General features: G+C 40.5%; 1 protein-coding gene and 1 pseudogene across 1 annotated transcript; one reads left to right on the top strand and one right to left on the bottom strand.

Annotated features, from left to right (window-relative positions):
* Positions 1 to 9,172: 9,172 nt before the first annotated feature.
* Positions 9,173 to 74,131, bottom strand: FAM171B (family with sequence similarity 171 member B). Its single transcript, XM_059393001.1, has 8 exons — positions 73,777 to 74,131; positions 35,638 to 35,871; positions 29,896 to 29,988; positions 27,479 to 27,637; positions 22,740 to 22,910; positions 18,798 to 18,914; positions 13,966 to 14,089; positions 9,173 to 13,717 (listed from the first exon to the last, which is right to left on the bottom strand). The coding sequence occupies exons 1-8, from the start codon at positions 73,982 to 73,984 to the stop codon at positions 12,379 to 12,381; spliced, it is 2,445 nt and encodes an 814-aa protein (XP_059248984.1). The 5' UTR covers positions 73,985 to 74,131; the 3' UTR covers positions 9,173 to 12,378.
* A 3,833-nt stretch (positions 74,132 to 77,964) lies between these two features.
* LOC132013363 (tRNA selenocysteine 1-associated protein 1-like) lies at positions 77,965 to 104,953 on the top strand (annotated as a pseudogene).
* The last annotated feature ends 25,667 nt before the right edge of the window (positions 104,954 to 130,620 follow it).

The raw sequence follows: 130,620 nt of genomic DNA, 5'->3' as shown, positions 1-130,620 counted from the left end.
CTAGACAGGCCTGCCAACTGACAGAAATGGGTGCAGTGCACTTGCACACTTTACCTTATCGTTGCTCTTACCTCGACCTTCGTTCTGCGTTTAAAGGTGGGAGGTCCCGGGTTTCGGCACCAGTCGTCGCTCTCGGCCCGCAAGAACGACCCGCAGACGAGGTGAGTGGCAAGCTTCTTTTATTACTTCTTTAATGGCGGCCCCCCGAACCAAGCATTTACAGCAGTATATATTCACGTGTGTACGCCCCCCTTCCTGCCCAATCAGAATGCCGTGCATGCAGTGTCCTCGTGCGCTCTTATGTAACCGTGCAGGATTCTTTTGTTCTCTAGCAGTGATCATGCATATATCTCTTGGCTCCTGGTGCTGTTCACGCGCCGGCCATGAGCGCGCCCACATCCTCCTAACCCAATCACTCTCAGTTCCTCTATCTTCAGGCGCTCCCGTCTACGTGACTCCTTGCATCTGCTGGATGGCTCTCCACACAGGGGTGTCCTGGTATGTGCCATGGGATGGCTGGGGCTGGTGTGGACTAGGGGCCTGGAGCTCACTGAGACAGTAGACCAGCCGGAACACCTGGCCCCTGCTCCTGTCCCTGCTATCCAGGAGGAGAAGGAATGTAAACTGTGGTGTTTGCCAGCCTCACCGAACTGGATAGACTTCCAGTAGCTCGTTTGCCATATGGGAGGGTTCTGGGGTTAGTTCCTCTATGTTCTATATAGTCATTCTTTTAATATTGTATTATAGTTTATAATATAGTTGTAATATAGTTATTCTATATAGTTGTTCTTTTAAACCATGTCTCCCCCCCCCCCTCCTGTAGGGTTGGAGTGGGCTGAGGGCCCGGGGATCGGCCAGGCAGCAGGCCAACCATGACTACTTCTGTGCCATCAAGCTGGAAGGGGGATGTAAACCATGTCTCGTCCGCCCACCGGCCGGGAGGGTTCTAGCAGCAGCCGCACCGCTTGGCGGTTCCTTTATGTCCCAGTTGCCTTTTTAAACCAAAGCCCCCCAACCCCCCGTGGCCCTGAGCAGACAAACCTGGTCCCGCAGTCCTCTTCTCCCGGCTGCGGTTCCCAGGAGAAGTTGGTTCTCTTCCTTATCGTGTCTGTCTTTCCTGTCGTTCTCTCTCTCTGTGGTCTCGCTGTCCCTGGTTGGGCAGAGGGTGCTCAGGCAGCCCCAGGTCCTCTACAACGGAGTGTGGATTTGGTGTGTCCATGAGGAGGTTAAGCTCAGGGTCTGCTTACATCACCCTCTTGGAGTGGAACCACATCTTATCTCTTTACTTTATGTATCTCATGTATTCTTAACTATTACATTTTTTAAAAAGATTTTATACATTTATTTGACAGAGAGAGGGAGAGATCACAAGTAGGCAGAGCAGCAGGCAGAGGGTGGGGGAAGCAGGCTCCCTGCTGAGCACAGAGCCCGATGCGGGGCTCGATCCCAGGACCCTGAGATCATGACCTGAGCCAAAGGCAGAGGCTTTAACCCACTGAGCCACCCAGGCACCCCACTAACTATTACATTTTTTAAACTAATTTTACCACATTTGTCCTTTAAACCTTCATACTTGCTTTACAAGCGGTTGGCCTACTACCTTTATTCACCTCTTCCGGTGAGACTTTTACTCTCATGTATTTTCTTCTTATTAATTAGCACATTTTATTCTTAGCTTAGAAAAGTCTCTTGAACATTTCTTGCAAAGCTGGTTTAGTGGTGAAGACCTCCTTTGGCTTTTTCTTGTCTGGGAAACTCTTAATCTCTCCTTCGATTTTGAACGACAGTCTTCCCTGGTAGAGACTTCTGGTTTGTCAGTGGTTCCCTGTCTGCACTTTGAGTATGTCACGCCACTCCCTTCTGACCTGTGAACATTCTGTGGAGACTACACTGACACGCTTATGAAAATTCCCTTAGCCATATGTTGCTTATCTCTTACTCCTGTTAAGATTTTCTTTATTCTTTACTTTTACTGTTTGACCTATAATGTGTTTCATTGTGCTTCTCTTTGGGTCCATCATGTTTGGAACTCTCTGGGCTTCCTGGACCTGGATGTCTGTCTTCTTCCCCAGATTAGGGATGTTTTCAGGCATTATTTCTTCAAACAATTTTTCTGGCCCTTTTTCTCTTTCCCTTCTGGGATATCTGTAATGTGACTGTTATTTCTCCTTGATGTTCCAGAGGTCTCTTAATGTCTCATCTCTTCTTTTAGCTCCTTTTCTCACTCTGCTGTTCTGTCTCGGTGTCTTCCTTTGCTCTGCCTTCTAGCGTGTTGGTCCGTGCTTCTGTTTCATCTCTTCTGCTGTGGTGCTCCTCGAGTGTATTTTTCAGGACAGTTATGACTGCTGTTTAGTTCTTTCTTATATTTTCTCTTTGTTGAAGTTCTTGCTGTGTTCATCCAATTCTTCTCCCAAGATGAGTGAGCATTTTTTTCCCCAAAGATTTTATTTATTTATTTGACAGAGATCACAAGTAGGCAGAGAGGCAGGCAGAGAGAGAGGGGGGGAAGCAGGCTCCCTGCTGAGCAGAGAGCCCGATGTGGGGCTCGATCCCAGGACCCTGACATCATGACCTGAGCCGAAGGCAGCGGCTTTGACCCACTCAGCCACCCAGGTGCCCCTGAGTGAGCATTTTTATGACCAAGACTTTGATTATTTATTGCATAGGTTGCTTGTCTCCAATTCATTAAGTTTTTTTCTGGGGATTTGTCATCTTTGTTGGTTTAGAACATATTCCTCTGTCTCCTCATTTTGCCCATTTCTCTGTCTGTATATATTAAGCAAAATGGCTACCTCCCTTAGCCTTTATTTATTTACTTTTAATGAACATATAATGTATTATTTGTTTTAGGGGTACAGGCCTGTGATTCATCAGTCTTACACAAAACCCGGTGCTCACCACAATGCATGCCCTCCCCAACATCCGCCACCCAGCCACCCCATCCGCCCCTCCCCTCTAGCAACCCTGAGCACCTGGGTGGCTCGGTGAAGTGTGGTTAAGTGTCTGCCTTCAGCTCAGGTCATGAGCCTGGATTCCTGGGACTGGGTCCCACATTGGGTTCCCTGCACAATGGAAAGTCTGTTTCTCCTTCTGACCTTCCTGCCTCTCATGATTTTCTCTCATTCTTTCTCTCTCAAATAAATAAATAAAATCTTAAAAAAATAAGTTTCTTATAGTTTCTCTCTCTCTCTCTCTGGTATCATCTTGTTTCATTTTTTCCTCTCTTCCCCTATGATGCTCTGCCTTGTTTCTTAAATTCTGCATATCACTGGGATCCTATGATAATTGCCTTTCTCTGATTGACTTATTTTACATAGTTCTCTCTAGTTCCACCCATGTTGTTGCAAATGGCAAGATTTCATTATTAGGATGCACAGTGTTCCATTGTGTGTGCCACGTCTTCTGTATCCATTCATCTGTCGATGGACACCTGGGCTCGTCCTATAATTTGGCTATTGTAGACATTGGTGCTTATAAACATTGGGGTTCATGTGCCCTCCAGATCACTACCTTCATATCTTTGGGGTAGATACCTAGTACTGCAATTGCTGGGTTGTAGGGCAGCTCTATTTTCAACATTTTGAGGACCCTCCATACTGTTTTCCAGAGTGGCTACACCAGCTTGCATTCCCACCAACAGTGTAGGAGGGTTCCCCTTTCTCCACATCCTCACCAGCATCTGCCATTTCCTGACTTGTTGATTTTAGCCATTCTGACTGGTGTGAGGTGGTGTCTCATTGTGGTTTTGATTTGTATTTCCCTGAAGCCGAGTGATGTGGAGCATTTTTTTTCATGTGTCTGTTGGCCATCTGGATGTCTTCTTTGCAGAAATGTCTGTTCATGTCCTCTGCCCATTTCTTGATTGGATTATTTGTTCTTTGGGTGTTGAGTTTGGTAAGTTCTTTATAGATTTTGGATACTAGCCCTTTATCTGATATGTCGTTTGCAAATATCTTCTCCCATTCTGTCAGTTGTCTTTTGGTTTTGTTAACTGTTTCCTTAGCTGTGCAAAACTTTTTATCTTGATCAAGTCCTAATAGTTCCATTTTGCCTTTGTTTTTCTTATCTTTGGAGATGAGTCTAGCAAGAAGTTGCTATGGCTGAGGTCACAGAGGTTGATGCCTCTGTTCTCCTCTAGGATTTTGATGGGTTCCAGTCTCACAGTTAGGTCTTTCAACCATTTTGAACCTATTTTTATGTATGGTGTAAGAAAATGGTCCAGTTTCATTCTTCTGGAAGTGGCTGTCCAATTTTCCCAATACCATTTATTAAAGAGACTTCACCCCCATTGGAGAGTCTTTCCTGCTTTGTTGAAGATTAGTTGACCATAGAGTTGAGGGCCCATTTCTGAGTTCTCTATCTGTTCCATTGATCTAGGTGTCTGTTTTTGTACCAGTACCATACTGCCTTGATGATGACAGCTTTGTAATAGAACTTGAAATCTGGGACTGTGATGCCACCAGCTTTGGTTGTCTTTTACAATATTCCTTTGGCTATTTGGGGGTTTTTTCTTATTCCATACAATTTTTAGCCTTTAATGAGTGGTCTTATATAGGAGCTGTTCCATGTGGGCCAGAAGTACAATCTCCTTTGGTCACCAGAGCCAAACGCTATATGGGCATTCCCTTGTATGTACTGTATTGCTCACTAGCTATGGTAGGGTTGCAGCTGCTGTACAGGGACATGGGGCCTGGAATACTTTCCCATCCCACTTCTGTCCAGGGGTTCAGGGTGCTCACCCAACCCAGTTGTGTCTTGGCTGCTGAATAGGGAGGGCAAGGCTCAGGGTGCTCCCCTGGCCAGTTGTAGCTTGGTATCTGTGAAGGTTGTACAGGGATCAGGGCTCTCACCCGGGCTGTCTTCCTCTCTACTGCTGAGCAAGGAACATGGGGCTTGGGACACTCACTTGACCTTGTTGTGGTTTGGGTGTTATGTTGTATGGGTGGGGCTCAGGACGCTCACCCGGCTCAGTTGCAGCACAGGGTAGGTAGATCATGCTCTCTGGTGCTGGCAGGTTGGAGGGAAGGCACCAAAAATGGTGCCCTTTGACTCTGTCACCAGCAGATTACAATGAGATTGTAAAAATGTCTGCCAGGACTTCCGTCCCTGCATAGAGTTCCTGAAGATTCCTGTCTCGCCAGTAGCTGCTTTAAAGTTAATAAGTGGGTCTCCCTTGCTTATGGCTTAGACACTTTTCAATCTGTTGCTTTTGTGCTGGATCTCAGGACAAATAAACCATCTAAGAGTGTGATTTCTGTATTATAAGTCTATGATTCTCCTGATTTTTATTGCCCAGATTTTCAATACCAGACACTTTGGAGGCTCATCTTTATAGTGCCAGCTCAAAGGGTTGGGTTGCCGAGTGTGGGGAACAGCCCCTTTACTCCTCAAAAGAGAATCCTATATTTTGGGGATCCTTCCAGGTTGTGGGGTTACCACATCAACAGTGGGATCCAGAGAAAGTTCATGTCTTTGCTTCTTTTACTCTCAGTGCATGTCTTGTCTTTTTTGTGAATATATTGAATTGTTTTAAATACATTGTTCATCTAATTTTCTAGTTCCTCCCTTTCAGAGTAAAATTATTCGATATATAGCTCCAGTTTGTTGTGTTCCTGGAGGAGGTAAATTCAGGGTCTTCCTATACTTCTGTCTTGGATCCCCTTCTCCTTAATTTTATAGGTCCTCTTTTTTCCCAATACCTACTGATCGTGATAAAAAAGACAACAGTAATGGCTATAACAGAACTCAGTTATCCAAACATAGCCTTCAAATGACAGTTAGTTTGCAGTGACTGATAATCATGAATTCTTAAATGGAGATAACCTTGGTTTAACAAGGTTGAGCCATAAAATCAACCCCTTATAATTTAAATTCATCAAATGTAGTGTCAAAAAATAAGTAATATTTGCTAGCCTGTGTTTTTTCCTCTATCAGCTTATTTAATTTTCCATCAGCCATGTAAAGGGGGATGCATGAGAAATCTCGATGCCCCACCAATCCTTACACTTCAGAGCATCTGAAAGAAAAAGACTGATCTCTCCCGGCCAGCCGGTTCCCTGAATAATCAGTAATAAACACTAAATGGAAAAAAAAAAATAGTAACAATAAAATATATGGAAAAGTGCATGTTAATAATTAAATATTTCTGGGGGCACCTGGGTATCTTAGTGGGTTAAAGCCGCTGCCTTCAGCTCAGGTCATGATCTCAGTGTCCTGGGATCAAGCCCTGCATCGGGCTCTCTGCTTCCTCCCTCTCTCTCTGCCTGCCTCTCTGCCTACTTGTAATCTCTATCTGTCAAATAAATAAATAAATAAATAAATAAATAAATAAATCTTTAAAAAAATATTAAACATTTCTGTATCTAATGAATACAAATCTTCCAGAAGTCATCTAAGTTAGAAATCAGGGTTTCAAAATAGTATTTATTACAGAAAGCTGAATGTTATGGATAAATCTGAGCTAAATAAATACACTTTTTAAAAATACTTCCTATGTAAAACAAAAATTTTTTTCTAGACTGAAATATAGAAATAAAAATTGTTTTGCGCTATTTACTCCATGTTGCTTAACAGCCACAATTATGCTTTTCAATATTGTATTTAGGAAAGGTTTTTAACTAAGCTGTTCACATGTAGTAAGCCCCGAGACTCCTGGGAATGTAATTATCTGGTTTGTTTTGAATCAGACTGTCTGCAGTTAGTCTAGTGTTTTAATAAGGTCTATAAGGATTAGAATCAGTCAACATATGAATTATGAAACTTCTAGTCAGCCCGAAGTACACACAGAAAAAAAAGGCAAAATCATTTGGGAAGTTGGGTCTTCCTACATGACTGTGGTGTATTGCTTACAGCCATAGTAAGTATAAGTTTGAAACTAGGAAATGTGAGATTCAATGAAGAAAGGTTTGTCATTGAAGGGAAAAATAATCATATACTTGTCAACATGTAAATTTTCCCAACAGAAGCAGGTGGTCTTTATTGACTGCAGCTAACAAAGTGGAAAGAAGTGTTATTGCAGTTTTGATCAACCCAGGTAATTTTAAATTGTAGTCTCGAAATTTATCTAATTGAGAAAGAAAATAGTTATCACAATTTCTCCCTGTGAAATTTGCCATATATATTTTAATTAAAATGTTTTTCCATCATTTGCAATTGATTTTATTACTTTTTTGGTATTTAGCATTATAAATTGATTATAATCATTGTGATTTTTTTTTTTTCTAGTCAAACTGAAAATGTTTTTACATATTAAAAAGCCCAGTTGGGCAGAAGCTCCCTGAGTTCCCCCACTGCCACCAAAAGAGAGGCTCAAAATAAAGAAAAAAGATAAAGTCAAGGGAAGAATTTATTTTGATGGAGCAAGCGAATCTAAGACAATAGAACAGTGTTCTCAGAAGAAGTTCGTCCCACAGTTGCTTCAGGAGAGCTTATTGATGTTTTAACTGGTACCTTATCAACAGCGTGTAGTTTAGGGGAAGGTCCTTAATTAGCTGTCGTAAGTATCAGGGACTGATCGGTAAATCACTTCTGATAAATGCATTACAAAGTCTCCTAATTCCATCCACCTTTCCTATAGTTCTTACACATTAGTCTACTGATACGAATTTCCCTTCTGACAGGAGAATGCGATGACTGCCTCATGAACATCATCTGTTGGCTGCTGTGTATCTGATTGTGATTTAGGAAACCTATTTTCTGTTAAAAGTCAGTTCCATGTGAGCTCGGGTCCTGCGGGACGTCTCCAGAAACTGCATTATTTCTGTCCAGACTTAGACTATCCCAGTGGGAGACCAGGCCCTGGAACAAAGGTAGCCACAGCTGGGCTTACAGTCTATAGGGATCCAAATGAGAGCGTCGGTCTCAAACAGCACTGCTGACAGCCGAACCTGCAGAGTGTGTAAGTGGATTCAAAGCCCAGTTGCCATGAGAACGAACCAAAGGTATTTCTGCTGCCATTTTAATTTATGGAAGTCACACAAAATGTCTGAAAACATAGCAGCCAAGATAATGACTTTAAAAGATAGTCCGGGGTGCCTGGCTGGCTCAGTCAGCACAGCATACAGCACTTGACCTCAGAGTTTTAAGGTCAAGGTCCACATTGGGTGTCGAGATTACTTAAAAATAAAAATAAAATGGACATTGGGGAGGGTATGTGCTTTGGTGAGTGCTGTGAAGTGTGTAAACCTGATGATTCACAGACCTGTACCCCTGGGGATAAAAATATATGTTTATAAAAAATAAAAAATTAAAAAAAAACACTCATTTTAAGCTTTTTCTGTTGTTTTCCCTGGACAGTCTTTCCCAACATCTTGGATTTCATATATATGGAAATTACTTTCCCTTGAAAAAAAAAATGGCTTAGTCAGTTAAACGTCTAACTCTTGATCTCCACTTGGGTCTTGAACTTCATGTTGTGAGTTGAAGTCCCTTGTTGGGTCCACACTGGGCATGGAACCTACTTAAAATAAAATTTATTTATTATTTTTAAGTAAATTAAAGATATTCCAACACCCCAAAATGTAGACTCCCTGAACTTGAGTACGGTTCAGCTAGGTGAGCAGAGGGGCTCTTGAAGGACATGTAACACCCTAAGTGTGAACAGCCTTTGTGTGATTATATTATGTTTAAAGTCCAAATAGTTTTAAGTGGAGGAGGCAGGGATACTGTATCATTTTCTCACTTACGTATTTTGCATGCTGCAATTTTATTTTATATTCTATGACATATCTTAACAAGTCTTCTCAATGAATGGAAAAATAATTTGGCTATACTCGGCTTTCATAGTAAAAATGTGAAATTTGGAGAACATGAAATATAAAGAGAAATCAAGTTCATTATAAAAACAAAGAGTATTCAAATATTTTTATTTTGACACAGGGAGTCTAAGAGTGGAAAAAGTAATAATTGAATATTTACTAGATGAAATGACAGTTTAGGGAGGAATGTTTTGTTGTTTACCCAGAATTAAAGAATATGTCCAGGGGACGCTGGGTGGTAAGAGTTGAACATCCAGCTCCTGGCTTCTGCTCGTGTTGTGATCCTAGAGTCGTGGGACTGAGACCTGAGTCAGACTCTGTGATCAACACGGAGTCCGCCTGGGATTCTCCCTACTTCTCCCTAGGCCCTCCCCTCTCTAAAATAGGTAAATTAAAAAAAAAAAAAAAGCATCAAGTACTTTTTAGATTTATTGTCTTTAATGAGCTATGTTTAACATTTTACAAATCTTCAGATTGTTACAGTTTTCAGCAGTAAATATAGTAACAATGGCATTAAATACAGTGAACTGTGAGATTCCTCTGTTGAAATACAAAAGATAGAAATACTCAGAAACAAGGGCAATGTGTCAGCTTAAGGTCTGAGACGGAAAGGAACATGGTCACGTTCTTTACAACGCCAGCACACAGCTAAATGAGTAACTCATTCGCTATAAATGAATACAAACTCTGAGCTTCACCTTTTGGGAAGTTTTGGCGGACATTATTTGACCCACAGATTCCTACAACTCTGAATGTACTGATATCAGAGGACTCAAACACAGAAAGTGATCCGAAAATGATCGCCGGCACAAAGTGGCGCTTTCGTTCCGCAACACTTGTGACCTTCGTGATTCTGCGTATTAGGAAAGGGCGTAAACCCTGTACAACTGCATAAATGCCATAAAAATTCATTTTATAAAGTCTCAAGATCATATGTATTCAAAAATACATATAGCTGTGCTTTAGTAAACGAATCCATCAGTTAATTGAGGGATAATTTTGCTTTTAAGATATATCCAAAGTAGATATACAAAGGATCCACAAAGGTTAACAATTCGTGATCAAAATTTGTAAGAGTTACATTGCAAAAAACTGTTGGTTTTCAATTTAAAAATTTAAGAAAGTTGTGAATATTGTAGGGTAATTATTACTTGGGTTAAGAAAAAGTAGATGGCTTCAGCTTTTTAACAGGAAATCTGTGAACTACTCACAAATGAGAAGTCGCACACTTATCATTAGAAAAGGTAAACTGCCTATACTTCCCCATTGAGAACAGAATGTGCAGTGTATAAAAAAAATATTTTTATTCTGAAACCCAAAAAAAAAATATTTCTATAAAAGCCCCTGGGGATACATCTCATTTCCTTTACGTAAGAATGAGTAAGTGGCATACTTGAATAATATACCCTTATATCAACATATGTATTCCATCACCAAGCTAAAACATGAAACATTTTTATTTAAAGGTAGGGAAAATATAAGCTTAAAATATTGAAGTGCAACAGTTTACTATATAGTTTCTAACTTCATTCCAACATAGCTTATCAATGTAAACAGGATTCAAAAAAACACAAGAGAAATGTTACTTGCATGCAAAAATCGTTGTTCCAACATGAAACACTAGGTCTATATTTTTTGATTAACAAAACTGCACATCTGTTTAATTTGGCTAACAGAAAGAAAATGCACATCAGAGAAAGATGTTAGTGTATCCTCCCAACAAGCACGTCTATGTCAAAGGCACTTCAGCAGAGCACTAACTGTAACCTCTTCCGAGTCATTTCCATCTATGCCACTTTGATGCATCTTTCTGTAGACCAATATAAACCTCCGACTCCAGAAACTAACCCTAGGTATTACCCCAAATATCTCTCTCTCCTATGGATTGGGTAAAACATGGCAAACTTTTGCCTACGTTTTTAAGTTCTTTGGGTTAACACGGAAAGAGTACTATCCAACAGGTTTGGTGTTATAGGAAAAACTGAAGTAATTAGAGGAAAAAAATGGCTGAAGTCGACTATCTTGGGGGGAAAAAAAGCAGTTGTCTTTCATTGACTATCCATCTGTAGTTTGACTATAACTAATATATTCGGCTAATTTTGCTTCTTTCAAATTGTTTATGTGCCCTGGGTCTCTCTGTTGCTCCTGTGTTGGAGAGAAGTGGATGAGAAATACAATAATCTAGTCTGACTTTTGCCCCTGAGAGAAGGGGGAGCTGCTTCAGACATTCGCCTTCACGGAAATTTGGAGAAAACATGGGATGAATTGATTTTAATTAACAAAGAGCTTTATTTTTAGGACATATGAATGATAATTTAGAGTTGAAGACAATTATAATTAAAAACAGCTGTTGAATGTGTTCATACTTAATTCTTTGCGATGATGAAAAGAACATGAATATATTACTTCCAAAACTAGAAAAACATGTTGCAAATGCTAAAAGTGATTTTAAAAAAACCTTTTACTTCTCCATTAAATCGAAACATTTTCTAAAATATCTTTTACAAATGTCAAGAGAAAAGCATCTGGATATACGTGTAACATTCTGAAGGTATTTTTGAGTCTAGGAGAAATAGAATTTCTTTTCCTGCTTATGAACATTTAAAAAATAAATGTTTATTTCCTTTAGTTTCACATATTTTGTTAATAAACTGAAAGCTGCTTATGAATCCTTAAATATTTTTAAAATCAAGTTTAAAATGAACATCTGAATATTAATTTTAAATTCAAGTTTAAAATGAATGAATTGTGGGGGACAGAAAAATATCTTAAAGCTGATTTTAGCTTACATGTATCATTGATTCTTAAAGTATGGGGTTTTGTTTTTGTTTAACATTGCTAAAGTTTTCCTTGACAGTTTCAATCATTTCACTCTAGAAGTAGGGAGAAGAGAAAATTTAAAATAAAAATGGAAGTATCAGAGCATTCTTTTTTCAGATTTCTAAATAACAAGTTAACACCTCATCATTTAGTCTGTGAAGTTATATCCAAAAACAACCAAAGAGCTGCTTTTTCCCTCTCTAACAACCACGTAGCTTCTTGCCTATCTTACATGAGCAAGATTTATTTTGGGGTTGGTACAGTGCACATGCATTTTATTGCAAAAAGGGAAATATTGTTTGGCCTTTAAATTCTAGAGGAACATCGAGAACATTTATCATTATTTTCATCTACAGGCAGAGGAGAACATAACAGTCTTATGTCACAAGGCTACGATGTCCAATAGTTTCATTTCTAAATGTTTACAGGGGCGGGTATGAAAGCAGAGGCAACTTTTCTGAAAGCGACTTTCGGAGTGCGCACTTCACTGTTTTTCTGAGAGAGGGCTACATTGGCTGGCGGAGCAGGGTTTTCAGAGAATTAACGTCTTGAAGCTACTTCACATTTTGAGCTCTCGGATACTTCAAATTCATGACTCAAAAGTAAATGAAAAGAATAGGTCAAAAAAAGCATTGCTTGGTATCTTTCTCTTTCATTAGTGAATTGCCATTTTACTATTTACTCTGCTTGAGACACGTCCAGGGACCATGACTGCTCAGTTCCAACTTCTTCAAAAGTTCAGACAGCGGCTTGCAAGGAGCAAGAACAAACACGAGCCAGCACACTCGCAACGTCCTCGGCGTCAGTTCATGGGAATCAGTGGGCGTTCCTCTCGCTTCTTCCAGATAGTAGTCTTGCTGTCTTTTTTGGCGAGTGGTGGTCTGCCCCTTTTCTTGGTAGGGGATAGACTGGCCTCAAAGCCTTCAACAGCACTTCTTCTTCCCAGAGACTCTTCCCCGGGGTGCTCCAGGATTGCTGCACCCCCGCCATCCAGGATGTGCCTCAGAGCTGGGTCCTCGGGGGAGCAGACGGTGGTTCCGCTCTCACTGCTGCTCAGGTCTAAGTCTTCTAAGTAGAGGATCTTCGGCTGGTGCATGCTTTTGATGAACGTTTTCTCCCTCTCGAGTCTTCTGCTTGAGAGGTGCTCATTCATGTCCACCCCAGAGTCCAAGCTGGTGTCATTGCTCTGGGTTCTCTTGCCCTTTTTCAGGTCTATAAAGGAGTGTCTCACTTGTGCGACTGGTTTTCCATCAAGAGACACGAACCATGCTCTGGGGTGGGGGGAAGGCTTTCCCTTGGACAGCTCCAGGAGCGTCTGTTCTGAAATTCCCTGAAGCTCTGAGGAAAAGGGAGTCATTACGACAGCCTCGTTTAGCGTTCCCGGAACAGAAACCGACTCTAGTAAGCTGTTTGAGTATCGGCTCCAATCTGAAGTCTGGGACGGCAAGCTCTGCTGACCTTCAAGGGGGATATTCTCTTCCCTGGCATCCGGGGGCTGTTCATGAGAATGCACTGGCATTTTGGGTAGTGTCTGTGTGAAGTTCTCTCTACTTACTGGTTCCATCAACTGACCGTAGACTAACTGTCCCTTTCTTGGCAAAGTAGCTGACTTAGCATGTAACTGCTCTGGAGGGGAGAAGAGGTCAGATGTCTGAAGGATGGCAATCGGCTGACTATAGATATGCATAAGCTGTTCAGGAATGTGGGAATGTCCATATGCCTCTTCATGACCTGGGCGGTATCTCTTTTCTTGTGCATCACCTAGAGATGAAGACAGATTGCTGTTAATATGTTTAGGTTGTTTGGACCCTACATTGGGCTCCAAAGACTGTGTTGGGTTTCTTGAGTAGTTGTTTTGATTGGCTGATAGAAATGGAATATCTTCATTGTAGATTTTAAAATTGTCCCGAGTTTTTACCATGGAAACTCTTTCTTCTGCTTCTGCCTTTGCTGGCTCCTTTTTCTGAGGGCTATATGAGGAGTTTTTGGCATTAAATAACTGTGACTTGTCCTCAGCTTTTAATGAAACTTTGACTGAACTTATGTGATTTATGTGTGTTGTTGAAGTTGTCTGGTCTCTCTTGAGGACTTCAAGTTTAGTGATATTTCTTTCTCTTTTCTGCGGAGTACCACATTTATCCCTAGAGTAGAGGAGATGGCAAAAAGTGTTTAAAACTTATGATTTAGAAGAGTCATAAAAAAAAAAAACTATCCCATGATATGGTATTAATATATACAATGCTACTGTTAGAGTATATCCACTTTTATTTTAATCTACATATTGTAAAGATCAACCTACTTATTTTTACAAAGGAACTTTGTAATACCCAGAACACACTGACATGATATTATGGCAATTTTCTGTATTTATAAATAGTATTTTTCTTACCTGCAATAACAAAGAAGTACAGCAAAAAATCCAATGACAATGACTATTGTTCCTCCTAATATGGCTGTGAGAAACACTGTGTGGTAGGCGCTTATGTCCCTTCCGCTTCCGTGTATACCTGAACCTAAATGTGAAACAGAGAAAATATATTGTTTTAGATAAAATTTTCAACCATGTCCTACTCTGGGTACGTGCACATCGAGTAAGTCTGGGTACACAGTGCTGTTTGGTTGCTCCTGTCTCAGGGGCAGGCTTCCCAGTGGGCAGAGCACATGTTCCCTACACTTTGGGCTTCATGGGTTGACTTGTTCTGCTCAGTGAAACGTGGACACCGTAAATGGGGCTGCATGATATGGTCCTGCCCTCTTGCTGAGACCCTCTTACATGAACAGTGTATCCCGAAGTGCTGCCCTTCTTTCAACCTATGTTCTGGAATGAGAACAAATGTTGAATTGCATCAAGCCAAGCTCAACAGCCGTGACAGCGGCGTCCAGGCCAGGCAGCGAGGAAACCTGCTTCGGGAGGCGGTAAAATGGACCCACATTGTAGGGCAGCAAAATCTTCGGTGGATGAACTAGGAGAGGATATTTCTGTGCCCAGAGGTTTTGGGAAAGAGTGTTGGTAGTAAGACTTATTAGCTATGTTCAATTTAAAAAGAAATTTTAAAGATAAATCCAAAAAAGAATTTGCTGAAGGAAGTAGGTATGAAAAGTTTTTTAGAAAGAATCCAAAAATTGGGGACTTGAAGAATTCAAAGTTGCCACTCTTTCAGCCTGGCCTCTAGATGAAGATGCCACACAGAGGCACACATGGCCCAGGACCTTTCTACGTGAGGACACACAGAAACACTGCGGCTGCCTCAGCTTCACTACGGTCAAAGTGGATGAAAGCGCTTGGAGGGCCAGTTGGAGGCTATGAAGATTCTGCGTGCAAATAAATGCAGCTGATGTCGAGGTAAACCATGGTAATGTCACTGAGACTGCATGGTTCACAGTGACATAACGCGTCTACTGGTCATTAGCAACTAGAGTCTGCTATGTATTCAGGACGTTAAGAGTGGTGAGACAACTGGTTTCCTAGCAAACTCTACCATGGGAAATGTCCAGAATGAGACTTTTAGCTTCACCCAGGGTACGAGAAAAGACTGAGGATCATGAATCTTTGGGTCCTTTAACTTTTGCACCATCTAATTTGATAAAACAGAAGTAATAATAATGGTAGTAGTAACGGTTTTGGAGAATAAGTATTGTGGTTATTCATACAAACTTGGAGCTAGTGTCCTCAATTAGAATCCTAGTCTAGGGGCGCCTGGGTGGCTCAGTGGGTTAAGCCGCTACCTTCAGCTCAGGTCATGATCTCGGGGTCCTGGGATCGAGTCCCGCATCGGGCTCTCTGCTCAGCGGGGAGCCTGCTTCCTCCCTCTCTCTGCCTGCCTCTCTATCTACCTGTGATCTCTCTCTGTCAAATAAATACATAAAAAAAAAAAAAAATCTAAAAAAAAAATCCTAGTCTATTTCTTTTTTAAGAGAAACTTACTAAAATTTAATTTTCTTTAAATATATACCTTTCTTTCAGCTCACACGTTCGCTGGAGGAACAGAAATCCCCACCCCTGCAGGCAGGAGACTCCACGTCCTCAGACTGATACGGATGAAGCGTAAAAGTACTAGTTACAGGGAAGAAGGCAGCTCTTGCGACCTTCACTTTCAGACACCCCCACCTCCGTCACTACAGGACCCTTTTACTCCTTAAACAAGTGCACGGGAATTCATTCGAGTGCGAGGGACCTGGATGTACATCTACACCCCAACACCACCACTTATTTCTTTGTGACATTCTCGTTTATTCCTTGGCCAAGTTTCATGAGTTTGTATCTTAGTTTGTGTCTGTCAGATCTCACCTATGAGGGTTGTTACAAGGATTAAAAGTAAACACTTCTTAAAGCACTTAGTGTGAGCACATGAGAAGCCATCAGAAAGTGCTAGTTCTATGACACCTGCTGTCGAAAGAAGCTTCAAGGTCATACAAGAACAGGCATCGCAGTACTGACCGCCATTTCCTGTACTAATGCTAAGTGATAGTAAAGTGCTTATCATATCTGACAGACAATCGAGTCTAGCACTGCACAATACGAAGATTCTTCAACCAGAAAAGAAATAAGAGTAACAGTTCTGTCTGCACATTCTTATCCAGGATCCAGAGCTGCAACGGAGTCAATCTGATAACTGAGTGACGTTCAGCTTCAAAGGGTGTATGAACATACGTTTCCACAGCGGAAACTGCACAGGGTTGCAGTGGAACACACTTCTGGAAATATGAGGTGGATACTGTTGCATTTCCCCCAGATTTTATATGTACAACAACAGCAAAAAGTATGCATGTATGTGTGTATGTGTGTGTGTGTGTGTGTGCACACCCACCTAAAAAGAGAAAGCCAGAGAATTATATTTCCACTTAAATACATTTGAAGATGCATATTTAAAAACAGTCCTTAAGTACTTGTTTATTAAACTCGACTATAGCAATCTATGAAACATAACTTGATTTTAATTTCTCGCACTTATTTTCCAAGAAATCCTAGAGTTCTATTTGATTTTTTTTTTTAAAGAGATTTAGTTTGTTATTAACAAAATTTTAAGTAAAGTAGCTCCAGAACACCAGACACTGGTCCATCAGAGGACCAACTTTGATTTAAACAAAATGTGATTTTATAATCTCAAATTTGGGGGGGATGAAGGATCATCATATCCAACTCCTGCAATTTAGAAATAAGAAAACTAATATTAAGATGGTAAGTATCTATTTCAGGCTCAGCCAGATATTTACTGGCAAAGCCAGAGCTACAGTCAAGCTATCTGTGTTTCTAGCACAGGGCTCCTCTGACTGTGATGCTTGCTGGTGGACTTTTGGAGCTATCACTAGAAGCTATCTAATTCAAGCTAAACGGGAAACCCACACTTCTGTGTTAGTGCTCTGATTCACACAAAGTCTTTTCCAACATATAAGCTAAAACAAAACTTCCACCTACTCTAGAAAATTACTTGACTTTTGTAATTCATAATTATATAAATTGTTTTCAGGTATCTTTTCCCTGTAAAGCACATGTCTCTATAAAACTCAACTGTTCCTTAGATTATTTTTATTAGAAATTAAATAGCTTGGATTTAGTCGAGTTGAAGTATTAAATATTAATTGTTCTTTTTCATCAAGATTTCATTATAGTTGCAGATCTAGAATGAACTCAGGTCAGACAGCTGGCAAGACTGCAGGATATTTTGCCTCATGAAGAACAAAAGGAACCACCCTCTGGGTTTTGCATAATCTCGTAAGCACTAAAGTTCAAATAAAAATAGGAGAACATCCCCCTTGATCGTAATGGTTAATGGCACATATTTCTTCTACTGGAACACTAAATTTTGGTTGGATGGGGAAAAAAAAGGCTTGTCACCTTGCGTGGTTTAGAAGTCAAAGGTTGTCAATATAAAATGAAAAGAAATTAAACTATTAAAAAAGACACTTGCAGAAAGAACAGAGCCTTCAAATTATTACTAGACAGCCCTAGCAAAGTTAGGTGTCGAATGCTGCAGAGAAATATATGTAAAATGTCAGCCACACCCTGCATCGGGTCTGCGGTGGGTCTGTTCCCGACTAGCAATGAGCCCGCTGCCTCTCCGCTGGGAGCCAAGACCTTCAACCAACCAGAATTCTCAGACACAGGACGAAAGTTAAAGAAATGACATATGCATTCAACCTTCGCACTGCGCCCAAAACCTCATGAAAATGACACTGAAGTTTTGCCTTGTTTTGTTTTTATAAATCAACCAACCCACAGGTTAAAGGAGAAAAGCAGAACAAGAAAAAAGAGCAAGCAGATGCGGGAGGCTGGAAAGCTGACTTAGCAAAGCTGGCTACCTGGACAGCCAAGAAGCACCGCCGCGGCCCACGAAGTGGGAGCAGGCCCGCGGTGCAACCGGTCTACATGACCACAGGTTAGAAGACTTCAGTAAGACTTAATGGATCAAACATGCAATGTTTCAGTCTTTTCAGATTTATACAACCCAAGATGCATGTGTGATTTCCTTACTACAAATCACAGATAGTCTGATAGTGTGTTAAATCTAGGAAAAATAAAATGCCCATTTGTCCTAGAACATGAACACACCATTGCTAGGGGACAAGTCCGAGCTTTTGTCCACCTTCAGTTCCTCTGTCAGGCCAACCTTCATCTGGGATATCACATGTATTATCTTTGACACAGTATGGGGACACTATTTTTCAACAGCCCTTGCCCCAGGAGTGTGCTCTCGACCCAAGTCTGGGCCGAGCAAATTCTTCAACGGTGTGAGGAAAGGATTGCAGAGGACCAGGGTCAGTGACATATGCAGCAGCAGTCATGCCAAGACCATGAAACAGGCCTGCTGCTGGGCTTCCCTAGGACTTCTGCCTTTTAGAAGCTAGTTCTTTAGCCTTTCCTGGGACCCTATATCCTGATACACTCTATGGACGATCCCAGATCTGACCCTGTTGCTCACCACCCAAGGCTCTAACTGATGTGGTGGAATTTATTCTTGAAAAGTAAGCATTTGATTTGAACAAACTTTATACCTCACATATTCATCAGATATTAGAGCCATAAAGGACCTTATAGTTCATTGAGCTTCATCTTTTCTTACAACATATGAAAAATATTAAAGTTGAGATCAAGAGACTAGAAGCTTTTTCCAGCATTATATAGTCAGTAAGTGGCAATGTTCAGAATAGTCAAGACCTAGCAATACCAATTCCAGTTTCACTATCTGAATTTTTTTCAAATTGCTTTTATTTTTACAATACCTCTAGTTCCTGGAAGTGGAGCTGCTATCCAGTAGCCCAAATGTGGTGCGTCATATGTCCAAATTAAGTGATTATTATATGCCTTGACTGTCCCCCGGCCATGATTTATCCAAGCACCTAAAAAGGCAAGTAAAAAATACCAGTTAGTGGTATTTAATGCTGATGGGAATTTGCTGATAGTCATGTAGAGAACACTTTGCAGGACTTTCAAAGATTATGAAAACTCTGGCAATATATTATCATGGATAATGTATATTATATCATAATCCAGTTCAGAGAGGGGTGCCTGAAGCTCAGTCAGTCGAGCGTCCGACTCTTGGTTTCGGCTCAGGGTATGATCTCAGGTTCATGAGACCAAGCCCCATGCGGGCTCTGCACTCAGTGTGGCGTCTACGTGGGATTCGACCTCTTCCTCCTCTTCCCTCTCCTACCCCGTTCGCATGTGTCCTCTCTCTTCCTGAATAAAGAAGTAAAATCTTGAAAATATATTTATAGTGCATATTACAGTGATATACACAGTAGAAAGCACACATATTTAGGGAAATCATGAGTCCAAATAATGTTCAAATTGTGCGTGCTGCGATACGGGAAGGATGTGAGTAGTGAAATCCAAATTTGTCAGTAGGTGGTTATGGCCACCTGTCCTGGGTTCTGATTAAATACTTATGTATGGGTTTTGGCCTTATTCATTTTTTTTATTAAATACTGTTTTGGTCTAGTACTGTTGGCATGACTCTTTTAGAACCAGATCTTTAAGAATATTTTTAAAATGCTATCTGATCTGGGGCACCTGGGTGACCGGGTCAGATAAGCTTCCTACTCTTGGTCTCAGCTCAGGTCTGGATCTCAGGGTTGTGAGTTCAAGCCCTGTACTGGGCCAGTGTGGAGCCTACTTAAAAAAGGAAAAATAAATAAATAAATAAAATGCTATCTGATCTATAAAATGCCATCCATGAGACAAATAATTCAGTAAAGCTCTTTCTCTGAAGACCTTTATAAAGTTGAGTATAACAGAACTTTTTATAAATTCATTGTATATTTCTACTTGGTTTGTTAATCCACTGTAATGATAGACCTACAACATGTAAAAGTTTTTTTTTTTTTTTTTAGATTTTATTATTTTTTGACAGAGAGAGAGAGAGACCGTGTGTGTACAAGCAGGCAGAGCAGCAGGCAGAGGGAGAGGGAGAAGCAGGCCCTTCACTGAGCAGGGAGCCCCATGAGGGGTTTGATCCCAGGACCTTGGGATCATGACCTGAGCTAGAGGCAGCCATGTAATGAACTAAGCCACCCAGGTGCCCCTAAAACAGTGTTTTTAATAACGTAGACCAACTTGATGGAAATGGACCAAATTACTATGTTTTTTAAATAGTCACATTAAAATTAGGCATTACTTATCTGATATATGAATTCAAAAGTTTTGTTACTGGAAGGCACATTAGAGACAAAGGCCTTTATGGGGATAAACAATCAGAAATCAGAACTCAACACAGATATCCTTTGAAATGTTTTAAAACAGCGCTTTTTTCAACAAAGTAGGAAATCCAGGCCCAAATAAGTGATTTGTTCAAATTCCACAGCTTTTCAATGGACTAGACTCCAGGGCTTAGTGCTTTCAAGCCAACGATTACAACAGACTTGATCTGGTCTCCGTCCCCGTCCTGGCACAGTTTCCGATGTGATAAAGGTGGAAAGAGTGCTTCTTCTGTTCCTGACCACCCACTTTCAACCACCCTTGACTCTATGTCAATGAGGTGATATTCTGGAAAGGCCCGTGCAGGGCTGGCTGCCAGGGAAACCCACGCTGTGGTCAGAGGGCTGGAGCTCCACCGCTGCAGCTCCATCTTCAGAGTGGGAAGACGGGCCAGAGAGGAAGCACTGCCACCGCGGGTCAATGACCACGCAGCATGCCCACACCACGAAACGTCCCTGAAGGTTCCGAAGGGACGTTGGCAAACACATCGAGGTGGTGGCAGGGTGCTGCACGCAGAGGAGAGAACACCCTTTATAATAAACTGGTAATCCAGGATGTGAACTTTTCCTGTGAGCCCCCCCGGTTAAAGTCTACTGAAAAGAAAGAATTTCCCCAGTAGCAGCTGCAGGAGCTCTTGAGTTCACGGAGTTCTGTGGGCAGCTCTGCAGGTGCGGAGATGGCCACGGGGGTCTCCCGCTCACCGCGGGCTGGTCGGAAGCATGGGTGACACACGGGACCTGCACTTGGCCTCTGAGGTCGGGGCCAGGGGACAGTCTTATGGGACAGAGTCCTAACCCGTGGGATCTGATCTCATGCCAGTGTCTAAATTGAATAGAATTTTAGGACATCCAGCTGGCAGAGAACTGCTTCGTGTGAGAAGAACAACCCTCTCCCCGCCCCCACCCCCAACACTTGGAGACCAGACGTGAAGTAGTGAGCGTAGAATTGCGCGGAGACGAGACTGCGTTCCCTTACAACTGTCTTGTGTACTTATTAGTTTCCACTTTTTCTTAAAAACATGTATTTATTATTGCTTATTTTTTATGGTGACATTTATTTTCTTGTTGTTTTGTATTGCCAACTACCCTTCTAATTGCAGTGAAATCTTATTTTAAGTCTCCTTTGAAGGTTGATGGCTCCCTATTTTCAATCCACATGATTAGTCCGCGGCTCAAACACACAATCTTAAGCCTAAAATATCCGTACTTTTTTTTTTAAATAAATCTGTACCTTGTATGTGCAGACCACAAATGTTGGTTCTGCAAAGGGCACGGAAACTCCACTCTACAATCGCAGTGAATCCAAGAGTTTGTGCAACTGGTACTCGGATTAAAACAAAAAAATCTTTCTTTTCATTAGACTTTGGGCATAAGGTCCGAGCTCCTACACCCTTCTTGCCACTCTGAAGGCAAATCTTATCACACAACGGTGTTAACGCAGGAGAAACAGACAAGAGAAATCCTGTGAGACTGTCCAGGCTCCTTACCGGACTCTCACAAAACAATTGCGCATCATATCCCTTCTTTTGTTTTGTTTGTTTTGCAACTTAAAAGACTCCCATCTTATTTGCATAGAAACACAAGAACAAAACCAAGGGAAGCAGAAGAGGAAAACATGCATCTATTTAGGAGGCTATACTCAGGGACCAAAATTGGTATCTGAGTTTTCTGTTTTGGGATTTTTTTCTGAAAATAATCACTCTATATCTTAATAACACAATGTTATTTATTTTCATGAAGTAAACATACATTTCTAAATTGCCTTAACCAACCTTTTAAATACAAGTTCATGTTGCATAGCAAAACAAAAGTCTATAAGAGTAGAAATAATTTTTTAAAAGTGTATTTCTACTTTTCTATTCAAGATCTTGGGGGATATAAGACAGGCCTTGGAGGGGCACCTTGCTGGCTTAGTCAGTAGAGCACAGGATCCTTTCTCCCCCCTTTTTATTGAGAGAGAGAGACCGTGAGGTGGGGGAGGGAGAAGCAGACTCCGTGCCGAGCTGGGAGCCCCACGTGGGACTCGATGCTGAGCCCACTGAGCCACCAGGTGCCGAAGGACATGACTCTTGATCTTGGGCTTGTTGAGTTTAAGCCCCATGTTGGGCATAGAGTTTAAAAAAAGAAAAAAAAAGGGGCAAGGGAATGTGAATACATAATGCTATTTTTTAAATGTAATATATTTGCATCATTTTCCCCACATTTGTATTAAACTAATCGCGTGGGGCCAATTTTAGTCATTTTAAAGTGCTTATAACAGTAACATATGCTCTGCTAAAGATAAAACATTCAAATATAAATGATGTATTTCAATGTTTCAAACAAGACAACTTAATTATTCTGTAGTAAACATAAAAATGTGCCAATTATACCTCAGTAAAGCTAAAAACAATTAGTAGTAATATAGAAACATTTTTTCTAAGATCAAACATTCAAACATTCAAAAATATTTTCACCCAGCTCACATACCTGTGTTCATATCGAATGTCCAGGCAGGTATATGATCCCCTGCACTTAGATCATTTGTATGTAGAAGGGGGAGAGAAACTTGAATAGAACCATCCACTTTTAATTCTTTCCCTCCAGAATATATTTTCACACATATTGCAGCAAGAGGAGTCAATTCAACACTTTCAAAACCTAAAAAAGACAGTTTATTAAGATCATATGTAAAATACCGGTTGTAGTTACAAATTAATAAAATAGGGGACTAAAATATTTAATTCCTTTATTCACCTACAGTTATCCATTTTAATACCAATAGTACTGGATCGTTATTAGAGAATTTAAAATATAAACACAGATATAGCTATATAACTTGACAAATCATTATGAGCCTAGAGACCTAATTCTTCCAGAGTCTTGTGATTTTAAGGTCACCGGAATCTAATTCAGCGTTTTAAAAATCTATGAAACAACAAAAATACATCTCACTAGTGTCCTACCCAAATAAAGGTTCTATCATATCACAGCATCAATGTGGATATGGGTCTAAAACTTGGACCCTTCTCCTCCCAAAACTATCTGCTTCAAGTACGAGGACAACAGAGTTGGTTATACTCCTTAAAATCACCTTGTGTCAAAAACATCCTGACTCAAATGCAAATATTTTTTTAACATTTTATTTATTTATTTGACAGAGATCACAAGTAGGCAGAGAGGCAGGCAGGGGTTGGGGGGGTAGCAGGCTCCCCGCTGAGCAGAGAGCCCGACGGGGCTCGATCCCAGGACCCTGAGATCATGACCTGAGCCTAAGGCAGAGGCTTTACCCACTGAGCCACCCAGGCACCCCTCAAAATGCAAATTTTGATAGGTTTGACAAACATGAAAGAAAACCAGCAATACTGTTAGCTGATAAAGGTAATAAGCTTTAATATACATTTGACTAATAACATAATTGAAAGAATATAAACTTAGACTAAATATTAGTATTAAAATATGACTTAGATTTCAAAGCTTCAAAAGTAGGGAAAAGGAGATGAACAGAATTGGTTGCAGTGTTTTGCCTAAGGTTTTAAAGTATGATTATACATATAATTTATAACATGCCTTAAATATCAGGAGCTACCCACATTTTTCTATCACTGAGGGGAAGAGTAGAAAATGCATTTGTTTTCTTTTTTAAATATTAGCAATGTTAAAGTAATAATAGTCAGCAGAATAGGTATAATGAATAAAGTAATATGGTTAATGATGTTATAATACAATGTAAATTTTCTATAAAGAATTAGATAATTTTAGATTTCCCAAGTACATTTACTAATACATTAGGAAGAGTTGACTAAAGTATATTCATTACATATTATTTGCTCTTCATGGATAGACTTGAACCTTCAGCTTAAAAGCTAGAGTTTTGTTCATTCATTTAGCAAATATTTATAACAGGGCCCCAAAAACACCACATGCTCATCTTGTTCCAGAAATGCAGTGGGTGCATGAGCTCTTACACTGGCTTGCAATATTTTTTTCACCATCTTCATTACTATCAAAAAGGCTTTTTTGCATTTCTTTGCCCATTGTCATTCCTGTTCCCACTGGAATGTAAGTGTGTGGTAGAAGATACCTAACCAGGTCTTTGAAGAAAATCTGGAAAGACAAGGTAAGTGCAAGGTCATAAAAGCTGCCTCTCTGAGGAGGGGATGTGTGAGCTGTGGCCAAATGCGAAGGGGCCATCCATGCAAAGACCAGAAGGTGAAAGCCCCCAAATCAGAAGTGATCTTGGTTTGTGCAAGAAAGGGAGAAGGCTGATGGGCAGAGGGGCAGAAGCAGCAGCAGGCCTGAGTCCATGGAGAGGAATCCTCATTATCTACCACACCCGGTGAGCACCTTCAGTTATCAGACAGAGCAACTATTGGCTTCGCGAAAAACTTCCATTAGATGTAAGAGAGTTAGCCTTTGTAAACTTCCTAAAACACTAATCATAAGATGAGCAAAATAATGCCATACATATTTTATATACTAGTTAGACTAGTTACACAAGTCAAAATCCAATGTAAGCCCAAAGAAATTACCATGTAATCTGTTAGTAATTATAATCTTTTATCAAACTATTTGATGAAACCCACTGGCTTTCTGAGGTGACTGCTTTTAACTCTGTCCCCGCCCCCCAGTTCTATGCAGTCAGTGGCTTTGCATACTAAATGCGGGTGAAGCTGATGAGATCAGACCCAGCACCACCACTTGGGATAAGGCCAATTCAAAGAAGGAAAAGAAAATCGCACAGGGGCAAGGACTAAAAGACAATGAGAAGGAGGCACCTATCAGACACATGAAAAAATGTTCATCATCACTAGCCCTCAGGGAGATTCAAATTAAAACCACATTGAGATATCACCTTACACCAGTGAGAATGGCCAAAATTAACAAAACAGGAAACAACATGTGTTGGAGGGGATGTGGAGAAAGGGGAACCCTCTTCCACTGTTGGTGGGAATGCAAGTTGGTGCAGCCTCTTTGGAGAACAGTGTGGAGATTCCTCAAGAAATTAAAAATAGAGCTTCCCTATGACCCTGCAATTGCACTCCTGGGTTTTGACCCCAAAGATACAGATGTCGTGAAAAGAAGGGCCATCTGTACCCCAATGTTTATAGCAGCAATGGCCACGGTTGCCAAACTATGGAAAGAACCAAGATGCCCTTCAACGGACGAATGGATAAGGAAGATGTGGTCCATATACACTATGGAGTATGATGCCTCCATCAGAAAGGATGAATACCCAACTTTTGTAGCAACATGGACGGGACTGGAAGAGATGATGCTGAGTGAAATAAGTCAAGCAGAGAGAGTCAATGATCATATGGTTTCACTTATTTGTGGAGCATAAGGAATAACACGGAAGAAGACATGGGGAGTTAGAGAGGAGAAGGGGGTTGAGGGAAATTGGAAGGGGAGGTGAACCATGAGAGATTATGGACTCTGAAAAACAATCTGAGGGGTTTGAAGTGGCGGGGGGTGGGAGGTCGGGGTACCAGGTGGTGGGTATTGGAGAGGGCACAGATTGCATGGAGCACTGGATGTGGTGAAAAAATAATGAATACTCTTTTTCTGAAAATAAATAAATTAATTAAAAAAAAACAAAAAACAAATAAACAGTTCCTTACCCCTAAAACTCTAGAACTAAGCAACCCAATAATGTAGCCACCAGCAACATGTGGCAACTCAAATTTAAAGGAAATCAGTGTAGTTCTCCGGTGCACTAGTCATACGTCAGGAGCATAACAGGCACCTGCAGCTAGTAGCTACCATGTCCGATAGAGCAAAACCTTCCCATTCGCCAGCCCTGCTCTAGAGCTAAAGTGTTAGCGGCATTCTCAGGATAACTGGAACAGTAAGTGCACCATCTCACAAGCAGGTGGTAGAGGGAGGCTGGGGGGAGTGTATACCGCGTCTCCTCCTCCTGAACCTCGCGAGTCCCATCCACAAACACTCTCCCGTGCAACACGAGCTTCGTCTGGGAAATGGCAGACTGCTCTCACTCCTGCAAAGGCTTTTGTTTTGAGCAGCCTCTAACTTGCATCCGAACAACTTTGGCAGGTGTCTTAGATTGGCTTCTTCAGGAAGCTGACGCTAAGGTGACAGTTTGGAAGGAAGTACCCGTCACTGAGGAGACGGAGAGTCCGGAGAAGAAGGAAGGAGCCAGAAGGAGGTACACTAAGGAGCAGATGTGTGCCGTCTGTACTCTTGTCTATCCGTCGAGAGCTGGCCCTCATGAGGGCCGCCCAGCTTGCTGGACTAGGGGACGCCCTCAGGCAGAGCCACAGGTGTGCACGGGAGGAAACACAGGCCCGTAAGAGAACAGTGAGGGTCATCTCGCTGGAGGAGTATGACAGCAGGCAAGGCAAAACAAAGAGCAAAAACATCTACATGTCCATTACTCTGATTTCTAGTTGTTCCCCCAAATGAAGTGGACCAGAATCTGACACAACTGAAGTCATCAGAAATACAGATTGTCAGAGGTGATTTTTAAAAAGTCATGAGTCGGTTCCATGTTGCAGTAAGTGGCAGAACTGGTGGCACGCATGTGGAGGTGCAGGGGAAGGAGATTTTTAGGGGGTTTATTCATGGCTGTATTAAATGGAATGTAAAATTCCCTCATCCTCTTACCTTTCAGGTGACGACAGCCACGCATGCATATGTGCTGCCGAGTGGGATACGGCTGACCCTTGAGCAACGTGGGCTTGAGAACAGAGCAGCCCACGTATATGGACTGTTTTTGATAAATACAGTATTATAAATGTATTTTCTCTTGTGATTTTCTTAACAGTTTCTCTTTCTCTACCTTATTGTAAGATTACAGTATATAACACATACACAAAATATGTTTTAATGGAGTGTTACCCGGAAGGCTTCTGGTCAACACTAGGCTCCTAGTAGTTAAGTTTTTGGAGAATCAAAAGTTATACAACTTTTAACGCGGGGGAGGGGACAATCCCTGCATTGTTCAAAGGTCAACAGAATATATTTTTAAAATATTTATTTATAATTTTACTCATAGGAAATACCAAGTATATTTGATAAGAAAAACTATTAATTGCTTACTCTAAACCATAAACTTTATGTCTAACAATTACTGATAATTAATTTGATAAGATTGGATAGAAGGCCAAATTATAAAATATGTGTAAGCTTAAATCAAATTTTTGCTTTTAAATATATTTCTTAACTTGCAAAGTTATATAAAATATGACTATGTAAAAATTAGATGATACCTGACTTATGCAGAGTAATTCCAGTTGTATAGAGGAAGTTGTCCACCTTCAAAAACTGCTGTAGAACTGTGAGATAACCTGTCACATTGCTAGCGTGATGGTCGTCTGGTAGCTGAATTAAGGCTTTTGAAAACTGAACACTTGGCTGAGATTTGGCATCTGGAAAAGGGAAACCTCATTAACAAACACACAAAACAAATTCACATCAAGCAGAGCCTCATCCCTCAGGACACTTTAACATCTCATAATTATTATTTTAAATTCAAAACTGAAATAAACAAGAAATCCCAATTTCTTTAGATCACACAAGGCACCTGTACCCTAGAAACTGCTTGATTCTTCTGTCCAGAATTTCTTCACCCTTTTTTGGGGTTCACTCCAGGGAACCACATACCATTTTAGTCCATACAGATCACCTGGGTTTCATTTCTGTAACAGGAGTAGAGGTACTGGCGCATCCAAAGTGGGCTGGAGCCGATCAAAATGTTAGGCATCCAGTTCATAAATGTCATCCCACGTCACTAACTGTGAGCAGACTATTCTTTAATATAACTTAGGGAGTGAGAACTCAGAATATTGATACTTCTGTAATTAATGCATTTTTAACAATCCAAGGATCAACTCTTAAATCATTAAAACTTATCAAAAACATCAACTATTGCTTTGACTTTAAGGCCACTGATAAAGACAGAAGCAATCAGTTAAATTATTAGAATTTTGAAATACCAGTTTCTAAATAGTTCCATGACAATACATGATAAATAAAATGTAATACAGTTCTCAAAATCAGTGTATAGTTTACATATGAAGCTAGAAAAATAATACCTGGAAATATGGGAAATAAAAACAACACATTTATTATATTCTTATTTGGTTAAATCATTAAATTTAATAGTTAAACACAAATGATTAACAGATACTATTTACACCTTACTTTTTAAAAATATGTGTCATGAATTTCACAGTAGCAGAGGCTAATTGAGACATGAAAACTGAACGTAATACCTGAGCCTAAAATGGAGTGAGAAAAAAAAAATGTGTCAGTGAACGAGACGGGAATTTGGAAGGTAAGTTACCCTATTAAAATAATTTTGCTGAACTGTGTTATGGCCACTTAATAACCCTATTCTTAGGAATGCAAGCTTAAAAATTTAGAGGTAAAAGGCCATGATACTTGTAACTTACTTTCAAATGGGTCAGGAAAAAAAAAAACAAAAACAAAACAAACAAACAAAAACAAAAGGCAAACCCAGAGCACAATTATACACAGTAAAGCAAACGAACAGTGTTATCAGTAGATTAACCTGAGTAGAAGGTATACAGCAGTTACTTGGTTCTTTCTTCCAACTTTTCTATATTTTGAAATTATTTCTGAATTGGAAGTTATTTCCAATTACAAAGTTAAAAACTTAAAAAAATATATATGTGACTTTATTATGTTGAAGCCCCAAATTTCTTATGGTTGAAAACATGTACACTAAGTAAAATTGGCTGAGCTCCTCTAGGGTTTTGTACATTCCTGAAGTTTCCAATTTCTCCCACAAACCTAACACATTTTTGTTGTACAAACCATACACCTTTCTGATCAAATCCTGGAAGAAAAAACATACATTTTTTGGATGCTGAGAAGTGAGGATGGGTATTCTCCAAGGAAGGATTTAACGTCTGCACAAACATCCACCCCTTCCTCACTAGCCCTATCAACGGCTCACTTCTTAGGGAAAAGAGGCATTAAAAGGAAATATCAGAGACCTCAGGAGAGCTCCGGGTTCTCATGGAGATGCACCAAGATGTAGCCAGTATTTTCCAGACAAATGAGCGTTCACTGTCGCTTGGTAAAATGCAAAGGAGCAGCACATGGACGTTCGCGCTAATTCGTTTCATACATGGTTCTGTCTCTGCCGTGGCTGGTAGAGCGAAACTGAACCCGACATAAAGTAAGGCTTCAGGTGGGGTGAATCCCCTCTGCTGAGGAAAGGACGTATCTGGTCTCAGGCCCTTCCCTGCTCAGGCAGCAGGTTTCAAGCCAGAAGCAGGGATGAACGTGCCACAAACCAGAGAATCCTAAAGTTTTCCCAGTTTCACTGACCCGTGTAAAAGCCAGAGAGAGACACAATTGGGAAAGCGGCTGAGACTCTCTCTGCAACATTTCCAGAAGTCCGATGTTCCTACGCGGGCAGGGGTGGAGGTGGGGGGGCTGTGAAAATGGTGAAGAGCGAGTCCCATGCACCGCGTCCCGCAGTCGGACAGCGACCCAGGAATCAGTTCAGACCCACTGAGAGCAATCACTCCTGGGCAAGGCAGGGTTTTTCCAAGTGATAACCCACACCGATGCACTAGTGCAGAGCAATTACCTAATTAAAGTGACTGTTATTACTTGACATTTTTACTTACGAGCTGAGAAGTGTGGAACTTACCAGCTAATTTTCCAGTAATTAAAACGGTGTCTTCAAACAGCCATATATTCGCTTGGCTTTGCGGGAACAGCGAAAGTGTAACTGATGAATATACTGTGAAATACAGCACAATTACAATATTTTACTAAATGGGGGGGAACTAGGTAAATAAGTCTGTCCCAGCAGTCCCTAAAAAGTGGAGGTGGGGGGTCGGGAACTGAGGTGGGGGGTCGGGGACTGCGGGACATAAATATAAAGAATGATGAGGGAGAAATCAGAGGACACTATTTCATTTTACTAATCCTATTGCCAGTAGTTCACACCAAGGTGACTAATGATGTTCTCAATCCCCAGATAGATACGGTCAGGCCAGATGCTTGAATAACCCTGAAAATCCTCTGCTATTTTCTCTATATAATGGTTACTTGTTATTTCTTTCTAATGGTTTACAAAGTCCTGGCTCCACCTGCAAGGGTCTCTGAGCGAGACCACATCCTCTGCTCGTCTGCGTCCCAGACTCCCTGCATCAGGGCACGGCGCTCCTCACCGCACAGCACGGTTTGCCAGACTCTGAGCTGGCGGAGCAGGGGAGCAGCTGAACACGTGATGGAACAAATGATCCGCAGGCAACTACGGGCCGTGATGCAGGAGGGGCCAGGCTGCCTGTGGGCACAGACGCCCTCCGTAACTGATGGGACACGTGCAGAGGACCTGAAAGGTAACCACGTTATTTCAAGATCCGGAGAAGCAGGGACAAAAGACAGTTTTATAAGCAAGAACAGACTCACTCTGAGTTCTCGTCTGACAGCTCTCCCCTACCCAGTACCAGTATTTGAAATTAACAGAAATAACATAATATCCCCAAATCAGTGAGGATAAAACAGATTTGCATGGGAATACTTTTTCATGTTTTAAGATATTTCAAAGAGCTGTAAAGGGAATAGAAACAAAGGATAAAACACAAAAAGATATGAATGGATATTAAATGAAACATACCTTTTTCCTACAATAGGAAAAGACTACCCGATGAACGTGTAATTTCAATTCAGAATACATTAATAGACTAATTAATGGCTTTATTAAATCGGAGAAAATGTTAGGAGAGTGGCTTGGACCTGGAGATGATACAGTAGGGCACTAGTCTTTCCGTCACAGCTAGCGTAAAACGGGGGCAGCCCTGACAACTGAAGGTCATACAACCTGAGGAGACTCTTCCGGACTTCAGTGACCCTTACAGGTCGACTTCCTTTCCCTGACAGAATGTCTCTCACTAGACAAGGGACTAACGGACGCTCTGGCGAAGTGGAGAAATGAAGACGCAGGTGACGGCCACCACAATCCCCACAGAGACAGCGACTATTGACAGTTCAGTATAATCTTCCTGGATTTTTCCCTGTGATTTTCTTAAAAACAGTACAGTATTGCATACCGAGTATTTTTACCCTGCTTTTTCACTTAAGGTAACATCACAAGCATTTCTGTCCCTCAGGAAAAACTTTTTCTAACATTTCCAAGGTCACATACTTTCTTTCTTGAAGTATCAAGACTTACTGAATCCCTAGACTGGTATAAACTTAGATTGTTTTTATTTTCCCTATTATTGCAAAAAATAATATTTGAATCAGCACCCCTGTGTACGAATACCTGTCAGCTTCAGTTACCTGTCTCTCTGTTTTTGGGGCAGATTCCGAGCACTGGCATTCTGGGCAAAGGTTATGCAGGTTCAGACGACTTCGGACACACACGTCAGCTGTTCTGTGGGCGTCCGCGCCCCCAGCCACGTCTGAGAACGCGCTTCACACCTCACTCTGCCGACCCTGGGAAGGCCCTTTTCCCAACTCTTCTAGGGAGAAGAATCTTAGAAGTGCGAGTGTCTTTGGTGTACAAATCTGAGACTATGAGTAAGATAAAACATTCTGCCATGTTTTGTGACAGATCATTAGTTCTCATTTTGAAAATTGCCAGGTCATAATTTTATCCACTTATTTAGCCAGGGCCTTGGTGTTTTCTAACTAATTTATATGAATTATTAGCACATTCAGAATATTCCTCTTAGGGGCACCTGGGTGGCTCTGTCGGTTAAGCGTCCAATTCTTGGTTTTGGCTCAGGTCATGATCACAGGGTTGTGAGATCGAATCCCGCATTGGGCTCTGTGCTCAATACAGATTCTGCTTGAGAGTCTCTGCCCCTTCCCCTCTTGTGCTCTCTCTCTCTCGCTCACCCGCTCAAATCTTTAAAAAATATATTACTTCTTATTGTCTCATATTTTTCTATTTCTTGAGATATATGGCATATAATTTATTAACTTCGGTTGTACAGCATGATTCAATATTTGTATATATTGCAAAATGATGACCACAGTGAGTTAACACACCACCATGCAGAGTTCCGTCTTTCCCTGTGATGAGAACTTTGAAGATCTGCTCTCTTAGCAACTTGCAAATATGCAATATGGTATTATTAACTATAGTCACCGTGCGATATGGTACCTTTTTTAAAAATAGTGATATCTACTTTTTATGACCTCTTTCATTACTTTTAATTTTAAGCAGACCATCGTAATTAAAAAGAAAATCAGATAGTTTTTTTAAAATTTTCTTCTATTTAATAGGATTTGATTTTCCACATTTGAACTCCATGAGCAATGTATTTGGAATATGAATCCAAATTCACTTATTCCAGATAGTTAACCAAAACGTCCTAACACTACTTACTGAATATTCGGCCCTGTCTCACTGATTTATAATGGTACCTTATCATAGATTACATTTTCTTATGCATGCTAGTGTCTGATTCGTACCACAGTATCAGAGTTTTAATTGTGTAGGTATATGATGTTTTAGTTATTTGAAATGGCAAATTGCCTCCAATAAATATTCTTTTAAAATGATTTCCAGGTATTTTTATACATTTATTCTCTGAGGATTATTCTTCCAATTTTTTAAAAGATTTTATTTATTTGTTTGACAGACAGAGATCACAAGCAGACAGAGAGGCAGGCAGAGAGAGAGGAAGAAGCAGAGTCCCCGCTGAGCAGAGAGCCCGATGCGGGGCTCGATCCCAGGACCCTGGGATCATGACCTGAGCCGAAGGCAGAGGAATAACCCACTGAGCCACCCAGGCGCCCCCATTTTTTTTAAATTGTATTAAATATATAAATCAGGAAGAATTGAAATCTTTACAATACTCAGACTTCTAAAGAAATATAATGTTTTGCCATTTATCCAGGATTTTAGTTTTCAGCTTTTTTTTTTTAAGGTCTAGCAGTAACATTTGGTAGTTTTATTTTCCCTAACACGTGGTTATTTAACACTTTTTTTTAGGTTTCCCTGCATATATTGTTTGTCCTTGTTGTTCTGAGAGGGATTTCATTATTTTCCATAAATGCGGACTACTTCTGGTAGATATGAATATATACTGATTTGTACCAATGCTTATTCCACACTCAGTAATTCTGTCAAATTCCATTAATTCCATTAATTTTAAGCATTTTAAGATTCACGCTTTGTCATTTTTCCAGGGATATGATGATAACTGGAAATAGTAAATGTTTTGATTCTTTCTTTTAATAGCTTATCTCCTTCTCTGGTCTGTTGATATATTTTTGCTCTGATAAAAACTTCTATAATGTAAAATAATATGGACATCGGTGTTCACTTTCTTTTTTTTTTTTTAAAGATTTTATTTATTTATTGGACAGACAGAGATCACAAGTAGGCAGAGAGGCAGGCAGAGAGAGAGAGGAGGAAGCAGGCTCCCCGCTGAGCAGAGAGCCCGATGCGGGGCTCGATCCCAGGACCCTGAGACCATGACCTGAGCCGAAGGCAGAGGCTTTAACCCACTGAGCCACCCAGGCGCCCCCACTTTCTTATTTTAGTAGAATCACCTCTTATTTTTATAGTTAGTATGATTTTGAAATATTTACCATGTTGAGATCTTTGTGGTCCTAGTTTTTAATGGAGCTTGTTCTTAGTTAGGCACAGATGGTGAACTTATAAAATGCATTTCAGACAGTTCTTGATGTTATCATCTGCTAGTTCTAATGTGTTATGATATGTAAAATTAATAGAGTGACACATTTGATATCCTTATAATCCTGCAAAGAAGAAAAATGGTCTTCTTTGGTCTTAACAGAAAGCTGTATTTAAATAATGGTGAAATTCTTTTTTACTATTCTGTTAAGGATTTTTTTTTTTATTTAGAGTTATAAGACTGGTCTATAGAGGAGTATTTGTGAGAGAGAGAGAGAGAGTGCGCACATATGAGAGCATTTAGTCTGCATTATTTTTGTCAGGTCCCTGAATTAAGGCTGCACTGGTTTTATAAAATTTTGATTTGGAGTACTTTTTTAAAATAGCCTTTGAATTAAGCTATTTTTACTCGGAACATTTTATCCATGGCTATTAGTCTACCTCATCTAAGATCAACAAAATCATTTATAGTATCACGAAATTGTTTATTAGACTTTTTAAGATTATGGCCATCAAATTTGATCTAGAACATTTTTATGATCTTTATATATTTTATATATTTTTTCCTTTTTCACTTGCCTGTTTACGTTAGGCCAATGCATTTGTAATTTTATTTCAAGGAACTAGCATTTTGTCAATTAGCTCTTTTTTTTTTTTTTAATTAACATTCATCTACTTTCCTGTTTATTTTCTTTTTCCTATCTTACTTTTGGTTTCTGTCATTATTCTTCTAACTTTCACTTAGTGAATAATTGTGCTTGATTTGTCTTTAAAGAAAACGAAAGCACACAATGCCATGGAGTCACCTCAGACATATCCTTCTTCAGATTTGAGTCACAATTTTTTATATTTCCTTTATGTGAATCTTGGTTTATCTAATTAATTTTTCATTTCTTTCTCATTCTAAACTTCAATAATGGTTCAAGAATTCAAATGTTTCCAACATGAAAGCAAATAAAGTGTGTAGATTCTAATAAGAACCATCACAATTCAAAGAAAGAAGACGTCTGACGACCTAATGTGTCACACATGCAATCAGCAGGACTTGCGTTCTGCTACCTGGTATGGCCTGGACTTCTCCAAATCCAATTAGTCACACTAAGTCCTATCATTTCTTATTTTTTCGCCTCCGATTTACTGAGATGTAATTCTCATGCTGTGTAAGTTTAAGGTGTGCGATGTTTTGATCTGTGTGTAGGGTGAAGTGATCGTGCGGTGATTACTGATTCTGTCCTCCGCAGGCCTCCGGTCCTGCCCTTCTTTTCACGCCCTCTCTAGCCACAGGCTGTTGTTACCACCACCAGGAACACAACCACAGGTTGATAGCGAGGATCCCTGAATGCATTTTAGCCCTGCTTTTGGCCTAAACATCATACGCTGTTAAAGTAAGTTCAGTTTCCAAACCACTTACAGTTAAGGTACTTGAGAATCTGTGCTAACCGCCTTATTGTTCGGCACATAAATCTGACTTTCTGTCTCCTCTTTGGAGAGCATCCTTTCCTCATCCGGTCCACACTGCTTCTGGCTCACCCACCAGGGCAGGCCAAGCCTCCCACGACCCCTGCAGATCAGGTTTGTACCTGAGCAGAGCCTCTTGTGTCAAGCCTCTGTAGGAAAACTAAATAAAAGCAAGTTTTCTCCAAACTGGCACTCACTCCAACCTCTCTGTATGGACTTCATATAGGCGCTTCTCATTTTTATTTTACCAGAACAAGAGTCCCAAAGAAGAAAAAAACAAGCAAACCAAAACCCATTTACATTTAGTAAAGGCACAACCCTGCACGTGCTTACTTGGCATTTTTCCAGTCTTCCACGGCAGAGATGTCATCACGTAGCCATCTTTGTAAGCAACCACGGTTAAGCTGAGCCCCAGTGTGTAGGGCACTTTTATCAGCACGGCTCCGTTGCTCTTAGTGACTGTGGAATTTGTCTTTGTGTAGTTTACAAACACTTCTACGACCGCTGGACTCAGGTACTGCCGACTGATGATGTCATTCACCTGGACTTTCAGCATAAATACAGACACTGGAGGAGAAAAAAACCAGAAAGGGCAGCAGGTTAGACCCTGGAACGTATACGACGCTATGCTGTAAAATGTCGTTCAAGATATCTGAATAACAGCACAAAACTGCTGGTAGAATCTGGAAATACATATGTGTGAGGTATAAAGAAAGAGGTATAAAAACATTCCAACAAGTTCATTATTCTTTCTAAAACTGAATACATGTGAATTTATTGTTAATAAGACAGTATTCTAATTTCTTCTGCCAATAACAAAGGAAAAGGAAGCAGTGGATAAGGAGAAGAGACTGGTTCTCTCTTCAGAAGAACACATTTTTACTTGGCCTCCCTAATCCTAATGCTATCAATTAACTAACTGAAAATGTAGCCCAAGTTGCTGGAATGAAATGCAATCTCACCAAACTGAGTACATGGCTGGCTCCTTCATTTGGCTCTGTTGTCTGGAAAGCAAAGGATGTGTTTCAAATTACAAAATATCAAAACAACATCCTTAAAATATCAAAAAGTATTTCTGTTAAATGTATAACAAAGCACAGTAAGACAATACACTGAGGAAAATCAAAATTAACTTGTTTTCTAACTTAAACCTCCAGCTTTACAGATCTTGACAATATGTTCATGAATTTCCTAACGTTGATGTCTTGGTTAAAAAGAACTTGTATCACCATGGAAATGCCTTTGTAAAGCCTGTATCACAACACCTTTGCCAAAGATGCCTTCTCTTGGAAGCACCATTAATGGGCTTTGGAGTCAGTCAAGGTCAATCTCTGCCACTCCCTAGATTGTGACCTGGGGGAAGTTACTTCTCAAGTCCATTTGCTCCTCTGTAAAATCAGGGGAATAGTAACTACTTTGAGGTAATAAAATGAAATCATACAGATAATGTGCTCAGGACAGTGCGGCTGTCACTTAATATCATTATTAATAATAAAAATCATTACTGCATAACTGGAGACTATTTTACAAACAGTCATCAGTGAAAGTCCCTCAAGAGGGAGCACGTGGTTGGCTCAGTCGGTCAGCTGTCTGACTCCGTTCCTGCTCGGGTCGTGATCCCAGCGTCCAGAGGTGGAGCCTCACATCAGGGTCCCTGCTCACCGAGGACCCTACTTAGGCCAGAGATTCTCTCTCTCTCTGTCCCTCACACCCGCACGCGTGTTCTCTCTCTCTAAAATAAGTAAATACATCTTTGTAAACACATTGACACAGAATTAGTCCTCAGTCCTTAGTATTTTTTAAAGATGTATTTAACCCTCTCTGCCAAGCAGAGAGCCCGATGCGGGACTTGATCCCAGGACTCTGGGAACATGACCTGAGCCGAAGGCAGAGGCTCAACCCACCGAACCTCCAAGGAGCCCCAACAAAGACATTTTAAATACAAATAGAACTGCTGCAATAATCACCCAGTCCTAGGAAAGATACAACCTAGCCAGCTCGGAAAGAGCTCTGTTCTTTCAAGAATCTAAAACGGGGGTGCCTGGGTGGCTCAGTGGGTTAAGCCGCTGCCTTCGGCTCAGGTCATGATCTCAGGGTCCTGGGATCGAGTCCCGCATCGGGCTCTCTGCTCAGCAGGGAGCCTGCTTCCCTCTCTCTCTCTCTGCCTGCCTCTCCATCTACTTGTGATTTCTCTCTGTCAAATAAATAAATAAATAATAAAATCTTTAAAACGGCAGTCATTATCCAAACACTGTTCCTCATACAGTCCAACACAAAGGTCTCTCAGAGCATATCCCCTCTCATGCATGATAACAGCACGGTAATACTACACATAGTAATCATAACCACAAGAACTAAACTATGTTGAGGATTAATGAGCCAGGCATTGTGTCAGTTTTTAAGTGCATCATTCCATTTACTCTTCAAGACCCTATTACAGAAATATCACTGTTCTTGTCATCATATATATTGGTAACTGTTTTCTAATTACTCATGCCCAACCCCCAGCCGATGGAGAAAACAGGACACAAACTTGGACCTTCTCTCCTCCAAGCTCGTGCTCTTAAGCCACTGACCTGACTTAGCTCTTAAAGCAACTCTAGCCACAGTTTAGAGGGCAGAGATGGGGAAAAACAAATTGTACTGGACAGTCATACCTTAAAATGAGGTTCCAGCAGTCTGTCTAAAAGGTCGTTCATTTCCAGGACAACAATCTCATATATATTCAAATATATATATGGAGAACAGAGGTCACTGGGGTTTCTCCAGCACTCTGCTTTCTCAGCATTTTTAATAACAGGCAGCCTTGTGGGAAGTTAAATTCTTTGTGAATAGTCATTACTATCATTACTTTTAATAGATAAATTTGGGAGTATCAGGTACTAAAAAGTGAACTAAGCCCTGGGCTTTGGCACCTACTGTTCCTCAAATTATTTAACTATTTTCTCATCATTTTATAAGTTCACCCCATTACTCTAAAGTAAAAAAAGAAAAATCATATTTGTAACATTTAAAATCAAAATATGGAGGACTGGGGATAAATACATTCCTAATGCAAGCCTCGCATATATATTATCACAAAAATCTCCATATACCTTTGTAACGTATGTGATACCGAGTCCACTTTACCAGTGAAAAAAGAGGATTCAGACAAGTAATGTGGACTGCCCCGAAGGCTCACATGTATTAGGAGGCCTCGCCAGCCTTCAACGTTCCCAGGAGTGATTCCAAAGCCACCTTTAGACCATATAACAGGGAGTCTTGGGATCACATTACTAAAGTTAATTCAAGGAACATGATGCTGCAATTACTGAGAAATGCTTATATAACATCAATCACAAAGAAAAAAATACATACTAAACTAAGGCCTCAAACTCAAGTGGGAACTACAACTGGGGTAAAAAAATAAAAGGCTGTACTCTATGTGACATGAGGGCCACCTGCACTGAACATCCCTGAATAGGCCCGTCAGTACAGTCAGCTATGTACCGTGGAGGACAAGCAGCTGCCCTGTTCAAAATAATCCCCCGAGCCTCCTAGCTCCTACTCCCCTAAGAAGAAACGGACTGAGCCGCGGACAAAAAGCATCCAACTAACTGGGGCCAGAAAGATGCTGTCAGGACCTCACAATGTGGCTGAAGTTACACAGAGGCTAACGCTTGCCGGCACCGGCGCATCTTAGAACATGCACGAGTGCCTGCTCACCGAGCCTCCCCAGGTCTCCCATGGCTGGTCCTACAGCCCTTCCTGGTCTGTGAGCTGAACCACGATCCTTCCCCAACGACCCTTATTCCTTGCAACCACAGTCAGACTGGTCGCTTGCTTCCAAAGCAACGGCACGAGTGCAAATGCAGGATGTGTTATTTAAGCACTACTCAATCTTTTCTAAGAGAAGATGAACAGAAGGAAGGATAATGTTATGTACCAAAAATAGGGTAAGACACAGGAGAAGGAGATGGCACATAACTAAAAGGGCACACGATTCTCTCCAAGTTTGATAATCGGTCTTATTCCTATGAAATATACCTACAATGGCTCCTTCAACAGCATATTTAGGAATGGGAATTTTGATGAATTCATTTGCTCCAAAGATTAATTTCAGCAATTCTCAGAGCCCTTGATTAATAGACAAATTCCAATGTGCACTAAGATCTTGAGCTAAATTCTTTAAAACACCGCGTATTCCATCTGCTTCATCCTGTAAAAATACGGTTGCCAAAATAAGACACACTAAAGCCTCCTGACATTCTGAAGCTGGGTTTGATTAATAAATGTTTTCTAAAACATTTTCTAATTCGGAATGGATTATTTTATTTTCCACATGTAATCATTATGTTAATGACTAAATTTGATGAGAAAATGAAAATCAAATTCAGGGAAAAAGTGACTGGCAAAGGTCAGACCTTGGCTATGTGCACCGTAGATAGACCTTGTAGCGTCAGGACAGGATGTAACCCTGACCAGCAGTGTCCTCTCTAGCTCAAACTGGAAAAAAACGTATGCTATTGGTGACACACACACATACACCTAGCCCAGTGCCAGAAACTTTATACATGCTGTCCAGTGTCTTCCTAATAGCCATCTGCGAGACTTACCCTGCTTTAAGGCAAGGACACTATGGCTAAAGTCGCACAGATTAAGATGGGCTGAAGCAGCATCCGCAGACTGGTTCACTGGACTCCAAGTTCTCCCCACTCTACTCCCCACATCTCTCACTGAAAGGCCTTAGATGCGGTTTTCAGCATATTCCAAAGCTTCCTTATTTCCTTCTGGCCAGTGCAGAGAAGGAAGTGGTGGTTTGCTGACCCTCTGAGTCTCCTGCCCCAGCCCTCTGCCTGGTTTGTCTGGTCCCAGCATAAAGAGCAAAACCAGCACCAAGGAAAGCGAAAACCCGAAGTCTCAGCTGGAGGCCTGCTCACTGCAATTAAAGGCACACAAACGATACTTCTTCTTCCACATAAAAGGAGAAGTGATAAAGACTTGCCTGCTGGTGACTTAAATAGGACATTTCTGACTTCCATGATGTCAACAGCTGATCAGCAAACAGGCCTAGCAAGCAGAAGTTCCCCATACATAGAATCTCCATAACAATACCCTTTACTAGTTCTCTCCTCCAGCAAAAATACTTTGGCATTTAGATGGGGCAGATTCTGTGATTAAATATATAATTTTCAACCACAGGTGCTTTTGCCTCTGTAATCTGTCTACCCTTCTCCACTGTACTGTTCAGCTTTCCATGCACTTGGTATTTTCTCTGTCACTTAATTATAATTATTATGTCTTGCCCACATAATCTTCTTTTCAATATGTCACCATTAGTTTAAAAATGGTTCAATATCAAATGATTTCAACTGAGCCCTCAGGAAAACACATAATCTGAATGTTGAGAGAAACAAAAACAAAATACACATCAATGAGCACGGTCCTGAGGTTGCTGGGGGAAATTTTAACTACCACATGATTAAAAGCATTGTTCAGTAGTGAGAATCACTAAAATTCAAAAGACTAATCTACACAGAAGGGCTCCTGAAAAAGCATGTTAGAACGAACACTGTATTACAGTTTTGCTATAGGACAGAGAGGTAACTCAAAGCCTAGGAAGGGTGTAGAAAAAAGTAAAGCTAGCCATTTGTTTGGCTGTCATCTAGAACTTAAAGTGGGGTGGGCTGATAAATTATAACCCCACTACTTTTCGAGAGCACTCGACATCACCTTCTTAGGTTGTTACCATTCTGTAGGTTATAACTGTGCCCACAGAGAAGCCACCTTATTTTCAGATTTCTCCAGTACAAAAACTAGCTTACTTCTTTTTCCATTATATTTCAAGCATCTGCAATCATTTCATTTAACATACAACAATCTTTTTTCTCTAGGAATATAATGCTTAAAACATGCTAGGTTTATAAAGCTTTTATAGACAGATCAGAGATCAAATTGTTCTATACAACACTCTAACAATAAGATTTTAAAACTTTATTGAGGTTTATGTATTCTAATGAGAACCAGACTAATGAAGAGCATAAAAATAATAGTGGAATGAAATGGTTGGGAAGGATTAGAAGTATTCTAATTTCTCCATGGGCGCCTGGGTGGCTCAGTCAGTTAAGCATCTGCCTTCAGCTCAGGTCACAATCTTAGGGTCCTGGGAACGAGCCCCACGGCTCTGCTTCTCCGACTCCTACTGTCCCTCCCCCACCCCGCTTGCATGTTCTCGCTCTCGAATAAATAAATAAAATCTTTTTTTTTTTTTTAAAGAAATATTCACCTTCATTACTACACCCATCAAATGTTTATTGACGTCCACTTTGGGCCAGATCTGCTCTAGCAGGTACTGGGAATACAAACATAAAGATGACCCAATCTTGCTTTAAGGATTAATTTAAAATCTATGTATACAACAATTCCTATAATAAGTATCCACGTGTTAGATACTGGAACTACCTAAACGCACAACAGTGGACGAACAGATCAAGAAGATGCCTGTACATACACTGGACTATCCCGGGTCAGAAGGAGGGAATCCCGCCGTTTTCTACAGTTTAGAGACTGGAGGACATTGCGCTAAGTGAACTAACCCTCACCCAGAAACAAACATAGTGTTATGATTATATGTTCTATGTGGCATCCAGAATAACCAAATCCATAGAAGCAGAGAGCAGAACGGTGATGGCCACGACTGAGCGAAGAGGGGGGTGAGGGCCCAACTGCGCCAAGTTTCAGTCACGTAAGAGAACTAAGTTCTGACGACTTACCATGCCGCGTAGTGCCTATTGCTAATACTACTGCACTACACAGTTCAAGTTTGCTACAGGGCAAATCTGTAAGTGTTCTTACCACAAGGAGAGTCGATGCCGATGACGATGATGAAACAGTGACAGGGTGTCAGGCAACTCTGCGAGCGGACGCACACGCCTCGGCCCGACGGCGGTGGTGGTTTCACGGGCACACTCCAAACTTACGGAGCGCGTATATTACGTATATATAGCTTTCTACATGTCAATCATACCTTGATGCATAGTTTTTTAAATATAAAAAAAAATGTGAATTTAGTATTTTCTTCGGAATCAATTCCCACTATCATTTCTTGGACAGGGGGATGTCAACATCTTTAGTTTCGATCACCAGAGCACCTACCCATTTATTCTCTCCTGTTTTCCACAATCTGACTTTTTGGTCCATTATGATAGAGACTTTGTGGTGAGAACCCGGAAGACGACAAACTTCTGGCTGTGACCCAAATCAGGTTTTATTCATTCTTTGCCATTTTCATACAAGACATCTAGTCACAGAAGTCATAACTTAGAGCTAGCTATACAAATATCTTGTAGTGTAAACATACAAAAATCTTGTAAAAAGAAAAATCTGGTCCCAAATTTAAATGTCCGCGTATTTAAAACCTTTAGTAGAGACATAACAATCATGGTTTCACTAAAGAGAATATAAATTAATTCCCAATTCTTTAGTCTGGCATTCAAAATCTAAGATCTGGCTACCACCCTGCTTTCTAGACCCGTCTGTTTGGGGACTGACCACCTGCGGCCGGTTCTGACCCACCACGGATTGCTGTAAATGAGGTTTTACCGTCACCCTGCCACAGCACGCACTCACGCATGGCCTGTGGCTGCTTTTGCTATAAAACAACAGAGCTGACAGCTGCATCAGAAGCCATATGGCCTGCAAAGATAAACAGTTACTATCTGGCACTTTTCCACAAAAAGTTTGCTGATTCCTGCTCTGCAGTGTCACGTAAATGGGTCAAAGGTCACTATTCGAGATTGACCCACTTTCCTGCTACATAATTCACTTCTTTCATCTGAAAATCTACTTCTCTTTTTTCATCTCTACCCATCAAAATCCTACTCCGTTCTTTAAAGTGTAGCGCAAATGAATTTGGCCTTACTTCTGTCAGACGGGACCTTCTCTCCTGTCCTACTAGTCGGACGGCACAGGATGCGTTCTGGTCCATGTCGTGCTTTCTGCTTGTACTCTCTGTGAGAGTAAGTTTCTTCACAGCCAGTGTTATTCCACATCGGCCCTGTGTCCTACCAGAGTCTAGGAAGGGGTTCGGAACATGTATTCTAGAAGCATGCGACACGGGTCAGGAAGAAAAGTGGGAAGAAGAGTAGGAGAAAGAAGAGAAGTGAAGGGAGAGAGACAGGAAAATCGCAAGTGGCTGAGGAAGGACTGACTGTAGGATTTCCAGAGGCCACCTGAAGTTACAGCTGCTTTTCAGCCCCAGGATCGCGTACAATCTTGAGTTTAATCCACAGTTATCAGTGAGAAATATATTATTGCAACAATAGCAACAAATAAATATTAAGATTCCTTTTCCTTTCAGAAATTAATACATTTTCTTCTTCTTCATAACAATATTTAACTTGGAAATTTTAACTACAGAATAATGTATAAGTAGCAAAACTTGCTCAATAAATAGAATGCAACTGTATTATAGGAAAGATTAAATTTAAAAGTTTTACTTTTACTATTACAAAACAATACCAGCACAGTTTTACAACTCTTTCTCCTAGGGTACCAGCACAATTTCCCTAGTTCAATTAGAAGGAGGGTTGGAAGGACAGAAACAAAACAAGGACAACAGAGAAGCTGGTAAGGAGAAAGAACCGTATTATTCACATTCAATAGAGCGGAGTGGAGAGGGCGGAGACAGTTCAATCTTTATGGCACTTCCAGGCCGGACACAGAGCCTTCTCCTTCCAAAGGAACAAAAGACTCTGCTGAACTAAAGACGAACAGCAACCAAAGCTCACTAAAATAGAAAAGCTGCCTTTTCATTGCTTAAGTACCAGATTGGATCCAAAATTCTTACTGGCTCTAGAATTAACAACAACAACAAAAACAACTGTTCCTGTTTGAAGCAGAAACAAATTTATTTGCAGTAAGTTAATATGACAGAGAAAATGTCAAATCAAAGAAGAAACCAAAGAAATAAAATAAGGACATTATCTCCAAAGGTGAAACATGTTACAAAGCAAATAAAATACACATTTTCTCCATTATGACCAGAGGCTAAATGAGTAGGATTCTCTACAACTAATGACAGGGATAAGCTAAAAGGAGTCTTCTAACTTAATAATCAGCACATAGGGATGCCTGGGTGTCTCAGTGGGCTAAGTGTCTCACTCTTGCTGTCAGCTCAGGTCTTGATCTCAGGGTTGTGATTTCAGCCCACGTTGGGTTCCATGCTGGGGAGCCTACTTAAAAAGGAAAAATAAGCACACTGCAAACGATTCAACAGGGACGAGTGAGAGGTCTGGGCCATTAGCACTTGGACTCAGTTCCTTCTTGCCCACCCAAAAGCTCTCTTCCTCGACGGAAGTAGAGCAGTCGGACTCTAGCTCCTAAAACATCTTGCCCAAGCTCACTCCAGAGTCATTTCCCAACCTGACTTTCATCTCTCCTTCCCAGTTTTTCATCCTGCCTCATCATCACAGACAATTTCTCCTTCACTCACTCACAAATTCAGTTAACTTCCATTTACAAACGATGCTATGCATGGTGGCATTAATGTGGAGCAACAGAAGATCCTAGAGCCCAGAGAGGGAAAGTGAAGGATCAGGTTTTCACTTGCTTGAAAAAGCACCGGTCCCGCTGCCACAAACGTGCTGGGCGCCTAACTCAGACGAAGGTAGAGGAAAAGGCTTGACAGGCTGAAGGGCATGGCCCCCCATTGCCCCAGGCATATACAGTAACATTCATCAGTAACACAGTGAACATTCCAAGGGGCGCATTCCTAGGGTTAGGGTCCAGGCCCCACTGGACACATGCAAGGACTGAGCAACGCAGTCGGTCGTGTCAACACTCTTCCCACACCCCACGCTGCCGTAATCCCTTCTTAACTCGCTATAAGATTTCCTCATTATGTTCATTTTCTGTTTCCCGTACTAGAATGTTAGCTTTATGAGGTCATGGACTTTTTTGTCTTATTAACTCCTGTATCCTCAAATAACAGTCCCGAGTTTTGAATGAATCACTGAATGCGTGGCCGAGTCCCTCACTCTGACGCCAGTAAGACAGAGCCCCAGCCCAGGAGTTAAGGACTGCGAGGGGAGACGCAAATGTGTCAAACGAGGCAGGTGAGCTCCTAAGTAGAGCAGGACAAGGACACGGGCAGGCCCTTTCTGCTCACAGACGACGTGGAAGTTACATGCCTGAAGCTAAGTGAGAGTCTTTGATCCTTTACCACTTCCTCCTTGAGTTACTTCTTTCAACAGATTCATTCATTCAAGAACCAAGATCAGAGCAACCATGTTGCTTTTCTTTAGGAAAGCAGTTGCAGGGTACCCGAGCAGCTCAGCTGGTTAAGCACCTGCCTCTTGATCTCAGCTCAGTCTATGACCTCTGGCTCTTGAGATCAAGCCCTGCATTGGGCTCCACACTCCGGGGGAGTCTACTTCAAGATTCTCTTTCTCTCTCTGCCTCTCCCCTAGCCCCGCTCATACTCTCTTTTTCTCTCTCAAATAAATCTTAAAAAGAAAAAAGAAAAAGAAAAGCAATTATACCAATTATTACTCAACTTCAACTAATTTGTTGAATAGTCCTCTAGTATAGACCAAGAAACAAAACTGGAAGTTGGAAATAAAAATGGAAACAAATAATAGAGGTGGAAACAAAAAGACTACTCTAAGGGAAAAAGCCCCATTTGGAAAAACAACTAAGGAACATTTTTAATATAAAGGTTTTATGAACTCTATTTCACAAAGGCTTACGTTTCTTAGTAAAATGCTATTAAAAGGAAAACCATTAGGAATCTTTGACTAGTTCATGTTTTCCCCTGGGTGCCTCAAACGCACGGATGACAGTACACGGGAGAAACGAGAAGAGCTGTAGAGAACCATCACTCTTCCCTCTCCTGAACGTAACAATGAAAACTGGGCTAGAGGTCATTGATCATCAGGTCACTGCCTGTAGGTATTCAACTGCTAAGCCTAGGCATGCATTCCAAGAGAAGAGATAAGTCACACTCTCTCTAGGTAGGGTACAACACCCTGTTGGGGATGATTCGAGTGCGTTCCTTCATTTGGACAGAGTTCTACAGCCTCCTTCACAGTTCTCAAGTATTCTCAGTCAGTATAATTTATGAGGTCTAAAGAGGATTGTGTCATCCAGGCCAAAAGGAGAGACAAGTTATTGCTATTTATATAACATCCTAAAATGGATTTGGAATACCAAAGCAAAAATATCCCCCCAAAATTATGCCCCAGAAATATTTCCCACCAAGTGTCTAGAAAGGATGTAACATCTCCGAGCTACAAGACTGTAGAGTGTGAGTACTATTTGGAGCTGCACAATTTTAAGCCAGGGGACCTGGAGTAAGAGAACTCACTGCAGAAGTCCACTTTAGCTCGTTTCTCTAGACTGGCCTTTCCGGTAGGTCACCTGTCTGTACCAGCTGAGATGGGCCGCAAACCCCACCTCCTGCCCGGGGAACTATCGAACGCCTCCCAAAGACCAGCATCTCTACAGCCCATTAACAGGAAAGCCTACTATTTATCCTGCAGCAGAAATGTTTTATTTACCATTGTTTATAAGACAAATTCAAATTTTAAAGACAACTCAGAATCAAAGAATACAGTACTGCAAAGTATTTATTAGTACAGCACCTTGAATCCAGTTAAGCACCTTTTCTTAGTACCTATTTTTACCGTGTCTTAATGCCGCAAAGAAATAGTGTGACTAATCTCTTTTCTTGGAATGTATGGCTAGGCTTAGCAGTTGAATACCTAAAGCAAATGACGGAAGTGATGAATATTTAGTAAACAAATCTGTAATACCTAAAACAGAAAAATATCAGAAGCCTGAGATTTGGGGCCCCAGTTCCCACATTGTGCTCAAAGCCAGCAAAGGGGCTATAAATTCACTGGGGTAAATTTTCAAGCAGGCACAATGATAACATCTGTTGGCCACCACCAAAGCTGGGTTGAGTCCCTAATTCAAGGTACTGGCCTCAATCAATAGCATTACCTCATTGTGAAGGTGGGTGTTCAGTGATTGCTCTGACAAAAAGTAAATATTGCTTGACAATGATTATCGAAGGGGAAATGGAGGCAGCAGAGTTCAGTCTCATTCTGAGGGCTGAGAAGTTGTGTCCTAACAAGTTACAACCCATTTAGTTATTAGCAAGTAGGCATTATTGTTTTCAAATGACTACTAAGTTGTTAGGTCACACACTCTCACGAATTCCTGAGATGCTAAAGGGTCTATGAGCCAAGAAAGTTTTGGAGCCTCTGTATGTGTTTGCTACACAATTTTATTAAGTACCTACTATGTACAAGGTCTGGGCCAGTCACTGTGAGAAATACAAAGACGTGAGTTGCCTTCAAAAATGCTCATGAAAGAGTCAAATGGGCAGAGAGCCGGTACTGGGAAGAGCACATGTAAAGTGCTCGAGCTCAGAAGTATAGGGTTAAACTCCTCTGGCTAACAATGGTAAGAAATGGTCCTGTGTGAATTCTGAGTTTGCCTGTTCACATTACTGTCTTATTGTAAATATTCCAGGAAACAACTGTTTTTCAAAAACACATGTGTTGGGGCGCCTGGGTGGCTCAGTGGGTTAAGCCTCTGCCTTCGGCTCAGGTCATGATCTCAGGGTCCTGGGATCGAGTCCCGCATCAGGCTCTCTGCTCAGCGGGAAGCCTGCTTCCCACCCCCTCTCTGCCTGCCTCTCCGTCTACTTGTGATCTCTGTTAAATAAATTAAAAAATATATATTTTAAAAAACAAACAAACAAAAGAAAACAAAAGAAAACCACATGTGTTATAAACACATATGCATCTATTTAACTCTTCTGAACACATGACTGTTTGAATGAACAAATAAGTGAAAAATATTAAATGAACCTCTTAAAAAACCTCAAGATCATCCGTTTGTATAATGTGTTACTCTTGCTACCTTTCCCGGTACACTCAACTCCCTTGGCCTAGGACAGTGGTTCTCAGCCCTGTGTGAACATTAACTCAATCTGGGGATCTTTCGCTATATTCCCAGCCCCCACTCCAGTCCAATTAAGTCACAATCACTGCAGATGCGGTCCAGGGAATCACATTTTTAAAAGGTCCCAGATGAGTCTAATGCACAGCCGAGGTTCAGAACCACTGACCTAGGGTAAAAAATAAGCATATCCCAGAGGGAGAGGGGTATGACCTAATGCCATCTCCTTCAGTTCAATCGTTCCGTTTCTTTTAATATAAAAGGATTTAAATGACTTCCTGAGGACGGCAGTGGGCGCATCCATTCAGTCCCCTGTGTGCTCACTGGCCCTCTGCTGCACAGCCCTGAAGGCACACGCACCCCAGGCAATCAGGGAATGGGGAAATCCATCGGAGATGTACAATACTAGATGCGGACGTGAGAGACACCTGACCTTGGTGGCTGCATCTCTTCGTAATTATTGTTTACTATTAAATAATATTTGTTGTTTACATAATATTTAGCTCCGTGGCCTCAAATTTAAAAGTGTTCGGCTTTACTTGCTTTTTTTCATTAGGTTTTTTTTTTTTTAAATATTGTATTTAGAAAATACAGAAAAAACAGAGGAGAATAAAAGTTGTTTCCTATTTCAATTTCTCAGAAGTCCCTTGGATTTCATTCAGTAGTTTGAATAGCATACTGAAAAAACCCCAGATTTACAACATGAAGATTATATTGTGTATATGTGTATAAACACGTCTGTGGTTACATAAATGTGAAGTAAGGTGTGAAGGAAACTCACGAAATTAAGACTGACTGTTCTCTTGACTGTACCCGCTGGGTCATGGGGGAGTGGGGTACCGGCTCCCTGGCTCCAGTGTGCGATGTGACTTACTACACTGAGCTTGCACTTAGAAGTAGGAAAGAATAAAGAAAAGAAGCTAATAAAGAATATTATGAGCTGCATTCTTCACTTAAGATTCTATTGGGGCCATGTATCCATGGAATTAAACCTTTTTTAGAAATTACATTTTTCTTACTGAACATTCTATTGGCTACTATTCATTTAACTTTCTCCTACTGGTGTATGCTTAGTCATCTCTATGTTTCACATTTGCAAACAATGCTTTAATTAAAAATCCATGTACATAAATGTTCCTCTGAGTTCTTCACTGTTTCCTTGGGAGGAGAAATAATAGGTCAAAAAGTATGAGCTGTTTAAAGCTTCTTGATTTGTATTCCTAAAATGCTTTCCGGAGGGTGCTACCAATTTCTCCTGTAAACAGGAGAGCATTCATATTTCATTTCACGGCAGTCACTCCATCAACATGACTGCTCCTACCTCCCCAGGGAGTTAACGTGAAAAACAACGTTCAGTCAAGTTTCAAAACCATTCTAATTTCTTTTAAGTTTACCTTCTATTCCCAACATTATTAGTTGCTTTGTTTTATTTTTTCTTCCTGCCTCTTGAAGGGGTGAGAGCGTCTCCTGTGAAGAAAATGAGTGCAGAGACAGCACCCTTACAGAGAACACAAGGAGCCCAACGCAAGTGCGCTTGCTTGTTCGGGGCTGCACTCGTGAACTCACAGTAAAATCAAGTGGAAAGGATTTAAGGAAACATCCATTTTCTCTTATGGAGGCTTTCTTCTCTGGTTCTTTCTACATGCAAAGTATGTTTAAACCAATAAAGAGAAAATGGAATTTATTTAGAACCCTCCAGACACATGCTTCAGCACGTCTTTAGAAAGGGTTTGAAACCAACCGTGGGTTGGTTGGCATTTCATGATAGCAGACGAGACCCACCCTGCTGCGAGAAGGCTAGACGTGGACAGAGCGAGTCCCAGCACTTTCTCTGTGCGTCTCTGCTCCCGTAGCACCACGAAGCCAGCTCCCTGTCCACAGACATCTGAAAGGAATACCGACCAGCAAATAGAAATTCAGGGGCTACAAGAGCCGAAAGCATTAACACAGCATTAATTCCACGACACGTACAAGATGCAGCTTGTATTAGCAGATAACTAATATGTTGCCAGACCGGGAAACTGCAAGGAAAACGGACCATTCATTATTTTTGAGGTGGAAAAGTAACATGAAATTGAAAGATCTTAAGAGACAAAACAGATAGGACCATGCATATAAGTGTTCATTTTGTATGAAAAAGGTCTGTAGATAGCACTGCGGTATTTTCAAAACTTCAGATAGCAATTAAATTCACATGAATAGACACTCACCGAATACTGACCAGGCATCAGGTAGAGCGCCAGGTCCAGAGAGAGCATGTGCAGAAACTGTGCTAAATTTTCATGTGTGTTGTTGTTATATTTAATACAACCGGTTTCAAGTCTGAAGTAGTTGACAGCCCAGGAGGAAAGGCATACAAAATTATGAACAAAGTATTATGGGATTCAGAAAAGGAAAATATGAATTCTAAATGACAATGTTTTCAAGTAAGAATTAATTGAGGCTGAACTTGAAGGAAGGAATAAATTTTAAAACATGGGGCTGGAGTACGAACATGTAAGGAAGGAGGAACAGATGAGAAAGGCACCAGAGTTGGAAAAAAAAGAAAAGAAAGTAAATAAATGCAACGTTAAGGGAACGCCAGTCGCTGAGGAAGAGGAGACGGGTCTGAGCACAGTGGAAGGTGACCACCTTCCACTGTTGACGCAACGTGACAAGACTCTTCTTGTGAGGAGCGGACCATCTCACTGGGAGCCACCTGTGAAATGGGCCTGGACAGTGAGAAACTGAAGGTAGCTATTGCAATAGTTTAGGATCAAGTAAAGGAAGTCAGCATTAGAGCAGAAGTATAAAGAAGGGTCAGATGCAAAAGCATCAGGTGGCAACTGATACAATATTGAAATTGAGACCAACTTAAAATGATGGGGAATTTTTGAGCCTCAATGATGAAGAGAACAGAAATCATATTCTTTTATTTAACAGTGACTGAGTACCTGACACTTGTCGATCAAGGTGATAAGCACTGATGTTAGGCAAACAGAACAAGATCTTGGCCGGGCGCCGGGAGTCTAGCCTCCTCTAGTGCGAGGCTGCAGATGGGCTGAGGGCCATTTCAGCTGAGAGCCCCAAGTGCTCCTAAACACCAAATGCTACGGGAACACAGAGCAGCGACACCGAGCCGCACCTGGAGGTTTCAGAATGGCTCCTGACAGAGGTGAAAGCTAAGCGGACACCAGAGAGCTCCTCTCACAACAGAACCTCTGCAGACCGGAGAAAATTCTAGGTGGACTGAGCCAAAATGCCAGGTCCTAAGCCGGCAGAGGGCAGGAACTACAGACGAGAGAGCACCGAGTGGAAGGGAAAAGGAGCAGAGAAGAAGAATGGCATGTGAACAAAAGCACCCATTAGTACTAGACTCATCTGCTGTCCTGGCATGGGAACAAAAGCACCCATTAGTACTAGACTCATCTGCTGTCCTGGAAAGAAATTTTCAAATCTGCCCATCCCAGTCATTAGCAGAAAACTCCACTGAAGAGACTTCCCCTCTTTCACCAGAGCCAGTGATTTCTTAACCCTTTTGACTATCTGATGGATCTATGATTTCTCTTCACCTCCACAACCCCCAACTACAGATACACAAATGCATGTACCCATAAATATGCATGAGATTTCAGTGAGCTCAAAGGTTCCCATAATCTAAGTTTCTAAACATTGCTGAGGACATCAGCATGTTCCCAGCTCCACATAAAAATGACCGTTGTAGGGGCACTTGGGAGGCTCAGGCAGTTGACCGTCTGGCTCTTGTTTTCAGCCCAATGTCATGATCTTGAGATTTGAGGTCAAGCCCGGAGTTGAGCTCCAGACTCGGCAGGGAGTCGGCTTGAGTTTCTCTCCCTTCCCCACTGCGCCCCCCACCATGCATGCTGCTCTCTAAATCAATCTTAAAAAAGAAAAAAAAAAAAGACTGCTGTAACTATGTTTCTAATTTCAAAATTGTGTTTTATTTTTATGGGTACACATGGGTCATTTCCCGCCCCCCCGGGACAGTACAGTCTGTTTTAAAAGCCAAACAGCCGGAGTTTCAGCTCCATCTTTTTATGCGATTGGGACAAGCCACCCGGCCACGCTGGGCCTCAATATCCCCCTTGAAATGAGAACAAGGCAGCCCTAAGAGACGCGCCCCACTGGGTTTGCTGGGGGAGGAAATGAAATAGCACACAGCGCTTAACAGCACTTGGCAATGAATATTTCCACACTTGTGTTTTTTTAGCTTCTGAAAGTAAGTCTCTTCTGGTAATTGTTGAAGAAACGCTGACTTCACCAAAACCTCCCCCATAAAGTTAGCCCATATTTTATACACATTTAACCATGTATAATTTGGCCTTTCTGGAAATTTTTCTCATAAAGAAGTTTATAAGAAGGCTGTCTATTCCTATAAAACTAAACAATCTCAATAAGATATATTTTACATGAAAGACAAATTATAGAAACATAATGGAACAGAATAACTAATATTTACTAAAAAGTCTTGGAGCGAATTTTGATAAATGATCCATGTTTGTGAGTTGCCAATTAGGAAAAAGACTTTGTTTTTATGACTTCTGTTAGGCAAAGAATTTAATCATCCATTTTAACCTCCATTTAACTGATCTGGAATGAACTGGTTGGAAAAGTAAGTCTATTTCAAACATGAAATTTTATGTGTTCACCAAACGTTCACTAAGCAAGAGAGGTTAACACTGATGCCACGGACTTACATTGTTCTAAGTTGCTTATATCTACTAACTCATCTCAAGTCTCACAAACCCATTTTAAGTATTTCTTCCTATTTGAGAAATGGGAAAACAGGATTCAAAAAGGAAACTACTCAACATCCCATTGTGAGGAAGTAGTGAAGACAGTGTGGTGCTCCATTGAAGATATTATTCTTCCTCAAGCAGAAAACAGAGGCATCCAAGATGTGATACCGGCCATTGTGCAAGATTCTGGAACAGTAGATGAACTTGTATGTGATTGTCTTTCCTATCTCAAGCAAAGCTGAGCAGAGGCAGAGGCAAATTTATTACCAAACCAGATACACTGTTTTCCACTCCCAAATCTGAATTCAAGCTTCTCTGAAGAAAAACCACATCACCTCACTTTCGAAGTAGTCAGCTCTAAACACGAATTACACACGCAAGAGTAAAAGAGCTATTCCACTCCTAAGACACACTGCTCAGTAACCATGGTGATAGGTAAGCACCAGAACAAACATTAAATAAATCTGTGCTTACTGTGTCATTCTGTAGCCTTAGAGCCACGGAACTGGCTTGAACCTCCTTAACCACCAAATCACGGACAGCTTGTCTCTTTGAACTCACCCCCGTAAGGGAGCCGATCCGTGACCACCTCGCACATCAGGCGACCAGGAGTGGACCCACCGCCAACCAGCAAAAACCTCAGAGAAGCCAGCTTCCATGGCTCATGTCATCCCGCCACCACCTCTGCAAGTTCCCCAATCTCAGCTCAATACTAGCCCAGAAGGACTCCACATGAACTCCGTTTCTAGCTCTGCTGAGAAACACCGTCCTGGACCACGTGGCTCTCCCCATCAGTAAGCACTAGACTCCAGACTGGGTTTTTGCTTCAGATTCCAAATGGTAGTTTCACTCTCCATACACAGCATGCCGTTTCGGCATTAGCAGACTTGAGCACAGTACTGCCCGCATTAAAAAATAATGTCATTCACATTCTTCTGAGCCTGCTCCTGCTGTGTCTGTCACCTCAGTGCTATGCAAGGGTCGTTTTCATTTGAAAAGCTCTGAAAGCAATCCTATTTCATAAAGTCATTCGGGAGAAAAGAATACATACTTAAATAAAGATGATGCATCAAGTTCAAATAACTGAACACCTTGTGTCAGCGTATAGGCACCTTCGAAATGCCGTGATATATCTTGGAGCTCATGGAGGATGAAGAATGTAGCACGTATGGGTTTTGAAGGACTTTTGAAAGATTCAAATCATTTCACCTCTGTCTATACCCCACTCCTTACACAAAAATAAATCCCAGATGGGTTAAACACTTAAATATGAACAGAAAAACTTTTAGAACTAAATACAGAGGGTTTTTCAAATTACATCAGATTAGGGAAAGAACTTTTAAGTTGCACACGTAAATGTGATGATTAAGAAATTTTGCTACATCAGGGTGCCTGGGTGGCTCAGTGGGTTAAGCCGCTGCCTTCGGCTCGGGTCATGATCTCAGGGTCCTGAGATCGAGCCTCACATCGGGCTCTCTGCTCAGCAGGGAGTCTGCTTCCCCCTCTTTCTCTGCCTGCCTTTCTGCTTACTTGTGATCTCTGTCTGTCAAATAAATAAATAAAATCTTAAAAAAAAAGAAAGAAATTTTGCTACAGCAAAATATTTAAAACTTTCCACAAAAGAGTCTAAAAAACATTGTCCTTTTTTGTTTGTTTTTAAGGTTTTATTTATTTATTTGACAGACAGAGATCACAAGTAGGCAGAGAGGCAGGGATAGAGAGAGTAGGAAGCAGGCTCCCCGCTGAGCAGAGAGCCCGATGTGAGGCTCGATCCCAGCACCATGAGATCATGACCTGAGCTGAAGGCAGAGGCTTAACCCACTGAGCCACCAGGTACCCTAAAAAACATTGTTTTTTTTTTTTTTTTTAAAGATTTTATTTATTTATTTGACAGAGAGAGATCACAAGTAGGCAGAGAGGCAGGCAGAGAGAGAGGAGGAAGCAGGCTCCCTGCTGAGCAGAGAGCCCGATGCGGGGCTTGATCCCAGGACCCTGAGATCATGACCTGAGCCGAAGGCAGCGGCCTAACCCACTGAGCCACCCAGGTGCCCCAAAAACATTGTTAAAAGACAAGCTAGACACTGGAAAATGGGATCTGCAAAAAATATAAACTACAAAGATTGTTATTCAAAAGATATGAAAACTCCCAAATCAATAAGAAAAAAAAGAAGAGAGAAAACAGACAACACATACCAAAAAGCTCACAAAGAAGAAAAGAAGAAGAAAAAAAGTTTTTAAGTGTTGAGCACTTATCTGTAACCAGGAAAATGCAAATTGTACAGCTTCTTTTGAGAGTTACGTGGACAGACTAGATACGTTAAAAAAAGCAGCTCCTCTAAGGAATTCATGGAGGCAGGGCATGAAGATAGCGGAACCTCCCAGTGGCTCTTAATGTTTCTGCTTGGAAGTACCATGTACCCTTCCACTCAGATTTCATCTGCCAAAGGCAACATGGCTTCTTCTGACTTCAGTAGGAAAAGATATACGATATTCACTAAATTGGGGTCACTGCAAATCATGGGGCCAAGCTTGACATCAGTGGTCATAAATGTACACAATTAATATTTTAATCAAAAAAAATCTGCTGTACTATCTTAGCGAGGAGCCCACCACCTCTCACCTGGGTTATTAAATCTCAGGGGAGGACTGATCCTAATATAGTCTGGCCCCAACAGAAGTGTTCCCACAGATCCTTTGGGGTCTCCTTGCTTCTAGTGTTTCCATATAATATCAAAAGTGAAGTGCCTGCCATTTTATTATTTCCTGAGTGTTATTTTCCTGTTATTCCCTCGCTCAGAACCTGCAGCAACTCCCTGTTGCCACGCAGCTCAAACCTAAATCCTGCAGCCGTACATACCACGTGGTGATCCCACTTCTCTGTCTGAACACTCTGTGAATTCTTAGACTCATCTAGAAGGAGACAACTGCTAGTTGGACCACATGTACACTGCCAAATAGCAAATTGCTAGATAAAACCTAATTGTACATCAGTGTGCCTTAGTGTATTATGGAATACTATGCAGCAATTAAACCCAATTAATGAAGTGTGAATGTATCAAGTCCCCCATACACGCTGTTGAATGAAAAAAAGCAAACTTCAGATATGTCTAATATGTACATACATCTATTTCAGTTTTTCAAACAAAAAGATTGACACCCACTTCAGAATAATTATTACAAGATATATAGTAATGTAATAATAATTCTGCATGATGTGGGTAAAAGGGTGAAAGTGAGTTTGATTATCTTTAGTTGTTGTTCCTTATAGAGAGACAGAGAAATCTGAAGAAAATACAGGAAAAAGCTAATATTTGGTTAACTTCAGTGATGATTACCTGGAAATCCATTATATTTATATATATACAGACTATATGTCTCTTTCAAATATTTCATAATTAAGATGAAAAATGTCTTAAATAAAAACAGAAGTAGGGGAATTTTTTCCTATAGTGAAGACAGGAGTAATTATAAAAGTTTCTATTTCCTTCCCTAAGTTCTACCAGCTCACCTTCCTTTTAGACACAATAGGCAAATAAATAAATAAATACCTTGATTTCTTTCCAACCACCCCGGGTATGTAGGTTCTAAAACTGCGGTGATCAAAAAGCAGGTAACTAAGCTATAAACAATCAGAAAATCAACCCTTAATAATGAAAGTCTGTCTCACCTTACCTCCTGTTTCCACAGCACTGTAAAACTCTAATGGGCATATTAGAACATCCTGCCTTGAATTATATTTATATGTCTATGTCCTCTCCAGTTATCAATGATCGGTATATTGAGAGTAGAAAACCTGCTCTTCAAAGTCTTTGCAAAAAGTCAGAGACTGCAGAGTGAATGACCACCAGCCTTTGCCACACTCAGTAAGAGGATTCTACATGCCCACCCTTATTTGACTGTTTGAATAATTTTCCATCTTAGAATCTTAGTATATCATATTCAATTTTTAATTATTGGACTTTATAGACTAAGATATTACCATTCCTAACGTTTTATAGTTCTTTCTCTTATGATAAAGCCTGTGGGAATAGCATAAGCTGCTTTATTTAGAAAAAAAAAGCGATTTAAAAAAATGAGTGATAGAAGTCAAATCTCTCATTTAGCTAGCCGTCAATTTGAACACAGCTGTCTAGTTAGCCTTTGCCGCCTGCCGATCGATTTCCCCAAACCAACCAGGAAGCAAACCTTTACCCGCGGACCCAACCGTTCAGGAAGCTGCTGAACCCAGCGCAAGTCCGGGCGGCTACTGGGCTCCTGCCATCTGCTGGGCTGGGGAGTAAGGAGGGAAAAGACCATTTTGACATGGCTCAGTCCTTTGTTTTCAGTCGATTCAAAGAGGACAAAAAATAACTCCCAAACCACCTGCTCTGATTTATTTTTGTCCTGCCGACTTTCCAAACTTCATCTGGTTTATTATTTGAATTTGGACACAATCTCTAACATGACTAGGGATTTTTAATAAGTTCCTGTTGAATTCTATTGGGCCTTTATAATCCATGACTTTCTCCTGCTTCCTACTTAGAGAAATAAGAATGGCAAATAGTCTCTGAACACCTTTCTCTTAACATGCAGTTTATAATTCTGTTCCATTCTTTCCTCTCGTCTTTCAATGAAAAGTGCTTAAATTTGTTTTGTGAATATCCTCAACATAAGAAAATTCTGAACTGGTTAGGAGCAACTGCACACCAATTTGAGAATTCAGTCAGTTGGAATTTCACAGCAGGCAATCTTCTGGATCCAATCAATATGTGAATCGATCAGCTGTCTCCATTAGGGTATGAAAGAGCCTCTCTAGGTGGAGTGATCGTGAGAGACAGGGTTTACTACTCCTCTGAGTATGCACTGGAAACAGTAAGATCTCTGCTCTGCCGCAGAATTCTTTCTGAGGAGGGCGTCCCAAGATACACCATTTTAAGGGACAGATGATACCTCACAGCACAATGCAAAGGCGAGCAAAGGAGAGAACCGCACAGCCTTCTGGTTTCTTCCGTAAAGGAAAACACGACTCTTAGAACACAACGTTTCCCGACAGACCAGAGCCGGACCGTTGGCTCATTTGCCTGCTGACATAATTCTAGCCCATGTTCAGATTTTCTGGACAGAAAAGAGAATAATAAAAACCACTGTTTGAATTCAGTCTTTCTTAAAAGCCAATTTGTCTTCTCAGCGAAACAAAAGGAATCAACAGAGTAGTGAAAACCTCACTCTGATTTTTGGCTTTTGAATGTTTCACTTGCTTGAGGTAACATTCCAAAGACAATGCAGCTTCTAGATTTTAAAAGAAAAACAGTAATTGTATTCCATGATACACTTCAATATTTCTTATTACAGAAACACAGGTACTTATAGAGTCTCATTTACAAAGAACCAGTGAAAACAAATCCAGCTTCATTTGCTAGAAAGTTGTAAAACTGGCATTTTTACCTTCTGAGTACCTACTCAACTCTTACGAACATACTACCAAGAATATAAATCAAAACAGTGTACTCATACCTCTGAAATATTTAATTTATTAGAAATAATCTATCAATAACGGTAATCGGTAAGTTCTGTTAAGTCAAGGCGTCTCTCACGTGTCAACTTGAACAGCTAACAACAGTTGTGCACACTTACTCCCAAGAGCACACCTAAGGAGGCAAAGCAGATTTCTGAACTCCCGTGGCCCGAACCCCCAAGCCCATGTTCTAACCGCCAAACCACACAGCCCTCGAGGGACGCCTGTCCTGGAAAAGCCACCAACCATGGAAACAAATGTGTCAGGGCACAGAAGCTGACCTTTGCCCTAACCTAAACCCTGCCCCGTCTCCTGCTCTCCAAGGCGGCCACACCAGCCTTCCTTTAGGTCTCAAGTTCACCGAGGCCGTTCCTCTCCAACAGTACAGTCCTGACCTAGTACTCAGCTAGTCACCCGGGTTTTTAAAGTGCCAATAAAAAGGTTTAATGACTTCTCTGATGTAGCATCCTTTCTGTGACAAAGAGGACTTTTGATAATCACTGAAGACATTAATTAAATGTACTTGCTTGCAATGTAGACTTAGAAGCTTGTTTTTTTATAATTCAGAGGCCCTAGGGCAGTATTTTGAGGAGATAAAAAGGTTCTTTCTGCAATCCTGCAGCTAAATTAGCACCATGAGGTGAGGGAAAAGGAGGTGTGAGAAGCAGGAGGTTATCATCGTGTACCCAAAGTGACAAAACTAAGTGCTAATGAGGGACAAAAAATAAAAGTAAAGATGGAAGGAAACAAAGATATAGGGCAGGGAAAGGAAAGGACTCTAAACAGTGGTCCAGACTTAACCGTTATACTTTGGTTTATCTTTTTTTTTAAGATTTTTTAAAGATTTCTTTGATGAAAGAGAGAGAGAGAGAGACACGCGCACAGTTGCGCACACACATTAGCAGAGGGACCAGCAGAGGGGGAAGCAGGCTCCCTGCTGAGGAAGGAGCCCAATGTGGGGCTCCATCCCAGAACCCTGGCATCGTGACCCAAGCAAAGGCAGAGGCTTAACCACTGAGCCATTTACGTGTCTCTATACTAGTGTATTACTATCAGACTGATGGTTCTCAGTCTTAACGCATAATGTAGTATTTTTCATTATCTTCAAAATAATTTTAATACCCTCAGCATTTGCCCCATACTCCTAAGTCTAAGGATAAACACATTTTTTTCATTACCATGAATTGTAGAGTTCCAGCTTGTACACAGCACCGTGACAGGCATGAGGGGCAGAGACATAAATAACGAAAGGCAGAGTCATGGCATGGGATGAATCAACATGCTTTCCTCGAGCACGTGCAGTGTGCTGGGCGTTCTGGGGTGTGAAATGGGTGAATGAACGGGTCTGTGCTCTGCACATATTCAGCAGCTCAAGAGAAAGACAAGCACAGCAGAAACAGACTGACCTACCACATCCAGCCATCAGGTAGGGAATCGCCAAGCAGAGACTGTGAGTGACCTAGTAAGAGGAAATAATTATGGACTGGAAAAGCTTCATGGACAAAGTAGAGCGGAGCTGGGGTTTGGGGGACTTTCAGATAAGACAGAGGGAGGGCAGGGCCCCTGGGGAGAGAAAATGTCCACAAATTCAAAATTTGCTTGGAGTTAGGACTTAGTGCAGGAGATACCATTTTGAGCCTGCTATGGCTTTTTAGGTAACAGAAATCCAACCAGAACTTGCTGAGGCAAAAATGGGAACTTATCAACTCGTACGAGGAAAGGAAAACAGTGATCTGGCCGGACCCTGGGGACGACGGAAACCAGGAACTCCATCTGTGTTACTGCTCACAGGCCACCGGCTCCGTCCACACAGATGAGAAGTCTTCGATGTTACATCTTACCGTTCCCACCGTCAAACGTGGATGCATGAGGGCAGCAAAAAGAAAGGGGAAGAGAGGTACCATGCAATTCTCTATGTGACCACACAGAAGTTACATGTAAACAACTGACCGTGAATGGTAAGAAATGACCAAGGAACAAAATAAACTGGAAGCCTAGCAGAACCCCCCGTTTTGGAGAGTCCCATAACTGACTAAAACGTTACCTTCATACAAAGCACTGTCCTACCACACTGTGGTGTACATGCAATATAAGTAAGATGCTATTTGCTAAAATATAACAAATCAAAGTGAACCCTTTCTTAAGAATTCGCCCCACACAATCTATCATTTGTTACTGAAGCTCTATCTTTTCCTCATTAATGTTTATACAGTTCATTAAAAAGTTGTTAATTATTTCACCATTTCAAAAGAATGATTACTTGTTCATCAAAAGTTACGTAGATGTTCAGAGAGGCGCACGGTTGCTCTCAGGAAGGAAAGTCCGGAAGCCTGTGACTGCGCTCCAGCTGGTTCCACGGGACCAGATGCACCCACGTGTGCAATAAAGTGAATCGCAAGAGAGAAGCAAATATGACAAAACTTTGACAACTGTTGCGTCCCGGGGAAGGACATGTGAATATTCACGACACCACTTCAATTTTTCAGTATATTTCAAAATATTTACTATAAAAGTTGCCGGGACGTAGAGGTCTGGCAGAGAATCCAAATCTTAATGATGATCTAAGGATGACATGATGAAAGTTAAGAAAAGGAGGCGACCCTGCAAGTGGCCCACGCAGGTGGGTCCGGTCCGCCTCGGAGGAAAGAAACAGCGAGACCGACTCAGTTACTGTAACAGACCCAAAGTCCAGGCGGGGCCTGGACAGACCAAGTAGCCGCGACAACAAACCAGGAGGAGTGGACGCTACGACGCTGTGGTGGGCACTTAACTCTTCAAGCGACAGGTCAGAGGGAGGAGGCTGAGTCCTCGGCGATGCCCGGTTCTCCACAGGGACTGCAAGAGACGCAGTGGGGGGCGGGGGCAGATCTGCTGGGTTAACACAAAGTCTTCCGCGAAACAGATGTATATATTGGCTTTCCCAGGTAAATACGGTTTACATTTCAAGTGCTGGGGCACGTGGTACCATGGGCAGGGGAGGCCCGGAGACAGAACCACACAAGCAGCCTGAGAGGCTGCAGCGAGATGCTCTCCCCATGAGCAGCTGTTTCAGGGTCTCGATCCCTCTAGCCTGGAGGATTTACAACATTTCAGGAGTTTAAAAAAAATTTCAGAAACTGCATGATAAAATGCTTCAGGTGGCAAGAGCGAACCTCACTTACTCCCACAAACACACATCGATGTCGCTAGCTCGAGTCGATGTGATGCCCCTTCTCTTGCTTTAGCAATTTTCAGCTAAATGGCCTCTTGCGAGGAGTTCATCTCTGGCTTAACTTTAACAGAGAAGAACTTCATGGATACATAAAATTCCTACCTAATAGGGGCCATAAACTTTCAGATTTAGCAAAAAAAAACAAGCAACTGCTTTGCATAATTATATTTTTTAAAAAGTCTCAGTTCGCACGGCCAGCCACAATCATTAACAACATAGAGTTTAAGGGCTCACTTCTTTTGGTGAGCTGTGGAAACGGAAGTTAGGGTCACTGAAGGGGAAAGAAAAGGAGCCAGGACAGATCTGAGAAACGGCCCCGGGCTGGCACCGACGGGAGGGAAGGACGTCCTAGGTGACATGGAGACACAAGTGGTCTGTTGTGCTCATGTTGAGGACTGACATACCAAGAGAAGAGCACAATGTGGCCAGGGTGGTAGACAGCCCAGCTGTCCTCACGGTAGAGTATCAACGCCAAGGTGCAAGGGACTGACTGTGGGGCACACAGCAGAGCCACACTGACAGAAACGGGCTGATGCTTGAATTCTGGATTCAGTTCCTTTCCTTAAGAGAGGCAGGCATATCATCAGTCTGTCTTTAAGAAGTCTGTGGGCACTATGAAAGAAGCGACATTATTATTAATTTTTTTAATCTCAAAATGATGAGCCATAGAAGTAGGAAATCAAATTCCAGAGAACAGCAAAGATAAAAGGGAATTGAATTATTGTGTCGTTACCACAGAAAAAAATCCAGATCAAAAATAAGAAAAGAATGTCCTTCTCTTGCTTTTTTACATCCCTCTGCAACTCACTTTAAGTATGCTTTCTTCCAGGACACAGGCCAAATGATTTTCCTCAAACCCTGTCTCCACAGGATCCTCTACACTCACAACATAGCACTCACCACACGCTACTATCATTTACGGTCTCTGTCTCTACAGCCCCACTGGGTGTCCCCTGCAATCGGTGATGAGGAAGTGCCTGGCGAACAGTAGATACCCTGTGAGTTTTGTTTCAAAAAAGAAAGAAGAAGACGGATGAAATCAGTCACTGTATGAATCCTGTATATCATCTCTGTTCCCATATATGAACCAACACATGTTGTATTGAATCTGAGTAAATACATTCCTCTTCCCAGATATACTTTGGAAACCAGGCATTCTTGGGGCAACAGGACTGCTCACTCATTAAGCTCAGGTCAAGATTCCAAGGTCCCAGGATCGGGCCCCATGTCGGGGCTCCCTGCTCATCAGGAAGCCTGCTTCTCCCTCTCCCGCTCCCCCTGCTTCTGTTTGCTCTCTCCTGTCTGTCTCTGTCAAATAGATAAATAAAATATTTTTTAAAAAATGAAACTAGGCATTCTCTTGATCCCAAATACACACACTTTGGCCACTTCATTCTGAAAGTGCTACAGCCTTTTCCCTCTATAACATCCTTCTCCTAAATACACTCTTTAGAGAAGCCAACTCAAGCAAGTAAATGAGAGAAAGCATTCAATTGAATATTTCTCTCTATTGGGTCATTCACTTATTCAATAAATATTTACACAGGAACACAACCCTACCAAAACAATGACTGCACCTGGCCTCATCTGACTTCTAGTGTAGAGAAGACAACCCAGAAACACAGAGTGGGCGTCTCGCTACAAATCAACTACACGCCTCGAGCAAGCAGGAGGTACTTATGAGACCACGTAACACAGGAACCTAGCTCAGTCTGGAAAGTCCAGAAAACCCATTTAAAAGAAGGAGCATTTAAGCTAACGTCTGAAGTTTGAATGCAATAGCCAGGCGAGTCCCTGTGTGTATCAGAGTCCCTGAGGCGCAAAACTGGTGTCACTCCAGACCCCGAGAGCCAGAGCAGAGACTAGAATAGTAAATCCCTCAAAGCCTTATCGGTCACGTTAAGACCTTTGATTTGGTTCACAATGTCATGGGAAGCTCGATCAGATTTGTATTTAAAAATACAACCACCACTGGGCGCCTGGGTGGCTGTGTGGGTTAAGCCGCTGCCTTCGGCTCAGGTCATGATCTCAGAGTCCTGGGATCGAGTCCCACATCGGGCTCCCTGCTCAGCAGAGAGCCTGCTTCCCTCTCTCTCTCTCTGCCTGCCTCTCTGCCTACTTGTGATTTCTCTCTGTCAAATAAATAAATAAAATCTTAAAAAAAAAAAAAATACAACCACCACTATGGGGTGGGGAGCAGATGATCCCCAAGGCTGCTCTGGGGGATATGGAGTTTGGAATGGACACAAACTTGGGATCTGGGGATTAACTGGATGAAAAGGTGGAGGAAATTCAAGACAGTCCCCTCAACCTTCTCCGTTTGTCTTTAATAACAGGAAGGGGGCGCCTGGGGGGCTCAATGGGTTAAAGCCTCTGCCTTCAGCTCAGGTCATGATCTCAGGGTCCTGGGATCGAGCCCCGCATTGGGCTCTCTGCTCGGCTGGGAGCCTGCTTCCCCCTCTCTCTGTCTCTCTGCCTACTTGTGATTTCTGTCTGTCAAATAAGTAGATAAAATGTTTAAAAAAAAAAAAAACAGGAAGGAAGGAACTTTGGAGAAGGCAGTCAAAGCTAAAAACTTCCAGTTATAAGATACATAAATTCTGGGCACTATAGTTAAAGGAAAGAAAAGCAATAAAGGAGGAGATTTTTCTATTCTGGAAGGAGTATGAGACACATCAGGGCAGATTTAGACATGCTTACACGGAAATGGCTGTGATACAGCACACAAAGATGTGAAATAACTGGTGGACATACTCAGGAGTGAGCTCTGGGGAGTCCCAGCACACGGATGGCATTTAAGCCACGCAGGCGGATGAGATCCTCGTGAGAGGGAAGAGTGGTAAGAGAGTCAGGAATGTGAAACCAAATGAAAACAAAATACACTATTTTTTCTATTTTTAGGTTTTAGAATATAAAGATATTTTAATTACCTACATATTACAGTATCAAGCTCTTTATGGTTCTAACATTAATACTTAGCCATCGCTTTTTTAAAGTAACATAATCATTGCACAGCCAATTACGCAAAGCCACAGACTCAGTATTATGCTATTGATGAGGCAGGCCGACAGGGAGGAAAGGGGAGTAGAACAGGCCTATTCTCACGTGCCTTTGTTAGACGTGTCTTCCGGCAGCTTGAAGACACAGTCCCTGTCCCGAGTTCTAGACCAGGAGCCACCCTCGTGTGTGCGGGCACAGTGGTCACAGAAAGACCTGCATCCGGCAGGGATGCCGCCTTCGTTTTTGCCTCCATGTCCGTATCCCATGCTGTTCTCTGAAGCTGCAATTTTCCAAGTGGCGACACATTTATTTATCTTCGAAACATCGAAATGTGTTGAAATACAAATCTCTGCATTTGGATTTTCAAAGGAAAGAAAAATTCTGCTATGTGAAGTTGTTCCTCAAGACAAATAAAATTCTTTACTCTGCTATGCACTCATTGTAGAATCTCATTTTTCAGTTATTAGTGAAGTCGGGAAAGGCATGAATCAAAAAAGTGAGTAGAAAACATATAGGTTTCAGTGAGTTTAGGAACAACATTAATTTTGAAAGCCCAGGAGAGCACTGGTAATGAAAGCAGCAAGTTCATCTGCTGGCAGACTCAATCACTGTAAGCTGAAATGACTATTTTGACCCCAAAACTGTTTAAAGACCAAAGATTAATACATATTTCACTGGTGGGGAAAGGCTTAGGTTTTTATAAATGCCTTCTTGGGGAATTAATAACAACCGAGTAGGTCCTCATCTGCTAAAACTGATTGAGGCTTATAATCAGACCTGAAAGGATTAGATGACTCACCAAATCATTAGAGCCCTTATTAAGATTATTAACTTAATCTCAGTGACCCCATTCTTCTGTGGAATGGCCAAAAGCCAAGACACAGAAAGTTTCTGGGTTGACTGCCAATGAATTCTGAACAGAGGGTTTTTTCAGGTATAAGGTATCCCACCAGTTTATCATATAACAATGCCTCGATATAAAGAAACCCAGAGTCATGGGGTTTAGCAAGAGAGCTCTGTCGGGTGTTGGTAGCTCTTCTACAGCAGGGACAGAAGCCAAAGGATGAAGGGACAGACCAAGGCACACGCATCCCAAGCCACCAGCTCTCGTAAGGGTGAAAGCCTTCCGGAGGATGAGTTACGCTGCTGCCACACCTACTGATTTCACCCATCACGTGTGCACAGTAACAGAGAAACTTCACGTTAAGAACATACAAAACTGCTATTTGAGTCTGAATGTTACCTTTATCTTCCTCTTATGGGGTCTTCTCACAAAGGACTAATTAACAAGGGCAGGTTTTCTTAACACTTCTGAGGTCAAAGATGCCTCTGAAAATCTTAGAGAGACCCTGAATACTAGACACTTACAGATTGCATCATTGATTTCAGGCTCTCCAAGAGCCCCCTACAGCCCTCCCTCGGCTGCTTAGTCCCTCATACGCACAGTGGCGCCTTGTGCCTGATCTCCGCTCCCGTGAACTTACCGACATGACCCCCTCTCAGACTCATCGCAGTGAGTTATGGTACTTCTGACTCCTTCCTTTCTCTTCAGACTCCGAAGTCTTCACCTCCTCCACTTCCACACCCCACACTTAACCAAGATTTATGAATTCACAAGACCTTCCCTCTTTGAAACACGATGGTACAGAAGGGATTTTACAACACACACTCTTTCAATTTTTCTCATTCGCAAACTTAATTAGTTGACAGGGGAAGTTGAGATGATAAAAACATTCACTCATCCCAGTCATATTTCCTATGTGGGGAAAACATCAGATTGTCCTTAACGCTCAGCTTTATCAGACTTTGTAACTGCCAGGGGCTACCACAACGTCTTTTCAGCTACGGATGTGTTCGAGCTCATGTTAGATACTTTTCAAACACTGCCGGGCAAAGCACTTAGGGAAAGGTCACTTCTACCTCATTCTAGTTCTAAGAGCATAGGGTTCCAAGAAGGCTCACTATAATCTGCAAAGTAAAAATTTTGTACTTTTAATTATTACATATTTTAATTGATATTAGATACTGTTCCACTATAAATAACACTGGAAGATGAGATTAGTTGTTTCATACATTACTAAAAAATTTTCTTGTTTATGATTATGAATTAGTGTTAAACTGATTAATTTAGTCAGTATTAAATCATAGCTTTTCAGCTAAAAATCCAAAATCTACTAGCACAAATATATTAGAAACTATATTTTGGGAAGTACTTATTTTATGAAAAGAAGGTATCTGTCTGTAAATGTAAAGCTTTGGAATATATCAATTCATTTAAACATAAATAAGTAGATAGATTTTTCCCTAACTCTAGGTATACAAATTTAATTAATCATAATTTGTGTTTCATGACATACTCTTATCACTGATTCATGCATAGTTTATTCTTAGTCAAATATTTAAATAAATCCCACTATTCCTACTACTTTTGGTGACATGTTCCCCCTTACATAAAAGGTAGGGCCTCCCTGCTTTCATTTTTACAGTAACTAGATCTTCTTCTGGTCTCTTGGGTAATGTTGTCTCAGCCACCCAGGCATTTATAAACTCTACTCGTACAACACAAAAGAACATGTTCAAAGTTTCGAAGAACCATAATCCACTTAACTATACTGAGCATATTTTGACAACTTAATTTCTACCCTTTCCAAAACCAGGGGAGTAAGCAAGGGTGGCATGGGCCACAAAATCCAGTAAGTCAGAAACTCCAAGACACTTCCAACTTCTACACAACTCCTGGTTATTGCTAACCCACTGGGAAAAACAAATCATCTGTCTCTCCATCCTGTTTGCTACGATAAAGCAGGGGAGGACTTACCTGGGAACAAAACCACAGACACTGGATTCAGTCAGAGGGTATGGAATTGTACTATGTCCCTCCAGTACCTTCCTCAGAAATAAGCCAGGGTCCTCACAACATGAGCTCTGGCTTGAGACTGGACATTTCTACCAGCTTCCAACTAACTGGTCACCTAAAACTAACTAGCATTGAGGGCCATAGCTACGAATCGGTATTGCCTTACCTGCGTTCGTGTTCTCCATGTCCACAGAGCCAACAAGTACATTAAAACTACACTGTTTTTATTGTTTTAAGTGATTTTATTTATTTATTTGACAGACAGAGATCACAAGTAGGCAGAGGCAGGCAGAGAGAGAGGAGGAAGCAGGCTCCTCACTGAGGACACACAACTTGAGCAGAAGGCAGAGACTTTAACCCACGAGCCACCCAGGTGCCCCAAAACTACACCATTTTTAAATAACATTTCTTTACTGAACAGAAACAAAACTGAAATAAATACAATAGCTGATAATACTAATGAATATTTACTTTTGAATTATTTCCTAATTATTATATAAAAACCTCCTTCAGAAAAATGCACATTAAATAGAAATCAAGATCTCACTCCCATATAAATGAAGTTCATTTAAAATCTTAATTTCTGTGCAAGACATAGAACCTTAACATAGATATCTTAATAGGCATGATCAACTAAAGGGTTCAGAGAAGCTTAATACAGTATTGGGGTGAGTTACAGTCTGGGTTCTCCAGATTCCAGCGGCAGATTTGCTATGTTAGTAAGGACAGACAATGATTAACATTTCCTTCACACACTCTACCCTACATGAAATGAAATACCCTACTCAGAATCACTCGCTTTAGGCCCAAGGGAATGGGCCTTTATAGTCACAGACCTCATCACCAAGTACTTAAGAATATTGCCTGGTCCTACAGACACAGTCATAAGAGAACTTAAAAAGCAGACAATTGGGTATATTCTAGGCATATGGGCTGTGCTCACACAAAAGGCGAGCTAAAGGGACATCTCCAAACAATCTTCAAAGCAAACAGAGGCTGTTTCTTAAGCTTATGAGGTACTGCATTACAACACACAGTTTTCAAGGTTTTGGAATTTCCCAGGTAAATACTACAAAGTATACTTTTTACCAATAGTAGATGGAAACATTGTTTCCATGTTCTAGCTAAGGCAATCTGGACAAAAGGAAATTAAGAGACCTACACTGAGCCAAGCCAACCAATGGCAACGCTGCAGCTAACCTAGTCAGACAAACCTGAGTGTCCAGGTCAAAATTTACAAACTCAACTGGAGGTTGTGGGGGATAGTTATGTTTCAAAAAAAAAAAAAAATGTTGTTTCTGTTCAGTCACATTAAAAACATTACAAAACCACCACGAAAACAAACTGAACTCAAATTCAACACAATGGCATGTGTTTTTCAACCAGTAATCAACACCAAGAAATAGCCCCCTTTGGTTACTAAAATCCTGGAAAGAAATCATGATTACCCCATCTGGGACTATGGCCTTCAAAGCACGAGTACTTCAGGTAGAACAGTTCATTTTTAATCCCACTTCTCTTATTGATTTTCAAGTTCATTGAAATGGGGGGGGGGGAATAAATAAATAAATGTTTTCATGGATGGGAGATTTCAATCAGGTTCTTTAAATCAAGTTATTTGAGTTTAATAGAAAGTATAGTTAGGAGAAGGAAGGAAAGAATGGGTGGGGAATCAGAGCAGGGGGGGTATACAAAACCAACTGAGGGTTTAGAGGGGAGAAGGGTGAGCCCAGTGATTGGTGTGAAGGAGGGCACGGATTTCCTGGAGCACTGGGTGATAAACCGTGAATCACGGAACAGTACATCAAAAACTAATGAGGTATTGTATGGTGACTAATTAAAAAAAGAAAGCATACAGTAATACTATTGGATTTCATAATTTTTAAATTATAGGTTATGAAGTGTGGTTCCAGCTATACAGAATTGGGGGAAAATGTTTTAACTTTCCAAGCGTACTACTTGGCCCAGCAATTCCCTAGGCATTTACTAAAGAGATATGAGGACGTGCACACCCAATGATTTGTCCAGGAATGTACCGGCTTCACTTACAATAGTCAAAGCTGGAAATGACCCAAATCACCATCAACAGAAGGAAGCGATAAACAAAACTAGAGTAATCCCTATGATGGGCTACGGATCAGCAGTAAAAGGAAACTACTGAACACATAAGAATATGGACAAAACCTACGGAAATTAGATGGAGCTAGAGAAGCCAGACACAAAAGAGTGCATGCTATATGATCCTATTTTATGAGGCACCAGAAAATGCACAAAATTAATGCACGATAAAAGTAAAACAGTGTCATCTCTTGGTAAGGGACAGGGATTGCCTGGGAAGGAAGCAGGAGGGAACTTTCTACAGGGATGCAAAGGTTCTCTATCTTCATAGGGTTGGTGGTCATATGAGCCTATCCATTTGTCAAAAATATAAAATAGTACACCTGAGATACGGACATTTCGATGTGTGTGCATTCCCCTGCCACCCCGCATGGGTGTGTGAAATGGCGGTGGCCGAATTCAGCCACTATCACGGCTGGGAGACCAGTACGGGCTTCTCAAATGCTGCTGTGTTTACTTTCTAAATATCTGACATTTTCCAAAATCAAAAGGCTAAAATATGTATCAGTGAAATGTTCCATCAAAAATTTTATATCATGAAAATGTATCTCTCGAGAAGCTTCTTCTGTGTGCAGAAGACATTTAGAAAGATGCGTGGAGGTGCCCTGTGTCACCTCACGTGGAGAATCTGAAATGGAGCTCACGATTTTCTCGGGCTCCCCTGGCCCCACCCCCAGCAAGCCTCCCGGCTAATGGGCCATCAGAGTGAATAGGGTATGGTTTCTCAGCTAGCACCAACCCCCAAATTAATTCTCCCCTGGGCCCTCCCATCTTTATTTCTAACAAACACGGGTGCGGATGGAGAAATCCAAGCGGCTGCCTGCACTGGAGAGAACAACAGACCTGACAGACCTCCGCCTACGCCTTTACTCTCTCTGCACTCCAAAGATGGTGTTTTATAATTAACGAGAAGACAAAAATTCACTTTTTTACGTCCTGATTATTTCAATCTCATACTCAACTCTTCACCTTCACTTCCTAATTTCTCAGGAATACAAAGATACACATTTTCAGAATAATAACATCCAGAGAATACGAACAAAGGTCAATGCGCAGTTTCTCTACTGTGGACTGACAAGGCTCAGTCATGTACCAGTCACCAAAGATGCCATATTAGTTTTCAAAGTTTTGCTTGTGACAAATCCTATACTTGTTCACGTAATGTGTCCAAAGAATCAGAAGCGCCAGGCAGAGTCAAAGAACTAACCCGAGCTCCGTAACAGCTACTTAAAGGTTTGTTAATACCTCCCAGGTTGTAAGGGGATCGTAACTGCCCTTGGGTGAAGAATCTGGACAGACGTGAGGAGCAGACTCCATGCTGGCATCGATCAGCTCTCCAGAGTCGGAACAGGACAAACACTGAAATTAGGTAAAACTAAACATCTAAACTTCATATCCCCTCTACTTACAAATATGTCTACCCAACGTTCCTTTAACACAACCCTCACTAAACTCTGGTGCAGAATTTCACAAGATGATGAAGTAGCAAACACCCAGAAAGGATCAGAAAGATCCTTGATGCCAGCATATTTGTTTATTCATTCATTCATTCGTTCATTCATTCATTCACTCTTTGAACACATTTATCCGTGCCTACCTACAGCGGATGCCCTTCCAGGTCTTTGAAATATACAGAATAATTTAACGTAGTAGTGAACAGAACAAAGTCCGTATCCTCTTACATTCTAGCAGGAGGAGGCAGGCGTAGAGGAAGGGCTGAGGGTAGCAAGCACCAGGGAGAAGCAGCATTACAAAAGGGCATAAAGATGACCATTTAACTGAGCTGGTCAGGAAAGGCTTCTTTGTGACAGTGACACTGAGCAAACCCGAGGAAAGTGAAGTTTCAGAATTCCAGGTGGAGAAAATGGCAAGGCCAAAGGTCCCACGCAGGCCCACCGGCAAAAATGAAGACACAGGGAACCAGTGTGGATGTACTGGAGTGAGCAGGGTCAGAGAAGTGAGAGACAAGAGGGGGAGGGGTGCCCCGGGAGGCTCTAAGCCTCAGTGGGCCATTTTCAGTGTCTGGACGTCTACTGTGAAAGAGAGGGGCAGCCAACCAGAGGCCTGGGGGCAGCAGTGAGCCTATGGAATGTTTCCCAAAAGATCCTCAGTTGGGAGAGAGAACAGACACTCAAGGAGCCAAGGTGGGAATGGGAAGTGGTCTTCAATCCCTGACAATGTGCTCAGAGGAGTATTTTAACTCGTTTGTTTATTGGCTGTAGTTCGTTAAAGGACACGATATTTCAGTAACTAAAACCACAATCAACTGAGTTGCTCTCTTCTTTGCCACTGGCTTTGCGAAGTTAGTTTTTGAGGGAAAGCAAGAGTCAAAATCGATTACTTTGCAGGCTCCGGTTTGATCCGCTTGGTAGTAATTCCTTTATTTTGATTAAGCTAATATGTAAATAAGACAACAACTGCGAGTTTCCCAAACAACAACTGTTTTCAAAAATATTTTCACAAATAACAGAAAATAAGCATTTTAATTTGCAGCTCGATACAAAAGTTTTCCTATGTTGCAGTTTTTCATAACCTTCATCACAACATACACCACCGTAGTCAAAACCCATTTAACTAGTATTTCTGAAAAAAAGATGTATCAGACTAAAAATACACTGCAAAGCACAGAACCCATCACCACTCTCAGAACTGTTTTGTCATTGATGCCCGGAATCCTCTCGGACCAGACGGGCTCTCAGTTGCTGTCCATCTTTAGTCTCCGTATTTCCACAGCCAGCGCGTCTAGGGCAGCCTCGAGCCATGCTGGTCGCACCGGAGTCCCAGAGAGCCGGGAAAACCGTCGCACACCGCGTTCCTCTCGGGACTCGTACCCACACTCGAGTGTTAGTAACTGGTTTAGAGGGTGTCGGCAACACATGCTCCCGCACACTCTGGTTGGCAACACATGCTCCCGCACGGTCCGGTCGGCAGCACACGCTCCCGCAGTCTCTGGTTGGCAACGCACGCTCCCGCAGTCTCCGGTCGGCAGCACACGCTCCCGCACACCCGGGTCGGCAGCACACGCTCCCGCACACCCGGGTCGGCAGCACACGCTCCCGCACACTCCGGTCGGCAGCATACGCTCCCGCACACGCCGGTCGGCAACACACGCTCCCGCACACGCCGGCGACTCCGTCCTCGGCTCCAACGCATTAAACCACCGAGTCGGGAACCGCAGCCATAGGCCCGAGCACTGCCCGGGCGACGCGCACAGAGTGAGATGATCCCAGCGTCTCCTTCTCATCGTCTCGCATGTCACGAGGCAGGATTTTAAAGCAAAACCAGCGTTAAATAGAATTCACTCTGGTTTTGCGGGAAGCTAAACGCACTTGCCAAAACAAGGGGCGGGTTTTCCCTCCGTAAACAGCGGGAGCCCCGCGGCCGGCAGGGCGCTGGGGCGGGGGTGCGGAGAGGCAGTGAGCACCGACGTCCCGCTGTCCCTCCGCCCGCCGGGTCGCACGGGGCACCCCACCGCGCGGGGACCGTCCGCAGGCTGCGCGGCGTCACCACGGACCGCGTCGTCCCCGCCCGCCGCTCCTCTGCGCCCTCCCTGCACCCCCGCTCCGGTTCCGTTCTGCTGAGTCCGTCTCATCACCCCGACGGAATGAGCTGACCAGAAAACCCAGAAACGGAAGATAAAAGGAATCGAGCTTCCCCGGATCTACACGTAAACGCAGCGGCGGCGCGAGCTGCGGGGAAGGCGCGTGGGTGTCCGCGGCGAGAGGCTTCGGTCTCCGGGAGCGGAGACGCCGGCGGGGCCGGGGAGACGCGCGCGGGGAAGGGCTCGGCGAGGAGGGAGGGAAGGACGCGAGGCCTCGGGCGGCCCCTCGCCCGGCCCCTGCGACCCCTCCCCGGCCCACTGCGGGTCCCGCGCTGCCCCGAGGGCTCGCCCCCAGGGCGGGTCCCCGAAGCGCGCGCGCCGCCGAGCCGCGGGCGGGGTCCGGGCAGGTCCGCGGAGGCGGCGGAGGGTCGGGCGCTGGGGAGCGAGCGCGGGGGGCGGCGACGGGGCGCGGGGGGCGGCGACGGGGCGCGGGGGGCGGCGACGGGGCCCGCGAGCTCCCCGCGGCGACGCCAGGGCAGGGCCGGGCCGGGCGCCGGGACCTACCTGCCGCGGGCCCGGTGGGGCGCACCGCCGGCGCCTCCGGCCTCTCCTCCGCCGCCTCCTCGCGCTGCCGCTGCTGCTGCCGGATGAGGCTGAGGTCGGAGCGGCCGAGCTCGGCGCGAGCGGCCGCGGGCACCAGCCGCGCCTTCAGCAGCAGCGCGGCCAGGCCGAGCAGCAGGGCGCAGGGGACGCGCCGGCGGAGCCTCGCCATGGCCGAGAGCCGCGGGGCCCCGGCGGCATATTGCGGGGCTCCCGGCGGCGGCGGCGGCGGCGGACGCCCGGGCTGCGGGCTCCTCGCTCGGGCTCGTGCCGTCTGCCTCGCGCGCCTCTCCGGGAGGAGGAGGCCGGGGAGGCGGCGCCGGGGACGGGGGCGGCGGAGGAGGGGGAGTCCGCAGCGCGGCGCACGTGACGCGCAGGGCGGGGCGAGCCCGCAGCCGGGGCCCCGGGGCCCCGCGGCCTCCCGCCTCCCGCCGCCTCCCGCCGCCGCCCGCCGCGGGGCTGCGGGCACCCGGTCCGCGCGGTGCTGGGGCGCGGGGTGGCGGCCTCCGCGGGGAAATGGGCAAGAAGACGCTTTCGGGGGGGCTGGTCGGCGAGAGACCCTCCAGCCCTACGGAGACGCGGCACATTTTGCGGAAAGGTGGATACAGTTCCCACCACCTGACCCCAAAGCAGCGGAGGAGGTGGCGCACTGGTTACTCTCCCGAAACACCCACGCAGCGCCCACTGGTCGCCGGTCGGGACCTCTTAGCACTGCAGGCTGTGGCGCACCACCGCCAGGATAGGCGACAATCAATGCAGTTCTACGGATTTTAACTGCACTGCCTCTCTCTGCTCAAAAGGGAATTTCTACGTTCTCAAATAGTCTTAATTACATTTTGTCTGATGGCTGCGTGCACTTTTCATTTGGTCAAAAACACCCACATTTCCTAAACGAGATTAGGTCTGACAGTGGGTGCTTCAAATAAGCAAGGTCAGTCCCTGCATTTTGGGAGCTCCTACCTGTTAGGGCCGAGAAATACAAAAGCAAATTAGCATCCAGTGTGGTGGTTACCCCTGGAAACACACGGCCATGTGCTGAGGTCGCACAGAATGTGCAAGAAGGTGACTAGTGGGGGGTGCCTGGGTGGCTCAGTGGGTTAGGCCGCTGCCTTCCGCTCGGGTCATGATCTCAGGGTCCTGGGATCGAGTCCCGCATCGGGCTCTCTGCTCAGCAGGGAGCCTGCTTCCCTCTCTCTCTCTCTCTGCCTGCTTGTGATCTCTGTCTGTCAAATAAATAAATAAATAAATAAAATCTTAAAAAAAAAAAAAAAAAAGAAGGTGACTAGTGGGGAGCGCGCTCTGAAGCACCAGGCGAGGCTGGATACGAGGACGCCCTAACCCTAATCCTCATAAAACCGAGCAGGGGTGTCTGTGTGTGGGGTGCGGGGCTAGAGGTGTGCAGTAAACACTGTATGCTTGGAAAACTGTGAGCAATGGCTGCTGAGAGTGTTTTAGATGGAAAAGGAGAATGAAAATGAGGTCACTAAAAAAATAATAATAGCAGGGTGCCTGGGTTTTGTCGTCAAGCGTCTGCTTTGGCTCAGGTCGTGATTCCAGGGTCCTAGGATCAAACCCCCATCCAGCTCCCTGCCCAGGGGAAAGCCTGCTTCTCCCTCTCCCACTCCCCCTGCTTGTGCTCCCTCATTCATTGTCTCTCTGTCAAATAAACACATAAAATGTAAAAAAAAAAAAAAAATCTTCTTTTTAAATAATAGACGCTTCTGTAGAGTTCACCGTGTCCGGGTGCTGTTTAAACCTTCCTATACATGAACTCCTGTAAGAGCTTAGGTGGCCCTGTAAGGAAACTGAAATTTATGCTGCAAGGGATTGTGAAGTACTGAAAGAAACCAGTCAGGGACCCAACTTGGTACCAGTCGGCCCAGCAGGACCACTTTGCTCTCAGCATGGAAGACAATTGCAGAAGGATCCGTTAGAGGACAGCCGGTCAGTTTAGAGGTGTTCCCAAAAGCGGTGATGAGCTGCTCCAGTCTTGTGACACTGGAAAGGAGAGGAAAGGATTAGGAGATTCAGTATACCGGGCTAGAAGCACAGAGAAAGTTGACTGTTTGGGGGCGGGGGCAGGGAGAAGGAGAAAGACACCCAAATTACCAGACTGGGATCTTGGGTGGCTACTTCCAGCATCCTAAAGATTCACTGGTGGTGCGGACTGCAGCAGCGACCAGAAGCCATGCGTGTTCAGCTGTGGTCTCTGCATTTGGAGTGCCTGTGGACGCCCCAGACATCTAGCATGATGTCAGTGGGGTCTGACTGTGACATCACATCACTTCCTACCGTAGTTGACTTGGCTGATTTGAATGATTGGATCGTCCCATTCCACACTCACCACTTTCCTTTTCCTTTTTAAAGATTTTATTTATTTATATGACAGGGAGACAGAGAGAGCAGCAGCACAAGCAGGGGGAGTGGCCGAGGGAGAGGGAGAAGCAGGCTCCCCACCAGGCAGGGAGCCCACCTCAGGGCTTGATCCTACAGGCTCTGGGAACAACACTGAGCCAAAGGCAGCCCTTTAACTGACAAACCACCCAAGCACTCCAACACTCACCATTTTTCTGCATGGTCCTCCCCAGTGTTTCCAACTTCCTAGAAAAAACCAAACTTCTCAGTAGGGGAAATTTATTCTTTGCTCAATGACATGAAAATAGTACCTATATAACCACAAAGAAAATAATAATAGTAATAATAATAATAAAAATCATAGTCATTTTTTATATATTATCTCACCGTACTCTTAGAACAATCCTGTAGAAGAGCTTTCATTATCCTGTTTAACAAAGGGAAACACGGAGAATCAGAGAGACTAGCTACTGTCTTGCCCAAGGCTGAGCTAGTAATATGTGACTTCATCTTTCTGCACCATTGAAAACTTTTACATGAGTTTGCATTTTTTTTTAGTGATTATTAGACCAAAAGGAACTATGTGAGCTACATAAGTTTTGGAAAATAGATGCCAGAGTGAGACCCCTGACATTAAATACCATGTTCCGTCTTGGCTTCGCATTGCCTGTGTGAGCAGGAGCTACTGAGTAGGAGGCTGAATGTGGAGAGCCTTTATTAGTCTCATCAAGCTGTTTTTGTTGCATTTTCTTCCAAGTTACCTCTGCTCCTGGAGAGAGGAGAGGAGAAAGTGGAAACAGCTCCAAAAACCTGACTGGCAGATCAGGAAAAAGGAATGTGGCCAGGATTTCTGTCATTTGTCTTATGGTGGCCAAGGCTTTAATATGTTAGAAACTAATCTTCCAGCGGCAAAGCCACTGATTTTATGGAGGGTGAACATCAAATTCTTCAATACTATGAACTGTTTAAAAAAAATGCTATGGGGGTGCCTTGGTGGCTCAGTGGGTTTAAAGCCTCTGCCTTCAGCTCAGGTCATGATCCCAGAGTCCTGGGATTGAGCCCCACGTCAGGCTCTCTACTCAGTGGGGAGTCTGCTTCCTTCTCTCTCTCTGCCTACTTGTGGTCTGTCAAATAAATAAAATAAAAATACTATGGACTGTTTGCAGAAATAAGCTTTGTCTATCAAGATAGTTTTTAGATGATTTTTTAAATGCTCCATTAATCATATAGTATGTCTAATTCCTGTGCAATGTACAAAAGCCATATTATTTGATGCAACCAGGGGTAGTAGTGAATAAAAAGAAGTTGGCCAAGAGACAAAAATATATATATATCTTAAATGTGTTTTAAACTGCTTATTTTACTTTAAAACAAGCAAATGTACATTTATTTACCCATCTTCTGATGTAGGACCAGGACTGTTTATAAGTATCTAACCACATCCTCGGGTTTAAAGTCATAAACCACAATTATAATACACCTCTACTACTTGTAGTTTAAGTGAAAAGAGTTCTTAAACACTCTTGACAAGCAATCAAATCTTTCTACTTGAATTTTTCCCAAATTTTAGAATCTTTTCACCCATTTAGTATTAAACTCTGTTTTCATAGAAAAATATGCTTTGTTCAAATTTATATTTCATCCATTCCTTAAATACATAGAACTGGTAAAAACACGTTTAGGCACAAACATAACTGACTCTTGGCATACACACAAACCAACTGGGAGAGCCAAACCAAGCAAACACGCAGGAAGCTGTACCCTGCTAACCTCTCAGTCAGTGCGCTTTACAGAGGAATGGCCGATGCCGGTACCATCAGAAAGTGAAGTACACTAGTACATACATGTGTATTTGTGTCTGTATAAAGTTCTTCCCCAAATCTTCTAGGACCTCCCAATCGCTCTTAACATGAGGTCCATAATCCCTAACAGACTTGCAAAGCCATTTACAATCCATCCTGCAATGACTCAGAATCATCTTTTGATATTTTCTACATAAATGCCCACAACACACCACACACAGGAAGAAAACCAGAGGAGAGAAAAGGGATTTCTTTCACTATCTTGAGCGAGACTTCTTTGTGTTGCCCCTGGATGCTCCCATATTGATTTCCTCCACCAGGAACTCTACGCCCTCAGCTCTCCAACTGGCTTCCACAGACCATGAGGGCTAGTTTAGATATTACTTCCTTCAGAACACACTTCCTGACAGTCCTAGATCTGACTGGAGCCCCTCCTACGAGTTCTCGCATCACCTCATATTTCCCCTTTTCCAAATAACAGAACTCTATTCTTTACAATGGACTCGAAGTGGCCTGTATCCCCACTAGTATAACGCAAGACCAGGACAGGCCACAGGACCAAGACCCTCGTGTTCCCAGCTCTGTCTCCAACTCCCAGCCCCATGCCTAACACTGGTTGTTGAGGCTTGTTTAATCAAATCAATAAATCACTGCTAAGAGGCAAAAGTGTTGGTTAACGGAGGAAGGCCCTGAAGTCAGACTGCTCTGGTGTCTCCCACTCACAGGTTTGTGATTTACCCAGAATTCTAGGCCTCCTTCTCCTCAGCTGTATAATGAGGAATGTAATAGAGCTTCGAGGAGGGAACAAAATGAAATCATGCATAAAAATACTTAGGTTCTTGCTATAGAAATTGTTAAGTAAATGTCAGACATGGCTTCTTTTGCTAATATTAGGTATGGTCTGTTTTATTTATGTATATTTTATAATGCATGTAAAATTTCATGTTATATGTAGCTAATTCTCATTTTTCTTGGTAGTTATGTTCTATGAAGTGACTGCAAATACTAAATTTTTTAAAGATTATTATTTATTCATTTGACAGAAAGATCACAAGTAGGCAGAGAGGCAGGCAGAGAGAGAGGAGGAAGAAGGCTCCCCACCAAGCAGAGAGTCCAATGCGGGTCTCGATCCCAGGACCCCGAGATCATGACCTGAACCGAAGGCAGAGGCTTAACCCACTAAGCCACCCAGGCACCCCTGCAAATACTAAATTTACAACTGCTGAACATAGCTCCTAAGAGGAATACAGAGTTATGTTCCTATGAGTCTCTGGTCACAACATTTTCATCAACTAACTAATACGTAACTAGTTTTTTTTACCTGTGTTTCTGTTAAGGTCACCTTATTTATTACGTGTTGTTAGTTTGTTAACGTTGAGCTCACAGCCAACAATACTGTAACTCGTGCCTGAAAGAAGTTTATCTCACACATGTACTTTTTCTGTAAGGAACATCAGAGCCTTCTTGGGCTTAAGAGCATGACAGAGTACTTCGGCACTGCAGTCAGGGGCCATTTGATACAACAAAATAGCGAACAGAAAGTAAAAAACTGAAAAAAAAAAATGGCACTAAGCAGACGACTAAAAGGACGCTTCATGTGGGAGCTGAAAGCGGGGAGAGCGCACGTACATGTGTACTATCGACTGCAGCTGGGGAGGGAATGTCGTATCACCCAACTTTTCACTGCTCCACACATTTCCATGAATAACCATGAAAGCACTGATTTGGGGGTTACAAATACATTTCAGCAAAAGCCTAACTCAGAAATATGGAATCATGAATAATGAGTTACTGCATAGGTGTGTGTAATCTATATAAAATACATTTCTTTTGATGTAAGTAAGAAGGATTGGATAAAAGAAATTATAGGGAGGCCAAATAATTTGGGGGGGGGGGGGGAACAACATGAATGCTATCAAGAATTAAGAAGAAATCCACTCCTGCATTCCCAGAATCCAGGCTTGCACTAGTGCAAGGCTCGCCCCTGGGCACCGGGCCAACACCTTCAGACTCAGCTCCAGTTCAGTCCCTCTGGCCCCAAATTCCAGGCCTGCTCCAGTGCCAGACTGACCCCTATGGTCCCTGTTTCTAGGTCCACCACAGCACAAGGTCAGCACCCATGGACTCGGGCTCGAGTGGACCCAGGGTCCAGGACTGATTCCTGGACTCAGGCACCAGGCTTCCCTCCACCAACATCCACCAACATCCGCAAATCAGGCAGTGTGATACACCACATTAACAAACGCAGGGCAAAAATCATACGGTCATCTCAACAGATGCAGAAAAAGCAGTTGATGAAATTTAACACCTTTCATGATAAAAAAAAAAAAAAAACAACAAACTCTCAACAAATCAGATATTGAAGAAATATACCTCAATATGGTAGAGGCATATATGACAAGCCCACAGCTAACATCATATTCCATAGCAAAGCTGAAAGCTTTTCCTGCAAGATTAGGAACAAAACAAAGATGTCCACTCTTACTACTTTTTTTTTTTTTAAGATTTTATTTATTTATTTTACAGACAGAGATCACAAATAGGCAGAGAGGCAGGCAGAGAGAGAGGAGGAAGCAGGATCCCCACTGTGCAGAGAGCCTGATGCAGGGCTTGATCCCAGGACCCTGAGATCATGATCTGAGCAGAAGGCAGAGGCTTAACCCACTGAGCCACCTAGGTACCCCCACTCTTACCACTTTTAATAAATACAGTACTAGAAGCTCTAGCCATGGCTATTAGACAAGAAAAATTAACGAAAACTGTCTAAACCAGAGAGGAGGAGTAGAGTCATTTGCAAATGACATGGTCTTATATATAGGAAATCCCAAGGGCTCCACCAAAGCTGGTAGAACTACCAAATACATCTAGTCAAGTTGTAGGACACAAAACTAACAAACAAAATCAATTATATATCTACACACTAATAATACACTATCAAAAAAGAAATTAAGAAAACATTTCCATTTACAATAGCCTCAAAAGCAAACAAACTAACTAACTAACTCACAAACCCTTAGGAATAAATTTAACCAAGGAAGTGAAATACCTGTACACTGAGAACTGTAAAACATTGGTGAAAGACATTAAGACACAAAAATGATGGGTAGAGATCTCTTGTTCATGGATGAAAAAGTTAATATTGTTAAATGTCCATACTCCCTATAGCCATCTATAGATTCAATACAATATCTATCAAAATTCTAGTGGCATTTTTCATAGAAATAGAAAAAATAATCCTATAATTCATATGGAACCCCCAAATAATGTGAATTAGCCAAAGCAACCTTGAGAAAAAAAAAAAAACTCCTGGATTACACTACCTGATTTCAAAATACACTACAAAGCTATAGAAGTCAGAACAGCATGGTACTGGTGTAAAAACAGACATTAGACAATGGAACAGAATGAAGAGCCAGAAATGAATCCAAACATGTATAGTCAATTGATCTTTAACAAGGTGCCAAGAACACACAATGAGAAGGAGAGTTTCTTCAACAAATGCTAAGGGAAAACCAGTGAGCCACAAGCAGAATAATGAAATCAAAACCTATCTCAGTTTATAAACCAAAAATCAACTCAAAATGGGTTAAAGATGGGGCACATGTGTGACTCAGTCAATTAAGCAGCTGCCTTTAGCTCAGGTCATGATCTCAGGGTCCTGGAATCCAGTCCTGAGTTAGTCTCCCTGCTCAGTGGAAATGTGTTTCTCTGGCTCCCTCTGTCCCTCCCCACCATTCATACTCTCTTTCTCAAATAAATAAGTAAATAAAATCCAAAATGTGTTAAAGACTTAACTGTACTACCCAAACCTATAAAACTACTGGAAGGAAACATGGGGGACAATTTCTTGATATCCTTCTCGTCAGTGACTTTTTGGACATGACACCAAAACACCAGCATTAGAAGCAAAAAACTAGAGACTACATCAAACTGAGAAGCTTCTGCACAGCAAAGGAAACAATCACTAGAGTGAAGAGGAACCCATCAAATAGGAGAAAATATTTGTAAACCACACATCTTATGAAGGGTTAATGTCCAAAATACATAAGGAGTTTCAACAACTCAATAGCGAGAAAACAGACAATCCAATTTTAAAATGGGCAAATAAAATAGCCCAGAAATAGACCATACAAAAATTGTCAACCTATGACAAAGAGGGAGCCAAGAATATACACTGGAGAAAGGACAGTCTGTTTAATAAATGGTGTTGGAAAAACTGAATGACATACAAAAGAATGAAATGACTACTATTTGACACCATATACAAAAATTAACTCAAAACAGATTATGACATGAGGGGTGACGGGCTGGCTAGTTGGTGGAACATGTGACTCTTGATCTCAGGGTTGTAATTTTGAGTCCCATATCGGGTATAGAGATTAATAACAAATAAAATCTAAAGGAATGGATTGAAGATTTGAATGTAAAACTTAAAACTGTTAAATTTCTGAAACTAAACAGGTAATAAACTCCTTGACATGCACCTCCACAGTGGCAACAGAGGCAAAAATAAAGAAGTGTGAGTACATCCAACTAGAAAGCTTCTGCACAAGAAAGGAAACCATCAGCAAAATGAAAAGGCAATCTATGGAATGGGAGAAAATACTTGTAAGTAAAATATCCGATAAGGCCTTAATATCCAAAATAACTGAAGAACACACACAAGTCAATAGCAAAAAACCCAAACAATAAGATTTAAAAATGGGTAGAGGATCTGAATAGACACTTTCTAAAGAAGACACATCTTTGGCCAACAGGTACATGAAAAGAGGCTCAACATCAAAAATCATCAGGGAAACCCTCACACCAAGAAGCAACAAGTGTCGGCAGGATATGGAGAAAACAGAACCATTGTGCACTGTTGGTGGAGATGCAACTTGGTGCAGCCACTGTGGAAAACAGTGTGGAGGGTCCTAAAAACTAAAAAGTAGAACTATCCTACAATCCAACAATTCTTCTTCTAAATATTTATCCAAAGAAAATGAAAACACTAATTCAAAAAGATAACTGCACTCTTCCGTTCTGTGCAGCATTTTTTCAATAGCTGAGATACAGAAACAATGTAAGTGTTCTTCAGGGGTGAGTGGACAAAGAAAATGTGTTACACACACACACACACACACACACGCACACACACGGATACTATTTAACCTTAAGAAAGAATGAAATCTTTCTTAATATGGATGGACATTGAGGGTGTCAAGATAAATGAAATGGACAATATGGATGGACATTGAGGGTGTCAAGATAAATGAAATAAGTCAAAGAAAGAAATATCATATGAGCTCATGTATGTGTGGAATTGAATAAAAACAATCCAAGCTTACAGACACACCTCCACAGGCAGGGGTGGGGGGTGGGAGAAATGGGTGAAAAGCATCAAAGTTATAAATTCCAGTTATAAAATAAGTTGTGGGGATATGATGTACAGCATGGGGACTAGAGTGAAATACTATACGACTTATTTAAAAGTTGCTAAGAATCCTTCAAAATATATACATAGGGGGGCACCTGGGTGGCTCAGTGGATTAAAGCCTCTGCCTTCAGCTCAGGTCATGACCTCAGGGTCCTGGGATCAAGCCCTGCATCAGGGTCACTGCTTGGCAGGAAGCCTTCCCAAGAGAGAAATATTAAATATATGTAAATATTTTAACACGTAAGTCATATCAGCATTATTCAAAACCAGGACAGTCAGAAACTATAACCAAGGGGCGCCTGGTTGGCTCAGTGGGTTAAAGCCTCTGCCTTCGGCTCAGGTCATGGTCTCAGGGTCCTGGGATCGAGCCCCGCATCGGGCTCTCTGCTCAGCGGGGAGCCTGCTTCCCCCCTCTCTCCCTGCCTGCCTCTCTGTCTACTGTGATCTCTGTCTGTTAAACAAATAAATGAAAATATATATATATATGTATATATATATGCATAGTAACTATTCATGCTGACAGATGTTCCCTAGAGTTGGTGTGATGATCGTTTTGCAACATACACAAGTATTCAGTCATTATGTTGTATACCTGAAACCAACATAATGTTAAATATCAGTTATAACTTTTTTAAAAATATTTTTATTTATTTATTTGAGAGAGAGTGAGAGAGAGCATGAGAGGCGAGAAGGTCAGTGGGAGAAGCAGACTCCCCGTGAGCTGGGAGCCTGATGCGGGACTCGATCCCGGGACTCCGGGACCATGACCTGAGCCAAAGGCGGTTGCTTAACCAACTGAGCCGCCCAGGTGCCCCAGTTATAACTTATTTTAAAAGAAAAAGCAAAAGAAAGAAAGAAAGAAAGAAAGAAAGAAAGAAAGAAAGAAAGAAAGAAAGAAAGAAAGAAAGAAAGAAAGAAAGAAAGAAAGAAAGAAAGAGAAAGAAAGAAAACCAACTTGACTACAGAATCAACACAGTCCTTACCAGAATCTGAGATGACTTCTTTGCAGAAATTGACAAACTGATTCTAAAATTCACATGGAGTTGCATGGGATCCCATATAGCCAAAACAGTTTTGAAAAATAAGAATAAAGTAAGTAGATAGCCTCACTGGCATCCCAGCTGGTTACTGCTCTGTATAATGCTTAGACTTGGCCATAGCTGAAAAGACTTTGCATAAAATTAATGGGAAATGTCTTCCAGGAGCCACACCTGCAAAGCATTAGTGTACTAAACTCTGCCCCTTATGGAAATAACCAGATAATAACCTGATGTACTCCCATTTGGGGGTGGGGGGCCTGACTCCCGATGTGGCTAGTAGTATGTTGTATGGTCGATCACCAGCATCCACCGTCCTGTTGGAGAGACAAGGTGGTTTTGAATCAGACAGGTTATGTCCAAAGGGTTTGGTTTTATGGATTTCATGGATGAACTGGCACAGAAGCAAACCCTGAGGGAATGCCAGGGAACAGTGGGACTGGGGTCCAAACCAGTGCTTCTGAGTACGGCAATCAGTAAGGTGAGGCCAGTGGAATATAATCAGTTGCTCATCTATAACTACAACTGGTGTTCCCAGCAGTACCAAACTACCATGTCTAGTGGAGGCATGGCCAGAACACAGGCAACAACCTCTGTAGTTACTCCCCACAGGGCTATCCCCAGAGCAGGACACGGACGTATGAGGAAGGTGGAGGTAATGTCCCCAGTGGCCCCAGGCCAGAGCTGAGTGTGGCTGAGCCAACAGGGAGTTCATGGAGCAGTGTAAGGAATGAATGTTCACAGACAGTCTCTGTACAGTGTGTCTGCAGAGACCCCACCATGACACAGCCAGGACAAAGGATTAGCCAGAACGAATGATGTGAGGGAGAAGACGGAATCCTTTTTAAACAAGTTGTTGCAAGAACTTTTACCTTACTTACCATAATACGATTTTTGAGATGTCAATGATCAACTATTCCTTAGATTATGACTATTCCTGCAACACTGCTGTTTTCATTCGATAATGAACCATCTCATTTGCGCTTGAAAGCCAAGGGACCACCAACTAGTGAAGAGGATAGAACAAGGTTGATGTTTGTATTTTTTGGAACAAGAATTATTTATCCGGATAGGGCTACCCACACTCCTGGGGATAAAGACTATGTATGATTATTAACCAAACTGGATCGTGTGATTCAAACAGTCACTAACACTCAGGTTTAGAGGCCTTCTCAGGTGACAGGCGTTGTAAGTCATTGAGACTACAGTCACAATACCTGGGTTACAGGCCGCATGTCAAGGAGTGGGCAATTTCATCTGTGGCATTTCAGGTCACCATCCATGCACAAGCCCCCCAACCCCACTCTTGTGTTTCTCGTCCTTAATTATATAAATTCATTAAGCAAGTATACATTTATTAAAAGAGAATTCAGGAAACCAGGACTTGATGATTTGCAAAATTCTCAACTTATCTAGATTGCAAAAGATGTTAAAATTAAGGGATTCACTGTCAAGAAAATTTGCTGTACAGAGAACACAGAGACTACACAAACTTTTGCTAATATCTCAAAATTTTCCTTCAAGAGGTTAAATGTGTGACTCATCTATCTCCTCAAACATCTCAAAAGGAGCCAAAAATAGAGATGGGATTATTTAGGAAAGATCTGTGGAGTAGTGTCCGGTATGATAAAATGAATCTTCTTGACGTACATAGGAGATCCACGAGGTTCCTGCAAATTTTATATCATCAGAAGCACTGTTGGTTTGGTCTAAAAGGGATAGAGTACAATATGAAAAAGCATACTCTGCCCATAAAATGCTCCCAGTGGAAATAAGCTGATAACACTCAGCTGCAAACATGTGCTACATTTCATAGTGGAGGTGGGGGGAGGGGTTAGGACAACTCAGATGGTGGGACCATGAGCCATGGAGAATTATCCACAAATTTTGAAACTGCATGGAGTTTCCCCAGCTGGATTTTGAAGTTGCTTGGGACCTTTCTTTTTCCTTCTACATTTTTCCTATTTTTAAACCAGAATGTTTATAGTTGTTATATGTCTGCCCCACCATGGTATGTCGGGAAAAGATAACGTTGTTTCTTTGATTTCACAGACTCACATATAGAAATTGTATCCCAGGATGGATCGTCACCCTGACCTTACTCATACATAATTTAGAGGATTTAGATGACAAGATTCAGAACATTCAAAATAATGGAATTAAGGAGGACTTTGGGACTTTGAGTTGAGGCTGTAATGGTTCGACGTTTGGGGGACTTTGGCATGGGGTTAATGTATTTTGTATATGAGATTGAAGTGAATCTTTGAGGGCCAGAGGTGGACTGGGGTAGATCTAATGCAGCTCCCCCCAACCCCCCAAAAAGATGTCCATGACCTAATCCTGCATTCTGTAAATATATCACCTTTCATGGCAAAAGGTCTATATACTAATTTAAAACTATTTTATTGTCTAAGCCATGATAAAATAATGAGACTCATAATGACCAAGACTGATTAGATCTAGGAAAGGATGTGGAGTGGGTAAGGTGAAGAACTGAATTTGGAGTATTAGAGGGGAGCAGAAGAGACCATCTCTGTATGGTGGGCAAATGACCTTCTCAGGTCTGTTACTGAACCACTGCTCTACTGCAGCTGCTTTTAGGGTTCCCTTGGGAGGCTAGAGCTGTCCAGTGGGAATAAGGTGAACTTAGTTACCACTATGTCATCTCTGTTACTTGGGAAACACTGAGTACCTGTGGGAGAAAGACCCCTGAGGCTCAATTTGTGCCGGTAATTTAATACCACATGGTGGTGAAATGCTTGGGTTTGGTTTAGTATTACAGATTTAAGTTAAAGTCAACACTAGTATTACTAAGAAGTAGGAAATTCGCTATTCTTTAATAAAGTCTTCCCTCTCATTCCCTCACTAAAGTATATTGAGAGATTAAAAATCATTCATTTGTCTTCCAGTTAGGTGATAAAATCTGAAAGTGCTTATGTCACTTACAACCTCAAAAAGAATTTTAACTGCACTGTTCAAAAATGAGAAAATTTATAAGATACCAACTTTCTTGTCTCCCACAGGAAATTTACCACATATCTCACACAAGATCAAGAATCATTTGTATTACTCAGGTGGATAGCACATTCTCCAAATTAAGTACTACTAGTATATATCATCCAGTACTTTTTGTGAATAACCTTGTAGTTATTAATTAATTTTCTGAATACAAAAGTGGCTAAAAAGTAATCCCTAAAGATTCCATTTCGATACTTTAATATCTGAAAAATGGTATAGAAGAACTAAAAATTAATTACCTTAAGACAAAAAATTTTAATAACATGAAGGTAAATTGCTGTATAAAGTTCAAGTTCAAAATCTAAATGCTCCTTTTATTAAAACAACACCAATTTATGTATTTGTTACTTTTTAGGAAATAAAGCTGACAAGGGAAGTGAACCAGGGTGCAAAAGGAAATGAAACAATGTAACTCTAGGCTGTTCAGAACATTCCGAAAGTGAATAAAAGTATCACTTGGAAAGGTACTGGTATTGCACCAAGGAACATTCGGGCATCCTGACCTACCCACTGGATAGTAACAAATCTGTTTTATATAAAGGGTCACTAGGAATCTAGGCAGTCTTGCACAGCAGAAAGCACACGGGACTAGAAATTTGAATATATAAGCTTTAGGTCCCATCCAGTCAGTACGAATTTGGACAAGAAATGAACTGTGGGCATCATTACCAGTATGTAGGGGTGAGGTAAACCCTTTCTAACTTGCGGTTTTTAGCTGTTGGACCGTGATGCACATAGATGGTGTTTTTGTGATTGTCGTGTTTAGAGTTCACTGACTGAGCTTCCACAACTGTATGGTTGCTACATTTTACCAAATCTGGCAACTTTTTGGTTTCAAGTTAGTCTGTCTCCATTTTCTCTCTCCTCTCTGACTCCTTTTGTTTTACAACGCAGTTGACCAAGAGTCATGAGGCCATTTGTTTTGTAATCCACACCACTACTGCCCATTTAGTGCTTCAGTCTAGATGCATTCTATTGCTCTCTAAATTCACGAATTCTTCCTTTTCTTGGTTTACTTTTAATCCCCCTCCAATGAGTTTCTGATTTCAGGTACTGTATTTTTTTAATAACAGAATGTCTACTTGAGTCTTTTATTAATTTCCAATATCTTCTGAAATGCCCATAATTTCCATGTTTTTCTTGAGTTTTTAACATATTTATTTATAATTGTTACTTAAAGTCACACCTGCTAAATTGTTTGTGGGTCTGTTCCTATTGACTCTTTTTCTTCCCCTTCAAACTATGGGTAACATTTTCTTTTCATACACACCCACACACACGCACGACATTGTGGATGGAACGTTGCAGTCTTTCTACGAGGTCTTCCGCTCAAAGTAACTGCCTGAAGGAGCAAACGAATTACACGTGGATCCCCTTAAGTTTGTGGAATCTTGGTTTTACACTGTGTTAGAGTGGACCAGTGGCATTGTTCTTCATCCTAGGGCTAATCAGTCCACCTCGGAATGTAGTATTTATTCCCAAGGCATAGCTCCTCCAAGGTTTCTGGAAATACTGGGTGTTTCCAAACGCCGGTCACTCAAGTCTCCGTTTCTCCAATCTCATTTCTCCTACCTTAGGCAGTGGCTGAAGCACCTGCTCAGCTCTTCCAACCTTCCATCTGCTGTTTTCCTTTTGGGCCCCTTGGAGTCTCACTAGAGCAGGGTCATGGTCAGGGTCAGAAAAGGATTTGAGGACAAAACATTCCTCCCTCCCAAAATATGGCTCCTTTCTTTCCCTCAGTTTTTATCCATGATGGCAGTCCCATCATTCCAGGAAAAGGAAGGCCCTTTTCTGCTTGCATTCTATCCAGCAGCAGAAAGTAACTTCCAGGAAAGAGGCGATTTTCCTCTTTAATAAGAGTTGAATCTGCTCCAGTTTCTGCTTTTACTAACTTCAGTGTTTTCAAAAAGTTTCTTTTTTCCCTTCTTTAGTTCATCACTTACCATTTTTATCTGATAGAAGTTACTTGCCATTATTGGAAATGGAAAACCCTTTTAAATTTTAAAGTGTCTATGATTCTGTAATTTGTAACTGGTGTATTTTAACCTTAGGTTCCTTTTGCTCTTTTCGTGTTACCTTTTTTCAAATAAATAACACTCATAAAGAATTCAGACTTTCAGAGAGGCACCTCTTTGAGGTCATCCTCTTAGTCCATTATTGCTGGCTCATGTGATTAAAAAACAAAACTATGATCACAGAGGAAAATATACAAAAAACTGGCACCATATGCTCAAGTTTATTGAACAGACACAAGTGACACATTGGAAACTAAGTAGAACACTGTAGCAGTTCTCACTAACTCAATCAAGTCAGCGAATGGCAAGTTTTAGAAGACCCACCTTTTATGTCTCACCCAATGTGGGTGATCATAAGAGAAGCTAAACAAAGAAAATTACTACATTTTTGGGTAACAAATTAATTTGATATATAGTTCCAAGTCAATTTAAGGTATTTAAAGTGTTTCAAAACTAGTAGGGAAGAGGTCATGTCCAGCCTGAAATAAACTGTAGAATGGAGGAACCGGCCCAGACAGCCACGGTGGAGGCAGCCGCTGGAAGCCAGCACTCTGGATTTCATCTGGTTTTGGTAACAGTGGGCATAAGTGGGGGCCACGTGACCCCTGAGATCATGACTGGGGATGTGTTCTGCCAGGGCAGAGGGGGAATTCATGTGCTCTGAAGCACCCAGAGGGGAGCAGACTGAGTCTCCTCTCTGAGATGGTGGTCTGGGTGTAGTATGCTTCCCTCTAAACCTCCAAAGAACTGCCAAAAGCTGCCAAGGGGAGAAAAAAAAAACCCTCCAGAGAACAAAAGCCTGAAAAACTGGTTTCCTCAGAGCCCAGCCCCTTGTGAGGAAAGAGGAGGACTGAACTCTAGCAAGACTGCCTAAAAATCCATGTGGCGGACCCCTCTCCCGGAAAGCTGGCCCCCACCCCTCAAACAAACAAACAAAAACCCAAGAAGACAACCACCACTACTTCATAGATACAACTTTTATTTTTTATTTTTTTAATAGAATATGGCTTTTTAAAATTTTATTAAGTTTTTAATTTTACTTTCCAATATAGTTAACATACAATGTTATATTAGTTTCAGGTGTACAATATAGTGATATAACAATTCTATACATTACTCAACACTCATAATGATAAGTGTATTCTTTTTTATATAGTTTTTTTAAATTTATTTTTTATTTTCAGCATAACAGTATTCATTATTTTTGCACCACACCCAGTGCTCCATGCAATCTGTGCCCTCTATAATACCCACCACCTGGAACCCCGACCGCCCACCCCCCGCCCCTTCAAAACCCTCAGATTGTTTTATTTTTAATTTGTTCCCACTATTCTCATTCTTTTCAATTTTTTAATATTTTTAACCTATTTACCATCACAATGAGATGTTCAGTACAACAAATTCCATAACTTTTTAACTTGAACTTTTTTGATACATATGCCTGTGTTTTTCTTTTGCTTATCTATTTTTTAATTTTTTTTAATTTCTTAATTTTACTTTTTAAAAAATTATCATATAGAGATAAGCTTCAAGGAATCCCCTTTCCCCAATCAAGGCTACCCCTATATACAAACCAGTTTTAATCCCCCTTTAACTCAGGAAAGTTGAGTCTTTTAACAGAGATATCAAGATACATCCAAGGAGAATCAAAATAATCTTCCTCACCCACACTGAGAATTTATAACCACCCTCTCATGTTTTTCTTCTGTCAGTGTTTCTCTGTATTTGTTTTTGTTCTGGTAGTATCTACATCTTACGCTTGGGGTTCATTTTGGCTGGGTTCTTTTTTTTTCTTGTCATTTACTTTTGTAGGTGTTTTTGTTTATATACTTTATAAATTGTACCTTTGGGGCCCATTCAGGCTGGGACTGCTTATTTATTTATTCATTTATTCATTTATTTATTTATCTCATGTCTCTCTCTTTTTTTCTTTTTTCTTTTTCTTTTTTTTTTTTTTTTTTTTTTTGGTGGGGGACTCCTGATTGCTCAGAAGCATTCCCGGGTGCACTGCGCCTGCCTCATGGTTGATACATTCAGCTTCACATCCCCTCAGCCACGTCTCACCAAAATGACTAAGGGGAGGAACATCCAATAGAGGAAGAATTCAGAGACTGGGCCCTCTCCATCAAAGCTATTGGATATGGACATAAACAGTATGTCAGAAAGGGAATTCAGGCTAATAATTATCCAGATAATGGGTACATTGGAGAAAACTATTAATGACAAAATGGAATTGATTAGGGCAGAGTGAAAGCCACCAGGCATGAGGTTCACAATGCTCTCAATGAGTTCCAATCTAACCTAATTCTCTAAAAGCTAGGGTAACTGAGGCAGAAGATAGAATTAGTGATCTGGAGGACAAACTGATAGAGAAAAAGGATCAGGAGGAGGCCTGGAACAAACAGCTTAGAAGCCATGAAAACAGAATTAGGGAAATAAATGATGCCATGAAATGTTCCAACATCAGAATTATTGGAATCCCTGAGGGGGTGGAGAAAGAAAAAGTCTAGAAGATATAGTGGAACAAATTCTCCATGAAAATGTTCCCAATCCGGCGAATGGAACCAACATTTGTGTCCTAGAGGAAGAAAGGTCTCCCCCCCCAAGATTGTAGAATCTAGAAAGACCTCGAGACTCCTGATTGTGAAAATGATGAATCATAATTGTAGACAGGAGCTCCTGAAAGCAGCTAGGGAAAGAGATTCCTTACATACAGAGGAAAGCCCATTAGAATAACGTCAGACCTGTCCACAGAGACCTGGCAAGCCAGGAAGGGCTGGTAAGATGTATTCAGGCACTAAATGAGAAGAGCATGCAGCCAAGAATACTTTATCCAGCAAGACTGACATTCAAAATAGATGGAGAGATAAAGAGCTTCCAAGACCGGCAAGGCTAAAAAGACTATGCAACCACCAAGCCGACACTGCAGGAAATATTAAGGGGGGGTCCTATAAAAGAGGAAAAATCCCAAGAACAGCATTGAACAGAAATTTATGGAGACAATCTATATAAACAGAGTCTTTACAGGTAACACGATGTAAATAAAAGCGTATCTCTCAATAATCACTCTCAATGTGAATGGCCTAAATGTGCCCATAAAATGGCATAGGGCTGCAGATTGGATAAAACAATAGGACCCATCCATATGTTGTCTACAAGAGACCCATTTTGAACCTAAAGATACACCCAGACTGAAAGTGAAGGGAGAAGTATCTTTCATGCCAATGGGCCTCAAAAGAAGGCCATGGTACCTATTCTCGTATCAGATAAATTAGATTTTAATCTAAAGATTGTTGTCAGAGATACAGAAGGACACTACCTCATTCTTAAAGGGTCTATCCACCAAGAAGATCTAACAATTGTAAATATTTATGTCCCCAATATGGGAGCAGCCAACTTCATAAGACAAGTGTTAATCAAGATAGTCATATTGATATGAATATTTTAATAATAGGGGATCTTAACATGCCATTTTCAGTAACAGATCATTGAAGCAGAAAATCAGTAAAGAAACAAGAGCATTGAATGACACATTGGATCAGATGGACCTCATAGATATATACAGAACATTCCACCCTAAAACAACAGAATACTCATTCTTCTCGAGAGCACATGGAACCTTCTCCAGAACAGACCGCATACTGGGTCAAGAATCAGGATTCAACCCATACCAAAAGACTGAGATTATTCCCTGCATATTCTCAGATCACAATGCTTTGGAACTGGAGCTCAATCACAAGGAAAAGTTCAGAAAGACCTCAAACACCCGGAAGCTAAAGACCACCTTGCTTAAGAATGTTTGGATCAGCCAGGAAATCAAAGAAGAACTTAAACAATTCATGGAAACCAATGAGAATGAAGACACTTTGGTCCAAACCCTATGGGATACAGCAAAGGCGGTCCTAGGGAGGAAATACATAGCCATCCAAGCTTCCCTCAAAAAAAAAAAAAAAAATCCAGAATATACCAGCTGTCTTTACACCTTAAAGAACTGGAGAATCAACAACAAATTAAGCCAAATCCTCACAGAAGAAGGAAAATAATCAAGATTAGAGCAGAGATCAAGGAGATAGAAACTAGAGATACAGTAGAAAGCATCAATGAAACTAGAAGCTGTTTTTTTGAAAGAATCAATAAGATCAATAAACTATTGGCCAAACTAATCCAAATGAAAAGAGAAAAGACCCAAAGTAATAAAATTATGAATGAAAAGGGAGAGATCACAACTAACACCAAGGAAATAGAAACAATCATCAGAAATTATTATCAACAGTTCTATGCCAATAAGTTAAGCAACCTAGATGAAATGGATGCATTCCTGAAAACCTATAAACTTCCAAAACTGAATCATGAAGAAATTGACAACCTGAATAGAACAATATCTAGTAATGAGATTGAAGCAGTGATCAAAAACCTCCCAAAAAACAAGAGCCCAGGACCTGACGGATTCCCTGGGGAATTCTACCAAACTTTCAAAGAAGAAATAATGCCTATTCTCCTGAAGCTGTTTTAAAAAAATTGAAGCAGAAGGAAAACTTCCAGAATCTTTTTATGAAGCCAACATTATTACTCTGATCCCCAAACCCGGCAAAGACCCCACCAAAAAGGAGAATTTCAGACCAATATTCCTGATAAATATGGAGGCTAATATTCTCAAAAAGATCCTAGATAATAGGATCCAACAGCACATTAAAAAGATTATCCCCCATGACCAGGTGGGATTCATCCCTGGGATACAAGGATGGTTCAACATTCGCAAATCCATCATTGTGGTAGAACAAATCAATAAGAGAAGTGATAAGAACCACATGGTCCTCTCAATTGATGATTTGGCAAAATCCAGTATCCATTTTTGATTAAAATGCTTCAAAGTATAAGGATAGAAGGAACATTCCTCAACTTCATAAAATCTATGAAAAACACACAGCAAATATCATCCTCAATGGGAAAAAGCTGATAGCCTTCCGGTTGAGATTTGAACACAACAAGGATGCCCACTCTCACCACTCTTGTTCACTACAGTATTAGAGGTCCTAACAAAAACAATCAGACAACAAAAAGAAGTAAAATGTATTCAAATTGGCAAAGACAAAGTCGAACTCTCTCTCTTTGCAGATGACCTGATACTTTGTATGGAAAACTCAAAAGACTCCACCCCCAAACTAGTAGAACTCATACAGCAATTCAGTCATGTGACAGGATACAAAATCAATGTACAAATAAATTGATTTCTTATATACTAACAATGAAAATACAGAAAGGGAAATCAGAGAATTGATTCCATTTACTATAGCACCAAGAACCATAAGATACCTGGGAATAAACCTAACCAAAGAGGTAAAGGATCTGAACTTGAGGAACTACAGAGCACTCATGAAAAATTTAAGAAGACAAAAAAAAGATGAAAGATAATTCCATGCTCATGGATCAAGAGAATAAACATTGTTAAAATGTCTATACTGTCTAGAGCAATCTATACTTTCAAATCATTCCAATCAAATTTTCACCGGCGGGGCACCTGGGTGGCTCAGTGGGTTGAGCCTCTGCCTTCGGCTCGGGTCATGATCCCAGGGTCCTGGGATCGAGCCCCACATCGGGCTCTCTGCTCTGCAGGGAGACTGCTTCCTCCTCTCTCTCTGCTTGCCTCTCTGCCTACTTGTGATCTCTGTCAGATAAATTAAAAAAAAAAATCTTAAAAAAAATTTTTTTTTCACCAGCATTTTTCAAAGAGCTGGAGCAAACAATCCTAAAATTTGTATGGAATCAGAAGAGACTCCAAATTGCTAAGGATGTTGAAAAAGAAAAACAAAACTGGAGGCATCACATTGCTTGATTTCAAGGTTTACTACAAAGCTGTGATCATCAAGAGAACATGGTACTGGCTCAAAAACAGACACACAGACCAGTGGAACAGAGTAGAGAGCCCATATATGGACCCTCAACTCTATGGTCAAATAATCTTCAACAAAGCAGGAAAAAATATAAAGTGGAAAAAAGTCTCTTCAAAAAATGGTGCTGGGAAAATTGGACAGCTGTGTGTTGAAGAATGAGACCTGACCATTCTCTTACACCGTACACAAAGATAAACTTGAAATGGATGAAAGACCTCAATGTGAGGCAGGAATCCATCAGAATCCTAGAGGAGAACATAGGCAGTAACCACTTCAGTGTCAGCCACAGCAACTTCTTTCAAGACATGTCTCCAAAGGCAAAGGAAACGAAAACAAAAATGAACTTCTGGGACTTCATCAAGATCAAAAGCTTCTGCACAGCAAAGGAAACAGTCAACAAAACTAAGAGGCAACCCACAGAATGGGAGAAGATATTCACACATGACAATGCAGACAAAGGGCTGATATACAGGATCTATTAAGAACTCCTCAAACTCAGTGTACTTGGGTGGTTCAGTGGGTTAAGCCTCTGCCTTTGGCTCAGGTCATGACCTCAGGACCCTGGGATCAAGCCCTGAATTGGGCTCTCTGCTCACGAGGAAGCCTGCTTCCCCTTCTCTCTCTCTCTCTGTCTCTCTCTCTGCCTGCTGCTCTACCTCCTTGTGATCTCTGTCTCTCTGTCAAATAAATAAATACAATCTTAAAGAACTCTGCAAACTCAACACATGCAAAACTGATAATCATTTTAAAAAGTGAGCAGAAGACATGAACAGACACTTCTCCAAAGACATACAAATGGCTAGCAGACACATGAAAAAATGTTGATCTTAATTAGCCATCAGGGAGATCCAAATCAAAACCACTTTGGGATACCACCTTACACCAGTTAGAATGGCCAAAATCAACAAGTGTTGGAGAGAATGTGGAGAAAGGGGAACCCTCTTACACTGTTCTTGGGAATGCAAGTTGGTGCAGCCACTTTGTAAAACAGTGTGGAGATTCCTTAAGAATTTAAAAATAGAGCTTCCCTATGACCCTGCAATTGCACTACTGGGTATTTACCCCAAAGATACAGATGTCGTGAAAAGAAGGGCCATCTGTACCCCAATGTTCATAGCAGCAATGGCTAAAGTCACCAGACTATGGAAAGAACTAAGATGCCCTTCAACAGACAAATGGAGAAGGAAGATGTGGTCCATATACACTATGGAGTATGATGCTTTCATCAGAAAGGATGAATACCCAACTTTTGTAGCAACATGGACGGGGCTGGAGGAGATTATGCTGAGTGAAATAAGTCAATCGGAGATAGTCAATTATCATATGGTTTCACTTATTTGTGGAGCATGAGGAATAACACGGAAGACATGGGGTGTTAGAGAGGAGAAGGGAGTTGGGGTAAATTGGAAGGGGAGGTGAATCGTGAGAGACTGTGGACTCTGAAAAACAATATAAGGGTTTTGAAGGGGCAGGGGGGTGGGAGGTTAGGTGAGACTGGTGGTGGGTATTATAGAGGGCACATATTACATGGAGCACTGGGTGTGGTGCATAAACAATGAATTCTGGAACAGTGAAAAGAAATTAAAAAAAAATAAATTTTTTTAAAAATGTACAATGTATCTTTTAGGAGTAAATAACTGCATTTGTATAGCAGAATCCCTCCTTCCTACTAACCAAATTTTATTAAGTTTAAATCTCTGTTTACTAGGTTTACTAAACTAACAATGACTCTGAAAATTATCTAGGTTTGGTTACATTGTTATATTGCACTTGAGAACAATGACAACAAAAATCAAGGATTTGTTACCTCTCCCAAGAAGCTAATTACAGATCAGAAATTACAATGAAATACAAGCATATATGCCTGGGGTTCATTGTTCAAACTAGCATATCAACAAATTAAAAGAGCTAGTCTCCAAAACACTGAGTATTGAGTTATTTTATTTGTCATTTTTGATCCTATATTCAATTTCTGAAATTTACATTTTTTATTTGCCAAACTACCACATATACAAACTATCCAAGAGAACATACAAAGTGACATTAAGATAGGCGATGGTCATATACATGCATTTCAAAAATTCAAATTCTTCTTCTTCTCCAAGGTTGGCACTGTGTTTTGCAACAGGAAGTGTCTATCAATTTACACTTTGTTTGCCTTATAAAAAGCAGCTGATCTATTATATACTGTACTTTTGCCACTTAAATCTCTCTTGAACGATCACAGGTCTTTCACGGCCCTCTTAAGGAAGTCAGTATAAATACAGTCTCTTTTACTGATACTTTATCTTTCTCATTATATGAAGTATTGATGAGAATTTACTGTGAATAGTAGTTTCTAAACACAGGTAAAATTGTGGCACTGAAGTTTTAATTGTTTTATACTTTAGAATTATGAAGACCTATATCATAATAATAACCATCATCATAATAAAATAATAATAATAATTCATCACAAGAGAATGGTAAAGGAGGAAGAAAAGAAAGAATATTCCTCACACAAATGTTTCTCAAAATATCAATTCTGAAATAAATGTTTATAAGAAATCGACAACAGAATCATAGTTCTTACTAATTTTAAATGCTTTAAGTACCCTGTATCTCACTCATGTTTCTTAAAACTGATCAGATTATTAAAATTCTACACTCAAAATGGATTTTAATTTTCAATAAATCATAAACACAGTAGTATTTAAAATGTTTGAAAATCAAAAGTTTTCATAGAACTATTGTCTGATAAATTTAACCAAATACATTCACATGCTGCTTCAGGGTAAAAAGAATCCCAATATTTTCCCAAACATTTTCCTCAAAGAATAAGCTTCCAAATCATTCTTCTATCACACCTTGTAGAGATATGCATTTTCATTTTTTGAAGGAAAATACTACTGCTTAAAAGTACATTTCATAAAAGGGAACTTAAAACATCATGCTTCCAGTAACAACAATAACCTTCAGTCTCCCATACAAGATTACACCTTGAGATAGAAGCCATAAAAGGAACAGAATATGCAAAAGCAAACAGTTACATTTTTCTAAGAGAGTGAATTTCTATCCAACACATACTTTCAGGGAAGACACTATTAGGTGAGAAAACAAGTGTATAAGTTGTTAACTTAGTTGACTGTTTGGTGGCAGACCCTAGGATAAAAGCATTTTTTTCTTAAAAAACTTTAGACTTACTGGTAGTAAAAATACTTATTGCATATGACTAAGATCATTTAAGCTACTAATAAAATCTAACCTACAAACCTATTAATTGTGAGATTCATTAAAGTGAAAAACAGGGTCTTGTCATGTTCTAACATATATAACTCACATTCCTCTGCTTTATGAATACATTCTAGCTTAGCCACTTGTGTAAGGAATTAGAACACAAGACATGGCAGGTAAATTTCAATTATTTTTAAAACAGAAAAATATTCAGTTATTTGAGGGAAATATTTATCATTGCCTAATGAGGACAGCAGTTAAAAACCTACTAAACTCTCTTAAAATATTAAAAAAAAAACTACTAAACTCTCAATTTCTAAAGCATAACATGCTATAATTGCACAAAAATAGGTATAATTAGGAGTCATTCCCACACCTTGAGGAACTGTGAATAAATCACATATTCCTCTAGAAGAATCATCACCCCGAAGGCATATAAAACTATAATGTGCCACCTTGCAGTTTTTTATATAAAAATCCTAAAAAGGTAATTTATGTTAATAAAACTACAAAAGTTTTAAAAGGCTCCCAATAACTTGAATTGCTTATAAAAGTAACTTCTGTAGTTATTTTGGTAGCTGAGACTGGTTTTACACATGCTACCTGTGGAAACTAAGGTAATATCCCTGTGAGTAGCGTCATGCTATTTCTGGAAGGAAATCAGCAAGCCACGTTCAGAATTTCAGTTCCAAGCTTTCTTGTGGGGGTGGAAGGGTGGATGCAGGTTCCTGTAATTTGCAAAGATTCCTCTTGACCTTAGTTCAGTAAGATTTTAGAAATATAAGGAAGAACACATATATAGGAAGAAAATAAATTAATTACAACTAAAAATTCTTGCTCTAAGAGCATACTAAAAATAAGCAAGTTTATCAAAGAAATACAGTCTTTTAATTTTAATTTCTTTTCTTTCTTTCCTTTTTTTTTTTTTTTTTTTCTTTTTTTTTTTTTTTTTTTTGTTTTTTTTTTTTTTTTTTTGACAGACAGAGGGCGCAAGTAGGCAGGCAGAGAGAGGAAGGGAAGCAGTATCTGCTGAGCAGACAGCCCGACGCGGGGCTTGATCCCAAGACCCTGGATCACGACCTGAGCTGAAGGCAGAGGCTTTAACCCACTGAGCCACTCAGGCGCCCCCTAAATTCTTTTTTTTTTTTTTTTTTTTGTATTTTAAATAGTCAGACTAATACAGTGGAATACATGTACTCTGGAAATGATTCCCAACTGCGTGTGGCTTTTAGCATCATATGATGAGAGGAAATTAAACTATTACACAAAAGAGGCATTTCTGATCATAGAGTTTTTAGTATAGGGTGGCTTTTAGTATTTGAAATAGAACCTAAATATACAAATTAAAATGTAAGGAAATGGATTGTGGATTAAACAAAAATTAACATGTAATAGCATGTTAAAGAAAAAAAAATCTACCTTTAATAATTCTGGGGTGAGCGAGTAAAATAATATTTAATTGGTTACAAGCCTATCAGGTAACTTCTACAATTGTTAAGGTATCATTATTTAAAATAAAATTTAAAAATATCTTTGGCATTGAACTGAGTACATTTATTCCATTTCCCCAAGTCAATGACTTACTGATGTAGAGTTGAAGATACCCTCACTTGTAAAGTTTTTTAAAAATTTTTTTAAGATTTTATTTATTTATTTGAGAGAGAGAATGCACACAAGCAGGGAGGGCAGAGGGAGAGGCAGGCTCCCTACTGAGCAGGGACCCTGAGTGGGACTCGATCCCAGGACCCTGAGATCATGACCTGAGCTGAAGGCGTGAGCCTTAAGGAGTCACCCAGGCGCCCTAATTGGAAGGTTCTTATAAGGAAATTCAATGATGTTAAAAGAAGCAGATGACTTCAGAGAGTATGAACGATTCTGGTTTTCTTTCTGTACAGAAATAACAATGAAATGATTTCTGAGGTGAGGCCTTTTTCACATCTTGGAGAAAACGGATAGACTGGTGAATGCTGTTATCTGTCTACTTACATTCATGAAGGTCTCAGTCCACAGCAGGGACTTTACATACAGGATGGCAGTCTTTCCGCTGTCTAGTTGTCCAACCTGGAAGGCAATCTTCAGGCACTCAGCAATTCCACAACCCTGCTGAAACAAATTCTTTACTTAAAAGAAAAGTACTTGTTGTTTTATGTGAGGGCTGAAGAGATGATCCAGATTCTCTTGCCTTATAAGAATCCTGTTTAAAATGATAGGCTAATAGTGGAGTTATGAATGCTTTTTCTTAAAAGGGGTCAGTTTTAGGGGCATCTGGGTGGCTTAGTCAGTTAGGCGTCTGACTCGACCTCAGCTCAGGTCTTCATCTCAGGGTTGTGAGGTCAAGTCCCGTGTTGGGCTCCACACTGGGCATGAAGTCTACTTTAAAAAAAATAATAAAATAGAAATAAAGGGGTTGATTTTAATGTGATTTGTTGTATAAGGATAAGATCTATAATATTAAAAGATGTATTTTTATGGCCAGAAACCAACGTTCTTCTAGAAAACTCTAAGATTTTAGAAGTCAACATTCTTCTACAAATTAATATTCTTAAGTAAACCCAGAGCGTGATGATTATAGTAAGACATAAAAATCAGATCCTACTATGCCTATGGAAAAGAAAAAGAAGCAGAACGAATCTTGAACACCTGTGCCATGTCAGACCCGTAAAAATCAAATGGCTGATGGTGCCGTGCTGAATTTGCTACATTTGGTGTTTTTATCAATAATTGGAAGGCAACTGAATAGGAAATAATGACCACCTTGCATGTGCTGGTCAAACTGCATTAGACCTGCCACATTCATAGTTACAACAATGCTACCCAGTAAGTAGCACTTCTAGTTGATGACAAGGAATAACCAAGTTTCCCTGACCCATGCAAGGGCATCTATGAAGAACTGGTAACTAATATCACACTTAATGGTGAAAGAAAAATGCTTTTCCCCTAAGATCAGAAATGAGACAACAGTGCCCACTCATGACACTTTTGTTCAAATTGTCCAGAAGGCCCTAGCTAGTATGATTAAGCAAGAAAAAAATGAAATAAAAGGTACCCAAATTGGAAAGGAAGAAGAAAAACTATCTGTTCATGGAAGACAGGATTTTATGTACAGAAACACTAAATAATCCACAATAAAACTATTAGAGCTAATAAACAAGTATGGGGAAGGTACAGAATGCGAGACTGATTTCTATATACCAATAATGAAAATTCTGAAGATGAAATTAAGAAAACAATTCTATTTAAAAGAGCATCCCAGTGGCGCCTGGGTGGCTCAGTGGGTTAAGCCGCTGCCTTCAACTCGGGTCATGATCTCAGGGTCCTGGGATCGAGTCCCGCATCGGGCTCTCTGCTCAGCAGGGAGCCTGTTTCCCTCTCTCTCTGCCTGCCTCTCTGTCTACTTGTGATTTCTCTCTGTCAAATAAATAAATAAAATCTTTAAAAAAATAAAAAAATAAAAGAGCATCCCAAAAGAACAAAATACATGGAAGTAATTTAACCAAGAAAGTGCAAGACTTGCATACACTTACAAGTACAAAATATTTTTTAAAGAAACTGAGGGAGACCTAAATAAATGAAAAGATATCTCATGTTCAAGAATTGAAAAACTTACTGTCATTAAGATGACAACACTCCTAAATTCTTGCAGATCCAGGAAAACTGCTGCTAAAATTCCAACTACATCTCCTGTAGAAATGATCAAGCTGATCCTAAAATTCATATGGAATTGTAAAGAGCCTCACATAGCTAAAGCAATCTTGAAAAAGAAGAAAGTGTTCGAGTACTCACTTCTCAATTTCAAAACTTATTGCAGAGCTATAATAATCAAAACAATTTGGTACTTGCCTAAAGATACATGTATAGATCAAAATAAGACTCAAAAATATAAAATTTAGAAAACAAAAAATCTTAGGCATAAATGTTCAGGATCTCAGGTTAGGCAATGGTTTCCTAACTACAGCAGCAAAAGCAGAAGTAACAAAAGAAGAAAAAAATTTGACAAATCTGAAAGTCTTCAAATTAGAAAACTTTTTTGCATCAAAGGGATACTATCAAGAAAGTGAAAAGACAATTTACTCTGAAAAGGGAAGTGTCCAGAATACATAAAGAACTTATGACTTAACAACAAAGGCAAACACCCCAATTTAAAAATGGACAAAATGCGGTACCTGGGTGGCTCAGTTGGTTGAGTAACTGACTCTTCGTTTCAGCTCAGGTCATGATCTCGGGGTCACGGCATGGAGCCCAACACAGGGCTCCATGCTCAGTGTCAAGTCAGTCTGCTTGGGATTCTTTTTCCCCTCTCCCACTGCTCTTCCCTCTGCTCCTTAAAATAAATAAATTTAAATAAACAAACAAAAATGGGCAGAGGATTTGAAAAAACATTTCTCAAAAGAAGAACAATAACTCAAAAGATGCTCAACATCTTAGTCATCAAGGAAGTACAAATAAAGCCACAATGAGATATCACTTCACACTGACAAGGATGACCATAAAGTAAAGTAAAAAGAATTTTTTAAGGGAAGCGCTAGTGATGGCAAAGATGGACAAATTGAATTGCTGGTTGAGAATAAAAAAGTTGCAACCACTTTGGAAAAGTTTGGTAGTTTCTCAAAAGTTAAACAGAGTTCTACAGAGAACTACTCCTAGGTTTATTTCCAAGAGAACTGGAAACATGTCCCTGCAAAAACTTGTCTGTGATGCTCATAATGGCACTATTCAAAGTAAACAAAAAGTAGAAACAAACTTAATATTCGTCAACGAATGAATAGACAAAATGTCATATATCCACAGAATGGAGTATTATTCAGCCACAGAGAATGACTGAAGTACTACTATATGCTATAACATGGTGAACCTTAAAACCATTAAACTGATCAAAGAAGCCAAACACAAAAGCCCATGTATCATGCGATTTCATTTATATGAGGTGTCCAGAACAGACAGATCCTTAGAGACAGAAAGCAGACGGGGGGTTGCTGGGACGGGCGACAGTTCTGGAGGATTGGGTAGTGACTCTGTATTTCTCTTTGAAGCAATGAGAATGTTCTGGAATTAGATAATGATGGTGGCTGCATGATGTCATGAATATACTAAAAATCAATCAATCGCATACTTCAAATTCGTTAGAATGGTGAATTTTACATCATGCAAGTTTTATCTCAATTTTTTTTTAAATGTAGTTGTGTAGGAGGGTAATGTACAGGATCAGAAGTGGGGTGGAAGTTAAAAGTGATTTCTATTTCACATGGCTGGTGAGGGAAGTCCTGTCATAATCTTCCAGTTAAGGACACTGGAAGGAGACGGGAAGATAAGCCCCAGGTTTTTCTGGAGAAAGAGCATCCCCTCTAAAGAGCATTCCAGGCAGATTGGAGAAAATTTTTCAAAGCCTGGTTGTAGAAACATGTTTGGGCACGTCTGTTCAAGGAAAAACCAAGGTGGCCAAGACATGAATAGTGAGGCAGGAGAGGAAACGCAGTTGGCACGTTCTGAAGGCCTAGATCTTGTTGGGCTGAAAGGCTTCCTCTCTGATTTAGTTGGGAAGGCACTGAACACGATTAACAGGCTCTCTTCTCCATTTAAAAAGATCACTATGGCTCCTGTTGGGCAAGTAAACTGTGGTCTGGGGGAGACAAGTATGGAGTCCAGCTAGAAGTCTGGCAATAATCCAAGTAAGAGAGGCAGGCCTTGGTGAGGCCGTAACAGGGGTCTCGCTGCTGGGCCGGGCCCAGGTTCAGGGCAATGGGAAAGTAGATGTTGACAGCGCTGGCTAGTATATAGGATGTGAAGTTTGAGAGAAAAAGAGGAGTCAACCACAATTCCTAGATTCTGGACAATGCCTTACTCAAACGTGGAACACTGCAGGAAGAACAGAGTTGGGAAAACTCAGCGGTACGTTCTTGGGAAAAAATTTAAGATTGCTATTAAATATTTAAGAGGAGTTCCAGCAGGCCGTCAGATACTGGAGTCTGGCGTTCAATGCCAGGATCCGGCTGGGCACGTAAACTGAAGTCATGCACACAGAGATGGTGTTTGCAGCCCTGAGAGTGAACAGCACTGTCTGACGGTAGCTTCCCACAACATCAGTATGAGGTTTGAGATGATGAGAAATCATCAGTGCAGGGGTACCTCTGCCTCCCGAGGTAGGAGCCACAGGTGGCTACTTGAAATGTGTCTGGTGTCCGTGGATTGGATAGCACAGATCTAATGGATGAATGTGTTGGAGCAGTAAGGGATCTGAGTCGTGGGCCCTGGAACACTCTTTAGAATGAAAGGTCTGGAGGTGAAGAGTAAGAAGGAGCGAGTGGTGACGGGGGAGGGCCACGAGAGCCGGGTCTCGGACGTGAGCGAGGAGTGGTGCCACAAGGGACCGACAGTGCCAGACGTCACCGAGAGTTGAGGGTGACGCAAACTAAGACCTACGGAATGTGGTGATGTGAGCGTAAGGTGCTTACGAATGAATACAAACACTGTCCTGGATTCCCCACTAGCGGATGGTTAGCAGATTGATTAAATTTCAAAAACTTAAATGATAAGCCATTTTATAACATTATATAATATATATATAACATAACATTTTATAACATAATGCTAATTATTCTTGTAATATATTTTTGTTGTGGCCTCCTGGGTTTTTCTCCCAATATTGCACTAAAGCCTCCAAGATTAGGATGAGGTCAAGAAAGAGGTCAGTTAGAGTACAGCCAGAAAAATAAATTGGAATACAAAATACTTTTGTTGGCAATCTACAAAGATAGATCATTTGCAGAAAATCTGGCATTAATTTGACTAGGAACAAGGACAGTAAGTGGAGTGAATAGTGTAAAAATATATGTGGTTCTTCCAAGCACAGCTGTCGCTATTTTTGAAATGTTCTCTGGCATCAGTTCTATAATCACATATTTTTAATGTCTAACGTGCTTGTTGTTGAAGTGGCGCTTACCAAAGTGTGAACATCTCCCTCGCCGAGGGTGAGATACTGCTTGGTGAGGAGATGGCTCGAGTCCCCTTGGCCAGGAACTATGTCATTCTTTTAGGTTTGTGAATTTGAGACCTAGGGTTACAGAGAAACTGATGGTATATAACAGTGGAAAACATTTTGCACTGATGTTTTGGCATAAACTGTTATATATGATTAAACACGGTGACTGAAAATGTGTTAGGACAAATTTACTACTTAATATATGGTAGAACGTAAGCACAGAGAGTCCTTAGTATGTGGAAAGTTACCTCTGCTTAGCCATGATTTTCTTCTCCCCTTGCATAGCTACAGGGGACACGGATAAAACACAGGGAAGCAGCCTGAAATTTCATAGTGTGCAACAGTGATAAGTGTCAATCATGTATATATATCATTTCAAAAGAGCTTTTTGTTCTGTTTTCTTAACTTTCCTTAGTCCAAATTGGGTAATAGCTTCTTATCCAAATACATGTGCTAAGATGTCCAAAAGTACAGAACTCCACAAAATGAAGTTTTTCTAAGTCATGGAAGTCAAAAGAGCCAGGTTAAGTGAAATGTTAGATCTTTTTCCAAAGACAAAAATTTCAACAACAAAACACCCATCACAATATCATATGTGGATAAACCACAATGCAATGGACCCAAAGTCAAGCTGGGTCTCTCCATAAGTAAATGATTCATGAGGACTTGGCAGAGTAAGGAATTAATCCTTACTCATTATACAAATAAACAATTTAGTTATGAAGTAAAATATTTTTGTAGAGTGGGTTTGTGTTACTAAAGCATTTACTTTATTTTGGGCACCCGGGTGGCTCAGTGGGTTACCTGTCTACCTTCCACTCTGGTCACAATCCGGGGTCCTGGGATCGGGTCCTACGTCGTGATCCGTGCTTTGCATGGAGTCTTCCTCTCCCTCTGCCCCTCCCGTCTGCTCATCTCTTTTTCATTCTAGAATAAATAAGTAAAATCATTAAAAATAAATAAATGTCTTATTTCATACATTCCTCCCATATATCTAGAAAGAAAAGCATTAAATATCATAATGAGAAGTTGCTATTAAGCACATTACGTTAATTCTCAAAGGGTCAGTCTCCATGTCTGACCTGCAGTCTGTGGGCCCGCCAGCTCTGTACTGAAGCTTGTGTAACAACGGGCTACGGTCACGTGTGTAAGGCCACTGAAGATTCAGCACTGCCTTGCAGAACGAACTTGGACTGTTGTTTCTGAGCTAATGGGGAAAAGAAAATGTAAATACTTTGAGCAAAAATGTATTCCATAATCGTCCCCCTACACCAACTTTAGCAAGAGATCTGAATAGCAGCAGAAGTTCCATAGTCACTCTGACATTTTAACAGGATCACTACTAGGCAAAGGAGATCCACTCAGCATTTATCTCTACTATACGGCAGTATATGTCAGGATGAAAATATATAACAAGAGAAAAATATGAAAAAGTTTTCAAAGGAAAGATGGCATAGGATATTTTCTTTCTGTAGGAAGAAAATTTGGATGATCTGCTATAGGCACTTTCAATTTTTAGTTAGAGCTGCAAAAAATCCATATGAAAATACTGAACAATGACCTATTGCTTTTATTCAAGTGAAGTAACTGATTTTAGACAATTTGTATACAGTGCATTCTTTAACCACTTGAGGCTATTTGTCTTAAAAAAAGGAACTTCTGAATAGGGAAAAAATTCAAAGAAAGTTCAGATACATTCTTAAAAATGCAGTTTACATAATCATTAAACACGCTTTTTTTTCTTTAAGATTTTATTTATTTATTGGACAGACAGAGATCACAAGCAGACAGAGAGGCAGACAGAGAGAGGGGAGGAAGCAGGCTCCCCACCAAGCAGAGAGTCCAATGCGGGGCTTGATCCCAGGACCCTGAGATCATGACTGGAGCTGGAGGCAGAGGCTTTAACCCACTGAGCCACCCAGACGCCCCTAAACAGACTTGCTTTTTATAAGTAGCCTATCTGTTCTTCTCTTTAAAGGCTCCCTACCATGCATCAGTTAAAGCCAACAACTGCAGACCTCACAGAAGTGCTGAACAAGAGGCCGGGCATCTTCTTCAGTCTCAGCGTTCCGCTTACGCCCACAGTCTGGAATTGGAAGAAAGATATGATCAGGACTTGAAACTCTAAACGATGACCAAAGAAAACTTACCATGATTACAAAACGATATGGTCAGTTCATTTTCAAAAGTACCCTGTATCCAGATGAATCTAATCAGAACTAATTAAAAATGTACACATTTAAAAGAAAAGGAGCTGTATGTGTATGTGAACACACACACACACCTGCATCTCACGGAACGGGTGACTTGGTAAATGACATTGCATCAAAGTTCAACACGTATTTTGTGCCTGGTGTTGCCACATCTGGTTTATTTCTGGAGGATACCAGCAAATATTTGGGGCTTTGGAATACACCTAGGACCTTACTTCTACAGAAGCTCTAGCTCTGGTAAAACTACCAGGAAATTTGGGAGGATCCTTCCTACAAGAAGCTACTGAGCCTCGCAGTTACTTTTAAAAAGTAATTGCATTTTAAAGCAGTTTAAATCTCACAAGAATAAGACACTCAACTCAGTCCTCATACTGACCTTCTTATCACAACAGCGGCTAAGACCGCGAGGTCAGCTCTGTAAGAAACAACTGGGCTTACCTTGTCAGAGAGATGGAGCTGAAAAAGAAAAAAATATATATTTAGACCTGACCTAAGCATGATCATCGTCAAAGACATACAGAGGCAAATGCAGTGAAACAAATGAACAAATTAAAAGCAACAAAGAAAGGAAAAACTAACTAAAAACCATTTTCATTGGCATTTAATTCCAAGATGACCAAATTTTACTTCTTTTATTTTTGTTTTACAAGCTCAAAACTCAAAATAAATTATTCTTAGGATAGAAATATTGATTTTTAAAATGGCATAATAAAAAATGAAAACCATATCTTCTACAAAGATGTTCATCACAGTTTGAAAAAAAAATTAGAGGCAGGGGTGCCTGGGTGGCTTAAGTGTCCAACTCTGGATTTCAGCTCAGGTCACGATCTCAGGGTCAGGAGAGGGAGGCCGCGTTTGCTCTGCACGGTCTGCTGGACAGTCTTTCTCTCCCTCTGCCCCCCTCTCTCTCAGAATCAATAACATCTTAAAAAAAATTGTAGGCAAATTAAATGTCCACCCATAAGGAAAATAGTTAAACATACAGAGATGTGTTCAAGTAAAAAAAAAAATCTTATTCTGTAAAAGAAATTGATATGATATGATATATAACAAAATGTTCACAAGGGTATCTATGGGTGATTATTATTTTCTTTCTATATGTTTCTAGATTTTCTGTTTTTTAGTATTTATGACATTAATATATTTATACAAAACAATGAATACTATTTTATTTTTAAAAACAGTAATCAGCCTTGGAAACATTGTAAGTGAAATTTTTAAAATAAAATTTAAAAATAATAAAATAATAAAAATTATATAGTCAAGTACTGAAATTTCAGCCTATTCTATTCCATAACATTTAGAACATATTACATAATATGTTTATGACAAGTAACATTTCCTTAATCGTTATTACAAACTGAAACAAGTTGTTTCCATACCTTTGGATCTGTAAATCGAATTTCACGGAAGTATCCATCTCTGATTGCTGGCTCACACTGAAACAAAGACCAGCCAGGAGCTGAAGAGGGAGGAAGAGAGAGCAATATTGATTAAAACAGTATCTAATCAGTGGAATTCAAATTCCAATGTCCAAATATAAAAGGAATTATTCCAAAATGGGGTTTTTCTGAGCTTAAAATAAAACTGAAAACACTCTAACTGAGATAATTAAATCTGATCTTCTATCGAATCTCTTTTATTTACGATACATGGGCCAATCATAAAGGAGCCTACTTAACAACTATGAACGTAATTTTATCTACTCATAATAATACCTAATATTAACATTATAAAAATGCAAAAGTGAGTATCTGTTGATTCAGTGAAAGTACAGCAATTCTGCACACTGATTTGGGGACAGGAAATTAACAATGAACTTGTGTTAATGGATCAGGAAAGAAGAATGAATGGGTTTAAAAAGCGAGAGAACCCGGCTTACACAAGGCTTGAGAGGTAGGGCTAGAGCCAGACCTTGTCTATGCCCATCACAACTCCACTAACAATTATCAACCGAATTCCTGCAGGGGAACATTGTTCTTAAAGAAAATAACTGGGGGTGCCTGGGTGGCTCTGTCCTTAAGCATCTACCTTTAGCTCAGGTCAGGATCCCAGAGTCCTGGGATCAAGTTCCCAGTAGGGAATCCCTCTCATCAGGGAGCCTGCTTCTCCCTCTCTCACTCCCCCTGCTTGGATTCCCTCTCTCACTCTCTCTCTGTGTCAAATAAATTAAAAAAAAAAAAAAAAAAGAACTGAGATAACAAGGTAAGAGAAAGCAGGCTTCTTGAGGATCATTTATGATACACAAAAATAAAACTTCTGGTGGGGACTTCATCAAACCCCCTCCCACTTTATACAGCCTGGAGCGGGCCACTTGAAATAACTTGAAATTATCTACACTGGGTGAGCTGTGAGTGAGAAGGCTAGAGATAATGAGAACAGGGAAATATATGTTCACTTGTCAGTGAAACATTGTTAAATACATGTGTAAAAGTTAAACTCAGGGCACTTTGTTCAGGTCCTCCTTCCTAAGAGACCACACATTTAGAAATAATAATGACTTTTAATGGAAATTATACCTGAAGGAATTGGAACTTTTGTTGGAATATATTTGACATTTAACAGTGTGTAAATTTAAGTCATAAAACATGTTGATATGATACATTTATAAATTATAATATGATTGCCATTGGAGCTATAGTTAGCATCTCTATTATGTCACATAATTATAATTTCTATTTTATGGTTGGAATAAAGATCTAATCTCTTAGCAAAATATTTTTTTAAGATTTTTTTTAAAGATTTTTATTTACTTATTTGAGAGAGAGAGAGAATGGGGCGCAGGCAGAGGGAGCAGGATAAGCAGACCCCACGAGTAGTGTGGAACCCAATGCAGGGCTCGATCCCATGACCTGAGATCATTACCTGAGCCAAAACCAACAGTCAGACACTTACCTGACAGCCATCCAGGCGCCACCGCAAGGTTGATGATTCCATGTATGCACTGTGCTGTTCATTATACCTCTAAGGGTTACTCACTGTTAGTTGCCAAGTCTGGGCCTTTGAATAATATCTAACAGGAAAGATAAACAGATCTTCAAACTACCAAAGTCTTTGTACTATAATTAAATTTTACAGAAAAAGTAGCAAGAAAAAAAGTAGGATGAAATATACTCCCATTTACCTTGATACGAAGAGTTCTCCAGCTATATGTTTGTTCACTTTTTAGAGCACTTCAGAAGCAGACCTACTGAGTACATTTTCTCAAACTCTTGGGCTCCCTTCTCCACCTGAAGGGGAGCCTGATCCAACTAAGATGCTCTTTGATTCTGTTTGGGATGGCGATAAGTTTCAAATTCATGAGACAACTCTATCACACTTAGTAACGGCAGTCTTGTATCTGTCAGAAGAGCTTTAAGGGTTCATTAAAGCATTAGGTGAAAATATCAGAGTTACAATTTTAGTCCTTAGTTTAACCCATGTTCTCAATCCATTTAGCAAAATGAAGGCAGTGTAAACACTGCTTACTGAATACAGTGTAATAGCACAATCCATTATTATCTTAGTCAAAATCAAACAAACTCTGTTAGTCATTACATTCTAAATCAAAACCAACTTAAAGAGACATTCTGAAGCATTTCTTTAAAAAATTTCTATGGAAAACCCCACAGAAAAATATGCTTTCTTCTTTAAAAGAAAAAAAAATTCTATTTAGTTAAAATATGTTAATTGAGTTCCAGCCTTCATTGGGTTTCCAAGATCACATACCTAACCTGGTGGGTTTGGTCTTTTGTCTTAAATACACAGGAAAGTCTTGCAAATACCTTTGACAGCCAAAAAAAGAAAAAAAAAAAAAGCAGGGGAAGGATTGAAAGGAAAATAAATTAATGATCCCCCCAAAAAACACACTAAAATTCCTAGACAACATCTCGCAGTTGTATAACTAAGTTTCTTATTTTAAAAAATATATCCATCCATTTGAGTAAATGGTGGGGTGGGTATGGGAGAAGCTAGAATTGTGTCCAACTGCCACATATGAATGTCAAGGTGTTTCTGAAAGATCCCTAGAGGACCTTATTACCCCTAACAAATTATTTGATGGATGGATCTGACCTTGTTTCAGACACTTAGCTAGCAATTCTAAAAATGTCCTATCAATGCATTATGAAAAGTATCAGGCTTGAAAGGAATTATATAAGACAGGCACTCTACTACCTAGCAATTTAGCCTTAAGTAGAATGCCTAAGCTTGTACTACACTAAATAGAGGGGTAACTCATTAATGTTAATGAGATCTATGAGTGCATTTCGATTTTTAAAGAGGCAGTTTGCTTACTTCACTATTGCGGACAACCCCAATGAAATCAGCCTGCGGAGGGAGGGAAACCATGAGCTCAGTTTCATGGGCACCTTCTCCTTGATTCTGAGCCTTGACAGTTTGGCTCAGAATACTGGGGATTGTCGTCCCCAATATAGATCTTCTTTTGATTACTACAAGTTAATACAAATCTAGACAATGGGAAAAAAAAACTGCAGGGGGAGAGCAGGGTTGTTCAAAGAAACAAAGGAAATATATAGCACTGACATGTTCAACAGAGTCTGGCGATATTTTAAGCCTATTTCACAGCTCAACAGAAAACTGGAAATAGCACACTGAGTGCAAATCCCATGCTTCTCTCAGGAAAAAACAGAATTAATGCTACTAATACATCACTACCAGTCATGTCTGTTGCTGAAGTAATTTTGTATCTCTTTGTAGGTACTAATTAATTCCCTGATTTTTTTTCTTCTAAAAGCTGAATTAATCACTGTCATGATTCTCAAAATATTCTTTAAAATTCATATATCATAAAATATTAATAAGATTCTGGTAGCTTACTGGGTATCTATAATGAAACATATCTTTAAGAGATATTACTTTGGGGTGCCTGGGTGGCTCAGTGGGTTAAAGCCTCTGTCTTCGGCTCAGGTCATGATCCCGGGGCCCTGGGATCGAGCCCCACATCGGGCTCTCTGCTCAGCGGAGAGCCTGCTTCCTCCTCTCTCTCTGCCTGCCTCTCTGCCTACTTGTGATCTCTGTCTGTCAAATAAATAAATAAAATCTTTAAAAAAAAAGAGATATTACTTTGTCTCTGATCATCAGAGACTATGGACTCTGAAAAACAATCTGAGGGGATTGAAGTGGGAGGTTGGGGTACCAGGTGGTGGGTATTATAGAGGGCACGGATTGCATGGAGCACTGGGTGTGGTGAAAAAATAATGAATACTGTTTTTCTGAAAATAAATAAATTGAAAAAATTTAAAATAAATAAATATGACCAAAAAAAAAGAGATATTACTTTGTAACACTACTCATCCTGCATGGAAATAGATTTGCCAACCTAGGCAAGTAGTGAAAACAGTACTTATTTCCTTAAAGTTCAATACTGATAGTCTTACTATTCCAGAAAATTATGAATTATCCTCCTTTATAACTAGTTAACATTAAAATATACTATTGCTTTGAACAGGAAAGTGTCTTCTTCCATGTAAATTTCTTGTTATACTGTTCATTGTTTCGAGCAAAACTTACCTATCTACAGAAACTTCCAATTTAGGTTTGCAGACATTGTCTTTACCACAGTCAAGCAGAATATGGACCTAGAAAAAAGCATTTTATTGTTTCTACATGAAAAAAATACCAAGGTAGGACACATATGCACTGTAAATCAATATAAGTCAATGTATATGTAGGTGTATGTGAATATACATAAACACACATATATTTAGATACACTCATCAACTTGTTTGCATACCTGGAAGTAAAAAGTATCATGGCTGCTTTTTTAAAAAAGATGTATTTATTTTAGGGACAGAGAGAGCAGGCCCAGGCGTGTGCACATGCGGGAGTGAGGGGAGGGGCTGAGGGAGAGACAGAGAAAGAATCCTCAAGCAGACTTCCCCCTGAGCACAGAGCCCAACACAGGGCCCGATCCCAGGACTCTGAGATCATGACTTGAGCTGAAATCAAGAGTCGGATGCTCAAATGACTGAGCCTCCCAGGAGCCCCATGGCTGCTTATTTTTAAATAGATCAGTGTAACTAGTCAAGAATGAAAAGGAAGAAAAACAATCACAGCATATAATAAAATTAGCTGGAACATTTTAGTTCTATCTCAAATGTTTGTTGTTACGATTCTGGAATGAAGTGTCATGTAAAAGAAAAAGTACAATCAAGAAATGAAGATTTAAAAAAGAAGAAGAAAAGAAATGAGGAATCAGCATGAACCTGCTGCTGCTAGCTAAGTTGAGTTATCTTGGGAGAAACAAGTTTCCCTTTTAGAATTTCTTTTTTTTTTTTAAAGATTTATTTTATTTATTTACTTGACAGACAGAGATCACAAGCAGGCAGAGAGAGAGGACGAAGCAGGCTCCCAGCCGAACAGAGAGCCCGATGTGGGGCTCGATCCCAGGACCCTGGGATCCTGACCTGAGCCGAAGGCAGAGGCTTAATCCACTGAGCCCCGCAGGCGCCCACCCTTTTAGAATTTCTTGTTGCAGACTATGCCTCTGCTGACATCATGGAAATATGGCCTCAGAGTGTAAAAGAATAAGAAGCTATGGGCATGCGGAAGCAATTCCAACAGGCATACCAAAGGGAATGGAAACTGGACAAAATGAGTCCAGCATATGCATGGCTATTTGGAAGGAGAGGAAGGAAAAGGGACTAAAAGCACTGAAGTTTACCAATCCAGGATGGGTGAAATAAGCCAAAACCCTGAATTTTCTCCCTTCAGATCTGGAGGCTAGATCAGTATGGAAAATGCAAAAAGAGAAACAGTGGGAAGCAGCAGAAGAGGTTGGGCAAAATGTGAAAGAAAGAATCTAAAAATTTTTTAAAGAATAAAGAAGAAAAAGAGGAAGCCATTCTTGGTCTATTAATATTCAAAAAGCTTCAAGCCCAGGGACAGACAAAAAAAAAAAAAAAAAAAAAAAAGGGAGAGAGAGAATGATTTAAAGGGGGAAAATAATGAAAGTTTTCCTCTTCCAAGTCACAAGGGATATGCAGCTACACAGAATAAAATTACATGATGCAGATCTTAGCTGTCAATTTAACTGCAATGAAGCAACAATATATGTGAATTAATTTAATGACATAGATGTAAGAGGTTGCATATGTGTACACATACATTATTTTTATAATTAAAATGTAAATTAAAGAAAACATAGACATAAAACTTGTTTAGCAAAAACAGTAAATAGACGGCACTTTGTTCTCCTTGAAGTATTTTACTATGTAACATGTATGAATATGACCCTGTCTCTCTGCAAATTCTGAGTGGCTTCAAATATCTGTGACCTGAAAATTCCAATTCTTTCCCTTGGCTTCTTTGACTAGAAACACAACATTTAAAAAGCAATCCCACATGATAATTAAAAAAATGAAATATAAAACTTAAAAAAATTAAAATATAAAATTAGTGATAAGTGGAGATAGTGTAATACCATCAGCAAGTGTTGGCTGGAGTGAACTTATTAAGACTGGGTGTAAGACTCGTATCAGCAGCTGTTCTGTGATCTAGCCAATATTCCATAAAAACAGTAATTGGAGTGAGTTTGTCTCTAAATTTGGGTTCATCCTAGAAACAGAAAAGCTTCTAATTAATGATAACACCAATCTATGACATCAAACTATCTAGAGAAATCTGTAAGGTTAATTTTCACTGTTGAGTAGTATCTTATCATATATTAAACTCATAATATATTTATTCATTCTCCTGTCAAAGGTTATTTGGATTGTTTTGGGCTTTTAATTTTTTTTTGCTATTACAGAAAAAAAAAAAAAAACAGAAACAAAGAAATAATTCTACATACTGGCAAGTAGATTTCTGAGCTTTATAAAATCACTCCATATTATTTTCCCATCTTCATAACTTACACTGCTCTCAGCAGTAAGAATTCCATTAACTCACATAGTGACCGATAAACAGGTGCTGGCATACTCTGAATGTAAGATGATGGTATTTGTTCATACTTACCACTTGACCTTTATTTAATTTTATTTTTTATTTTACATTTTTTTAATTTAAACTAATTAACACAGAGTATACTATTAGTCTCGGAGGTAGAGTTTGGTGATTCATGAATCTTATATCCCCTTCTTAACGTCCACCAGCCAGTTACCCTCCCCCATCCAGAAAACCTGTTTGCTTCCTATGATTAAAACTATCTTATGGTTTGTCTCCCTCTCTGACTTCATCTTGTTTTATTTTTCCCTCCTTCTCCTATGGTCCTCTGTTTTATTTCTTAAATTCTGCATATCAGTGAGATCATATGATAACTGTCTTCTCTGATTGACTTATTTCTCTTAGCATACACTTAGGTTGGTCCCTGTCGTTGCAAATGGCAAGATTTCTTTCTTTTTTTTCTTTCTTTCTTTTTTTTTTTTTTTTTTGATGCCTGAGTAGTATTCTGTTGTATATATATATACCACATCTTTATCCATGCGTCTGCTGATTAGCGTTGGGGCTCTTTCCACAGTTTGGCTATGGACAGCACCGCTGCTATAAAACGCCAGAGAGCTGGTAGCTCTTCAGATCACTACATCTGTATCTTTGGGCTAGATACCTCCTAGAGCTATTGCTGCGTCACAGGACAGCTCTATTTTCAACTTCTTGAGGAACCTCCATGCTGTTTCCCAGAGCTTGCATTCCCACCAACAGTGTAGGAGGGTTCCCTTTTCTGGCATCCTCGCCAGCGTGTCATTTCCTGACTTGTTCATTCTAGCCATTCTGACTGGTGTGAGGTGGTATTTAACTGTGGTTTTGATTTGTATTTCCCTGATGTCGAATGATATGAAGCACTTTCTCATGTGTTGGTTGGCCATTTGGATGTCTTCTTTACAGAAATGTCAGTTCATGTCTTCTGTCCATTTTTCAAAAGATTTTTTAAAATTAATTACTTGACAGAGAGAGAGAGGTCACAAGTAGGCAGAGAGGCAGATGGAGAGAGGGGGAAGCAGGCTCCCCACTGAGCAGAGATCCCGATGGGGGGGCTCGATCCCAGGACCCTGAGATCATGACCTGAGCCAAAGGCAGAGGCTTTAACCCACTGAGCCCCACCAGGCGCCCCTTTCTGCCCATTTCTTTCTTTCTTTTTTTTTAGGTTTTTAATCCATTTTGAGTTTTTTTTTTTTTTTTAGAATTTTTTTAAAAATTTATATTCAATGTAAGGGTATTCATTGTTTTTGCACCACACCCAGTGTTCCTTTCTGCCCATTTCTTGATCAGATTATTTGTTCTTTGGGTGCTGAGTTTGACTAAGTCCTTTATCAATTCTGGACACTAGCCCTTTATCTGATAAGACATTTGCAAATATCTTCTCCCATTCCGTCAGTTGTCTTTTGGATTTGTCGACTGGTTCCTTTGCTGTGCAAAAGCTTTTTATCTTAATGAAGTCCCAATAGTTGATATTGGCCTTTGTTTCTCTTGCCTTTGGAGTCATGCCTAGCAAGAAATTGCTGGGCCAAGGTCACAGAGGTCACTACCTGTGTTCTCCAGGATTTTGATGGATTCCTGTCTCACATTGAGGTCTTTCATCCATTTTGAGTCTATTTTTGTGTGTGGTGTAAGGAAATGGTCCAGTTTCATTCTTCTGCATGAGGCTGTTCAATTTTTCCAACACCATTTGTTGGAGACTGTCCTTTCTCCATTGGACATTCTTTCCTGCTTGGTTGAAGATTAGTTGACCATAGAGTTGAAGGTCCATTTCTGAGCTCTCTATTCTGTTCCATTGATCTATGTGTCTGTTTTTGTGCCAGTACCACACTGCCTTAATGCTTATACCTTTGTAACAGAGCTTGAAGTCCAGGATTATGATGCTACCAGCTTTGGTTTTCTTTTTCAACATTCTTTTGGCTACTCAGGCTCTTTTCTGGCTCCATACAAATTTTAGGATTATTATTCCAGCTCTGTGAAAAAAACTTGATTATATTTTGATAGCAATTCCACTGAACGTATAGATCGCTCTAGGTAGCATAGACATTTTAACAATATCTGTTCTTCCACTTCATAATCATGGAACGTTTTTCCATTTCTTTTTGTCTTCCTCAATTTCTTTCATGAGTGTCCTATATTTTTCTGAGTACAGATTCTTTGCCTCTTTGGGTAGGTTTATTCTCAGGTATCTTACAGTTTCTGGTCTATCTGTAAATGGGATTGACTCCTTAAATTCACTTTCTTCTGGCTCATTGTTAGTGTATAGACATGCAACTGATTTCTGGGCATTGATTTTATATCCTGACACTTTGCTGAATTCCTATATGAGTTCTAGCAGTTTTGGAGTGGAGTGTTTTGAGTTTTCCATATAAGCTATCATGTTATCTGCAAAGACTGGGAGTTTGACTTCTGTGCCATTTGAATGCCTTTTATTTCATTTCTTTTTATTGTCTGATTGTTGAGGCTTGGACTTCTAGTACTATGTTGAACAACAATGGTGAAAGTGGACCTCCCTGCCATGTTCCTGACCTTAGAGTAAAAGTGGTCAGTTTTTCTCCATTGAGAATGATATTCTCTGTGGGCTTTTTGTATATGGCTTTTATGGTATTGAGGTATGTTCTTTCTATCAATACACTGTGAAGAGTTTTGATCAGGTATATCTATTGAGAAAATCCTATGGTTCTTGTCCTTTCTTGTATTTATGCAGTGTATCATGTTGATTGATTTGTGGATGCTAAACCACCTTGCAGTCCAGCAATAAATCCCACTTGGTTGTGGTGAATAATCCTTTTAATGTGCTGTTGGATCCTATTGGCTAGTATCTTGGTGAGAATTTTTGTACTCATTTTCATCAAGGATATTGGTCTGTAATTCTCCTTTTTGGTGGGGTCTGGTTTAAGGATCAAGGTAATGCTGGCATCACAGAAAGAGTTTGTTTTCCTTCCATTTCTATTTTTTGAAAAAGCTTCAGAAGAATAGGTATTAATTTATCTTTAAATGTTTCGTAGAATTCCCCTAGGAAGCCATCTGGTCCTGGACTCTGGTTTGTCAGAGGAGATTTTTGATTACTGCTTCAATTTCATTCCTGACTAAGCATCTGTTCAGGTTTTCCATTTCTTCCTGTTTCAGTTTTGGTTGTTTACATGTTTCTGGAAATGCATCCATTTCTTTCAGATTGCCTAATTTGTTGGCATATGGTTGCTCATGATATGTTCTTATAATTGTTTTATTTCTTTGGTGTTGGTTGTGATCTCTCCTCCTTCATTCATGATTTTATTTGGGTCCTTTCTCTTTTAATTTTGATAAGTCTGGCCAAGGGTTTATTGATCTTATTTATTCTTTCAAAGAACCAGCTCCTAGTTTTGTGGATCTGTTCTACTATTCTTTTGGTTTCTATTTCATTGATTTTTGCTCTAACCTTTATCAATTCTCTTCTTCTGCTGGATTTAGGCTTAATGTACTGCTCTTTCTCCAGCTCCTTTAGGTGTAAGGTTAGGGTGTATATTTGAGACCTTTCTTGTTTCTTGATAAAGGCTTGTATTGCAATGTACTTGCCTCTTACGACTGCTTTTGCTGCATCACAAAGATTTAGAACTGTTGTGTTTCATTTTGAACAGTTTTTGTTTTCATTTTCATTTGCTTCCATTTTTTTAATTCCATAATTTTTAAAATTCTTCTTTAATTTCCTGGTATACCCATTCATTCTTTAATAAGATGCTCTTTAGCCTCCTTCTGTTTGAATTCTTTCCAAATTCCCTGCTTGTGAATGAGTTCAAGTTTCAAAGCACTGTGGTTTGAAAATACACAGGGAATGAACCCAATCTTTTGGTACCAGTTGTGACCCATTTTCTGGAGAATGTTCCATGTGTACTCAAGGAGAATGTGTATTCTGTTGCTTTAGGATGGAATGCTCTGAGTATATCTGTGAAGTCCACCTGGTCCAGTGTGTGTCATTCAAAGCCCCTGTTTCCTTGTTGATCTTCTGATTAGATGATTTTTCCTTTGCAGTGAGTGGGGTATTAAGATCCCCTACTATTATTGTAATATTATTGTGTTTCTTTAATTTTGTTATTAATTGGTTTATATAATTTGCTACTCCCATGTTAGGGACATCAATATTTATAATTCTTAAATTCTCTTGTTGGATAGACCCTTTAATTATAATATAGTGTTTTTCTCATCTCTTATTACAATCTTGGTTTAAAATCTAATTTGTCGATATAAAGATTGATACCCTAGCTTTCTTGGTGTCCATTAGCATGATAAATGGTTCTCCACCCCCTCACTATCATTCTGGAGGTGCTTTGGGTCTAAAATCCATCTTTTGCAGACAACATATGGATGGGTGTTGCTTATTTATCCAATCTGATACCCCGTGTCTTTTGATGGGGGCATTTGGCCTATGTACATTCAGAGTAACTATTGACAGATAGGAATTTAGAGCCATTGTATTCCTTGTAAAGTCACTGTTTCTGTATATTATCTCTGTTCCTTTCTGGTCGATGTTACTTTGGGCTCTCTCTTCACTTAGAGGACCCCTTTCAATATTTATTGAAGGCCTTGTTTAGTGATTACAAAGTCCTGGAAGTTTTTTTTTTTTTCTCCTATTTTGAATGACATCCTTTCTGGATAAAGTATTCTTGGCTGCATCTTTTTCTCATTTAGCATTCTGAATATATCATGCCAGTGCTTTCTGGCCTGCCAGGTCTCTTTGGATAGGTGGGCTGCCAATCTAATGTTTCTACCATCGTAGGTTGGGGTTAAGGTTGTCCTGTGCTGCTTTCAGGATTTTCTATTTGTCTCTGAGATTTGCAAGTTTCACCATTATATATCAAGGTGTTGACCTATTTTTATTGATTTTGCCTCCTGGACTTGAATGCCTGTTTCCTTCCCCAGATTAGACAAGTTTTCAGCTAGAATTTACTCCCAAATACCTTATGCCTCTCTCTCCTTCCCTCTTCTTCTGGGATTCCAATTATTCTAACATTGTTTCACTTTATGATATCACTTATCTCTCAAATTCTCTTCTCGTGATCCAATAGTTGTTTATCTCTCTTTCTCTCAGCTTCTTTACTCTCCATCATTTTGTCTTCTACATCACTAATTCTCTCTTTTGTCTCATTTATCTTAATAGTTAGAGCCTCCATTTTTTTATTGCATCTCAGTGGCCTTTGTATTTAACTTTATTCGATTTTAGTTATTTTATTTCTCCAGAAAGGGATTATCTAGTGATTTTTATGCTTTTTTCAAGCCCAGCTAATATATTTATAATTGGTATTCTGAACTCCAGGTCCAACATCTTACTTATATCCATACTGATTAGATCCCTGCAGTCAGTACTCTCTCTTTCTTTCTTTCTTTCTTTCTTTCTTTCTTTCGGTGGGTTTTCCTTCTTGTCATTCTGTCCAGAGAAGAATAGATGAAAAGAAGAACAAAATATTAAAATGGCAACAATGGTCCCAGAGAAATATACACTGATCAAATAAGAAGAGACCCAGAACTGAAAAAAAAATTAAAAAAAATAAAGAAAGAGAAAATATAAACAAACAGGTGAACAGAACAGAATAATACACTGGATCCTATATGTATTTTGGTCCATTTGTTAGAAAACTAGATCCCAAGATTATAAAAAAGGAATAACTTATATATATGCAAAAGTAAAATTAAATACAGGGGAGAGAATGTAAATGTAAAAATTAGAGTTTAAAAAAGACTTAAAAAACAAAATCTTGCCATTTGCAATGATGTAGACGGAACTGGAATGTGCTATGTTAAGCCTAATAAGTTACTCAGAGAAAGACAATTATTATAAGATCTCAGTGATATGAGGAATTTGAGAAAGAAGACAGAGGATCATAGAGGAAGGGAGGGAAAAATGAAAGAAGAAGAAACCAGAGACAGAGACAAACCATAAGAGACTTTTAATCTTAGGAAACAAAGTGAGGGTTGCTGGAGGGGAGGTGGGTGGGAGGGATGGGGTATCTGGGTGATGGACACTGGGGAGGTTATATGCTATGGAGAGTACTATGAATTGTGTAAGACTGATGATTCACAGACTTGTTCCCCTGAAACAAATAATACATTATATGTAAAAACAAAAAACAAAAAACAAAAAACAAAAACAAACAAGGAAAACCTGACAAAATAAGACATTGGTTGGAAAGGAAAGAGAAAAAAAAAATGGAAATGGAAAGACTACAACATCATGAGGAAAAAAACAGTGAATTCTATAAACTCTTTTCTTTTAGTGCTGGAGTTTTGCAGTTCTGTGTGATCTGTGTAAACCTGTTCTTAGCTGAATGTTTTGCTGATCTTCTGGGGGAGGGACATGTTGTTCTGATTCTCAGGTGTTTTTTCCTGGGACAGAAGTACACCACCATTGCCAAGGAACCAAGCTAAGTAAGTGGCTCCAGGTTGCTCTATGTGGCTTTAGTTCCCCAAAGGTTTTCCACCTCACTTTAGAGTATGAAAATGAAAGTGCAGCTTTCCAATCTCTGCTCCAGGGCTGAAAGCTTGTACCCCCAACTACTCAGTGCACCCTCCAGGAAAAGTAGGCAATGACTCCTCTCTCCCTGATCTCTGTCCACACTCCGTGCTCATCTAGCCTGTGACTGAGCATTTCTGTCTCAAGCACGTGACTCTGTTTGGAGTCTCCAAACCCTGCAGACTCCTGTGGCATCCACTTGTACCATGCCTCCTGCTCTTCCTGAAGGAGGGAGGGGGCTCTGCTGGGGTTCTGCTGCTTGCTGGACCCCTGCTCAGAGAGTGGTTGCCCAACCATGCTATAGTTCATGGTTTATGGTAATCCCATAACCCCACTGTTGGACATGATGATTGCAGCCAGCTTCCCTCCTCTGATGCCTGCGAAGTCTGCTGCATTCAGGCACCTGTGTTCTTCCTGTGATTCCAGGGGTCCAGCGGATTCTGCCTGGATGTCCCATCTAAGATTCTTCCCTGCTTCAGCACCTGAGCTCCTTTAAGGTAGGGATGTCTCTCACTGGAGCAGACTTTTAAAAGTTTTGATTTGGGGCTCTACTGCTATATCACTTACCGGTGCTTGTTTACAGAGGCTCCCCCACTTTGCCCCCACACATTTCATCTTCCCATATATCACCTTGGAATCACTTCTATGCACCTCCAACCTTGCAGAAAGTGGTTGTTTTTCTACTTGCAGAGTTGTAACTACTCTTTTCTTAGATCTCTGGTTGAAGTCACAGGTATTCAGAATGATTTCACAGCAATCTAGCTGAATTCCCGGGAACAGACAAAATTCAGGTCTCCTACTCCTCCACCATCTTGGAAAACATCCAACTTGAAGCTTGTTTAAATAATGAAGTTATTTAATTTAATCAAAAGCTTTTCCAAATTTAAGACATTAAATTTGTTTTTCTTCAGTCTATTCATGTGTTAAGTTACATTTCTATATTTTTAAGTTAACTCACCCTAGAACAAATCAAAATTGGCCTAGTTGTTTTATTTTTTTAAAATAAACTGTTAGCATTTAGTGTGCTTATATTTAATGTAGTAATTTTACATCAATGTCTTTCTGAAAGACTGGCATGAAATTCTTGCTGGAACTATCTTCCACCATTCTGGGTATCAATTATACTGGCTTCATAGAATTAAGTTGGATGTGTTTTCTATTCTTCTATTCCTTCAAAGAGCTTAATATTAGAATGTCTTGCTCTTCGTGGTTTGGTAGATATCACCTATAAAACCATCTGGGATTTGTGTTTCCTTTGTGTAAAGATTTTTAGCTGTCAACTTAATATTTAGAATGTTTTATAAGTTTAAATGGATTATACAGGTTTTCTATTTCTCCTTTTGGCAGTTGTGTTATGATTTTCTAAGAATATCCTTGTTTTATTTCAGTTTTTTTTTATGTCTAAGCACAGGTTATTATAATATTCTATCACCATAATCTCTTCTTTGCATGTAGCTATGTCCCTTTTAAATTCCTTATTTTGTGTAGTTAGATTTTTTGGTTTGGTTTCCTTCAATTTTTTCTTGATTAACATTTCATTTAAATTAAATTGCATTTAAGGCTATACATTTCCTTTATTTTCTGCTTCTGTGACATCCCACACCTTTTGATAAGCAGAATTTTCATTATTTTAAAGTGAATTTCCATAATGAACTTTTTGATCCATAAGTTATTTAAAATCACAATTCCTAATTCCCAATTTATCTTTTGTTATTGCTTTCTAAAAATATCCCATGATCATTGTATTTTCTATGATTCCAACTTTTTGAAATTTGTTTAGACTTCCTTTGTGACCCATATATGGTCAATTTTTGTATTCTATATAGGCCTGTTAAATTGAGGTTGTTAATTATGTTGTCTTCTAAATTTTCACTGATGTTTCTGTATTTTTTTAAGTTTTATTCTTTCTTTAAACATTTTATAAAAATTCATATTTTGCAACTGATAATTCCAACTTTTTAAGCTTTTGCAGGTTTAAAATTTATTTCATCTGGGGCAATTACTGCTCATCCTTTCCTCAGCCACTCTGGCTCACATACTCACATACAACAAGTCAAATTTTGTCAATGTTCTTTTTTAACTGAGTGCTTATTTTTTTGGACACTGGAGATTTATATTTTGAGAATATAATATTTAAGAGATATGTTTGTTATAATTTATTCAGCAGCATTTTTGTAGAACAGTTGTTTGGAATATCCAGTTTGCCAGCAGCAAAAATCCATTACTCAGTCTCGATACTTTAAAGCCAAATTTTCTCGTGTATTCTTCAGTGTGTCCTTTTTGATTTAATACCAAAAACTTTATACAAAGTAAAAATCACTTAGATTAAAAGAATTAGTAAAAACTAAAAGATAATGAAGGAGAAACATATCTCTTAACCACAGGTATGCTATTATTTCCTCACACTGCATCTGTCCCTGCCTTGATACGGTCATGTTCTTAGAGTGACCTGGCGACCGGTTATGGAGAAAGAGAGCTCGTCGAATTGGTTCTTTTTTCTTGAGCTTATCCAAAAGCAGCTCCACCTGGAAGTCTATACAAACCAAAGGATTTACAACTAACGTAATCTTTATGGACACCTATCTGTCCTAGATACCTAGAATTGTCATGTAAACAGAGATTTTTTTTTCTTAAGAATTAATTTCCTTGTAATTCACTAAAAGTGTCATATAATGTATTGAGACTCTGACAAATCAATTTTGAATATATATTTAAGAGTAATCAATCCAATGACCCCCAAAGTAATGCTATATATTAATCTACATAACAGATAATGATAGTAGTAAAAAAAAAATCAGATGAAAAGAAATTTTTTTCTTTTAATTTAAGCCAAGAGGAAGAAATTCAGAGCATAAAATGTATGTGAACTGAGACTTCCACCATTAATGTGAGTAGCAGCAATTTCTTGCTGCTGCGATTAAGAAATATTTAGTAATATGTACTGATGCCATTTTATTAGACACTATGAATAAAAAGTTTTTATGATCTGCAACTACTACTTCCATATCGGACTGTCACACAAATATGTCCCTCAGAAGTGGGTAGCCAAAGCTGACTGGATCAAGAACAATCTTAAAACAAGTGTGAAACCAGTCATCTGATGCACTGTTACTGGGGTGACTTCCTGCTACGATTCAGTTCTTTAAGTAGTTTCTTCAAAGTGGATAAAAGTGCAGACTTTTTTAAAAAATTTTTTATTTCTTTTCAGCATAACAGTATTCATTGTTTTTGCACCACACCCAGTGCTCCATGCAATCCGTGCCCTCCTTAATACCCACCACCTTGTTCCCCCAACTTCCCACACCCCCGCCCCTTCAAAACCCTCAGGCTGTTTTTCAGAGTTCATAGTCTCTCATGGTTCACCTCCCCTTCCAATTTCCCTCAACTCCCTTCTCCTCTCCATCTCCCCTTGTCCTCCATGTTGTTTGTTATGCTCCACAAATAAGTGAAACCATATGATAATTGACTCTGCTTGACTTATTTCACTCAGCATCATCTCTTCCAGTCCCGTCCATGTTGCTACAAAAGTTGGGTATTCGTCCTTTCTGATGGAGGCATAATACTCCATAGTGTATATGGACCACATCTTCCTTATCCATTCGTCCATTGAAGGGCATCTTGGTTCTTTCCACAGTTGGGTGACCATGGCCATTGCTGCTATAAACATTGGAGGACAGATGGCCCTTCTTTTCACTACATCTGTATCTTTGGGGTAAATACCGAAGAGTTCAATTACAGGGTCATAGGGAAGCTCTATTTTTAATTTATTGAGGAATCTCCACACTGTTCTCCAAAGAGGCTGCACCAACTTGCATTCCCACCAACAGTGGAAGAGGGTTCCCCTTTCTCCACATCCTCTCCAACACATGCTGTTTCCTGTCTTGCTAATTTTGGCCATTCTAACTGGTATAAGGTGGTATCTCAATGTGGCTTTAATTTGAATCTCCCTGATAGCTAGTGATGATGAACATTTTTTCATATGTCTGATAGTCATTTTTATGTCTTCATTGGAGAAGTATCTGTTTATATCTTCTGCCCATTTTTTAATACGATTGTCTGTTTTGTGTGTGTTGAGTTTGGGGAGTTCTTTTTAGATCCTGGATATCAACCTTTTGTCTGTATTATCATTTGCAAATATCTTCTCCCATTCTGTGGGTTGCCTCTTTGTTTTGTTGACTGCTTCCTTTGCTGTGCAGAAGCTTTTGGTCTTGATGAAGTCCCAAAATTTCATATTCACTTTTGTTTCCTTTGCCTTTGGAGACATATCTTGAAAAAAGTTGCTGTGGCTGAGGTCAAAGAGGTTACTGCCTATGTTCTTCTCTAGGATTCTGATGGATTCCTGTCTCCTGTTGAGGTCTTTTATCCATTTCGAGATTATCTTTGTGTACGGTGTAAGAGAATGGTCAAGTTTCATTCTTCTACACATAGCTGTCCAATTTTCCCAGCAACATTTTTTGAAGAGACTGTCTTTTTTCCACTGTATATTTTTTCCTGTTTTGTCAAAGATTAGTTGACTATAGATTTGAGGGTTCATATCTGGGCTCTATACTCTGTTCCACTGGTCTATGTGTCTATTTTTATGCCAGTACCATGCTGTCTTGGTGATCACACGTTTGTAGTAAAGCTTGAAATCAGGTAACATGATGCCCCCAGTTTTATTTTTGTTTTTCAACATTTCCTTAACGATTCAGGGTCTCTTCTGATTCCCTACAAATTTTAGGATTATTTGCTCCAGCTCTTTGAAAAATTCCAGTGGAATTTTGATCGGAATAGCATTAAAAGTATAGATTGCTCTAGGCAGTATAGACATTTTAACAATGTTTATTCTTCCGATCCAAGAGCATGGAATGGTCTTCCATCTTTTGTGTCTTCAATTTCTTTCATGAGTGTTCTGTAGTTCCTTGAGTACAGTTCCTTTCCTTTACCTCTTTGGTTAGGTTTATTCCCAGGTATCCTATGGTTCTTGGTGCTATAGTAAATGGAATCGATTCTCTAAATTCCCTTTCTGTATTTTCATTGTTAGTGTATAAGAAAGCCACTGATTTCTGTACATTGACTTTGTATCCTACCACGTTGCTGAATTGCTGTATGAGTTCTAGTAGTTTGGGGCTGGAGTCTTTTGGGTTTTCCATATAAAGAATCATGTCATCTGTGAAGAGAGAGAGTTTAACTTCTTCATTGCCAATTTGGGTATCTTTTATTTCTCTTTGTTGTCTGATTGCCCTTGCTAGGACTTCTTTTTTTTTTTTTTTTTAAAGATTTTATTTATTTATTTGACAGAGAGAGATCACAAGTAGGCAGAGAGGCAGGCAGAGAGAGAGAGAGGAGGAAACAGGCTCCCTGCTGAGCAGAGAGCCCGATGCGGGACTCTATCCCAGGACCCTGAGATCATGACCCGAACCGAAGGCAGCGGCTTAACCCACTGAGCCACCCAGGCACCCATAGGACTTCTAATACTATGTTGAACAAGAGTGGTGAGAGTGGGCATCCTTGTTGTATTCCTGATCTCAATGGGAAGGCTGCAAGCTTTTTCCCATTGAGGATGATATTTGCTGTGGGTCTTTCATAGATAGATTTGATGAGGTTCAGGAATGTTCCCTCTATCCCTATACTTTGAAGCGTTTTAATCAGGAACGGATGCTGGATTTTGTCAAATGCTTTTTCTGCATCCATTGAGAGGACCATGTGGTTCTTCTCTCTTCTCATATTAATTTGTTGTATCACATTGATTGACTTGCGAATGTTGAACCATCCTTGTAGCCCAGGGATGAATCCCACCTGATCATGGTGGATAATCTTTTTACTGTGCTGTTGGATCCTGTTTGCTAGGATCTTGTTGAGAATCTTAGCATCCATATTCATCAGTGATATTGGTCTGTAATTCTTTTTGGTGTGGTTTATGCCTGATTTGGGGATCAGGGTAATGCTGGCTTCATAAAAAGAGTCTGGAAATTTTCCTTCTGCTTCAATTTTTTGAAACAGCCTCAGGAGAATAGGTATTATTTCTTCTTTGAAAGTTTGGTAGAATTCCCCAGGGAATCCATCTGATACTGGGCTTTCGTTTTTTGGGAGATTTTTGATGACTGCTTCAATCTTCTCACTAGTTATGGGTCTGTTCAGGTTTTCTATTTCATCCTGGTTGAGTTGTGGTAGTTTATATGTCTCTAGGAATGCATCTATTTCTTCCAGATTGTCAAATTTGCTCTCATATACTTGCTTATAATATGTTCTTATAATTGTTTGTGTTTCTTTGGTGCTAGTTGTGATCTCTTCTCTTTCATTCATGATTTTATTAATTCGGGTCCTTTCTCTTTTCTTTTTGATAAGTCTGGCCAGGGGTTTATCAATCTTATTAATTCTTTCAAAGAACTAGCTCCTAGTTTTGTTGATTTGTTCTATTTTTTTGTTTTGTTTTGTTTCTATTTCATTGATTTCTGTTCTGATCTTTATTCTCTTCTCCTGCTTGGTTTAGGCATTCTTTGTTGTTCTATCTCCAGCTCCTTTAGGTGCAGGGTTAGGTTGTGTATTTGAGACCTTTATTGTTTCTTGAGAAAGGCTTGTATTGCTACATATTTTCCTCTCAGGACTGCCTTTGCTGTGTCCCACAGATTTTGAACCACTGTGTTTTCATTATCATTTGTTTCCATGAACTTTTTCAATTCTTCTTTAATTTCCAGGTTGACCCATTCATTCTTTAGAAGTATGCTCTTTAGTCTCCATATATTTGGGTTCTTTCCAAATTTCCTCTTTTGATTGAGTTCTAGCTTCAGAGCATTGTGGTCTGAAAATATGCAAGGAATGATCCCAATCTTTTGGTACCAATTGAGACCTCATTTGTGAGCCAGGATGTGATCTATCCTGGAGAATGTGCCATGTGTATTAGAGAAGAATATGTATTCTGTTGCTTTGGGGTGGAATATCTGTGATGTCCCTCTGATCTAGTGTGTCATTTAAGGCCTTTATTTCCTTGTTGATCTTTTGCTTGGATGATCTGCCCATTTCAGTGAGGGGAGTGTTAAAGTCCTCTACTATTATTGTATTCTTGTTGATGCCTTTCTTTGATTTTGCTATTAATTGGTTTATACAGTTGGCTGCTCCCACGTTAGGGGCATAGATATTTAAAATTGTTAGATCCTCTCATTGGACAGAGCCTTTGATTGTGATATAGTGTCCTTCCTCATTTCTTATTATAGTCTTTGGCTTAAAATCTAATTTCTCTATTATAAGGATTGCCACCCCAGGTTTCTTTTGATGTCCATCATGGTAAATTGTTTTTTACCCCCTCACTTTAAATCTGGAGGTGTCTTTGGGATTCTATGAACTTTGGTTTCTTGTAGACAGCATATTGATTTTTTTAAATCCATTTTGATAACTCTGTCTTTTGATTGGGGCATTTTGCCCATTTACATTCAGGTTAACTATTGAGGGATATGAATTTAGTTTCATTGTATTGCCTGTAAGGTGACTATTACTGTATATTGTCTCTGTTCCTTTCTGGTCTACTACTTTTAGACTCTCTCTTTGCCTAGAGGACCCTTTCAATATTTCATTTAGAGCTGCCTTGGTGTTTACAAATTCTTTCAGTTTTTGTCCTGGAGCTTTTTATCTCTCTTTTTATTTCCAATGATAGCCTAGATGAATATAGTATTCTTGGCTGCATGTTTTTCTCCTTTAGTGCTCTGAATATATCATGCCAGTTCTTTCTAGCCTGCTAGGTCTCTGTGGATATGTCTGCTGCCAATCTAATATTTTTACCACTGTATGTTACAGACTTCTTGTCCTGAGATGCTTTCAGGATTTTCTCTTTGTCACTAAGACTTGTAAATTTTACTATTAGGTGACAGGGTTTCTAGAATTACTGCTCTTCTCTTCGATCTCCTGTTGGATTTATAGGTGTTCAGAATGGTTTGGTAAACTATCTAGCTGATCTCCTGCTACCTGATGTCATCTCAGCCTGCTATTCCTTCGCCATCTTGACTCCTCCTCCTGGAATGGGTTAGTTCTTGTCTCACATCTCAATTGATGACTTGCCAGTGGCTTTGCTTTTGAAGTACATACAGTACAAATGTTTTTGGATTTATTACAGGATTACATGGAGAGTGAACGAATGTCCTTTTCCCCACTACAGGAGACTGTGGCCATCACAGACAGAACAGCCTGGTTGGAAATAAATGTATAAAGAATGTTCTAAAGATAAGGCAACATGCAAAACAAAACTAAGATAGATGACAGTTTAATGATGAACGACAGTGAGGAATGAGTTGACAAACCAAAAAAAAGGGAAGTTATCAAAGCTTCTAAATTTTGACTAATGGAGCTAACAGGAGGAAATGATGGGCGTGAACCCCATGCCTCCAGATTAGGGGCCCCTGAGCCACACCCCAGGACTCGGCCTGCCATCCAGGATGAAATTGTGCCATTTGGAGTTTAGCAGAACTCTCAGTGAGAGAGAAACTTGCATGCCCCCTGAAGAC

This window comes from Mustela nigripes, chromosome 3, assembly GCF_022355385.1.
Source record: "Mustela nigripes isolate SB6536 chromosome 3, MUSNIG.SB6536, whole genome shotgun sequence".
NCBI classification, from domain to species: Eukaryota; Metazoa; Chordata; class Mammalia; order Carnivora; family Mustelidae; genus Mustela; species Mustela nigripes.
Note: the sequence above shows the minus strand (reverse complement) of the source record. Positions and strands in the feature narration are given on the sequence as shown.

Bases quoted from the DNA above. Each gene is read 5' to 3' on its own strand.
- FAM171B (XM_059393001.1), bottom strand. From the start codon at position 73,984: ATGGCGAGGCTCCGCCGGCGCGTCCCCTGCGCCCTGCTGCTCGGCCTG. The intron at 22,911-27,478 runs GTATCATCTAAT...TGTCTTTTTTAG, and splicing joins AATTACTCTGCATAAGTCAG to GTTTTGAAAGTGTTGAATTG. The intron at 18,915-22,739 runs GTATGTGAGCTG...TTGCCTTTTTAG, and splicing joins GACATTCGATATGAACACAG to GTGCTTGGATAAATCATGGC.